Source organism: Sander lucioperca, chromosome 23, assembly GCF_008315115.2.
Source record: "Sander lucioperca isolate FBNREF2018 chromosome 23, SLUC_FBN_1.2, whole genome shotgun sequence".
Classification (NCBI taxonomy): domain Eukaryota; kingdom Metazoa; phylum Chordata; class Actinopteri; order Perciformes; family Percidae; genus Sander; species Sander lucioperca.
This window is the reverse complement of record NC_050195.1, coordinates 1,424,009-1,568,187: the sequence shown is the minus strand read 5'-3', so window position 1 is coordinate 1,568,187 and position 144,179 is coordinate 1,424,009. Positions and strand designations below refer to the sequence as shown.

The 144,179-nt window shown below is 39.7% G+C and overlaps 2 protein-coding genes across 5 annotated transcripts; both read right to left on the bottom strand.

The window, feature by feature from the left end:
- Positions 1 to 42,736: 42,736 nt before the first annotated feature.
- Positions 42,737 to 78,129, bottom strand: plod2 (procollagen-lysine, 2-oxoglutarate 5-dioxygenase 2). 2 transcript variants are annotated; one of them, XM_031304897.2, is made up of 20 exons: positions 77,677 to 78,129; positions 66,193 to 66,284; positions 64,949 to 65,085; positions 62,076 to 62,239; positions 59,862 to 59,974; positions 59,709 to 59,772; positions 58,993 to 59,090; positions 56,507 to 56,608; positions 54,228 to 54,353; positions 54,000 to 54,121; positions 52,245 to 52,349; positions 51,247 to 51,372; positions 50,232 to 50,373; positions 49,423 to 49,485; positions 47,999 to 48,112; positions 47,621 to 47,686; positions 47,326 to 47,430; positions 44,307 to 44,453; positions 43,996 to 44,121; positions 42,737 to 43,804 (listed from the first exon to the last, which is right to left on the bottom strand). In XM_031304897.2, exons 1-20 carry the CDS (start codon positions 77,786 to 77,788, stop codon positions 43,649 to 43,651), a joined length of 2,280 nt encoding a protein of 759 aa, XP_031160757.1. In that variant the 5' UTR covers positions 77,789 to 78,129; the 3' UTR covers positions 42,737 to 43,648. The 2 variants fall into 2 exon arrangements, with proteins under 2 accessions (XP_031160757.1, XP_031160758.1); XM_031304898.2 differs by lacking the exon at positions 49,423 to 49,485.
- An 8,928-nt stretch (positions 78,130 to 87,057) lies between these two features.
- Positions 87,058 to 91,783, bottom strand: si:ch73-206p6.1 (phospholipid scramblase 1). Of its 3 annotated transcripts, none has more exons than XM_031304923.2 (7): positions 91,692 to 91,783; positions 90,939 to 91,029; positions 89,718 to 89,760; positions 89,365 to 89,585; positions 89,050 to 89,211; positions 88,370 to 88,531; positions 87,058 to 87,874 (listed from the first exon to the last, which is right to left on the bottom strand). In XM_031304923.2, the coding sequence occupies exons 2-7, from the start codon at positions 91,005 to 91,007 to the stop codon at positions 87,845 to 87,847; spliced, it is 687 nt and encodes a 228-aa protein (XP_031160783.1). In that variant the 5' UTR covers positions 91,008 to 91,029; positions 91,692 to 91,783; the 3' UTR covers positions 87,058 to 87,844. The 3 variants fall into 3 exon arrangements, with proteins under 3 accessions (XP_031160783.1, XP_031160782.1, XP_031160784.1); XM_031304922.2 differs by lacking the exon at positions 91,692 to 91,783 and adding an exon at positions 91,558 to 91,658; XM_031304924.2 differs by lacking the exon at positions 91,692 to 91,783 and adding an exon at positions 91,359 to 91,654.
- Positions 91,784 to 144,179: the final 52,396 nt, after the last annotated feature.

Genomic DNA, 144,179 nt, shown 5'->3' with positions numbered 1-144,179 from the left:
GGCAAAATGACTGCTTGTAAGTCACAACCATGCAGAAAGAGTTATTGTTGTAGTTCTATCTAGTACTAGTATCACTAGTATCTAGTGTATCTAGGAAACACTTGGCAACAATTATTCTTGGTATAACTCCATATCTTGGTACCAAACCCACTTTTTTAATTGTAACCTGGTAATGAAATAAAACCTTTTTTTAAATGATGATGCAATATACTGTACAACGTAATACTTAATAACAGTATATTTCAATGGAGAGATAACTAGTAGAAATCAGTAATTATTTAAGGTTACTTTGCATGATTATTTGATTGACTTTTCTATTTTTGCGAGAGAGAATTAATCTTATTACCAAGCTACTTAAACCCTTGAGACCTTTTTAAATAGGCTAATGCATTGCCCTCTGGTATCCATTTAGTTCTTAGTTTTGCAACATCGCCTACAGTCCGATAGCTACAGGATCTATTGGCACTTGCCCTCGAGTTAGAAACCTATGCAGGAATCAGTGGTTACTAAGGATGTGTTCAAAATACAGATTCCAATAAGGGGCAGGTTGTTTACCCCAATTCAGCTCTGACAAAATGGCAGTACAAACATGTAGCAATGCAACATCTTTCTTAATCAATCTGTCAGTGTCAGAACCCCGTACGGTCTTGATGCTCATGGCAGATACTGTAGTGAAAACTGGCTTCTTTTATCCTTTTTCAAGTCCAGTTTCACTATTCCTCCCTTGCTTCATTATCATAACATGAGCTTCTGAGTGTCTGCATAGAGAATACGTACGTCCAGGGTTTGTCACCTTCCTAACTGGCCAAATCAACGTGCAGTACAAGCCTGTAGATATGCTTTATTAGCCTAATCAGGTCTCTTGAGGCAAGACCCCCAGCATAAGAACCTTCTTAGGTAGTTAATAAGGTACTTGGTTGAGATCAGGTTGTAGCACTATAGCATGGCAACAATATAACTGTGGGGAGAAGGGTGGTGAACACTGTCTTTCAGAAGGGATTAGGGATTTATGTATGAATGCTAAGCAAGTAATATATGCAAGTGCATTCAGCACTGCTGAAGCTTTTTTGTGAAAAAGGCTTTAGCTGAGCTCAGCCTTAGCTTGACAAAGACCATTACATTAGAAATGTATACTCAAGGCTGCCGCAAGGGCTCTGGATAATAGCTGTACGGAAACGCTCCTCCGCTATCCACAACAAGTCTGTGCACTGAATCATTATTTACTGGTTTGGTCCTGAGCTAATGCAAGTGGTAGTCTATAAAACAACATAATTGGCACCATATTTCCAGCTTTGCACAATTAATGGGCATCTACATACATTTTCTTCCTTTCACCCTCTCTTTGAGCAGGTGATGTAAAAGGACATAATGGTGGTCTTCTTTTATGCTTTGTACAAAGTCCCTAATGCTATCCTCCCCACTGAAAAGCCTCCAAATAAAATAAAACCAATGCTTGTTTTCAGGTGCAGTAGCTCAAAAACCTCTAAAAAGATGATTTTTTTTTTTTACGCTCTCTGAAGCTAAATCAGAGTATATCACACCAATTGTTTACTAAATGTTAAGAGCATGCCTATATTCCAGAAAGCCTTCAATGCTATTGTAACTATTGGTTGTCAAGTGTATCGACACAGGGATGGCAGAATTCAGCACCATGGACAGTGATTTATGATGCATCTGTACAAAAGGCCACGGACAAATCAAGAGCATCACGGCAGTAGGGAAACATTTAAGTACCCTGCTTTTTTGTCCACCCATTCTGGCCTTCACAATCTTTAGAATACCAATCTTTGACTCTTAAACTGCATTGTTTTGGTGAGCTATGTCACCCTGGTTTAGAAAATGAAAATACACTTAAGCTGTTGATTCACAGTTTCTTTGTTACTTTTTCCTAAAGGCATTTCATAACTGCAAGAATTAATGACTTTACAGTCACTTTACACTTTAATTTGCAAACCAAATAAACAAGATTTAAATTAGTTTAGCAATAATTCAGCATTATTGTTTACGGATTTGAAGTGGAATTGTGTATTTTAAGTTGTGATCATATCGTGTCGTCGTTTTACAAAAATCCTTTGTCCAAATTAATCATTCTGAGACAAAATGAATATTTGTCTGAGGAAATTTGTCTGATATAGTGAATAACAATAGACTGAACATCAATGTGATTGTTTTATGTATGCTGATGTTTGATAGCTATTCTAATCTCAACACTACTGGAGGCCATCACTATTGAATTAGGACAATAGAAAAGTTCCATGAAGTTGTGGCTGGCTGAGCCACTCTCTTGCATATTTGACAATACATTATATACTTACAAGATTAAGTCTACATGTTTCTAATTAGGGCTGAACGATTAATTGCATTCGCGATAATATCGCGATATGTTAAAACGCGATTTCCTAATCGCAAAGGCTAAAATTTGGATCAGTGTTTCCCAAGATGACGTCCTCAAATGTCTTGTTTTGTCCACAACTCAAAGATACTCATTTTACTGTCACAGAGGAGAGAAGAAACTAGAACATATTCACATTTAAGAAGCTGGAATCAATTTTTTTTTTTACTTTTGTCTTAAAAAATTAATTTTGAATTAATTTGAAAGTTGACAACTAATCGATTAATCGATTAATCTTTGCAGCTCTAATACATGCACCCACACACATCCCTATTTTCCCACACACTCATGATGTTTATGCCCAATTCTGCAATGATGTCCAGTGAGCAGAAATTATGCTGCATGACATAGGCAGCCCCTGGCTCAGAATGGCCCCATGTCATTGCTGCCCTGCCTGTTCGCTGCCGCCCGCTGGCCTGTTCCTTTCCCTGCCATATGCAGCTGTCTCACACGCCTCCTAGCAACAGCTAGCCTCAGCCCCAGCTGCTTTATAAAAACACCAACAGAGGCAGAAACACACACACACACACACACACACACATGCGCATAAACATAAACATGCAGGCTTACTGGTATACACCCTTCTCTCACACAGCATATTTACACCCACTAACACTGTCACACAAACATATACATGCTTATAAGCATAGATGCAGTATAGTGTGAATGCAAACATGACAACCAGTCTGCCTGTTAATTCTCCTGTATATTACTTAAATAAAAGCATCTCCCATGCTCTTTGATGAATGCCCTCAGTACCAACAAAAAGGTTAGCAGTTATTAGCCACCATACCGAAAAAGGCAGTCTTATCCCAGTGAAAATATCACAGCTTCTGCATTCACAAATGGGTGAGGTGGATTTGAACGACAGACACTGCACTGCTGTGACCGAAATGCTTCCATAGTGATTTAACTACACAGACCCAAACTGTTATTTACTTGAATCCCACACATGGTCAGCCAGTCTGCTCCTGTGTTTGTGTGGTGGGTGGGAATGCTATTCATAGTGTTAATAATTGACAGATATGTCCTTGACGGCAGCTATTCCCAGGGTATCAAGATATATTTCCTGTGTGCTCACATTTCATTTTTTTTCATTCGGCCATCTTATATTGACAAAATGCAGTAGATTCTGACATGCATCATGCATTCCGTGCTCCAGTAACGAACGAGGAAAAATGAGCTGCCTGGAGCCAAGGGGGGCCTCACTGTTTAGCGGGACAGAAACAGCAGGAACAACAGGAGCACAAAAAACAACAAACTGCTACATCTCAAAATGTATTTTGAGATGTACATCTAATTAATACAGAGATGGTTTTCAGTGGATTCAGATTACCATTGCCATGTAATACAGCAGCTGTTGCAGCATTTGACCAGGATAAGTAGCATTGCTTTTTTTCTATCACAAAAAAAGCCAGTGTTCTTCTGTCATATTCACAATTTTATCAGATGTTATCAGAGATGTTGAAGCACAAGGAGGCCAAATAATTATTCTCCAATGACAGCCTCAGTAATCGGACAAGTCTCATATTGGTCTCGGTCTACAAACAACCCAGAAAAGAGCAACATTATTTTTGCTTCAATTACTGAAAACCTCATTTGGCTGATTACTGATGTAGAATGAGTCAATACTGAAAGCACACTAGGCTTCAATACCTGCCATGATGTGACTGAGCAAACTGAAAGACGTACAACATGGAAGCGGCAGTGTGGAGTGACAATGGGCAGTGAGCCATAATGGTCTGGTTAATGTGCTACTTATATAAAATAAATATTTAGCCGGTTGTTGATCATTTCCAAATGGATAGCAGTCAAATTCACTGTCTTCAGTCACGTGTTACTCAATTCTGGCCAAACAGGTCAATCATTAACAACAAATTCAAGTAAAATACAGACCTTCTGTTACTTTTATCAAGAGAACAGAAAAATATGAAAAGGCTCTCACATGCTCTACTAAATGACATGTACTGTAATGATGCAACAGTGCGATGGACATAGAAATGGTCACACTGGTTTATGAAACTACTGAAAATGTGGTTATGAAACAGACTGTCACTATCTTTGAGCTTATTTCGTGCCTTGAATTTCATGATTCACCTCGCCAATGTACAAACATGGATACATTATGAAGCTCGTACTCTTTTTCTTTAAATGTCAATCATGTGACACCATTTGCAGCTATGTCATTCTGTTCTTAAGAATGATGTATCTTGATGACCACTGAAGTTGATCCACAGAAATAATGATTCTTCCAACGTCACCACACAAACACTTGGCATGCATCCTGTGGTGTGTGATGCTAGCAATCAACCAACCAGTGGGTCAGATAGACACCAATCAGCCTTGGACTCTGTCTCACCCAGCATGACTGCCCATATTAGAGATAGCCAGTACCACCCACAGTGTGCCACCTGCTCTACATTTCATCTAAAAGTGCCTTTACCATCTATCTGCTCGCATGGTGCACACCTGGGGGACTTTCTGAGGAGTCAGGGCTGCAGTTTGATTGTAACGTTCTGTGGCTTTTGTCTGGGGGAAACATATTTGGTTTGTTTATGCTGACCTAAAGATGTTATAGATATCTTTTCTCAAAATATAGTACCATGTAATAATAGACATGGTCACAATTTCCCTGCCACTTAAGAAATAAGGCTAACGTTATTCTGTACTTTTCTTATTGTCAACAAATTGTCAGAAGTGCACTTCCCTATTTGGTCTTTGACTTTTTAGCTGTCAGCCTGATTGATTATGTTGTGGCCTGGTATTGATATAATTTACTTTTTAGAAATTTCAAACATCGGCACTTTTATTTGACTGTCGCATCACTAAAGAGCTCAAACCAGAGTCAGTTATCAAGCTCAAGCAAACTTTAAAGGCTGTGTCTATGAACTGTGTTCACCTAGAAAAAAAGAAGGAAAAAAATAAACAGGGTCTGGATCCAGAATCAAAGTTAATAGTTTTCTTCTGTCCATATTGTACACTCCAGGGGTCCAGCTTATTAAAATATAGCTTATGAAAAAATATTTCAAACCACAGTAGTAGTTCAAGAATATTCCATCATACAGTCTGTAAATCATGAGGCATGCGTTTGTGTATGTGCATTTTTGTGGAAGTTCCTACACTCGAGGAAGATCATTGATTTTTTTTTTCCTCTAACTGCTTTGACACAACATACATTGCAGTGACATTCATTCTCCTCTTTCTCATTCCGACTGAGGATTATGTTGTTTAAACCAGATCCAATCATCATGCGAAAACAATAGTAACATTGTCTGCTGCTATCCATTGTGCTGAAGATTATATTATTCCTCGCCAGACCTACAGCATCACAGGAATAACTCAGTCTGCTGGCGGCCTTGACACAGGAAACCCTAGATCCATCATGCCATATCTTTGTCTTAGGGTGCTGTGTTACATTTTAGAGGCCTGCTCTCGGGTGAAGATAAATGCTGTAAACACTGCTTTATGAATGAATAAATTCCCCCTGCGCCAACACTGCTCCATGGCCCACTGTTAATAAACTGATTCATAGCGTAATCCACTCTCTCAAGCGTTCAGAGCCCCTTTTTATACCCCCTATTTATGTTTGCTGTTATTTCAGAGAGTCAGCTGAAAGGAACCACATGAGGAAAAAGATAAATTACATTTCCCTGGTTTAATTTATGGAGGTAAGCGGGTGTTATATGAGCAAATTCTATCCCACAAAACACCACTGGTGAGGAGCAGTGGAGGGAAACCCGAAAGGGAAGTCCAAATCAGGCACAGCATCTTTCTCAATAACCTGCAAGCAGGAAATGTGGCTGGGTCCATTACAAATGTCATTGTTTGTAACCATAACAGAAATGAAAAGTTAGTCCAAAAGGGAAGAATATATTGCACCTCAGCCCCTAGAAATAGCATGTCTTTCATCATTGTTATCCGCAGTGATGAAAAATTGAAGGCCATTTTTTTTTTTTTTTTTTTTCCTTCGGAAAAGTGAAATCATTTTGTAGAAATGCTGACAGAAGCATCATCATTTTTAGAGCTAGTTCCTTGGGCAATATTTATGGCCTTAAAAAAAATTGTCAGAACAAATGATTGTTCTGTTAAACCTCTGTTAAACATCTTACCTTACATTTATCATTTCACAGCGGATGGAAAAATACAGTTTGTGACAAGATTAATCGTCTTTCACCAGAGGAGCACAGCTTATTTTGACACAATTCTGACACATTGACCCAAGCTTAAAGAGCACACTGAAGATTTAGTAAAGAAAAAGATGACCTGCTTGCTGTGTACTGATGCTACTGGAAACCAATGTCAACATGCAACCTTACACAGAAGGCTGAGATTTGTCTATCCATTATGGAAAGTATAGTAACTATACAAACCACAATGCCTCCTGTGGGTAATTTATTTTTCAATTCATCTGACACTTAAAAAAGAACGACAGGTGAGTGCATGCTGAGCGACTCCTGCTCAGAGAGGGATTTGATATGCAAATAATGTTGATCCATGGTCCAGATCTGACAGAGTGGCCATCTGTTAGCAAGCCACAGAGTGGCTGGTGGCGAGACCTCCAACAGTAATCCCTTCTGCATTCAGTCCTAAAAAAATAACCTGCCTTCCGTGTTTGTTGTTCTATTAAGGGAGAAATAATAATGCAAATATTTTTTGCACACTGAATTAGAATTTTTTTTTTTTATGTTTTTGGTTCACATGCGCTGTTCGTAATTTATATATCAACACATGACCTGGGGCCTGTTTCAGGAAGGAGGTTTAACAAACTGAGTGTAACCCTGATCTCTGAGTTGATTTACCCTGAGATGGGAAACTCTGAGTTTTCGGTTCCAGAACAGCTGATTTGAGTTGGTTCAATCAACTCCGAGTAGGTTCACTCAGAGTTAAGCGCGTGCCCCACCACTATAAAAAGGCAGCATGAATGGAGCCATGATACTACGATTCACCATGGTAACAACGACAAACAAACTGGTCGGCGGAAATACTCATGCGCACATACAGTAAGTGTGAACATATATTTCGTTAAAAAAGCAACACAGCGGCTGCTGCAAAAGAGAGAATTTGCGTGGGAGAAAATTGCTGCTCGAGTCAATGCTTATGTTCCAATATAGTGTATTAATATCATATTTAATCTTAAGTATCATATTACTGGTGAAATTGTATTGAACCTATAATCTATTTCATTTAGGTGCGATCCTGCGGGTGAAAAAGTACTAGGTACTAGTACTAGGTGCAGGAGGCTGCAGCACCATCATTAACAGAATTATAATTCATAATCTTTTATTTCAAAGGGTTTACATCATTCACCTGCAACACCATGGAACTCCTTTTTAATGGCTCTTACTGGTTTGTGAAAAAAACTTTAAAAAAACGTTTCAGAGCAAGTTCTGACGGCGCTTTGCTATACAGTGGCCTTACTAATATGCTCCACATCACCAGTGTTGCAAAAAAAACATAATGCGACACAAGAATGTGCTGGGATGTAAGAGCATGTCCACGATGGGTGACGTTAGTGATATGAGGACGGATAAGGTTATGTAGGCTACATAACTGATAGACTGGGAAGAAAAACGATACCGCTCAAATGGGTAGTTATCTGGAAGTGAAAATGCATCTATAGTCGGGGCCTCAATATCATCTCCCGACGTATGTTTAATGCCCTGCGAAGTAATAAGCTACAGCTTCTTCATCAACGGGATCGTCAACAAAAGGAAATGCCATGTTTTGAGAAAAAAAACCAAAAAAAACGTTTTATTGTCTGCCTAACATGGTTAATAAACCAACCCTGTTTTTTTATTCATGCAGATAACAAACTGCGCTAAAATGCACCTGAGGAAATGAAAGAGCGCTGTGTCAGAGGAAGGAGACTGAGAGAAACTCGAGGTTTCTTGAAGAAAACCTGCTCCCGACCAGGTTAGGTTTACAGGGCTCAGTTACCATAGTAACTGACTCTGAGGTTAAGTTACCTCTCTTTCTGAAACGGGCTGGAGTTACCCCTCTCTCTCAGATTTGATTAACCTCCCTTTTCTGAAACAGAAAACCCAGAGTTTCCCTCATCTCAGGGTTAACAAACTCAGAGTTTTCACTAAACCTGCTTTCTGAAACAGACCCCAGGGGGCACTTTCAAAAATGTGCATTTATTGATAAGGGTTAAGATTCTTTACTGCCTTGGCACTTGATGTATATGCACTACAGTATATGGCCCTCTGCAGAATCTGATTTAAATTGGATGTTTGTTTTGAATGGTTAAAGTTGAATTCAGGGCACATTAGTGCATGTGCATTGTTTACATGATTATTATTATTATTATTATTATTATTATTGTGTTTTGTCTTACTAAAGAAAAGCAAATGAAAACATTTCATGTGCTTGACCCTTGCAGAACAATATATGCAGCCGCCAACTATTAATAATTCATTATCATCATTACTGCGAATCACTTCTGGAGATCGTCTCATTATGGAACTTGAAAAGCAATGAACACACTGAAAAGTGCATACTGAATATTTTCACAAATAGCAGGGTGAAGTGTATTTTTCATGAAAACACTGGGAACTGGCCTTGAAGTCTGTCTAGGATGAACCACTGTGCTTTAGTATTTAAATATAATATGCACTTAGATGTGCAAAATTCACCTGATATAAGATCTTGGAGTTTGAACAGTAGCAGCTAAAAAAGAGCCAAAGGTAAAACAATTCAGAAAAGTACAGTTTTTTTTTAAACCACAGGATAAAGATATACTGCAAAATTTGAGCAAATGTAAACACAAATTGAAGAAAACCTATAACAAGTTAATTGAGTAATAATTCTTGAGTGAGAGACTGTATATGTGAAGAGTTACAGTACAACAGTTAGATGCAATCATAAAAACCTGGAACATGAGAATAATAATCACACCATAGACCAAAGTCAGATCAGCTGCATGGATATTGATTACAGACTAGAAGCTGCACAGCTGAACACAATCAGGCTAATTAGCAGTTCCATTACAGCCACTGATTGGCCATGTCTTCAGAACTCGAGCAGACTGCCAACTTGGTTAAAATGAGGAATTAACCATGTCCGACCATTGACTGTAGTTGTCTAAGAACAAATGCAGTTCAGAAGAGAGGATTAAAGCATTGGGGAAGCTTTGTTAAAATGAACCCACAGAGCTGCCACTGGCCAAAACATCGGAAAAGCCATCATTATTGAATTGGACCTAACATTATATTTGAAACGACCAAGTAAAAACTGGCATCTTCACAGTACTCCGTGTGTCAACTGGGGAGTTGAGATTCAATGCACATGCTATTTCTAAGAGGTCATAACCATGAAAAATAGAAATCCTCTTGCAAGAGCTGAACCTGTATTCCAAAAGATAGCATTTATTTATCTTTCTTTAAGTCTGTAAACTGTTACAGAGACACAAATCAGCAATACGTTTGTGCATGAAGTTATGTTTGAGGTTCATGGTCTTATGGCATACAAATGAAAGAGTTACGGTTTGTAGTGGGTATCTGCTTCTGGAATGCACAGCTGAAGTGAAAGATCATACTCCACCAAAACTGTCCGAAGCATACAGTAACTTGATTTGAGAGCTGAGCTCCAAGTTGCAAAAAAAAAAGCTCAAGAAATGAAATAAATGTTTTCCACTCTGCCACCAAAGAAAAACCTTATGCCCCTCATTTTCCGCATTGTGAAAAGCAGAAATAATGATTTCCTATTTGGTATGCATTTTTCTGCCTCTCTGGTGGAATGTTGATTCATAGGGAGCACAAAGGCAGTGTGTTGCCCGCGCCTTATTAAAAGTCAGCTCTGTGTTCGGTATCTTATCAAATACAGAAACAAAAATTACAAAAACAACCCACTATGTTAGATTGTCTGGCTGAATGGTAAATATCAGGTGAATAATTAGCTTTCCCTGTCACTGTTTCCCTCTTTTGTAATGTAAAGTGGTTGAGCACCTCTGAGAGAAGGGTACTGCGTTGCTTCTGTAAACATCGCTTCTACCATTGCTCACGTCCCTGGGGCATCCAGTGTCTCAGCGGCATAAAAAGTAAACTGCATCTTCAATAAACCCAATTATGGGAAAAGTTCGATCAGCTGATCCCGGCCTTGTTAAATAACCTATGCATCTCATTCCCATATAAGGAAATAGTGTAGACTACTGCAGTAACTATGAAGCAGATTGGGCTATGTGCCTCTACCTTGTTGCCTGCGTATAATTACAGTTTAACTTCATTAGCCACGCTTTAATTAACGTGTACACGCCTTGACAAACCTTAAATGAGCTACTGATGATCAAATAAAAACATGTGCAAAGTGGAAAACATTATATATGTATATATATATATATATATATATATATATATATATATATATATATATATATATATATATATATGTGGGTAACTGAATTGTACATTAGTGGTAGTGACAGTTAAAAATGTACATTGATTTATAATTCAATAAGAAGCCATTCATTTTTCATACTAATTTATAATTGAAGAACTTGACTACTAAATCTTCTACAGCAATATTTAATTGTGTGTTTGTGTATATATATATATATATATATATATATATATATATATATATATACATACATACAGTTAGTGTTTGCATATATCATTAAACAATGCTTTAATTCTTTAAGACTTGTGTATGTACCGTATATGTGTGTGTATGTGATACCTTTAAATATTAATTGTTCCACTGCTTATGTTCTGAAGTTGAATTCTTTTAGCCAGGAAAAAATATTGACGATAATAACTTTGGTTTATTCATGTAGATGACAGTTTTGTTTACAAACCATTAACCCTTTAAAGGTGCTCTAAGCGATGTTGGGTGACGTCACTTCTTGTTGATGTTCGAAGTATTGTCAAACAAAACGGAGACTAGCTCGCCCCTCCCTCCTCCTCATCCCGTCCCCTCCCCCTCCCTTCTTCGCACTAACCCCACTCCCCCACCCCCAAATCGTTCTTGACATTTATTGTCTGGAACACTGTTTGTTATGTTTCGTGGTGGTTGGTGCTGTTTGTTTTTGTTGCCGTTTGTGGAGCCTGGGCTGTCTACAGAGACCGCGTTTTTTTATGGTGTGTTCAGGGGACAGTCAGCTAGCAGATAGTAAGGAGATGTTTGCTGTATGTGACAAAACAAATTGTAGCCTAAAAACTTGTGACATCGCTTAGAGCACCTTTAACCATTAACTATTTTCTGATTGTTTGAGCCCTGCATTATTTTACATTTTCTCATCTTGTGTTGTCACATTTAAGACCCAGTTGTTACTTGAACATGTAAGCTACACACTAGTTGCAATAAACTAAAATAACACATAATTAGCTATGGCTTTCTGTGCTATGAGCAAATACTGTACATATGATACTAGTTCAACAAAGTCACGTCCACATCGGTACGCAATCTTGTCTTGTCTCAGCTTTGTCCAGGAAGAGCCTTGCTATTATTTATACAACTTTTGTTTTCTGTAAAGGCTCTCACTTTCTTCTCCTGTGTGACATGTCTGGCGCTCATGCCTGTAGCCTGCATGTGTGGCCTTGTGCACTTGCTAATAGGTCACAAACAAAGTTAGTGCTTAAAAAAAATAAACTTTACAGTATGTCCTTAAGCCAGCCTTCGACGATGTACCTCTTCATTTTTTTCATACAGAAGTGAGTACAAGCCAAGGACGTACGAGGGAGTATTCAAGCAGTCCCAGTTCATAGATATAAAAATATGAAAATACATAAATGTTTCAAGTTATGGGAAGAATTCCCATGGTGCCCACATCATTGGACATTAAAAACTTCACTTGGCAGACTGATTCAGTTGCTGTTGAGCTACAATTGTCTGATGGGCAGAGTTGGTCATTTGAGAGGTGAAAAATAGTTTACATTTATCAGATGAGCATTACATTACATTGTAATACCTTTAATAATGGACTGACTTTGGTTTTCTTTTTTCTATAAAGTAGGTACATATATTTGGACTGTCAAAATTAACGTGAAAAAAATAAGAGCTAACGCAAATTCCTTTAAACGGCACGACCAGTCTGTGATTTTGGCATTGGGCCACTCCGTAGTTTGGGAAATCAGAAAGCGATTCAGCAGTAACGTTATGGATGGCTAGCGGAAACAAACCTCCTTGAGCAGAAATGGATAAAGAAGATGATAATTTGGATGGCAAGTTCCATTTCAAAATCCTTCCAGATGGTCCCCTCAACAAGACTTGTACTATGTACTGTCTGTGTGAACTGAGTTACCACAGGAGTACGTTGAGTCTGAAATACCCTTGCTGGCCAAGCACACAGCAGATGCAGAGAACCCTCCTCCCCCTCGCCAAAGGCAGGCCACGCTGGATAATATGTCATATTTTTTGATCATATAGTACCTTTGAGGTTATTCTGGAGAATATTCTAGACAGTATTTGTCATTGTTTTGGATTGTTACAATAATTAACATTTGCAAAACGCAAGCATATATTTCAGCGCCCATGTTGATAAGTGCATTAAACACTTAACTCAAAAGCTAACATTTGACACTTTACATCCATGTGGTCTTCCAACAGAATTACCCCTGGTAATTTAAGATTTATTTTTTTATCGATCCAATGCTTTGGACATGATCAACCATAACATTATTCTCGATAAAAATTGTATTTCATGAATTTTATGACAACACATTCTAGTGGTTATACAATTATGTTCATGAACAGAATCACTTTTATTAGTATTTATATCTAGAACCTTTCGAAAGTCTAAATGTATGTTAAAGTTTGCCCTTCTATTACGTGTCTTGAGAAAGGTCATTGGGACCGAAACGTTGACAAAGAAAACCAAATGCAGAGGTGAAAAGTGTATGCAGGAATTTCGATTTTCTTGCTTTTTAAAGTTTGCCCTTCTAAACAAATGGATATTCTCTGTCTCCCTTATCCGATCCTCTTCACCACACTCAGTTGCCTACCATCCGCACACTGGTATATATTAAGTCATACCTCTGCTTGCTTCTTTGTTGTGATTTGTGGTTTCGTGCTTTGCCTGTATTTCTGTTCTTTTCTGCAGGAATTTTACTTGTTTTTTTCTGTTTAAATAAATAATGCAGAGAAACTTGCATTTGAGTTATACAGTTATACTTTGCTGATATCATTTTAACCTATATCTATGCTGTTTAATTACTGGATGTATCAACCCTTTTAATTCATTTTAGCCTAATGCTAATAAACTTCACCTCCACAATTTACAGTTTTTGAGAATGTAGCTGCTCAGGTTTTGCCCACAGCACTTTAAAGTCTACATTGGTGAAATGAATACTATAATCTCCAACTTATTTATTTCTATTTTAAGTATGCCAAGTTACAAGACTGTATGTCAGTGCAGTGGCTTAACTGGCTAAATGCTGTGGAGTACTATATTAACATTCAGTTGCTCTTTTCTGTGTGTTTATTGCTTATACCTAACAAACTCAAGGCCTGTTTGAAGTCCTGTGAAACGAATAAATCAATGTCACAGTCAATCAACAACTTCCTAAGCTAATAAAGAAAAAATACCCATCTGTCACAACAATACGAGAAGTGAAGTTGCACTAAGGATTTTCAAAACGTGATTCATATTTTCTTTGAAATGTCAGTGACAGGACTCCATCTGTTACATATGGAGCTAAAAGAGTCTCAATAAAGATAAATGCACACACTACATTCACATATGCACACACAGGATTCATACATGCACACACATGTTTTATAAATACACACACAGGATACACAAATGCGCACAAAATTCACAAATACACACACACAATTTAAAAAGCACAGAAGATTCACAAATGCATACAAAATTCATAAATGCACACAAAATTCATAAATGCACACACAATTCAGAAATGCAAATAACATTTACAAATGCACACAAGATTCAGAAATGCACAGGACAAGATTCAGAATGTTTTTCTGATGCACACACAAATATATCTTGATTTACAAACTGCTTGCGGTCTGTGAACTTCATTGCATTTGTGTGTGAATTTTGAGACTGCCCTGACTTGGCTCGACACACAAATGCCTTTTTTTAAACAGGGTATGATCTACAACCAATCAGATATCTCCCTTGTTTTAGCCAATCACAAGAACGCACCCCACGTGGGGATTGTTTACTTATAAGCCAATCACATGAACGCGTTCACACAGCGCTATATGAATGTGGGTGGAGTCATCCATTCTCGTAGTAATTCACGTAATGTTTTGCTCAACTTTAGGAGCTCCACACAGCCTGACGAGAAAGCGGCAAACTCCATACCCAGTGAAAGTCACCGTTTCTCGGTTATTGGACGACCGGGGCTCGGGGCTCCGCGGAGCTCCGGAGCTGGCTGGCTGCCGGCATAACTTTCGTATATTTACAGTTTGAATTTTGTCATGCCACTTATAGAACATCTACCCCGAAGTCTTATAAAGCTAACTATGGTGTCCAATTTCAATTTAATGCATTTTTGTGAACATTAGGGGTCTCCTTAGGAGGAGCTGCTAGCTAGGCTAGCTATGTGTCCCATTTAATCCTATGGGAAAGATCGTTGCTACACTTTCGGCATAATTTTCGTATATTTACAGTTTGAATTTCGTCATGCCACTTATAGAACATATACCCCAAGGTCTTATAAAGCTAACTATGGTGTCCGATTTCAATTTAATGCATTTTTGTGAACATTAGGGGTCTCCTTAGGAGGAGCTGCTAGCTAGGCTAGCTATGTGTCCCATTTAATCCTATGGGAAAGATCGTTGCTACACCTTTGGCATAATTTTCGTATATTTACAGTTTGAATTTCGTCATGCCACTTATAGAACATCTACCCCAATGTCTTATAAAGCTAACAATGGTGTCCGATTTCAATATAATGCTTTTTTGTGAACATTAGGGGTTTTGTTTCAGAGGTCTAAGAGGAGGCTAGCTAGCTCTCATTGATAGAGCTCCATCCAGCCGCAGGCTTTATCAATGAGACTCGCGGACAAGAGGCGTTTATTTCCCCGATCGTTTGTTTAAATAACTCAACACACATATCCATTATAAGATTAACTGGAAACTGTGGTAAGAGATTGCGGGCGTAATAAGCTTGCTGACCGCGCTCTCACTCACACACAGCGGCCATTTAGCAGGAAGAGAGGAGCTGCAGGCCCTGGAGCTCTGTCAGGGCAGCGGCGTTTGGAAGTCCATTAACCCAAAAAACTGACTTTGCGCGGGTATGGAGTGCCGTGGGCTGCCAGCCATGACGGAGCTCCATCTACCTCCCAGCAGGCCGGGCGGCGAGGCAGCAACACATGCAGCACCGGCCGCTGAACTCCCGACACAGTTGGACAAAATTTGCAATTAGCCATCAATTTTTGTAAAACGGCCCATATTTGACCTCTACATAGTTGATTTCTCGCCTAAAATGTTGTCAGAAGTGAATTTAATGATGAATAAGATGGTGAAAATTGTTAAAAATGTCCCATTGTTGGTTGTTGCTCTGTCTGCAAGTTCCGAGTTGGCAGTGGGCGTGACTTATAAGTTCGACCAATGACTCCTACACCACATTCAGTGTGAATGCGTTCATGTGATTGGCTTATAAGTAAACAATCCCCACGTGGGGTGCGTTCTTGTGATTGGCTAAAACAAGGGAGATATCTGATTGGTTGTAGATCATTCCCTGTTTAAAAAAAGGCATTTGTGTGTCGAGCCAAGTCAGGGCAGTCTCAAAATTCACACACAAATGCAGTGAAGTTCACAGACGGCAAGCAGTTTGTAAATCAAGATATATTTGTGTGTGCATCAGAAAAACATTCCTTATCATGTCCTGTGCATTTCTGAATCTTGTGTGCATTTGTAAATGTTGTTTGCATTTCTGAATTGTGTGTGCATTTCTGAATTTTGTGTGCATTTCTGAATTTTGTATGCATTTGTGAATCTTCTGTGCTTTTTAAATTTAGTGTGTGCATTTCTGAATTTTGTGTGCATTTCTGAATTTTGTATGCATTTGTGAATCTTCTGTGCTTTTTAAATTTAGTGTGTGCATTTATGAATTTTGTGTGCATTTCTGAATTTTGTATGCATTTGTGAATCTTCTGTGCTTTTTAAATTTAGTGTGTGTATTTGTGAATTTTGTGCGCATTTGTGTATCCTGTGTGTATTTATGAATCATGTGTGTGCATGTATGAATCCTGTGTGTGCATATGTGAATGTAGTGTGTGTATTTATCTTTATTGAGACTCTTTTAGCTCCATAGTTACACAACTACAGTATATATCTAATACTGTGCTGGAGTGCTTTGATGGATTCCACCAAAGATCCTAAAATCCCACCAAGTCCTGTAAGAATGTATTACATGGACATCTTGGTTTTACTAGAAGAAAAGCAAGAAAGGCACAATCAATCTGGTGCATGTACAGTAATAACCTTGAACGTAACACTTTACAATAAGGTACACAAAAAAGTAGGTAGTTAATGATTAATGAATGAGGAATGAATGGTTGGTTAATGAGTAGTTACTGATTGACTGTGATTCAAGCACTAATGATTAGTTACTGTTAAACAGACTGGTAGTTACTGTTAAATGAATGAGTAACGAATGGTTAGTTAATGATTAGTTACTGAATGACGGACTCAATTATTAGTTACTGATAAACAGACTGTGTGTTACTGTATTAATGAATCATTAGGAAATCTGTTCATGGGATTTATAGTAATAAAAAGAATAGACATGATACAGTATGAGTCTCATAATATATTTTAATAATGATATTCACGAAACATTTACATTGATAAACAAGGTATATTCTGTAGCACTGACATTGTTGAAGGCTTAAAAGCAATTGTATGCTGCTGCAGGGCATGCTTTAATCCTGCCACCCTGGGTTTCGTGCGCTGTTGAGCAGTAGTTAAAGACCAAAGAAGGATTGATCCTTAGTTAGCTGCTATTTATTAACGAATGATTACCTAACCATTATTAACCATTACTGGAGCATTGTGCGTACCTGCAAATAAAGTGATGCGTCATACTGAGTGGTTAGTCATTAACAAATGATTAGTTAAGCATTCACTACCATTAGTTAAGCATTGTGCGTACCTGGAGATAAAGTGAGATATCATACTGAGTGGTTAATCATTAAGGAATGATTAGTTAAGCATTCACTACCATTGGTACAGAGTGGTGATTAATCATTTACGAATGATTAGTTAAGTATTCACTACCATTGGTACAGAGTGGTGGTTAATCATTAACGAATGATAAATTAAGTATTCACCACCATTAGTTAAGCATTGTGCGTACCTGGAGATAAAGTGATATGTCATACTGAGTGGTTAATCATTAACAAATGATTAGTTAAGCATTCACTACCATTGGTACTAAGTGGTGGGTAATCATTAACGAATGATTAGTTAAGCATTCACTACCATTAGTTAAGCATTGTGCGTACCTGGAGATAAAGTGATATCTCGTACTGACTAACCACCACTCAGTACCAATGGTAGTAGTTAGTTAGCTAATCCTAACCTGGCCTGGGACACACATTCATACGGTTTGATAAAGTACTGACTTTAACTTATGATTGCACTTACAATAACGAGCGTGGCTGTCCTCAATTTAGGTCATTGTGTCGTCTCATCTCCTTTTTCTCCTGCATCCACCGTGTGTGTTGTTTGTGTGTGTGTCTGTGTGTGTTTGTGTGTGTGTGCAAGCGTCAGTCGCGGGGGGCATGGAGCAGTAGCCCCACCCGCTGCAGAGAGCCGACAGCCAGGATGGAAACGGCAGCAACTTCAGTGACTTTGAAATCGTTAAAGTCTACATTGAAAATGTATCGGACGGTCTGAAATGTTTTGCACGGTCTTTCGCTGTACATTTTATTGGTAAATGAGTCACACACACGTCTCGTCTTCATATCAAAAACAAGGAAATGATCAACCCGTTCTCACTCCCGATTGGTCAATGGCTCTCAGAGTGCACGTGGGACTGCTGTGATTGGTTGAAGTCGCGGGAAACTTCAGGTTATTGGTCAAATGTGCGGAAAAGTTGCAGTGATTGGTCAAAATTGCGAGTCGCACCAAATTCGCGGTGATTGGTTGAATTTGCGTGAATTGGTGCGATCGCAACATCGCAAAATCCTGGAGGGACTGATTAACTACCTACTTTTTTGTGTATCTTATTGTAAAGTGTTACCACTTTGAAGTGAGTGCATTTTAAAATGATAATGTGACATTATTTCTTTTAGTGTGGCAGTTTAAAGTTAGGGGGTAAATTATGTTTGGGATTATATTTAGAAAAGTAGTACAACAAAATATTAACTAACATTCAAGTAATGTAATATGCACAAACATAACCATTTGTAGCAGTGACTGAGACACGTCATAATAACAATTTATACTATGAATTACAGCGCTTGTGGTGTGAATATTTACGTCATAAAAAAGCTGATACATTGTTAGAATGCATCATAAAGACAGCAGTTAGTACTTATCGTTGTGAAATGGTGTATTTCTAGACGTGTTCATAGTCCATAATTAGCGTCCCTTAAGTTTTTGTCATTGTATGCCGGGCTGTGGTTGTAAAATAAAGATGGTACTCTACATCAAAGCTCCTTCTCCGGCCATTATAATTATATGCTTTCTGTAAAGGCCAACCACCTGAACACTAATCTCACTTGTCTTTGTGGCATCATTTCAGTTTGAATTGCAGAATTGATGTCTCAGTACATTCTTAGGGCTGTTATGCTTATAAGCCTTAACCCCTAACCCTCCTGTTTTCTTTTTTTAAATAACAACCACTAATCGTGTGTGTGTGCGTGTGCGTGCGTGTGCGTGTGCGTGTGTGTGCTCTCAGACTGTACATTATATTCTCTTTATTAGTCCGCAAAACGGATGTAATTGAAAATCTCAATTACAGCAATATCAACACGGGCCTCACATCAGCAATATGCTACCAACACACAATAACAAGTTTATCATGGCATTTATATCCTTGGCCGCAACAGAAACCTAGTAAATTGCACTGCAAAGTCTTGTCATCTTGATAGCTTTTGTACTTGTGCATCTCTCTTTTTTTGCCTCCTCTGGCTGAGATTAATTGCTCCTGCAGCCAGCACTGACAACAGCGTTTATGGAGGGAGGGCTAGGGATATGGGATGCCTGTATTTCAGGTCCTCTCCCTCTCTTGCTTTTTTTTTTCATTCTCCCTGTGCCCCTCTTATTTACCACTTTGCTGTGCTCACCAGAGGAAAAGTGCAGAGGGAGCATGTAATGGGAATATGGTAGATGTGGCACTACAGAAACTGCCTGAAGCGGTAGAGAAGGGTGATGTCTCAATTTATGATCCACCTCCTACATTCTTCTTAAATTAATCACACAGATACCTGCTGCCCTTCTACCACTACTGATGCCTTTGTCACCCGCGCAAGTACACTGACTGTAATACCCTAGAGAACCAGTTAGATGCTGAAATTGCAGTGTTCTTACCAAGAAGTACAGGAAACATGTTCTAGTAAGTGCATAAGGTTTTATCAGTGTCTTAGCAGCCTAAATGTTTGCGCTTACTAAACGACAAAATTCAAATAAGAGCTGTCATATAAACAGGAAGATGAGGTCAATGTCAAAGCCATGAGATTCCTGACTGACAGCATGGTGGGTAATCAGATTGGCACTGTATGGGTGCAATTGACAGAGTAGAACTGACTACTCTCTGCTAATAATTCATCTATCTTTCCCACGTGGGACTTAATTCAAGACACTGAAAGGTGTCCCGAGCTGAGGTGCCCTGACTGCGAAAGCCTGATCACCTCAAGTGTTTTGGCCTGAATACAATGAGTTATAATAATCTGATAAGATTGATTAAATGATATAAAAGCATGTATGACCTTCTCCAGATCAGGTCGTGGGAGAAAAGACTGGATTTTTGAGATGCTCCTCAGTTCATAAAAACATGACTGAATGAGTTTTCTAGTATTTTTTTATACAAAAGGTCACTGGCACCTAGGTTTCTGAATGCAGGTTTGTAGAGTCAAGATGTTTTTGGAAAATTGGGATAGACTTTGGAGTACCAAAAATTATTTGAGACTTGTTTTCATTTAGCTAGGTACTCAACACTTAATTTGTGACAGACAAGATATTAACTGATACAAATTGCCTTCTTCACTGGTTTGTAATGAGACATAAATGACCATGTCATCTGCATAACAATGATACTGGATATTGGCTTTATGTATGATATGTTCCAGTGGCAATAAGTATAGACAGAACAAAAGCCTTGGGGAACACCACAGGTCAGACGTGCCAGAGAAGAAAAGTCTTTACCAACCACTACCAAAATAGTTCAGTTGATAAATATGACTTAAACCAGTTTAGAGTAATATGCCTGATGCCAACCCACTTATTTTTATGGTGATCCAAAAAAATAGAATAGAATGATCACCTGAGATAAATGCTCAGCTGAGATTGAAAAGAATTAAAATGTAACAATCTCCAGCAGCAGCTGTAAGTAAAAGATTGTTTGTTACTTTAATGTTCAAGTTTTCTTTTAATTCAGAGGGACAAGGCTAGGTTAATTAATGTCCCGGTTTCAGCCTTTCAAATCTGAAGATTTCTTTGTCTTATAATATAGTAAAACTGAATATATTTGGGTTTAAAATTGTTGTTGGGACAAACAAGCATTTTAAAGAAGTTATCAGCTCTGGGAACTTGCGTCGGCTATTTTCTATCTATTTTCTGACATTTTTCTGACAACGATTCATTTAATAGAGAAACCATTTGGCAGACTAAGTTGTAATAAAATAATTGTTAGTTGCAGCCATAGACATATTCACTTGTCCAGCCAATGGTCAATAAATAAACAAAGTTATTTGAGATATGACAATATCAAACAGAGAAAATCAGTAAATCCTCACATTTGAGAGGCTAAAGTCAACAATTGATATATGCCAATTAATTCATAATCAAAATTGGTGAACTTTTTTCTGGGGTTTGACTAAACAATTAATAAACCAATCATTTCAGCCCTAATCATTTTATCATTGTTTCTTGCTCAGAACAAAGTTTTGCAAATTTTTGCTTTTGCCATTCACAGTGTCTATGATATGAGTCAGTCCCCAGGATTTGTAACCTGATTCAATATTGTGAGAGCAAAGTGCTTGTGGTGCTGTCATTTATCAGACACAAAGAGCAGGATGAGAAGCAATTCCGTTCCTTTACCACCTGATGTTGTCTCTCAGGACCACAATTTTGGTAGATAAGTGTCCTTATCCTTGGACGATACAGGACCCACCTTGAGAAAAATCCCTCACATTCTATTGTACCTCTGCCATCCAGCCAACATCTAGAGTCACGGTTACTACAGACATCCATCATATCTCTCTGGACACAAACACAGAGAAGATAAACCAAGCCAACTCCATGACCATTCATCTCTTCTTCTACTTGTGCAGTTTCTGCTGATCTTTAAAGCAGGACACACTGAATAACAATTCTCTTTGCCAACACTTTCCACCTATTCCCTTGCTCTGCTTCTGAAACTAACTGACACCAACATATTTGAATCTCCAAGGGGAAATATGTTGCAGATTTAGGTTTATTACAAAAAAATATGGGCCATTCAATTTGTTTGTGAAAAGATAGCGGAGAATAAAAGTGCATCATTTTTTATGCTTTTGTCAAAGACGTCAGTGATTCCCAAATTGTCGCTGTGCCTCATGGAAACATTTACTTATACTTTGCAGATGAAGCTCATTTCTGATCACAAATTCATTGAAGGCACAGAAATCTGCCAGGCAGCCACATTAAGCCAGAGAATGTGCACTGCTGTTTACCCATGCTCCCCGCCTACACCCACCCCCATCCCGACCCGCTTTCAAGCCCCAGTGGCATTCTTCTATTCAGCTGATGAAAGCGATTGCTTGGGTCTTGCACTAATGAATTGGCATTATTATTAAATGATGTTTGTAAATTATGACCCAGTTTGTCCCAATGAATGGCGCAGGAACTGAAAACCCACATCGTCAATTAGGAGCTCACAGCCACTGTGAGCAGTTAGTTGTGGAGTTAAACTGGATTTTGGAAGCAGGTTGGAGTTTGGAAAATCCATTCACAGCTCACTAGCGCTACCTTGTGGTCTGAAGACAAACATCCTAATTTTCCCCTTTACATAAATCCTCTTTTAGTTGCATGCAATACATTAAATTATAAAACATTATTTCCTTATTAGAAATGATATTTGAGTAAAAAAAATCAAAACAGCAGGTTCTATGTAAAAAATAATTCATGTTTATTATACAGAAATCATATTTTACAAGGATATTTTTTGGCCAAAGTATCTAAAAGCATGAATTAACACATTTTAAAATACATGCTCCAAAATATAATAGTGGCTTCTTCATTAGGACTGATTTTGTGTCCCATCCTCAGCCACAAGGGGGAAGAAGAGCGGAACAGATGCAAGCACAGAGCTTCTCATCTCAGTGATCAAATATTTCTTTTTCATTTAAAATTCTGCTTTGTTGTTAATGATGTTGACAACTTCAGTCAACTTGTGATGAATGAGCATTTGACGAATGCAAATGAGCAAATGTTAATTAGGCGTTTGATCCAAATGGTTTCCAGAAACATATTTTTTAAATCTATCCCTGTAATGTGTTGATTATCTTGCATGAGAATGGTGGGATTTAATACTTGCTGCACAACTGCTGACGGTCATTCTTACAGTGACACCTTGTGGATGTAATGTACATGTTAAATGTAATTTAAAACTGTATTATAGATAACATTCTCCAAGTCTTACCGTGCAGCTTTAGTCATTTCACTCAAAATAGTTTCAATTCTCAGTGACTGTTTTCATCACATAATATTAGGTATCTTTGGCCATTTTGTGACTTCAATTATGTATCTAAAATATGATTACAATGTATTTTGTTTTTCTTTAAAATGATTGTTCATATTTGCATGACGTTTTATACCTGTGCTAATCAAAAGCTTTGGTTAGTGTGTTAGTTGACCCCATGTTAGACTCATTTTGACCCCAAACAACTACAGCTATTAACACACATGTAACACCAGTTCCAGGTGTCCAATTTTACGGTGTTTAAAGTACACATGCCACTACTTTTCTCTTGCCACTTCTCCTCCTTTATTCTCCTCCTTTAGACATTCTGCACAATCAGTGTTTTTATGAGTGTGTATAATGCAACTGGGATGTGTATGTACTTGTGTCTCCCCTACGTCAAAACAACATCAGCACCATTGAGTAACTATAGATTTTGAACAGACCTCCTGTGTGTACTATGAAGAGGCTGCTGCTCTTTCTTCAGGTGCTTAAGATAGTGAATATAACAAGAAAATATACTTGTTATTGACCCTTTGCAAACACGTCACACGACCACGTGACGGCGCCATGACGGATGGCAGAAGCACAGGCTAAACAGTAGTGGACGAGCGGGAAGTTTCATAGTTTCAATCAGTTTGAAATACATAACACTAAATAAACTGTATTTGTGGCTTTATATGGTTTCTTCTATTGAACAACAAGTTGTCGTGCCGTTATCGGTCGAGGTAGGGCATCTGGTAGGTGCTCACAAAGAGCAGTATTTGGAGAAGTTGGAGATAGCAGGATTGGATACCGACCCTTAATTCGTTCTCCCTTCGTTTTCACGGACCTCATTAAATCACAGAGTCTGCCCGACTTCAGTCCACACGATCTGTACCACTATGTGGTAAACGGGATATCCCCATATACTGGTGCTGATCTCAAAGCTTTTAAAAGTCTGGATGCTAACCAGTTCTTTGTAGCTGCCTGGGTTAGAGGTACGTGATGCTACGCTAACGGTGGGGGGAGGTACCTCATAATGGCAAAGATAAGACATCAATCTAGGGTTTATTTTGTATTAACATCTATTCTTTACTTAAAAGGAGAATTCCGGGCAATTTTAACGTTAATCTTGATCGCTATAGCTACGCGAGTACTTTCGATAGAAAAAACCCCGACCGGAATCAATGCAGGTAACACGGAGAAGCTGCAGCTACGTACTACAAGCGTCCACTGAGCTAAAACGGCAGTGGTCGGGGGCACATGAACAGGGCCCTTAGGTGTCAACAAGATGCGTTTTCAACTCAGGCATTGTTTAAATTCACCTACCCTGGTCCCTGTCTCGATCCTGCTGGTAGCTAGCTTGCCCTGCTAGCTGATAGCCGTTAGCTGCTAGCTGCCGTCCGGTGAGTGTATTCAGACAGGCTTCTGTGATAATCATCCCAATAATAATCCGCGGAGCGGCGGTGGTGTGGCTATGTCATCCAGAGGACAGGTCACGTCTTGAAGTTTATTCCCCCCTAAAAAAAAAACAGTAGTGTGGTAGTAGCTGGACGGCACTCACCGGACGGCAGCTAGCAGCTAACGGCTATCAGCTAGCAGGGCAAGCTAGCTACCAGCAGGATCGAGACAGGGACCAGGGTAGGTGAATTTAAACAATGTCTGAGTTGAAAACGCATCTTGTTAACACGTAAGGGCCCTGTTCATGTGGCACAGACATATTAATTGCATTTTGTGTCTGTTAAGAGGCACAAAGGCCCCGACCACTGCTGTTTTAGCTCAGTGGACACTTGTAGTATGTAGCTGCAGCTTCTCCGTGTTACCTGCACTGATTCGGGTCGGGGTTTTTTCTATCGAAAGTACTCGCGTAGCATAGCGATCAAGACTAACGTAAAAATTGACCGGAATTCTCCTTTAAGTAAAGATTTATATAACAAGTAGCCCATGTTTTTAGAGGACATGGTCGGTCGTGGCTACCCATACCGTTGTTCACTGGGTGTGCCAATGCAACTTCCTAGCTAATGGATGCCTGAAAATATCCCAGCTCTTGGAAGTGCAGTCATTAATTATCTATCACACGTTAATCCATGCAGTAAATCACGGAGTGTCTATGATCAGTAGTAACCACACATAATTGTAACATCTAGCCATCTTCTTATCTGTGATTATATTCGCTGCATAGCCTATGTTTAGATTTGACCGGTGGATATTTCGATGCGATGGGCAGCAGCTAGCGAGCCGTCCAAAGCTAGCTGCAGCTAGCTTGTCAGCTAGCCGGGGTAGGAGCTCCGCAGACCCGCATTTAACTTGTTTTTGAAGCTAGTTTCCGTGCCATGTCATCTTTAATTTAACCAATATTTTTTTGTATGTGTGTTAAGTTAAATGATCAATGGAACGGCTTCCTTTTTTGGATATGTAGCTAGGTCAGTGAATAACCGATGTTAGCTAGTTATCTGGGTCATCATCGGGTTGGACCTGTTAGCTAGTTAGCACGGCAGCTAGCTGGTTGAGGATCATTTTATTTATCACTCATTTCCATTTGAAACAGAAAGGCATTACATACACATGCTTGTGTTGGTGAGGATTACTATGCAGATTGTGAATGTGAGAACACAAACACGAACGAAAACGTACGAGTTTAGATTGCCGTCCATCTACAGCATAGCTCTTCCGCCGTCCGTCATGGCGTTCATAATTCGCGCGAGTGGAGCGTGACTTCACGTGCAAAGGGTCAATAGAAACTTATATAGAAACTTCGCTAAGCCCCGCCCTCCTTAGTTACTGTTGCTACGCCTGACAAGCTTTCGTGCCTGGCACGTCTATTACAGTATGTATGCACCGGTGTCAGACATTCCCAAGGAGATAATTAGTAATTTTTGGCGAACAGGTGAAATATCTGAGAGAGCAAGACAAAAGGGACTGCAGTATGCAGCGTTCATATGGTTCATAGACATCGGAAAAACATTTTTCTGAGTGAAAACTGTCGGTACACGATCCGTTCTGCCTGCACGATCCGTTCTGCACATGCGCAAGATAATACTGTTTTACGTATCCATACGACCTGCACGATCTGTTCCACGCTAGCCTATGGCTAGCCTCCACCGGGAAGCTAACGTTAGTTTAGCTAACAGCTAATTCGGCTAACCGCTAGCTGACAGCTAGATTCAGTCTAAAATAACGTTAACTCAAACGTAATGGGAAAAGCAGGCTACAGCTAAATTAAGACTTCACAGTAATAACAATAAAGACAAGTATTGAGTGATTGTATTTTAAATGAGCACAAGTAAAGTAGAACTGACGTAACAGCTGTTATATATGTTAGGTGTTTGTTATATATGTCAACGTTTATTTTCAAGTTTTATTTTGAGGGTCTTTTAAAGTTATTACATGCTGTCTCAGCTAGCAGTTAGCCGAATTAGCTGTTAGCTAAACTAACGTTAGCTTGGCTGTCGACCGGAAGCGTGGAACAGATCGTGCAGTGTCGTAAATCCTCGTACAACCGCGCATGCGCGAACATTTTGCGCATGTGCAGAACGGATCGTGCAGGCAGAACGGATCGTGTACCAACAAAAACGTCACCATTCACGTCAGTTCCTGTGGGAATCAGAGGTGGGAAACTCCAAGGGGGTAAGCGTCTCCTCACAACCCGAACCTCCTATGGCACCATTTTGATGCTAATAAGCGCTCACCCCCCGTTAGCATTCCATTAACTGCCATTCATTTTGACGCCACTTTGACAGCGAATAACTTTACATCTGAAGCATTTAAAGACTTGATTTGTCCATTGTTTATTTCTAAAGAAACACGATAATGTATAAAAGGCTCCATTACCTTGTATCTCACGTTATGGCTCCGTAGCAGACGTTTTTGTAAAAATAGGCTAACGATTGTGTCATAACCACGGGACGTACTGTCGAACAGTAGAGAAATTACCGTACAGTACAGGAGAAGCTCGCAGACAGTTTCGACTTACATTAGCTGTTTAAGTTGAATTACTAATGTTAACTATCATTTTAGTGATCAATAATTAGCCTGTGCCTATGTTATCTCCTTACATATACCTACGCTCTCCATCTCTGCTAGATTGGGAATGATTGAGATTTCTCTTGGCACAGCTACCAGAACACTTCCAACTTTCAGACAGGTTGCTCACGGCACATTTACATCGTCTCTCTCAGTTGGAGGCTGCGCAGTAACGCTCGGCACTCACCGGAAAAGTGCTTCTAATGGCCTTCACTGGTCTCCGTCCAGAGCAACGGGATCTGTTGGTCCATTCTTATATACAGTCTATGGATTTTGCTAACCGAGTTTTCCAAATCAACTGACGTTTGATGTAGGCGACTTTGGTTCACTGAACATATTTCAATGACGATAAACTGTTTATTGTGGACAAACACCTCTGCCAAGAAACATACACAGACATATGTTTCAAATTATTCATAAATAGGCCCATGTATAAAAAAACAACACCTTATCCGTGTCCTTTCCCGTCCGTTGTCCTCCAGATAACACAAACAAACACCTGTCCGTGTGCTGTTTGTATGCTCGCATAAGAAAACAACAGCAAATCTTTTGTCATTGTGGCCTCCATGTTTTCACACACCTGATACTCTAGGCTACGGCAAACCGTTGGTGGCAGTCATGCAACAAGTTGTTATGCCAAACGCCAATATAACAGAAGAAGAAGAACACGCATCCCGACCATGTGAACGCTGCCAGTCGGAAAAACAATGTAACCACGGGGGCGGTCCCTGTTATTCCCAGGTGGCATGAACGCAGCAATTATCTCTATCTACCCTGGATTTCAGAAACATCAAACCTCCTGGGAGTCGAGCTTTAGTCCTACAGTGTTGCATGATTGGCTACATTCCATTCCAATACTTCACTGACCAGATGCCTGTCCCACACAGCACAGAGGCTTTCCAGCTATGATGTATAACTTTGCACAGAGCTTTCCCCTCACATCATTTTAAACTACCAGAGAATGTATCAGCGCGGAGTCACAATATCAGCGCAGGGGAGGTAACTCATAGACAAGACGTCATTTTGCAGGAATCTTTTAGGCTTCTCTGTGAATACATATCTCTCCAATCCCTTCAGTGTTATTTCACTCTGGGTATTCACATTCAGTTCTGCATCTGCAACACGGTCTCATTAAAATTCCACAGTAATTCATCAGATCGCAATAATAACACCATTCAATTTGGCATTTAGCTTTATGTGCCATCCATGCCTCTGACATAATGGAAGAAAAACTCATGTAATGCCTATTTTTTTGTGGCACTACCCTGCAATTTGACAATGCTGGGTTACAGTGAATCTCTGTAAATAGCAGTCTGGGAAAAAAACTAAATCATGCCATCATTTTAGGGCTCTTATTATTTTCTTCTTATGCAGCTTAAAGTGTCTCAAGTGAAATTATATTATTATAGTGCCTCTTTATCTGTGGATCCCCATGAGTTGCGAGGTTCCTGCTTTTGTCATATTTTCTCTTCCTCTCAGAGGTCTGAGCCTCGACTGTCTCCGCTGTAGATTAATTTCACAGCTTTGTCACATCCAGACATAGCAGCAGCAGGGGCTGGAGGGTGGGTGAGGAGGGGGGGTCACATTCCAGACCCACTGAGGCTAAGAGGAAATGATGTCACCCTTGCCCCGACTACCATGACTCATTAGTTTCAGGCTGCACTTTTGGACCCCTTGCAGTTACAACTGTCTTGGCAATGCCACGGTAACTCTATGAGGAAAAACACCTCTGCCATTACATTTCTCTGTCAACACCCTTTTTCCTGTTTTTTTCTTGCATGAAAAACAAGCCAAGGTTTTGATCATGCGTGTCTAGCGTGCAGACTACAAACTGAAGTTTTGTCATAGCTCTTTTATGAAGCACATGTTAGTGCCTTGTTGGCAAGCTGTACATTTTTTACTTCATCATGCGATACCTATCTGTAGCAGGGGAGTGCAGCACAATTTTAGAGCAACATGCAGGATTGATGATTTAGGGTTGGCGCAGGAGGCAGTCCTGCAAGCTAAATGTTTTTCATTCCATCATGGCTCACTTGAGAGCCATTTGAGATTATTATGCTAATATACATATAATTTTCTTGCAATAAGCCTATCTTGGGGTATCTGCATTGTGAGTTGTGGAGAATGATAAGCATACAAAGACATGCAAATGAATCAATGGCCAGGTACCCAAACACCACAATTTAATTAAAATGTATTGACTTTGTATCAGTTATTTCCATTTTTATTCTGAAGAATAGAACATAAGATCAGATAGAGGAGCAGACCACTAGAGCTACACATCGCACATTCAGCAATAAGGAAATTCCTTAAAGTGTGGCGTTAGACTGTGAGATTTCAGTAGCAGAATCAGCACATAGTGGGTGGGACAGAAGGCAATCAACACAGCCAGTGCTGAGTATACAACTATACATAGCTGGGTGGCCATATGTGTATATTTAACTGGCTTCCTGTGCAAGTGAAAATTATAGGAAATTGTGTGTGAATATGCACGTAGGCAAACATACTGCAACCAATGATTGACCCCAGTTATTTCAGCCTACTGACTAAATCAAATGAATGCTGTGAAAGAGTCTGTGTATTTGAGTGGGTGTAGTGCAGAATTGCCCATCTACAGCATATTCCTGCAGATAATGATGCCTGTATATATCCACTTATGTATGTAATCTAATGATTTGCTCAATAGTTTCAACAATTATGTGTTTTTTGATGGAGGAAAATCATCTTGTTTGAGTTTGACATTTTTAACACCCAAACTAAACTTCAGCAGATTAAAACAAACTGCTTCATATGTATGAGTTCATTGTATCCTGTATCTGTATGGTTGAAATTTCATCATAAAATGCCATGGTAGTATTTTACCCAGTATAATAATACCCATGCATTACTTGCATACTTGGAACAAAGTTCTCTTTCTCATTTATACACATAAATTGATCTTTGATAATGGATGCTATACTCTATTTGGAGTAATTATAAAGCTCATGACAAAAATACAGAACAGTGCACACTCCCAAACAGTTTCAAGTGCACATGGGAAACCCTGTTTCTGTTAGCCTGGCTCCGCCCTCCTACGTACTTCTGCTCAATTTTCATTTTCCTTCAGTACTCCGTCTGGGTTTGTGGTATAGAGCTCAACAGTCCCACCCACAGCGGGTTCCGGAAGTAAAAATACAATGCAATTTCTCCATTGACAAATTGGAGTATAAGCCATAAAATCGTAACCGTCGATGGTAGACTTAAAACCAGCTACGACATGACTAAGTGATTGTATATGCTCATATAGATGCCAAAGGTTCATGGGGCACCAACCTTGTTTTGAGATAAATGTCTTTTATTTGCGATGTCTTGGATAAGTACTCCATTACCCACAATCCTTAACAATCCCACAATCCCACAGTGATGCCTCTGATTGGTGGAACTCATGCTGGTGAGGAGGGGGAGCTGCTGGGAGCTGCCTGCACGATCCGTCATGCACATGCCCAAAATGATAATCCTGTTATACGAAGATTGACGACACCGGGAAGCTAACGTTAGTTTAGCTGACAGCTTGATTCAGTGTAAAATAACATTCACTCAAACTAAACACTGGGTAAAGCAGGCTACAGCTGACGTAAAAGTTAACGGTTATTTTCAGGTTTTATTTTGAGGGTCTTTTAAAGTTATTACATGCTGTCTCAGCTAGCGGTTAGCCAAATTAGCTGTTAGCTAAACTAACATAGCTTCCTTTATTCAGTGGTGTGCGGTGGTTTATGGGATGAGTAGTTCCTTCGTCTTGTACCTTTGATTTTTTTTGGGGATTTTCTGTTCGTTTTTTCAGTCGAAATTATATGTTGTATGCTTATGAGTCACGTCGTAGCTGGTTAGCCTAAGGCATGGTCTAAAACTCTTTATGTACGGATTTTTCCAGACGTCAATGGGAGAAATCAATGGGAAATTTACTTCCGGATCCCAAGGTCTCTCAGAGGGGCGGGACTGTTGAGCTCTATATTCTTGGGTTTTCTCTGGCCAAATATTTGGCGGTCCAATCAGCGAACAGAGGGAGTGGCTGAGAACGATGATGTTGAGGACGTGCGCTAGAAAGATGCGAGCAAAGCCATTCGGTCCATTATGGCAGCAACGCTGCCAAATATCCAGAAGTTAAAGCCCGAGCAAGAACAATATTTGCTGTGTTGTGTTGGTGGCCATGATGTTGTGGCCCTCTTCCCCACGGGGTTCGGGAAAAGTTTGATTTTCCTGCTTGCTCTGTTAGTGGAGAAGGAGTTGGCTAACGCTAACGCTAGCAATGCTAATGCTAAATATAAGCCAATAGTTGTCGGTCTCCCCTCTTGTTGCTCATGCGCGTGACATACGTCATGACCAAACGTTAGCGATTGGTTATGGCAGATCCAGAGTGGATCTGCGCAGATCCAATAGTTTTAAACTTCAACAGAGTACCCGCCTTCAAGGAAGTTATACTTGCCAATGGAGAGTGGCCAGACTATCTGTACAAATGAAATGTACGAGAGTCTGGTAGGACCAGGCTATGTTTCTGCTAGACATAAGGTGTCAAATAAATGTATGTTAAAGGACTTTTGGGTTTGTTTTTATATGACCGATGTTCCAGATTACTTGCCAGTTCAAGTCTGGGTCGATCACCCCCAGCTATGTCAGAAAGAGATGCCTAACCAGAAGACATGCAATTTTCCTTATTCCAGCTGGTTTATTTAGTCTTTATAAGCATGCCTGCATAAGACAAGCAATGAATTATGGGCCATCTCAAGAGGCTTGTTATGTTCCTGGTCTAGGGGAAACACAGGACTCTCCCACTCTTCCCAAGAATGGCCAGCTGTAGAGTAGGAAGTTCCAGGTAGCAGTATGGATTTTAGCAGCAGGATTTTATTAAAAAAATCGTTTTCAGTTTTGCAAAGTCCTCTTTTCTTTGTATGGCCTCACTATCATCAGTGTTGCCTTACTTCAAAAATGCATTTCCTTAGATCTAACACACTTGAAATGGGCAAGCTGTCTGATATACCTCAATTATTATGTTTATGCCTCATAGGCCTTGTTCCTGTTTGCAGACTGTAAAAGGCTCAGAACAAAGAGGCGTAGCAGGCTGAAGTGATAGTGTCTTTGAATAATGCTGCCACGCTCCAGGGTACATTTGGGCAATTGTTATCAAGCCTCAGTGACAGAATGATTGCTTGTAGATAGCAACAGTATGCATGATCGGAGATTAGGATCCCTGTGCGTCAGGCTTTGCATAAGTAAAGCTGTATGTTCAAAAGTGGAAACATATGTATGCTTGCATTGGGCACATGTCCTGCTATAAATCATAGTATATTGTAGAATCTTGCCACATGAATGAGCTCACTGTTTACTCCCAAGCCACATAGCAGAAAATATCAAACAAAATGCTATGGCTAGTTTTAACATTTTTAATCAATGGTCTCATATGCCTTTACATCACTAGTTTAATATGAGAATTTTTGGAGAGGCAAGAAGCAAGATAAAGAAAGAGATCTGAGAGAGAGACGAGAATGTTTGACCTTTTGAACCAGTCTCAGACTTTGCATTCGTGGAAGGTTGTGTTGCTCGAGATGACTGTGTGATTTCTAGCTTTCACAACTCCCCTTGGTTTGGCATTGTGCTCCACAGTTGTTTCTCAACCAAACCCTAACCTTCAAAGACTAAATTTACTCTCCATCTTCCAGAGAGGACCCACTGCTAAGTGCAAGTTTACGCTGTAATTGTATCAAACCAACACTAATATTACACAGAGCACCACTCAGCATCTCAGGAGTGGAGCGTCTTGCCTGCCTGACTCATCACTGAAAGGCTCTCTACAGGTACTTGAAAGAGCAATCACATATATTAGCTAGTATCTAGCTTCCACTCCTACAATAAATCTCCATGCCTTCTCTGGCGTTTTGCTATAAAAAAAAGGTCTTTGGTGTCGTATAATGTTAAAAATCTTGTGTTTTTCCACCTCCTAAGATGAATCTCTCCTCGTCCATGGGGTTGTATAGGAGATGTATACAATATTGGGGTGTCTCTTTTGATAAATTGACTTGATGTTCTTGTGGTCTTGAATGATGGCAGCGTCCGCACCTGGTGGAATTTGGCCGTATGCAGTTGGTGGGGAGATGCTAACTTGCAAATGTAATGCATTTGGTTATGGAAAGCTCAGTTCTGGCATTTCATTTGTAATTCAGTTTGTGTGTAACCATGTTAAACTATTTGCATTGCAGTATTTGGCTAATTTGGAAGAAAAGGAACCAGGGGCGTTTCTAGGACTTGAGGAGGTTCGGGGCTTAGTCCGGACCCATTTAAATAAACTGAATGCAGTGCAAAACGGTGATTGGCTTGCCCAGCTTGTTCCAGTGTATGTTCATTTCAGCTGGCCAGTTTGTAGATGTTATTTAGATGGCACCAACATTTGGCCTAATCATAACTGGCCTGCCAACCCAAAGGCCAAGGTTTTGTTTCAAGATTTGTGTGGTGACTTATGATGAATCAATATGCTGGAAATATCTTTATGTAAAGGGTAACAGATTACAATCCAAATATAAAAACATAATGGAAAATATTGCAGTAAGGCTCTCAGGCATTCTGTATTGCTTTCAACGATTTATTCTCCTTTGGATCGACTTTTCTAAAATCTGAGTCAGCACACATGTAGCCTAGGCATCATTTACTCCTCACTCCTCTTTTGCGTCTTTTGTTGGGGAAGTATAACCTCCTTAAATGTGCATATGACAATTATTCACCTCAATGATACATTATTCATTTTAATTTATTAATAAACCCATGGACTGTAATATTTCCAATGTTTGAGCAAGATTTCTGCTCATGTCCAAAACTGTGCACATTCAAAATATAACTCATGCCATCTGTGTTCTCTGAGATTTGGAGGAGTCGTGATATTTTGAGAAAAATAAAGTTATAATAGACTATTACAAGAATAAAGTCACTATATTTCAGAAAATAATCTACCTGCACCATAGTCTGCTGTGCATTACGTGATTGCTCTGCTGACAGACACACAGCTGGTTTGGGTCTCTGGTCTCTGAATGAGACAAAGTTTAGGGAAGTGGCTGTACGCTGTTCTACATCGAAGGTGGAAAACCGAAACTACTGCAGAAATACATGGAGCACAAACACGTCACATCTGCCGCGGCATGTCGACAGCAGAGCACATCCATAAACCTGAAGCTGCGCAGCTTTTTACAGCAAGAGTGGACACTAAGCGATGCACGGGTCTGCTCCAGAGCTCCGTGTGTTTGAGTCTGAACAATGGACTGGAAACGTCACAGGAACTTCAAACTAAATCATAAGTATTGTGCTCCTAAACTTTGTGTTAATGGCATCAATGTATTAGACTGATTTGGCTATGATTCCTCCGAAAATTAAACCTTTCACAGAGCTTTCCTCACGTAGAGACGGTTGCTAGGTAATAGCAACAAATACAGCATGGTCGGACCCCGCACGTAGCTGCCCGTTCTATTCGCTTCGGAAAAATAAACTGGACAAAGTTACAATTCTACCATAGTTCTACAAAAAAAAGAAATTTAAGAACTGCGAGTGCGTTGGAAAATACTTTTCTTCTTAATTTGCATACCATTCTGGGGCTTTTTTATTCTATTATAGGCTACTTATTTTTGTAAAAAAAGAGAGAGAGAGAGCGAGAGATCCGGGGCTATTCATAAAACATTCGGGGCCAAAATCGGCTGAAGCCGCCTCTGCAAGGAACCCTTTAAATTAATTATTAATATATTAATTATATATAATTAATCAATTATTTCTGTCAGTCCAATAATTTGCTCTCATAGGAGGGGTTCTTGCTACTTAATCTAGAAGCAGGTCAAAGTTGTCACTTATCTGGTGAAATATCTTGAAATTCACTGGGTGGATTGGCACATTTTGTATAGACATTCATGGTTCCCAGAGGATGTACACTCATGACTTTGGTGATCCCCTGACTTTTCCTCTTGCGCAACCATGAGGTTGACATTTTGTGGTTTTGAATGAAATGCCTCAATAGCACGCTGACGTTTGTATTCAGCTCAGTACAGCCTCACTCTCCGCCAGCGTAGCTAGTTAATTTATTTATCTTGGTAGTATCACTTTCTAACTACAATGTTAAAATGCTCAAGTTTCAACCCCTAGCATTTTGTGTTAAAAACCTGAAACTACTAAGTGGTTGCTATTAGCTTTCTCACACAAGAAAAAAAAAATTTATACATCTTTTTTTTAGATTTTGGGGTGAAACTGGCAAAACAGATGTAGACAACTGTGATTGAGTTGTGTTGTGGAAACTCACTCACAAATACTTAATGTTGTGCCTTTCTAGGTGAATCCCTCCTCATTAAATCTGATATTAAAGTATTGCATGGCTAGTTTACACTTGACCCTGATCGTAAATTATCCTTCTACGTAAATTTCTGAAAGTCAAAACTAAAAGAGGGTTACAGCAAGGTGCCGAGACTGAGGCATAATGCCACAACACAGCGCTACAGACCACAGCGTCCAGTGTGCAGGATGTATTTTGTACATGCAACAGAAGTATCCAAGGGGAGAGAAAAAAAAAATCCCTGTGGTTGGTCTTTTAAGTTGGAGCCAGGGAGCTAATTAAAAGGATTAGGGTGGATCACCACTGGTTTTGTCTTGATGTGCTGTGGTCACCAGATTGCCAGTCTGCTGCTGTATTGCTTCTGGCTCCTCAGAGGGCAACAAGTTCACATGGAGGGCTCAAAACAAACACGCCCATACTGAGGGATTCTTCGTCTTCAGTGTTTGATAGGACTTGAAGAAGTGCTAACTACAAATCCAACAAGAGCCACACAACTTGGAACATACAATTATATCCTACCAGTGGATAGCTTTCAATGGCATGGGGTCAAGAGCGACGGTGGGAATGCGCTCATGTCAAACAAACATGGCTTGAACCCTGCTCTTTTTCTCTTTCTCAGTGAAGGGAGCACAGCCTGCACTGCTGCAACTTCTCATCCACAATTGAATTCAGACGTGGCATAAATATAGACTTATACACCGGAAAAAATGAATGTAGTCATTTTGTTTATCTTGGATGAACCTTGCTTATGCCTTGTGGCACATTCAGATTAGTGAGCTATTTTACTCACATTCTTTCATCACAGACTCACAGGTTCAGATAGATGGTTGCTTCAATATGACAGTGTGCTGTTGAAATCTACAGCTATGCTGAGGGCATATTTGATGTAATATAAAGAAGTAAAGAAGCACTCAGTAATGATTTCTTTTGATTTTTATTTATTTTTTCCCGAAGGTTCTTCCTCGCTGGTGTAGCCGACATGACACGGTTTGTGACACTGACAGTTACTGACTTCAGATGCCTGTTAAGCAGAAAGCCAACAACTTTGACATCAAAGGAAAATATTTTTAGTCCTTAGGATTTTTACAATTTTAGGAAGATTATCAATCATAAATGGAAATCTACCAAACAATGATATATATATATATATATATATATATATATATATATATATATATATATATATATATATATATATATATATATATAGAGCACTAACTCATTGTCCCCGAACACCAGATTCTCATGATGAATCAAGGACATGGTGAGCGTGGGTGTCCATCCACAACACTGTGCCAAAAATCACAAACTGCCACTGATAAAGTAACAAGGAAATTGATTGTATGTAAACATAACAGAGAGTGTTACAGACATCAACAAACATTGCAGCAAGTAGCATCATCTGACCTTTGGCTCTTTCACTGCTACTAAAAGAATCATCAGGACAGACATGAAATCACTTTCCTGTGCCTGGCATTAGGCAACATTTCTTAATGTGTCTTAAACTATCCCAAATTATATAATTGATGTTCTTTATATAACTTTATTTTCATTTTTGTTAGTAGACAACATATATGACAAACATATATAGCACCTAACTACATATTGAATAACAACCACATCATCTATGGCAGATGTAGATATTCAGTAGAGAAAGAAGGAAAGAAAATAAATACATTTAAAAAATAAAAATAAAAAGCTGTAATTATGATGTTACTGACACAGCAAGCAAGAGGAGCAAAAACAATTATAAAAAATTAAAATAATAAATTACAATCATTAAAATAACGGGAGTGTGGGGGGGGGTTGTATCGTCTCTAGGGTATCAGCTGGGGACAGATTAAGACAGTGATGGAAGGGTGGGTGTGCATTGGCATTGATAGAAGAGAAGTAGGAAATTAATGGGTTCCAAATAGTCCTAAATTTGTCCTGCTTCCCATCTCTCAGATATCTTATATTTTCAAGATGGATGCAACTCATTAGGTCACGTATCCAGTTTATATGAGTAGGTGGTTGACTTGACTTCCAATTAAGGAGAATCAATCGCCTGGCTATTAATGTACAGAAGGCGAGTGCACCGTTATGGAGGTTTGACAAATTTAGAATTTAGAATTAAAAATCAATTTCCAGTAGCCCGTCAAACTTGGACAAAGCCAGAACATGTGGAGCAGAGAAGCTGGGGCCTGCCTGCACCTATCACATGTAGGGTCTATCTCTGGTTTGATCTTTGTTAACCTAACTTTAGTCCAATATATGTGATGAATGAATTTAAATTGGATAAGACTATGACGGCTGCATATGGAGGAGGAATGGATCCTATTTAGAACTTGTCTCCATTCCTCATCAGTAAACCTATAGTCCAGATCGACCTCCCAATTTTGTCTAGCTGTAATAGCAGATGAAGGCGAGAACCCTGCAATACAGTCATAAAGAGCGGATATAGCACCCTTGTTATTGATGTTAACATCAAGGGTGGTGTTATAATTGATGTTCTTAAACCATCTCTTGCTATCTGTGACCGTTACTTGTGGCTTCCATGAGAAGACAGGAACAATCAGTGTCATTGTTGCAATAGTCAACCGCATTCAGTACAACCAGCATATTTTAAGTCTATAACAACCAATCAAGTCAGAATTTCTGCTTGCAGTTTATTGCTTACTAAGGACCCATATACAAGTATTTGCTCTTCATTACATCACAGCTTGCACTTGTCATATAAATGATTGATTCTTTGTGATACGTCTTGTAAGCAGAATTTATTCTGACAAAGATATTACATGAAGACTCCTCACTTCACATTGGAAAACTGTGCCCACACGGGGGCCCTGAACACCAGCCTCCTGTTGCTCCTTACTCTACACCCATATTGACCCAAGACACGTAGCCTCCACATACACTAGGATAGACAAACCCACACACCCTGACACCAGAATACTCCACACTCCCATTCTTTCATCTGCAGTTCAACTTGCAAAGTACTGATTCAAGGAGCATAACCAGACTAAACACACTGAAGGATAATTCACAAGACCCTGAAATAGCTCATAAAAGGGACGTTGTGTGACTTGTATTTTTCTCTGCTTACCATAAACTGAGCTTCTGTGGCTTTTGAACCCTCCCCATCCTCCACCCATCTTCCATTCCACTTTTGTCTTTTCCATAAATCAATATCTGTCTGGGAGTGTGGGGCTGCTGATTGTTTTTAAAGAGCGTTGCTGTGTAATTTTGCTAAATGGTACTTGCACCCAGTTCACTCTGAGATGGTAAACAGTCTGGCTGGTAAAAAGGGAGTGTGCTGATAGTCACGAAGCATACAATCAGCTGTAATTGGTATTGTGGACTGTGGACACACTTGATTACTTACCTGGGAGATAGGCGTGATGGCAGGCTCATAATAAAGTACTATTTTGGTTAAATTATACAATATGGATCACATTCACTACATCAGGTTTTACCTGACACGTCTGAATCCATTTTTGTGTCACATATTGTATTATCATAGATATTAGCCTATTGTATGATAGATTCCCTGCACAAAGTTGAACAGGGACTTTGCATACAGTCGCATGGCCATTTTAAAGGGCCCAATAAAGTTAAAGAAAAGAAAAAAACTTTTACAATGTGTTAGGACTGCTGTTGCCAGAGATTGTGCTTTTAAGTTGTTAAAATTAAAGGATCTTTCTCTTCAGCTGGTAAAGCACTTACATGTGCCATGTGATGATGGAAATTTAATTAAAAGGCAAATTAATACATCATCTGGTTAATGTATCGATTCTTGTTGTCTATCTGCAATCACAAACATTTTGTATTTTTATCAGAAAAGTTTTAAATACATTTTTGTTAAGCTGTAATGGTGGATCTTTTTGAAGTAGCTGCCCTAAACACTATTTTGTTTTATGCATCTTTATTTAAAGGTCCCATATTATAAAAAGTGATATTTCCATTTATTTTTTAATTTAAATCAGTTCTAGGTGCTATATAAATATTGTAAAAGTATCAAAACAATTAATTCACAGAGAAATGCACACAGCAAGTATTCGGAAATGGTGTCTTTAAACGAGCCGGCAGGACTTCCGTAGGGTTGTGATGTCAAAACTATATTACATATAGGCAGAAAGTGCAGCTACAGTGCCCTTAGTCTTTTTTGAACATTAAAGCATGTAGACATGTTCTAGTAGAAACCCAAAATACATAAAAAAAAGTATGAACCTGAAAATGAGCATAATATGGGACCTTTAATCCTCAATTTCCTTTGGTTTGTCACAGGTACCAAGTATCAAAACAACGGCAGGCCTCATAATTCATCATCCCCATTTGTCAAGGAATGTTAAAAAACGAGGATGCCTTTTGGTCTTTGCCAAGTAGCAAATTACACAGAGGGGGTCTTGTTTCAAGCTTTCAAACATTCCTGTATGGAATGTATCTTGCTCACACACTCTTAGTATGCTTTGTTCCCTTGAGTCCCATTTGTATGAAATGTAAAGTCTAATAAATTTGACATCCCTTGAACTGCACACACAAGAATAATGGACACAAATTCCCCCAAACCCTCCCACTCCCACTCACATGCACTCACTTGCATCTGTGCCCAGCTGTATTGAATGTTTCGTCACTGTATTTGTGTGCTATCCCAGTAGTTTTCCACTAATATCTGACTCCCAATTGCACTGTGCCTGAACCCAGTTACCCCCACCCCTCCACCCTCTCCTCCAAATATATCTTGAGAAATGTACAGTGAGTTACACTAACCATGCGATTCATTGTGTATATATATATATATATATATATATATATATATATATATATTCCACACACAAAGTTGGCTTGCTTCATGTGATACTTTTTGGATCAACATGTTGCATTGCATTCTACACAGACGCTTAATCCTGCCTTAAAATTAGTCAGTTATTTATTTAACACAGTTTCTGTTTCAAAACTACCGTATTGCATAAAATGAAATGCTTGAAAGGATAAGGTTGATGATATTCTATATTTTATTGTCAACAAATCCCAAGAAAAGATTAAACCATACTAACCTGCCTGTGTAGCCGAAGCCTGATACAGCATATGTCTATAGATCTAGATTATGTCAAAAACGATTGAAAAGTCATTAATGAGCTAAATACACCATCCTGGTGCCAAAAAATACTCAGTAGTGCACCAAAGTTGTGTGAATGCACATCTGAACAAAGTTCCCAACAAAAGCACTATTTGGTAAAAACTTAGGAAATGAAAAGGAGAAAAAGGGAAATTAAAATAAAATAAAGGAAATTAGAATAAATTAAATTCAAACTATATATTTGTGCCCCTGCTTTATTAACTTTTGTATAGTAAGAACGAATGGGATTGGTCCTAAAGTCACGGTGTGAAAGGTGAGATATTGTTTAACTTGGACAGTACCTCATGTTTTCACCTTCCTAAACAGTATCTACAGTAGAAGGCGAGACAATAGTAAACAAGAAGAAAAAATAAATAAATAATATAATTAAGTAAAAGAGAGAGGGATATTTGGAGAAAAAGAGGAAAGGGTTGTAAAATGGACAGTAAGATAAAGACTGGTTATGCAGTCCGCCAGTTAACAGCTTTTCCAAGTTCCTGGTGGCACATACCAGGTCACAAGGCTGGTACTCAAGGATTAATGCTTTAATCCTGGCTTGGTAAATAGGGAAATTATGCCTCAATGGCAGACAAAATATGCTTGAAAATGCTCATGACTGCCACATATAGCACGATTGCCACCAAACCACGGGCACCAGATATGACCACACATCGGCTGCCCTCAGGCACTTGCCTTCACACATCATTGCAAACACTTAATTTGAAATTCTTTTGTTTAGTCAGGACCAGAGTGTATACCACAGTAATGGCCAAATCACTATATGTCACTGGGCACCCTGCAGTTAGTGGCACACTTGCATTTACTTTGGTATAGGATCACGTTTCCCAGTGACCCCAAACATTGCTATATAAATGGGGAGTTTTTGGCCTCCTGGTGTGTTCAGCTTTGACTGCAAAAACATGCACTTAGGAGTTGAATCTTCTTATAAATCAAAGGCCCAAAAGGATCTAAAACAACTCCCTTTTCCTTTCAAATACCCAGCCCTTACTCTCTGACTTTATCAATTAACCAGACTTTAAACATCCAAGTCTGCCTTTTGATAAAGCCATTCTTGTGAGAACCTGCTAGTTTAGTAGGTATGCAGGTTTTCCTGCACGCCTGGCTGGGATCAATGTCACCTTTCAGAGGGTCTGGACACAGGGCAGACCAGGGGAAATGATGACCACAAAGGGCTCTTTCAGCAGGAGAGCCTTTCCCCCATGCTGACCTAAATCTCCTCCCCAATTTTCTCTGCCTCATAGCAGCTACTCAGACATTCAGCCTTCATGCTGGCTTCACAGGAGCAGAAACGTGGGCCTAGTCAGGGAGTCAACCTCGCAGTGTAAAAACATGGGCCTCAGGGGAGGGGGGGGGGGCAAGTCTCCAGAGGCTGTGGGTGCTAAAAAGGATTGGGATTTGATATGAAGGGGAGAGCTTAGATGATGTTTTATAAAGTACTGATGTAAGGTTGAGATTGTATTTTATTTCCATGTGGTACAGAGTTAGAGGCCTGTAACTGCTCACAGTTCTATTGTTTATTTATTATCTATTGTCTCCAGTTTGTCCCAGTTGCTCAATCAAAATAGTACATAATGCAACAATGCTCCTTTCCAAAGGACGACAAGTTTTCTATACGCCCTACCTTCCACACTTTCCCCCTCTGTTCTGTCATCAGTCTTACAACCCCCATCTGTGTCCTTTCATAAGGTTACATGTACATGTTTACACTGAGCCCCTAAGGTAAACTGAACTACATTTGCACTGATGTACATCATCACACCACACCCCAAACACTTCAGTGCTACTCCAGTCCAAACCAGGCCGACATATTCGGAGAAGATGAACTTCACAAATGAACTGTTACAGTGATAACATAATCAAAGGCTGTCTGCAGTGGCGAGTGATGTGTTCCAGACAGTGCTTTGCTTCTGCCAGAAGAATCAACATAGAAGACTGAATTTCTTGGTGTTGAGTGTCTAAAGTTACTGTATGCCGAGTTTGTAGAAAAGGACTATTGTGTGCTTTAAAATCGTTTGTTTTAATATTGCCAATAATCAATCAAAATCAAAATACATAATCATTTTTTTTTTAATAAAGACTTTTATTACATGTTGACAATAAGTTAAAAAACTTGCTGAGTTTGAAAATTCATTTACACACTTTCAGAAAAATGTTTTTAGGAAAGCTAACAAATGTTATCAATTTCCAAAAAAGAAGAAGGAAAACCTTTCAAGTAAAACAGAATATTGAACTTCATTCAAACAGAATTCATATTGAATTCTGCGGTCTTGTTTTTCTGGTGTGCAAAATTCCAAAAATAGATTTATTTTTCACTGGGCATGTATCAAACTAATCACAAATGGACTTTGAACTGCTTAAGGGTAGAAAAACACTCCACCAAATATTGACTTAAATCTCACAAGTAGAAACATGGAGTGTTAATAAGCACCAGTAGTAACTTTTGAAGCAATGATAACTTTTTATAGCATTAAGGCGTTCAGTGACATTTTACCTGAAACACAAATAGATACACAACAATCATCTGCATGCTAGCATGGCACAGCTAACTGCTAGCAAATCAACCAGTGTGTGTTAATGATGACAATGTTAAATCAGTTTTGTGAAAATCATGACAAGCTACACTTGAAATTGTACAAGGTACAATTCCAGTGAAATGTAATCCAATCAGCTCCTTCCACTACAAAATATTCCAGGTAGGATGTTAGGTTTTAATCTAAACACAAATTGTTCAATGGAAATCGGAGTGTGGAACAATTGCGTACCCTCCTCCTAGCATATTTTTCTTTCGTAATTGTGTATCTAAAGTGTGAATTACTTTTGTCACTTTCCTTTCCACTCTACACTCTGTTTGACAGAGATTCCTTTAATGCAATTAGTTATTCTTTGAAAGTTTTTGCTTTAAAATAGAATTGCATCAGCAAAACATACGTCAAAATGACAATACAAAACAAACAAAGAGTAAAGCGAGGTCAAAATACTAATTTACAGTATAATCAGACAGTTCAAGGGTCGATGAAAGACACTGCAATGTAGCGGGTGCCGTTGGTGGTGGGCAGGCCTTCGTGGAGGTGAGTCAGGCGTCCTGGATGCATGAAGCTCCAGCCTTTCCTTGGTGACTCTATGGAGCAGTTGTACCTATGGAAACGGCAACCCCCACCCTAATACAAGAAAGGGAAGGTGATAACAAAAGTTGAGACTTTAAAAATAGGATTCATTGTGAAATATGTTACAAGGTTAACAAGAATATTAGGAAGATGATGTAAGTGGGAAATCTCACATTAAATCAAATTTTGATCCAGCCCAGATGCATATCGGCATGCCACATCTGCCAGTTAATTCAACTCCTTACCTGAAAGTCTGTGTCTTTGTTATTGAGGGCGATGTTGATGGTGAAGGTGGAGGAGTCATGATGGGGCCTCAAGTACGCTTGCCTCGCAGGCGTGTATTTTACCACAAAGTTCATTAAAGCGTAACCCTGTAAAGAAGCGCATACATACATCAAGTTAGCTGACAGTCAGTGTATTTTTGAACATATCCAATGGAAACCCTGTCAGGCACTGTTATTCACTGTACATGTGAAAACAGGTTCCAACTTTTTCTTCAGTTTGAGCTTTTGGGCAAATAGAGGTGGTGTTCACTGTTTATCTTTCTTGCACTAACCTTAGTGAAGTATCCAGAGAAAACTTTTAACGTGATGGGCGATATGAACTCTCGGATGAAGTGTAGCCACTCTTTTTCATAGCTGATTTGCTTCATATGAATGTCGTCCGTCGGCACAGTCTCATAGCCGCCGGAGATCCGCTTGTCCTTTGAAAAAAAAAGGAGAGACAATAAAGCACACTGCAGTGTGATTAACGACGGAACAAATGACCCACCATCCTCTGTGTGCAATCACAATGTAATGATGATGACGACGTGCCTTCTGTGTACGTGTGTGTGTGTCATTAAAACCGCAGGCTGTACTGTTGTCTGTCTGCATGAGGCTTAATGACCCATCCAGCTCAGCCTTTTTTCCAAATAGAGTTAGTCAACGTATCTGTACACATTTGGTCTCCCAGGCAAACTTTTAGACACATTAATTTACCAATTTCAAACTACATAAAACAGGCCACGTGAAATAGTCACCATGAACATAAAACACCATATCATAACCATTTACTTGATTAAATGTAAATGATGGACCTAGAGAGGATGGTGATAAAAGCATGTGTGTAACAGTACTGTGAACATCAGTCATGTGTCTGTGTGCCAGATTGTGCGTGATATATACTATATAAAAATGACGATTTAAAAAGTAGCTAAAGAAAAAAAGTCTTCTTACTACTCCCTACATCTGGCTAACACTTTACACACCACAAAAAGGTGTTAGTAAGGTATCTTGAAAGTAACCGCTCCCCCAGCCATCAAAGACAACAAACACATGGCTGTTACAATAAAGTTTACAAGGCAATGTGAAGGATTATTTCCTTTCTTCCACTTCTTTCTATTGGTGTCTAGGTTGGATTAATTACAACACTTACCCACAACGAGACATTGAAGGCTTCATCTTTACTATGATAATTACTTAGGCAATTAAAAAGTGGTGAAAGTTTTTTAATGCATACTGAATAAATTACAGCAAATGGCTTCTTCTGAAGGTTAGAAAATGAGCCCTGGTGTTTCCAACTGTGCTGACTGTGTGCAACCATTGCTGGAAATGATGTGTGCAGTAATAGACAGGCAACCTATTGTCACACATTTTTTAATAATGTTATTTAGTACTAAAATAATTAGTTTATCGAGAGGCAACCATTTGAGCAAGAAAGCTTTAGTTAATTTTTTTTTTTAATCAATCTCATATTATTAACTATTATTAATTAACTGAATTTCTTAGCAAATGTTAGCATTCTTACACACTATGGTAGGTTAGCATGCTGATGTTAGCTTTTAGCTCAAAGCACTGGTTTGCCTAAGCATAACCTCACAGAGCTGCCAGCATGGCTGAAAACGCTTAGGCCGGCCACACACTGGCTGCGTCGCGTGAGCGTGGCGTTTCTGTTGCGTGGATGTTTCTATGTCTTTGCACACCAGAAACGTGTGACGCGGCACTGCTGCTGCTAGCCTTGTCTGTACACATGTATGTTTCCCATTGATTTACTGCACTCAAGCAGTTTACTTCATGTTAAATATATACTGATTTGAAAATACTGAGAATATTTCGTTCTGTATTGACAGGTGCAATATTTGAAAATCGATAATTATTTATTATTTTTTAAATTACATTTATATCTGCATTTATGTCAAAACCTAGAGACTTTCAAACATCAAAATGTCATTTATTAATATGTATTTGTGTCAAAATGACATTAACATCTTTTCCTATTTTGCCTGGAAACGCTTCCAACACGCTTGTGTGTCGCATGAAAAATAGGAGTTGGTTCTATATCTAGCATGAGACGTGCATGTCACGCAGGCAGTGTGTAAGCTTTAACCTGTTAACATGGTAGGCGAAATAAAAACGGACACGCCATGCAGCTGACACGATCACGCGACGCAGCCAGTGTGTGGCCGGCTTTAGTCTTGTTTAACTGTTCAGACAAAAGTAGCGAAGAAGACATCTTTAGCTTTGACAACCTGCAATGGGTATTTGTACCATATTGTTCACATTTTATAGATGATATTTTTTGATTAATAATCAAAAATATTTATATAGGAGTTAAAGTAATAGTTAAAGTAAATAAAACAAAAAAGGCTGTAGCTATCGATTATTTTAGTAATCAAGTATTCTACCAATTATTCCATTGAGTAATCGGATAAGAAATGCTTTTGCTTTATAGTAAACAGCAATAGTAAATATACAAAAGAGAGGTTTCCTTTTTAGAAAAGGCAACATTTTTATTGCCTAAAGTTCATACAATAACAGGGATAGATGCTAATATTTTTAAGCACTGGCCGCATGGGCCACGAAGCCCCTTATTCTCTTGGCAAAAGTAAATTTTTTGAGGCCCAAATGTAAATCTTTTTCACCCCCTTCCCCTTCATGCCTCTGGCTCTTTACAGATATGCAAAAGAGCTGTTCACTAAGCCCAGGTAAATGTAACAGTACAAAGCTAACAGCAGGGCTATTCAACTACACTGTTCTGGGGAACACCTTTTCAGAAGGCTAATAGAGGAGAAAGAATGAAGAATGCTGACATCACCGACATGGTCCGATGACGTCATTCACGTGCATATTGAGTAGCCATGAGGATTTACCGCTCCAGCGCGAAGGGGCTGGTTTGTCTCCGGCAGCAGCTAAGTTTACAAGAATTTGTCCAAATTTCAAGATTCGTAGCAAACTAATAAACAGTAAGACTACAACCCGATTGTAAAACATCGCTATTTGCAGAGAAGCATGCTGTGTGATAGTAATTATCATCCGTGTGGAAACACAGTGAGCGGGACGTTAGTTACATTGATTAAACGAAGCTTCGTGGCAAAGAATTTTGCATCGAGGATTTTAAGTAATCAAATTATTCGAGTTGCTCAAGGAATCGTTTCAGCCCTAAATAAAAAGAATAAGTATTTTCAGCCATAATATTATTCTTCACACATTCTTGCCCTTACAAAGATGTGTGAACATAACCACAGAAAAACACGTGTGCCTGCAGTGTGTTGACTGCAGCTCTGTGTTCAGTGAACCTGAGTTAACAGTACTGACCTCATGTTTGCCTCCAGACCAAGAACCGTAGTGCTCCATCTCCTCAACTATTTCATCACAGGCCTTCTCTGAGAAGACTGGGAACCAAAACACATCTGGACAAGGCTGCAATACACATACATGCACAATGAGACCACTGAGAATAGACGAGAGTCACACCTATACCTTGAGCTGTAGTGAATGTAATGTAATACCCACATATGTTAAAACCAGATGTTGGGATTTCTATCCAACATTGTCATTCTCTTCCAATGTCTGTATCACAATCACATATATACACACACATGATACAAACCTGCTCCAAATAATTCTCAGTGAAAATTCGAGTGTAATTTTGGTGGATGTACTTCTCCTTCCAGTCCTGCAAGGAAAAAGAATTTTAGATTTAGTTTTTTGCCATTTTTCTGGACTGTTTGCTGACCTACATACCTCACAGAGCTAATCCCATCTCCCACAGGGCAGGTCCCAACGTGGCAAATACAGTAGTAAATCACAAAGCCTTATCAGTCAGGAGTCTTATCACGCTGAAGTTATCACTTCAAAATTGTCTCACAATCTGTAATCCTTCCATTATGGCTAATAACCCTTTACAGGTGGCTGCTGTTTACCTCAGCTATTTAGAAAAATGGCTTTCTTTGTGTATGAAGAATAATGAGAGATCATAATGACTTACCACAGGGTTTTCAAATATCTGCCACAAGTCATTGTTATAATGAGAAATGTTATAATTGGCTGTGGAAATGAGCCTCCCAAAGTCGTGACGGTTTGTTATGTACATGAAGACTCCCTGCAGCAAAAGGAAAAAGTTCAGTCAGTTACCATAATTTTCACAAAAGTTTAAATCTCTTGTATGTCTCACAGGCAGGATTTCGAACAGATCCATAATCTTCATAACCATATCTGCACATAATCACACTGCAGGTTATAATTATGGTAACTGTTTATGACTTGAACACTCATCAATGAAAACTGACAAACTGTGGCAAACTACTTCGAAGCTTCATTTGCCCAAAAAATGAAAATAAAGTGTGATTTAAGTGTGTTTTAACACACTGAAATCAATTAGGTTTAACTTGGATAGAACCAAGGGAGACAGATAAATAATCTAAGATTATTTATGGGTGGTGGGTGGGAGGGCTGCAGTGTGTTGGTGGGTTGGGAACAGGACAGGGTGGGGCAGCGAGGTGAGAGGAGTGGGAGAACAGGAACAGAGGGGTGCTGGGCAGCTTGGGACAAAGCAAATCCAGGAATGATATTCCCTCTACAGTTAAGCATGGGGAGGGCCCTGTGTGGGGGTAGATTTGGACTCACTATCAGACTAGGCTTTGAAGAGGAAAAGAGATGATGAATTAGAATGGTTTTGCAATATCCTGGTGCAAGTAGTTTCCAATTTGCTAATGTACAAAATCATCTTGTGAAAGCTGTGATTTAGTCCAGATGGTTTACATGAGTGAAACGAAATATTGTTGGAGCCTAGTCTGATCAGTTGGTGTGTTTAGAAGGAGCAGCTGGTTACATATGTTTCCTGGAAGGTTTGGCTGTTTGGGGTAAAGCATCAGGTCAGGGGACTTGCATGTGAACTGAATCTGCAACCTTCTTTCTCCTCCTTAATCTCATCATGGAAGGTATTATAAAAACAGGTCAAGAAACAATGTATCTGTCTAGCTTGAACAAATATCTGATTTTGGACATAAACTAAAGCAAAATATCAACATCAATTTCCAAAGAGCTGCCAGGCATCCTGGTTTCTTATGTAAGGTTATAGGCAGCAACATAGAAAGCAACTTGATATTATATTTTATTTAGTCAATAAATATGTAACAGTCCAATCTGAAATAATGATTGATGGTGCTCATATAAATTCCAATGGACAATATGGAAGTTGAGAAACATGAAATGTCAGTGTTTTACTCATTAAATACCTTTACATTTACAGAATTTAACTTGGCAGGGCCAAGAAATCCACAATCAAATCATGTACAAGTTTTTTTGTGAAATAGAACCTATGAAATGATCCAAAGTTCGGAATTGCTTCTGAGTGCTAACCCATTGGAAATGGATGTTTCAGATAGCAGAATAATCAAAACAAATGTAAACCTTTGGGGGCCTGAGCATATGGAATGATTCCGGAGAAGGGGAGTCTTTTTCTCTGTGACTGGTCTAAAATGAAGGAGAAGCATCATGTAAATAGGATAACAGGGTGACAGTTGAAATATATACTGTATATATGGCACATACATAGCAACTCAGGAGGAGAGGAAATGTGCCTGCATGAAAAAAGGAGCAAGGTTCCCTCTGAAGCTGATGTTTTTTGTGGGTTAACATGACAGGAATACATGCTGGGGAAAAGGCCAAGCAATCCAAAAGCACACGAGTTTGGATCAGGCATGGTAGTTGTTTTAATGCAGCGCACAGGTGACATGTCAGTGATATAGGGAACACAGTTTACAAGTAGAAAGGAAAACGTATAACACACAAGACAAACTTGTCAGCTAGCCAGCCAGGCATTGCAACTGGTTGCACTGTCTGTGGTCATCATGACAATAAGGCAAGAGAAAGTAAAGGATAACTGGATAAGTGGAGCAGAGAACCTGGAATGCACCATAGAGCAACCATAAACAGGAGGTGCATGCCTTGATGACAGACAAAGACATTTCAAACCACTTATACTTGCCAGTCTTTGGCTTCCTTTGGAGCTGTTGACTTTGTCAGTGTTAAGATTCTAAACTAGTAGTACTGAATCTTTTCTATATGTAAATACAGAATTACATTTTCTAGTATAAGTATCCCTTACAGTGGCTAAGCGCCATAATGCTGACATGTTTTTATAGAAACCACTATATAACCACAATATGTTTACAATACTAAGACATGAATCCATACAGATGGGGGTCGAGTATTCTTACCATTTCTCTGGCATTTCTACAAAAAGCCATATCTGGATCTAGTTTCTCCAGCACAAAGTAGTTCCTCTCTTTCAGTTCATTCCTCAAGGCACTGCCCTTGACAAGATATACATGTGCCATGAAAGGAATGTTCCACATACCCCTAAAAACAACAAGACAGAGAAAGAAAATGGTCATTTTACAGTACAGTACTGTTAAAATGTTTATTCTTGGTGTGCTGAAGGGGATTTTATATTGTATCCTCGTGCCATCCATGACTGCAGGTGTGTTGTAGGAGTTGTTGGAGAACGTGTTGGTGAACTACATGGTAAAATAAGGCAGCATGTCAAATGTGGTAAAGGATTCTTTCTGAATCTTTTGTCTATTTGGTTACAATTAGCAGACAATTTTTAAAGAATCTTTTGTGTGTGTTTTTCTTTTGTCGCTCGATAGTGTTTTAAGCCCCCAACGTCGACTTCAAGGCAGCCTGGAGGACTGCCCAGTCCCAGTGTTACGGCCAGTTCCACTTGCACTAGCCTCTTTGTCTTCGTGATTTATGCTATCTGCACATCCCAACCCTCTCTGCCCACCCACCCTGACCTACCAGTAGGAGTTGCTAGTGCAGTGACAAGGATGATGGAACGAGTGTGGGTGATTAAATCTAGTTTTCAACTGTGGTGGGTGAATGTTTACTCCTTTGCGCCATCTCGCCGCCATTTCAACTTATTTCTAAACACATAAAAGAGTCTGTGAATTTGACTACAGCTTTTGTCACACCTCAGGCTTTGAGGCTCAGTACTAAATCACTGCTCAGGATGATTGTGGCTTTAATTCACATGTGTATTCTAGGATGTAGCTCATAATGAAGGCATCTTATGTGTATTGTTATTCATGGCTAAACATTTATGAGAACTGTTTCAGCCCAATAGTACAATATTTATTTTAGTCATAGACGCACTGATCCAATACTCGTGTGTGAACCATAAAAATGCGAAGCCATTGCTGTGTGTGTTCCATTTTGGCACTTGTGACTTACACACGTTTTCTCTGCACAATGTCGACATAATCTTCAGAGCGAGCATAATAACCATCCAGGCTCAAGGCTCCCCAGAAGTTGGACCACAGCTTGCCGTGACGAGTGACAAGGGGACCAATTATTTTTCTGTAGGAAAGCAGGAGGCAGAGTGGAGAAATGGTAATTCTGTCAGAGCAGATACAATTCAGTGACATCTCACAGCCAGCCAACCACCTAATGTACTGGGTCTCATAGTTGTGCTGCATGGAGGAGATCAACCTCTTCGTAGATACATATATTATCACTGCCATATCACTAACAGATTGTAGAATTGTATAATGCAAACCAAAGCTGTAAATCGTGCTCAATTGGATTAAAATAAGTATACCAGCTTACTGAAGCAGGCTGTTTTTATAAACTATGAATCTGGTCTATTTCTTTGAATTTGCGTGACATACTGTAATACAGGATTTTTCCACTTCTGGGCTTTTACTCTTACAAACCCAAGCCACAATGAAAGGGCTTTTCTTCTATGAAATAAACTGGGCAGATTTCAAATAATTGAGCAAAAAATCAAAGTGTTGGTTGAAATGGATGCACTACATTGCAGTATACTAATGCAAAAGTTTCTTTTAGTTACAATAGATTGGAATTTCCCACAACTTCATTGCCAGCAAAGAATTCTCATGCTGTCTTTAAATATCCTAGAAAGAGTTTTACATTGCATGCCTCCCACTGCCACAATGCCATTGGGAACGAGCTGCAGAAGGGAAAAGGGTTTGCATGTTTGTTTTTTGTATAATGCAAAGTGGCATTTCGGGGTTAGTGCAATAGACTCTTTCACTGTTTCCATGTGGCCAGGAAACAACAGGAAGCCATAGCGGCTTATTTTTAACCTTTTATTCACTCCGCTGTAATGTTCCTGTGGTTTTGCCACTTTCAATGGTGCACAACAACTACCAAGGAGACTTGTTGAATGGGTTCCAGTGTGGTTTCTATTCCAGCTACCATGTGATTACCTGTTCTGCTCAATGAGGAGCTTCAGCGTCTGTCGGTTGGTGAGCATCACATCTGAATCAAGGCTGAAGTAGTAGTCGCACGTGGCATCCTTACGGCAAAGATCCCTAATGAAATCAAAACACAGACATGGCAGAAAAAGTAGTGGTTATTCAATCTGGGGCTGATTACAGTCAATGATATACTTGGAAGTCATCACGGTCACATGTTGAAATGTATCAGGTCCTAAGTAGAAGATGTCATTTTCAATTGCAGAGTCAGACTTTCACTGATGATCTTTAAGCCTCCAGGGGTTAATGTGATTTAAGAAAGATTAGAGACTGCTAATAAACAATAGACTTCTTCATTATGGGGCTGTCCTGACCAATGCGTTTAGCCATACTGTGGGTTTGACAGGATCTCTGTGATGCGGCCTCACAGATTAAAATCATCACGTGACAACAGACTGTTATTTAACCAGAGATGTATAGTAACGAAGTAGAACTACTTCACTACTGTACTTAAGTACTAAAAGGCTGTATCTGTACTCTACTGGAGTATAATTTTTTTTCTCCTACTTCCACTTGAGTACATATTTTCGATGAGTTTAATACTTTTACTCCGATACATTTTTTATGTGCTGCATTGATACTCGTTACTGTTGTGAATTCCTCACGCTACGGAGACTGTGTAGGTTACAGTGCGTGTAGTTACAGCTACGTTAGTTAAGTATGAAATCCCCGAGATCGCTTCGTGTTTCTTTTCATTACGGTCGCCTGTTCAGAAATCAGAGACGATGTAAGTTTGTACTCTTTCTATTTAGCTATTGTTAAGCTATTCCTGAGTTGTTTCAGTATGCCATGAGTACTGAATGTTAACCGTTTTACCCTGTGATGTGAAGCTGCTAGTTTATCTGTATTTTGTTAGCTTGCTAACTTTCCTGTTCATCACACGTTACTAGCTAGTGTGTGATACGTTTTTTGGGGCTTTAATCGTTACTGTGCTGGAGAGGATGTTCATTTTACTTGCAGTGTGATAATTGTACATTTTATTTCAGTATTTGTTAATATTTTTTATTTTTAATATATTTAATATTTGTTAATTCCTTTGGCTACAGGCTTGGCTAAACATTTGACATAATATAAACAATATGATATTCAAACTTTTGACTGCTTTCTTAATAACTACATAACACAATACTTGTACTTTTACTTTCAGTACTTGAGTAGTACATTTTAAAATAAACTACTTGCAGTACTTATGTACACAACATGTTGACTACTTTAGTACTTCTACTTCAGTGTGGTGCTTTTAGAGCACTTCAACTTCTACTCAAGTCACTTTTTTGATAGAGCACTTGTACTTTTACTCAAGTATGGGTCTGTAGTACTTTATACATGTCTGTATTTAACACTCCCATATAGGACGAATCAGGGGGAAATACTGCAACTACTGTAGGTATTTGACTGCTAAGAAAGGACACATCACAAGTCTGGAGAGCTAACTATTGAGCTGACAATATTTCAACCACACCACATATCTTTTTAAAGTAAACATGGAAGGGCCTGTCATAATCACCAGGGAGTTAATTCATTAACATTGTTCTGCAACACAAGGGGACTGTTTTATTAAATAAAAGTCACACATTTAGAGGTTTAAAAGTAATTCCACATCAGGCACATTTTCCTTTAGGTTAGGATTAATACACCAACATCTGGTTTCATCAATTTTGCTCTACAGACCACAGGTTCTGAGAGATGATAGATTAAAAGACATACATGCCCATGTTCCGGGCCTCTCCTTGGCTCAAATTTTCTTCTGGTCCCACAACCTTGAAACTGTTGAACACATTTCTGTTCTCTTCCCAGAACTTCTGGATGTGCTTCTCATGGTAAACCTCCTGAGCAAGGAGCCAATATTAATGGATTAGAAGCCACACATTAGGAGACATGCATCATATAGCTCTAGAAGGAAACCAAAGAGCAGCTGCAGCTGCATACACTCACATTGTTGTGGACAAAAACTTTGAGTTTATCTTTGGGGTAATCCAGGGTCAGCAGCCGCTGGAAGAATTCAGGAAGAAATGGAGTTGGCTGCTCAATGAATACTCCAACGAACACATTTGGAAACTCCTGTTTAGATTAGAAGACAAATTAATACTATTTTAGTCTTAGTGAAGGGACAATGTTTAACATAAGTCATGGATGATTTGACATTTCACATCAGACATAAGCAAACAGTGAAGTTGCAACAGATGGTGTCCATGACCGCATTCTCTTTGCTTTAATGTCACTTACTTGCTCTTAATTAACTGATGTGATGTTCTGTGTTACATTTTTAAATAAATATTTCAACTGTTTACATTTATGATTAGCACGATCTGTGCAAAAAAACAACAACAAACGATTGGATATGTCTTGGTTCTACAGACCAGATCAGTTGAAGTCTTACAAACTCCCAATAGCTATGCTCTGCATTACAGAAATTATAACTTCTAACCCAGATTGCCACGTACGTATAAGTCTTTGCAGAGGACAGCCCATGTACAAAATGATGGCTCAGACAGTTAAGGCAGAGAAGATATAAAGAGACATAAAGCAAGAGACACAGAGAAGAGAGGAGGAAACATTTTCCCATGACACTCAGCTCCAGCCCACACAGTTCAGTCTGGACTCCTCATCCTCTTGACCAGTTCACAGCAAAGGTTGGGCCAGGGATGAAAAGGGATCCTAGCAGCACCGTCTAATTTGCGAATTCCGCAATGACTGTTTCAGGCACAAGATGGGAAACTCAAGCATCTTGCCAATGTGAGCTTAACTTGTTATGGACATACAGCGGACAGACAACAAAAGGAAAGGAGTGGCAAAAAGGGCAGAGAACAGTATAATTTAAGCAGACAGACAGAAGCAACTTTTGTTTGAACTAGGGCAATGTTAATGTGATTATAACCAGTTAAAGCAAATTCCTTTTAATGCCACTAATTGTTTTCAGTTAAAACTACTTTTGTTGTTTTAACGCGCGATTAATGCATGCGTGTTCTGTGATTTGGGCCTAAATATCCCTTTTAAAGTGCATTTGGAACAGATAAAAAAATGTGCGATTAATTTGCAAATAATCTCAAGTTAACTACAAGAGACACAACTAGGTCGTGAAGGGATCTGGCTAAATTAGTATAAGGTAGTAGTGTTACACTCACAGTATATTTGCAAAGTCTAAGCGTATTCCCAAAACCAAAGTACACAAAGAGCCAAGCTAGACAGCCAGTGACCTGGGTTTACCCCACAACAAAGGGCTGGACACAGTATGACCAGAGTTTCCACATGACCTGATCTTACAGACGTCTCTGTCCCAAACACATAGAGTGGCACAGTGGAATGAAATGTCTCCACTAACTTGCCTATTATTGAGGAACAGCATTTTTCTGCATTCATTATGGAAGGTCACTGAGAGCAACTTTCACAGAGATGCCTTTCATGTAGCTGGGTTTGTGTTGAATCAGCTCCAGTTAAACTATTTAAGCACATTTATTCATGGAACCTACAGAGTAAATGTTAAGGGATTCATATTCTATATCTATGACATTCCACTTCCGGGATTGCTCCGGTGCCGCAGGAAATTCCGCCGGATGCATGTATTTTCCGTTTATGATAGAATAGATTAACTGGGATCTTGTGGACAATTAAGTACTCAGTCCACAAAGAGGGAAGTTAAGTTTCGTAACATTGTTGACAGACGCAGCCAGCGACATTTTCTAGTGCCTGCCATTCCTTCTGTCTATACATCGCCAGCCTTGGCTGAACTCTGTAACAAATTTTCAGCGTAACCACTATAACTTGCTATTGAGGATAAAACCCATTCTGAGAAGCCCACTTAAAGGCAGGCTGGTCGACAGTGACACCCCTTTAAATGAGCCCTTCTGAAAACCCCAGAAGCCATATCCTGTACCACAGCAGTGCAGTGCTTCCTCAAGTAGTTTCCCTGGCACTTGTGCTCTTTTAAAAGGGTCCAAAAGGACCAACGGGCACATAACCTATTATTATTGGAAAGGGAGTGTGTGCAGCACCAACAGTCTTGCATATCTGTTGAAATAGGACAAGCTGGGCTACACTCCTATGGTCTAGACAGTCACTGATAGATGGATTGTTCATGCTGGAAGACCAAGCAATGTTTACTTTCCCTTGTCCACAGGGAGGTGGCTTAATACAAAATTTCCACAGCAGCACTTTGAAAATGGACTAAAGAGGACAGCAAATAAGAGGAAAATGACCTTATTTGAAGCACTTACTTTTAGCTGAGACAGGTCCATAACATCGTCATCACAGTGGCTACAGCCATGTTCATAGTTCCATGTATTAGGGACATAGTTGGCCAAGTAGTTCAAGTACATCTGTACAGGAAAGAATTCAGAGCAGGTGAAAGCCAGGTTACAGAAGATTAATATCAGCATAAGAAATAACACCAAATCTATTCTGTGATTCAGCAGAACTTCGTTTTATCATTGTGACATGTTTGGATTATACCTTGGAATATTACTGTGAATATTCAATCCATTTATTTAATGTAGGAATTTGATGAACAGGTAGAATCACTTAAGACCGCAGGCTATAAATGTCTCCTTTTAGTGAAATTGAGACCTCAGTCTGGCGTAATTATCCCTTTTCTTCTCAGTTCTCCTCATTAATTTCAACATATTGTAATCATAATTATGTCTGCTCTGTATTTAGTGTGCATGAAAAGTTTAGATCTATGGGGAACATAACAGTTTCAGTGCACTACTGTTTACAAATCTCTTATCGCATACATTAACTATGTGATAATGCATTAGTAACCAGACTGAACTTGGCATAACTGGAAAATAATAATAAACTAATGGTCAGAAATCCAGCTAGGTAGCTCCAATGGTAGAATGCCAGGGCTCCAGACTAACCTTTCCACTGGTAGCACTGGTGCTACCAATTTTATCTAGTATTAATCAATGTCCTTGCATGCTGATGAATAGTTGTCTTAATTTGACAGTGGCTAAAATCTTGATGTTTGCAAGTTATTTTAATCTAACCCCTGAAAAGAAGTTGGGAGGGGCTCTCTGTTTCAGGTCATGCATCAGTCCCTGCAGGTTTTGTGTTGTTGTTGTGCAACTTCAAAGTTTCAAGCTTAAACTTTGTTGCCCCAGTAACAGGTTTAGAATTGCCTGCAATGGACAGGTGACATTGCCTACAATACACACACAGCATAGCTTTCCCCTCATACCGCAACCCCCGGGTACTTTGTTAGCCATTGTGATTGAAAGTGGCACTTTTTCTTGTTCACTGGCTCAGTCGGTCCCTGCTTGCACTTTCATCATCAGTGTTATCTGATGCGGAACCTCTCGTTGTCCCTTCCTCCCCACCAACCTTCTCCTCTCTTTCCTCATATTGATTTTTTTAAATAATCAGCTATAGAGAGCCGAAGTCACGTCCTTCTACTTCCGGCCAATGGGACCTATCTTTCAAAAAAATATGAATGAATAAGAATTATTTATTGATCCCGTTTGAATTGAGCCATGGATTACAAATATGATGTTTGTCAATTTAAAAGTTAATTTTTCAACCGAAGAAAGTATCAGTTTATTGTTAAACTGTTGAAGTATAAGACTGTGAAAATACGTAATTAGAAAGACTACACACTTCAATGTCGCATGGATGACGTCTCGCTGAAGCTACAATGTCTGTGTGTATCATACCGGGGATATAACGTTACTCAAATGAGCAGAGGATCTTGCTTGGTCTTTTGCTTATCTGCTGAAAACACTTCACTGGATAAAACACATCAGGTAAGATAACGTTACATGTGTTGTGGAACAGAGCTAAGCTAGCTAGCTAGCTAGCGAGCAAGTTGAGCATCAAGCTAGGTGACGTAAATTGTGAGACGAGAGATGTAGTTCACTGAGTGGTTTCACACAAAACTAAGTGGTCATATGACAAACCTACAGCTAACTGAGACTTTCTTCGGTTGAAAAATTATCTTTTAAATTGACGAACATCACATTTATAATCCATGGCTCAATTCAAACAGGATCAAAAAATAATTATTATCTCTCCATTGACTCTCGTTCATATTTTTTCCGAATTAAGGTCCAATGAGGTCCACCGGAAGGGGAGGGACTTTGCCTCTCTATAGACTGGGGCACCAATAATACCAATTAAAATTTTAATTCGCACACTCACAAAAAACAGTTGCATATGACCATTTTGGTCGGGGCCTAGATCCCTGGAACCACTGCTACGACAGGGATTCTGTGATAAAACATTTAGAGCTTCTTCTCCAGATGTTGAGGCTTCTGGGAAGAATGACTCAACAGTTTGGTGGGTTTGGTTCATTACCAAGGAAGGCCAGAAACGGACTGCTGGTGGTGGAGCGAGCCTTGTGAAGAGATTGGGGAAGGAAATAGGCCAGCAATAAAACTTTTCAGCTTGCTGGGCCCATCACTCTCATTTACAGAGAGAGATTGGTGAAAAGAAAATGGGGACACATGGCCAGAGGCATTGTAGGCTAGTTTTGGCCAGACCTCTCTCCTCCACTGAATAATGAGCTGGATATGGCCAGGATTACTGGAAAGTACATGAACAGTATGTATATTTTCTGTTATGTGTAGGACTTTCTGCACTGAAATGAAATCTTTGGTGAGTTCAATAATTCAACCCAAAGTGAGTCTACTACAGTAGATGAGGCTGCTAACTTAAAAGTATCTATGCTGTGCCATAAGTATGCTTTGTTAGGTGTGCCCTTACTCACCTTGGTGTTTCCGTTGCCATGGACAACCACTGGCAGAGAGTCGTACACTGTGTTTCTAACTCTAACGCGGTCTGTTCCAAACTTGAGAAGCACTTCGTCTGCCAAAAACAGGAACAAGAGACATTTCTGGCCAGGTTATAAAAAAATCAACTTACCACATGGGATAGAGCGGTGAAGCTTTATAACTAACTGGGTAAATTGCCAAGCCTGCAAGTTCTCTGGAAATGTGCAATCGTTCACTTCATTTTTTCATTTATAAAAGGCAGCATAAAACTGGGGTTTTAAAGCTATAGTGCATAGTTTCTGTCTCCCCCATGAAGAATTCTAAGTAATGACAACAAAACTTTCAGCACATCCACATGATACAAGCCTTCTGTGATTGCGCACCACCCTCATCCCTGCTCAACGCAGTTGCTTGTAACCAAGGAGGACACGGAGGATTAAAAAAACATGGATTCTTCAGAAGAGTTAATTATCTTCATTTGATTTTCTGCACACGAAAGTCACAGGACGACACCATTTTCTGAACATAGCCATACTGAGAAATACAGAGAGAGTTTTGTGGACCTGATAGTCTTAATTGCTTTGTATCAACTCATTTGGCAATGGCTTGAATGTTGGACGTTCATTAATATCAAAAAGTTACGCACTAAAGCTTTAAATAATTGAGTTTAATATATTTGACAAATATTGATTCAGTTTCTTTGATTTCTCACCAACAGCCCCATTCAGGTTCTGGAAAATCTGGCACTTGTGGTCCAAAGTCATATTGAGAGTTTGCTGAAAGACATGAAAACAGAGTATTAGCCATTCAAGATATGTTTTATGGGGATACATTTTCATATTAAGCATTGACACAAGATACTTACTCGTTGTAAAGGATCCAAGTATATTTTGGTGTAGAAGAGCTGGTCATCATCATTGTCATGGAGGTTCCACTGAGAAACAACTCTGTTTATGTATGGGGCGTAGCCAATTATACCTGCAAGTAATAAACGGTGTGAAACATATCCAGCGGTAAAATATAGCGTTTACAAGGTCATATACAGCTGGCAGACTGTTGGTGACAATTACACTATACTGCCTGAATGCCTTACACAAAATGTAATTTTTGGCAATAATCCCAAGCACGCAAGACATGGGCAGGGACACTCTTCCCACAGCCTGTACATAGAAATGAGTGCAATAATGGGCAGTAGGAAAGCTGCAATCTATACGTTTTAAATTTCTCCCAACAGTGTGTGTGCGTATCTCACACCCTCTCTAAATGTACATTCTCATGGCAATCTACTTTAGGTTTCCCCTGTCTCCTCTTTTTCCTTCTTTTGCTCAAGGACACTGACCACAGTGACAGATTGCAGGGTTTGGTTATGTTGCTGGTGTGCGATGTTTTGCATCCCATGATTTAAAAAGTGCCTTAGACACTGTAAACAAGTCGGCGGGTAGACATGACATAATCTAAATAGCAGGAGTAAGAAAAAGTTAAAAGGAAATCATGACATTTTAAACAACTCTTATTGTTGGTAGCTTATCCATAAAATAATGGCTTTAAAAGCATGGACAGTGCTGGGAAGTGCATGCCTGTTTGACCCAATGCATAAATTCTGAGTTTTGCACTGCTCTGTGGAATGTAGTGTGCAATTTTTTGACTGCAAAGTTGCAAGAAAAAAAGGAACTACAGTAACATGGAACAATATAACTTATCATATGTTTATTGAAATTTTAAGAAAGAAAGTTTCAGGTTAGTTTATGAGTAGATTTATATATATATGAACGCAGATAACACTACTGTATCTTTATTATGTCGCCAAAATACTGCACTCTTTGTGACACAGTTGTGTGTCCAGATGCTATAAAACTTTCCCATATGGTCACTTGGGCGGTAGCTGTAGGAACACAAACAAAACCTGCAATTTTATACAAACTGTGGCACGTTCTGGGGGCCAAGACAAATCCACATGTCATGTCAATGACAATAAATGCTAAACACAGTCTGTGATCAGTCTGAGACAGCTAGGCTCCAATATGGGAGGTCAGACCAGGCTGATGACCATAGGGACAGCAGTAATTCAATGTCCTGAACAACTGGCAGGGTGCAGCTGCCCATTGGGATTATGGATGAGAACATACTGTTACCCTTTCTTTTGTTAAAAATGTGTGCACACATTCACTACTTTTTCCTTATTCATCATCCTTTGTGTACAAATGTCACAATCATATTATGCCTATAATCATCTTCATATGTAATATACATACCTTCCAATGCAAAAGTGAGGAGGGTGGCTACTAAAAGCAAATCTTGAGTAAAAAAGGGTTGAAAAGGTTCACAGTCAATTTTCACATGAATGTGCTTCTGTCACCTTCTGTCCACTTAAACAGGAAATATCTCAAGGAGCAAGTTTACAAGAAAAATATACTTCCATTTTACAGCAAGAGATAATAATAAAGGTCCTGCGGTTTTATATTTTAAAACTAACTCCAGTCTGTTGTCATTCCTTAAAGTCTTTGCACCACTCTTTATACCAATAACACTGAGGCTGCACTGCTAAGTCCCCTGAATTCCAACGCGGCCTGCATGTCTTCAAAGTTTGACAGCTGATGGTGCAATGTATAAACCTTTGCCCACCCATATAAGTTATGGGTTTCCAACCAGGTTACTCAAGCACTAGTATACCCCAACAGAAGATTGCTGTGCACATAACAAAATTAAAATGGTTATCTTTTAAACAACCTTAAGTTTGTGAAAATCTTAATATATCCTCAAATTATTTCCACATTGTCCAATATAGATCCACACAGATAATCACACTACATTGGGATTATTCATTCTGTACAGATGAGTGTATGGGTATTGGTTAATCTTCAGGTTAATACACTATGAACTGGGTTAGAATTAGACAGGGTCATGGTAGGGTTAGGATGTATCATGAGGTTGGGATACTATAGGAATATACGATGACAAGGGTGACCCTTTAACATCTACTTTTTGTCACCTGATAGTCGAGTAATCGAGGGTCAAAGACGATTCATTAGGTTAAAACAATTGAGCATTTAGATCATATATAGACTTTTTTGGAACCCACCTCCAGAATTGAGGTAGCGCTTGCCACTGCGCATTGAGGGGTACTTGTCAGCTAGTCGCTTATCTGGCCATATCAGTCCCTCTGCAGCAAAAAGCACTTTGTGATTGGCTTTCTGGAACTTCCTGAGAATCTCTTCTGGTCCCCCAGCAAAGATAAGATCATAGCTAAAAGGGAGTGGTGAATATGAAAGACAACAGATCATTATCATTTTATTTCCCCCTTTAGGGGCATTCTGACAGCAGACAGTTTTCTCTTAAAGTACTCTTTATCTTGCATCTGACACACAACCCAGGTTTCTACTTGCTTGAGATAGATGGAAATCGTAATGTAAACAGTGAACATTCTTCATGAGTGAGCATTTGTATAGGCAAGCATTTCTGGATTGTTCTGTAAGATGTTTCCAACTGAGTCTAGCTTTGACAGACATTAACACACAATACACAGAAAGTTCTGTGACAGACAGAGGAAAAAGTGCCTAACCCGTTTTAAAAAGGCCTTGTGGTGTCTTATTTAATAGCAGGCAAAGGGCAGATATTTTAGGACGTGGAAACTCCTAATGTTTCTGCCGATGTTACTTTGAGGTGTGTGAAGTCATAACAGTAAAAGAGCCTATTCATTTTGGTGACCATTTCCAGAGTCACTGACTATGAAACGCTCTCTTCTGGATGGGACTTTGATTCTGTACTTGTGTCTGTGTACTATTGTACACACTATCGTTGAACACACTACGGATCCAAAGAAATCCTGTACACGCAATTTATATACAGTGTGGCAAGAAAAGTAAAAGACATTCTGAACCACCTCGGTCAGGCATGTAATGAGATGAAGAGAAGTCTAACATCGATGAGGAAGCCTGCAAGCTTTACTGTACAGTATCTACATCTGGCCGACACGTGTTCATACACATACCCTCTGTCCCTTGTAAACTCATCAATCATAGTTATTGCTGCAGACCATGACAAAACATTTATGACAATGTTTAAAAAGTTATTGCATATGAAAATAAATTGACTAACCTGGCCTGGGAATGAACTGGTCTGTTTTACATTATATTTGTGGGTGTTGCCTATATTATCATCTAACTATATACACCAGAGTTACCAGGTGAATTAAATCGATAGCTAGCAGGACAAAAAACAGGGTTTTGTTTTTAAAGCTGCATTGAATGTCCTGCTGCATGTGATGCAGCTTTATGTGTCCTTTTTAGGTAATAAACAGAACACTAATAGCCAATGTTTTAATACTTGTTTAATGATGCACAATGCACTCCATAGTGTGTCACCATTCCATTGGGTTTTCACTAAGGATGTAGTGGCTTTAACGCTGGTCACACTCACAAAACAGGAGCAAACTTAAAATGTGCACCAGTGAGAATTTTCTTTTTTATACTGGCATTACAAAGTTGTGGAGTTTGGGGCGCCCAGATAGCTCAGTTGGTAGAGCGGGCACCCATATATAGAGGTTTACTCCTCGACACAGCGGGCCCGGGTTCGACTCCGACCTGCGGCCCTTTGCTGCATGTCATTCCCCCCTCTCTCCCCCTTCATGTCTTCAGCTGTCCTGTCAAATAAAGGCCTAAAAATGCCCCAAAAAATAATCTTTAAAAATTTTTTATAAATAAATAAGGTTACCCCCCTAAATGTTCTACTTTGAAGCCCAAAAGTAATTTCTATATGTGAAAAATGTCTACCAATTCCAAATTGCATAGAGCGACTGAAACGGTTCTGGCTGTGAATGACAGTTGAAGTCTTCGTTTAAGGTTTGGCTTTTGAATTGGATGCATTCATTTTCTTTTCATTTAGGGAGGTTCAGCACATGCCCAAAAGCTCAACAACACAGTGAATGAATTTCAGTTAGTGAATTACATATAGGACAAAATGTACTGCAAGGCTTTGAGTGACTGAATCAGACCCTGTGAAAACAGCGAAGGTGGCCCAGCAGGATTATAGAATTCAAAATACACTTGAAGATGCAGTTTATTACACTACAATCTTTTGCTCTAAAAGAAAAAAAACCCATTCCAATTACCTGTTTTAAGGGCATGACAACATTGCACAGCAATTATAGCATTCATTATTCATGTGACATGGTGCACTAAGTAATGACATCTTCTGCTCCATTTGAGGAAATATGGCTTGCAAAGCTGTTATTATTCTAACCCACTCACATTAACTCTTAACTCTAGCTTTGAAAACTCCTAATTCAGCTACCTGTATGTAACAACTACTCTCCTGTTAGCCGATGCTCTGTAATAATGCCTTTACATGAATGAGTTGAGGGCGTTTTAGAGCTACAGAAATGTGCAGAAGCACCTCTTACTGAGGAGGCATCACTTTCATAGCAATTATTACAGTCTGTCATTCTGAAAATTAGTTTAATTTCTAATTCATACATCTACACAGCAATTGAAGGTGTTTTGCATCACTTTTTTGGTATGGAAATGTTTTATATTTCAAATGAAAGCTTAATCGAAACAAAGCTCAATGTCTATGAAAAGCAACACACATAGCCTAGGCTTTTCTTTGTTATACTTATTTGTTATGGCTGCAAACATATGAAATCAGAATGAGGCACTTCACCTTTTTACAGTATTTTAAAGTAATATGTCTCTTGGGAAATCACTCTTTCAAGGAACATAGTTAGTGAATATTTAAATTATCCATCCCCAGCGGATCATTGAACACAAGATTAATTTAGATGTTGAGATATATTTGCTATGCATTTGAATTATTAAGAAAAGTCAGACTACAAAGGAAAGGTAGTGTTGGTCTGAAGTTACCACGAAAATGGAAAATCATGTCATGTAAAGCTAAATAAAACAAAAAAAAGCTATATATATAAAAAAATATATCTATCTCTGGTCATCAACATACCTGTCCACAGAAAGGACAAGAAGATCCTCTTGGTCAGCCAGTGCCTCCATGGCCTCCTTCAGAAGTCTGACTTTTTGGCCTCCACCGATAGAACGACCCACGTCACCACCCTTCCATGCTTCTCCCATTCCCAACACCTGGGACAGAATACATGAAGTTGTAGAGCCCAACAAGAGCTGGCTTGACACTAAACTTCTTCAGAAGGCAGCCCAGCAGCACTTTAAAAATGTTTTCCTTCACTCATTTTTCAGTCTTCATTTTTTATCTCTTAAAAACTAGTTAGCAATTCTGCCAGCGGGAGCAACATTTTTGACTTGTCTTCTAAGAAATAAGACATTTCCAATAACTTTTCTAGAATAGGGCAGAGTAAGATGTGTCCAGTAAGAATATAGAATATAAAGAAGCTGCTGTGGAAAATAGGCCAATTGTTGTTGTTACCCTTTTCACCCAGTGTTAGCTAGAATGGCACATTTTATAAGTTAATGTGTGTAAATGCTGCCAAAATACACTTCCACAGAATCGGACTGTTTTGTAACACAACTGTGAATTAAAACAAAAACACATGGCTGTTGGGGGAGATGTGGATAAGAGTGTGAGCAACCTCTTTGGTGTGGCTCTGAGTTTAAGGCAGCTTCATACTGATAATCCACATGGGCAGAGTTTCCTGCGGTACTGAGGAAATGCCTGAGTTGCAGTCAAATCATCAGTGCCCTGTTATTCTTTGTTTACCGATGTAGTGTCATTGGCTTTGCTGAACAAAGATAAGTGCACACCAAGCCCAGAAGAACAATATAACTAAGCAAAGAATAACAAGAAATTGACAACATTAACTCTTATTTAGAAAAGTCTCAGTAAGGGCCCAAAAAGGCTAGCAAAGTAGCTTGCAAGTATGTGGGGAGTAGAATGTCACTCTTGCCTGTCTTCAAAACTTGAGAGCCCTGGAATACAAACAGGTGCAGCAGGGTCACAGAAAGGCAAGGACCATTCAAATGCGGGCGGTGCACTAACGCTGACCTCTGTTTCAACCACAGAGGGGAATTCTGGACCCACATTGAGGAGTTTCCCTTTAAGATAGATGTTTTTGCAGCTTGATGCAGTCCGTTGTTTTCTTTAACAGGCCTTATCAATCCTAAGTGTGTGTTGTTGAAAACATTTGGCTTGTGTGTGAGAGAGAGAGATAGTGGGATTGTTACAAACTACACATTTGTGGATGCTTTTTTTTAAATATGAGAAGACAATCTTACCTTCACAGTGTAGTTGAAATAGTTTGCAGATTGCATAAAACGGAGGAACCCATCCGTTTCCTCTGTTGCAACAGTTAGGACGAGCAATTTTTCTGCAAAAGAAAGAAAAACATTTCCACAACCTTACTTATGTGTCTTATAAAGTCATTACATATTTTTTGGCTACAAAATTATAGGGATGTGCGGATATGGTCTTGCAGCTGGAAATTGTGGCATTTTAAGTTGTGAATTTAGAGAAAATTCTTGGTTTACATTGAAGGATATCCACAATAATACGTAGTGTTTGATGCTTATATATAAGTATTGAGATCCCCAGTTCTGTGAACCAAGTTTCTTGTAAACCTCAGACCTATGTCAACAAACTGGTAGCTATTTGGTTTAACAGTCTAAACCTACATCTCAAATTAGGAACATCTACTGTAGTTTTGATTTGATTTAAAAACAGACGCATATTTTTAAACATGGATTCAATCATTTCCTTCTTGGGTTAAAACAACTCCCACAAATCTACAGGACATTTCCAGTGGCCACGAGTGCTGAAGTCTGAGGTTTGAGGAAGGGTTAGACCAAATACAAATTAGCACCATAGCCTCAAGTGAAACTAGAGAGAGGCAGACAACACCCACTAAGCTAGTTTTCACTTGTCCTGTTATGTGTTTTAAAACCATCTGGGGGTAACCTTGATTAGAAAGGCCACAATATGTGATTGTGAGCCAAGGAGGGAAGTGCCCTGGATCTCTAGATCTGGTTCATCAAACTCTATTGTTGCATAAAGGAGGACTACTAATTTGTTTCTAGCTTCCAAAAGATCATTTTAAAATGTGCAAAATGTTGTTCTGCGCTCAGAGTCAGGCAGACCAACAAAACATTAATGAAATTTTAATATGGTTTTATAGGACCACTTGAGTACTAATCCTGCTTTTCATGTTTCAAGGGCCAATCTGCCTTCTATTTAATATACAGCACTATGTTCCACTAAACCCTTGTTAATGATTTATTGGACATTGGGGTAGGATTTGGAAGTATGAAAGAGAACATAGCAAGGCCCTATAAAGGGCCCCTATAAAGGGCCCAAAAGTGCACTCTACCCTATAACACAGTTAAAGCTGCTACTAGCCTAGTGTTCGTTTTTATCTTGTTGACAACGCAGCAAATATCGCCATATACGTTAAGATTCAAGCTATAAAAAAATGTGTTGATGTAATTTTTCATGTGGTGCACACCCCCTTCACCACAACTGAGTGGTCATACAAACCCACTATGGTTGCAATGGAAGGGGAACATTGTGATCTCTTAATAATAACATATATAACGTTCTGGACAATCAGTGCTCTGTAGATGCTGAAAAGTTTGAGAGATTTCTGACATCCATTGTATTTGTACTTTATTTACACTTAAACTAAACAAAGCCTGAAGGCATACAAGAGCCTAGGTCCTATTCTAATTATTCTATAATAATTATTATTTGTCAGCAAAATCAAAATCACCCACCTCCCACCCACTCATCCACACTAAAGTACATTACAAGCAGCCTCCTTCCAGCTCTTTTCCATCCATTTCCTGTCACTGGGACTTAGCCATTCTCTCATCCCAGTCTAGCCTGTGGCCCTGCCGTCGCTCTAATAGCCATTCCAGTACTCCTCTGACACAAAGGTTCTGTTACAGGTTGGAAATAGTTCACTGTCTGCCTCTAACGCAACAGCATTAGGTGACAGCAAAGAACTGGGCAGATTCAGACACACAAATTACGCAGCGCACAGAGGGAAGGGATGCCTATTGTGAGTTACAGGTGTGTCCATGTTCTTGGCTTGGGATGATGAAGCATAGTGCATGGGTTAGTATAACACATTTTCAGGCAATTAGGTATTCTAAATGTAATATGTACATAGATGAAGACCAAATAAAAAGAGTTTTAAATCAAACCAGATACTTTTTTTCCCTTTTTTGTTGCTGTGTGAAGCAAATCTTGGGATAACGGTGTTCAGGCAGTCTCCTGGAAGCCATTCATAGTGTTAAACAAAAGAAAAGCGAGCTTGAGAGAGTTCAAACACAGCTGGTCAATCCCAGCATGATGTGTGTGAATGTTGGCGGTTTTGGAAAGTTACAGAAATGGTCGGACACAGCCCCCTCAATTCAATGTACGAAAGGTATGGGGGGAGGGGGCCCCAGGAGCTATTCGACCATTCAGCAAGCAGTTCTGCCAGAGTATACTGCCACCTTAAGAATTTTCTTCCGGTATTCCATGGCAATATTTGGAAACCTCCAGGAAAATTTTCTATTTCATAATGATGCGTTTACAGCCAGGGCACATGTTTTATATTTCTCTTCGCAATGAAAATCATAAAATCATAACCAGTAGCTTTGTTTGTATTTGTGCAATAAAAGCCAGTGGTTGCATGTTGTGATCCCTGCTCTATTCCGTTAGTATGACTTACTTATTTTATTTTCCTTAACACACAACGATTTAAAGCTGTACTTTTGCCTGTGTTTTGCACGCATATTGAAAACAAAATCACTGACTAGCCTGTGATGTCAGGGAGACATTTGCCGTCAGGAAAAAAATAGGCTGAAAGCTCACATCAATTACCCCTTGGTGACTTTGTCCTGACTTTATGAAACCACAAACTTTCCTCCCATGGTAAACATGCATGCCAAATGAGCGCATCCCAACAAGCAAGCTCCCAGTTAAGTACAGCCTGGGGATGCAAACCACCTTTGATTTAAAAGAGATGAGACTGACATTTTTACTTACTACATTAAACTTGTTATTCAAACACATAGGCAAATCTCTTTCATGGCTTTACCTTTTACAGTTCCTGGTAGAAAAAAATCCCTTAGAATTTACTGTGGCCTCATGTGAACTATGGCTGAAAACCTTGTACCAAAGTACGAATTATTATCTGCCAATTTTATGCTAAGCCAAGCTCATACATACTTTGTATATCATGGTAAACAGGGGGTTGTCAATTGGCTGCTTTAAGTCTAGATTTTAATTCGAGTTTCCATCACTTACCCAGTAATTCTCTTATAATCAGTTTGGCACAATGCTCCGAGAAAGATTGTTAAATTGCACATCTAACTATGGATCACAGGCAAAAAGTGACCAACCTTGCATACTTTGTCGAGGTACTGATTTTATACTGAAAAAGTAGCAGTTTATTTTAAACTGACTTTCACCCATACTTTAATGCCATTACACAGTCTTACATCTGTAAATGGCTTTTTGGGCATTTTTGGCCTCCTTAACGAATTGGCCGCCTGGTCACCTTATTTTTATGTACAGAACATTTCTTTAGGTATGCCTTTAAGGTCAATCATTATCCCACACTGTTCTGTTTGCTTCCTCCGAGGTCCATCATCCACAAGAATAGTATTTTTTTATTTCCAAGGTGCATTATTGACAGCGCAGACTAAAATGTCTCTGGACACAATTAAATAAACCTACAACCAATCAGAGCGACAAAACATGACATACAACCAATCAGAGCTATGAAACAATGTAACTCTGAGCGAAACGTGCAAGTTGAAGCAGGAACAAAAATGACTGACTGGTCACAAACTTTATCAAATTACAGGACTCTAAAATGTTTTACTAAAAACATTTGAGGCGAGAAATAAGCAATACAGTAACACACTCTTGACTCATTTTTTTTAAGCACTGCCTAGTTGGACAGTTTGATCTGAGTTTTGTGAACCTGGTGCATTGTCCTGGAACCAGTATGCCAGTTACGTTCGGCACCTATGTTCGGTAAGCATGACCCTCCTCTTTCAGTCATCATCTTAAACCTGCACTATGTAAAATGGTGCGATTATTCCACCCAGGGCCTGGCCGGCTAGAAATCTGTCAATGTGGGAAGGCCAAATGTATCTGCCAGAGCAAAGGAAACATGACAGATTGATCTGGTTTCAAGGCTAGTAGGCTACAAATCTTCCTTCCAATCGTATTACAAAATTGAATTGGGCCAATTGTCCAGTCCTTTGATGCATTTTTTTTTTTTTTTTTTATGTAAATCACACTAATGAAATATAACTGACAGACAAATAGCAACACTCAAAAGAAGTTTTATGACAGCTTTGGTTTTGGAGGATGAGTGTCTAGTCAGAGTAAACAACAATATGTCATTACTGTATGAACAGCCCACAGGGGGGAGAGGAATGTAGCTCATACAGTGCTGCTGTAACTCTTCTCCAAGAAAGGCATGGACGTCAAATGGTCTCTCCTCCCTCTTTCTCTGTACCACATGGGACTAGCCGTCTAAGTAAACTTTCACACTTCGATGAGCAAAAATTGTGATTCACTGACTGGGGCTAAGCTTAAGTAAGCATTTCTTGCAGAACGGAAAGCGGTATCATGGGAATGTGCCCTGGCCTTGAGCATAAGGATAACAGGATCTTTCCTCTTTGACGAGACAGTCCTGGACAGTGAACACAAACCCCTGTTCTTTCTATTTTGGTCATCCAAGTAAACAGTGTTCAGAAAAAGTGTCGGGCAAAGGAAAGTGCAAGTAGTTCAGTTAAAAGGCCACATTACTTTGTCCTTGCATTCTATTTGAGTGAGCCTGCCTTTAATCTACAGGTAAAGCAAGAAACTGAGATGGGGGAAAAGGAGAAATTATTGAAGTCCTGATTCATACTTGCAGTACAGTAATGCTCAATTCTACTTTTTTTAGCGTAACCCAATGTGCCATGCCTAAACCTGGACATTTTCCTAAGGATGAGCACCCTCCTGAAAAGCCAGCCCTCATCATATGAAATGTAAATTTAACTTTAACTCAAGTAATTGAAATTAATTAATAATGAAAGGAGACATAACTATCAGGGTGCATGGAGAGTTGTATGAAATTGTTTAAATGGGCTGAGTGTAACAGACTCCCAGGCATTTACTCTACATGGGTCATGTCTTACCTCTAAATTCCACTAGGCGTGTCTGCGTTGTGTTCTGGCGACGCCCCAGCCACCAGAGCAATCGCAGTCACTTAAGACAAATCTTGTGATTCCACCAACGCGTCCCAGAAGCGGCTCTCCGCTCTGCTCCGCTAAAAATATGCGCTAGGTCTATTTTTTACGGAGTCGTGAGGCGTTGCACAGGCCGGGCAGGAAGTTGGCTAGAGCAAATATCCTGGAAAAATGACCAAATCAACTAATCTGCTTCTGAACGCAACCCGATGTGGTATGACGCACGACGAAGAACGAAACAAAACAGCGGCACATCTACGCCTAGTGGAATCCCCCAGTTTGAGCTGTGCCAAAATTTCAGCAGTAATTGTAAAGCTGAAACCCCTCATTGTATTACTCAATGTAACATACACTTTTCCACCCTAGTGTTTTCTCTAAAATGTAATGTGAAATTTCAAGCCAGGTTGCATAAGAAGAAATTTGTAGAGGAAAACACCATTAGAGTATTCTGTTGGTATGTAATGCGTGGTTGAGTATACGCATGGAGACAGACCAGTCACACATGTCCCAAGTAAATGAAAGTAATACCTAAGCAGAGAGAAATGAAAAAGGTAAATAATTTGGTGGCCTAATTTTTCTAACCACAACAGCAAAGGGAAGACAAAAGCATTCTGAAGAAGTCAGTGTTTAAGCAAAGCCACACTCACAATCCATATTTTGGACACTGGCTAAATCAGAGCAGAAACGGCACTTATATCTGTCCACAGAGACCTGCATAACATAATAATAATAATCCTAAGAAGGATAGACACAAAAATCAATTCATCACGTCTTTTTAGACCAATGCATTTCTTTAACTGTCCTCACTTAAGCAACTCTGCCATCCATTTAATTCTCAGACCTCAGCTAAACATAGCATGCTACCCAACTACAGTTACTTTTAAAGATGTTCCAGCTTTAGAATGCATTATAATGTTAATGTAACTGCAAGCAGCTTTGACACAGAGGTAGCACTTTTGCTATATAAATCTAGAAGCCCCTAGACCTGCAGACATTCTTTTTTGCCTACGAAATACCATTGTTGCTACCTAGGTGAGTACTCCATGTGTTTGCAATTAGCTGTAGTCACCAAATTTGAGGGATGGATAAAAAAGGACTAGAAAACCAAATGCTTGCAGGTTGGTTTGTCGGACATTATTTTTAGCTGCCCACAACTAGATTGTATTTACTAGTGACGTTTCAAAGTCACCATAATTGATTAAACACACCATTTCCATAACACATGAGCTGTTTAGTGAATCTGCAGAGAAAGCCTGTGTTTTAAATTACACATGTCAAACCACAGGCACTTCAGCCCTAGGATGTGGCATGATGTCACCAGCATTGAGCAAGGAAACAATTTTGTAGTCTCGTCACACATCATTTTGAATCAAGAATAGCTTATTTATTTTACCCTCCCAAAAACAACTGTAATGTAGAAAGAAAAAAAACAACTAATTTCAACTGGTTTATGTCATGCAGTGCTCTTGTCGGGGTAATGATTACAGTTAGCGTAGTCATTTCGTCTGTTGGCAACAGCCTGGTGTTACTGTAGAGCTTTAAAGTGCCCATATTATGAAAAAAAATCACTTTTTCTGGGATTTGGGGTGTTATATTGTGTCTGTGGTGCTTCCACACACATACAAACTTTGAAAAAAATCCACCCATGCTGTTTAGAGTGAGATACGGTTTCTGAATGTGCCCTGCCTTCAGTCTCTGGGTGAGCTGTTCAAAATCGGCACGGCTTGTGACGTCACAAGCCGAAACGAGCAGGCTAACCGCAACCATTAGCTCGTAGCGTTAGCATGCTAACGCTATGGCTAACGCTAGCATGCTAACGCTAGCATGCTACCTCGTTCTCAATAGCAAAGCACTGCTACAACATACACAAGTTCACCATAATCTGCAAAAGAACTACTTACATGTGCGCCCTCATTTAGAAGTCTCCCAGCTAATCCTGCCTTGTAACTGACCGAAGTTGTAGAAACAGCCTCTCTTTTACTGTCTATGGAGCTAGCTAGCTGACATGATCTACATCTGAGCTACTGGGCATGTGCAGTGCAATCAAAGATAGTACAGAAGAAGGAGAAGAAAAGAGGTCTCACTCTGTAGCTAAAACAGAGACCAGCTGAAAAGAGGATCTGCAGCAGTGAGAGAGAGCACTGCAGTACAACACAAATATGGTGTTTTTTGAAAATTAAACCATGTAAACCTATTCTGGTACAACCTTAAAATACAATTATGAACCTGAAAATGAGCATAATATGGCTGCTTTAAATCTTTTATTGTTGACAGGAATACACACCTAATTTAATTCAACATAATGCATTTAGAGATTAACAGTTTAGGTTTTCAGTGTGCTTTAATAGTTTTTGCTGAAATTGCTGTAAGTGGAAAGCAGAACACAATTGTATGATATAAGCTATTATATTTTGATATTATTTTCTGCAAAGGGCATATGAGACAAGCATTTTAATATACAACCACAAGCTGTTTCTTTGAAACGGCTCCTGTTTCTCCATCTGGAAAGTGAATTCAAAATGCTTTCAAGATAAGCAGTGAGCTGCTCCCTAAGTGCATGGTTAGGCATCTGCATGTTCACCTAGCTTATTTATTTTAATAGGCTTCAATGATTACTAAATACAAACTGAAATCGCTGGCTCTTAAGAAAAGGACAGTATTTTACTTTGTTGTGATTCGACCAAGGGCAAGTTTTCCAGTAAAAAGCTACAAGTTGGTCCTGACTACTTCTGACAATTGTTAAAAACATCACATTGGTACAATATGTTACAGTAAATATTTCAGCATTAGTATCTTTAATATGTTGACAACTACAAATGACTACAACTTAAAACAAAGTTCTACAACTTTGATCATTGGCAATTTGAACAGTACACCCTCTCAGCTGTATCAATTCAAGATTTAGGCTAGCCAACGCAGTTCTTGCCAAACATCAACACCTGCTTTCCCACTTTCACAATGTCATCATTTAAATGCATGGCTAGGTCACACAATTAAATAGTTGTACTAGTCCTGACAACTTTGCTGAAATGTCATCTGTTTTCAGTTTTGCTTATGAGGAATACATTACATCATGGGAACTTTCCACTAGATATCCTGCTGATTTTATCTATTTGACAGTTGGCAGAATACCTCAGACACAGCTAAAAAAAAAGAGACAAAAAAGCAGTGCATATTTCGCTAAAAAGAAGGCATGGAACCTAACTTGCTGTGATATAGTGACAATGTTCTTAGGTGTGATTGCAGGCTTTGCCTGCCAACAGGGTTTGTTAGTTTGTTAGACTGGAATTACAGGCAATAGAGAGCACCATTATACAGAATATAAGGCATGGACAACTTTAGGTGGAGTTTCCTTTTCTTCTGTATAAAATACTCCCTGCTGACACGTCAGTGGTGTCTGGGACCGATCTAATCTGAAGACGTCTATTCCATAGAACAGTGGAGCATGACACACACACACACACACACACACACACACACACACACACACACACACACACACACACACACACACACACACACACACACACACACACACACACACACACACACACACACACACACACACACGTCCATGTAACTGGAATACAAAAGTTGTTTCTAAGCAAATGTCTCTTTGTAAAATATTGGGCTAAGGACACTGAAAACAATAGAATTTTCAATAGAATGTCTGACAGAGGTTAATAGTTGAAGTGGTTTTCTGATACTTGTCTGTTTTACTTATTGGGACACCGGTATTGTAAAAATGACTCTGAAGGCAACTCAGTGGCTTTGACTCACCACAAGAACTACGTGCTAAATCCAATATATACTCTGTCAGAAGTGCTGTTCACACAGTCAGTCAGAAATAAGTGAAAGGCTTCTTTCAGGTGACTGGACAGTGGGGGTCTAGGCTGCCCACTTTTTGTAACTTTCCAAAACCGACAAACCAACAGCCACGTCCGCTGTTCACAGAGACTGGCAAGGTGCACATAGGTGAGAAATGGGCAGAGCCCTGCATTCCTCCTTCTGCACTGGCCCTTTTTGCTGCAAAATCACAGCGTTTGGGTCTGTGCTACAACCGATGGAGAGGCATTGTGGTCTTAGAGAAGAGTTGGAGGAGAGGTATCAGAATCTGCATGAAGTCTGAACCAACAGAGAAACACTCTCCTTACATATCAACTCGCACAGGTGGCATTTAACACAAATCAGGAAATATGAATACATGTGTATGCTTCCTGTAAATGCAATATTTTCTCTGTAGCCTTTTTTATTGGTTCCTTGCTAACTATTATTTCTACTTTGTAATTCCCCGTCACTATGACAACCAGCACCTTGCCCCACCTAAAAAGGCTGTCACTCTGAAACAGTATGTATAACTTGGTGTTCTAAAGGAGAATAGACACTGCATGATCCTAGCAAGTCAACGGTTATTTGCTTCACTTTTCACTACAATACTCTTCTTCAGGAAAGAAAGGAATGAAAAACTGTTTGACTGAGAACTTGGGGGAAAAGATGACTCATCAAGTTGATATTCCACAGTTAACACCTCATACAATAAGTGTAAATACACAAGTGTTTCTGGCGTTATGAGCCTGACAGGCCCTAAAATGGCTGATAACTAGACTGAAAAAAAGGAATGGCTTCCATTTGGATTAGAGAAATAAGAGAAACAAAAGAATGTATGCACTACATTTAAAGACGTGGGCATATAATGTGTAATGCAATGCCTTGTGCAACGTGTTTTGGGTCTTGTGCTTCAACAAAAGTTATGTACTGTAACACAGCAAACTAATTATGGAGCTATGCTGCATAAACATAAATTGAGTCAGTAGAATAACTTGCCAGTGCCTTGTGTAGTGCATCAAAAAGGTCTTTAGTAGTTAAAGAATGGTGTCACATACAGAAATTGAAAAGACTAGTTTATATCACATTGAGCTGTTTGCACACTGAGGGAGTTATTTGATGAAACCTCTGCATATGTTGTATTTGGCAATGAAACGTAGGGAAAAACTGTAAAAAGTGGACTCAATTTTTAATGTATGTGTTGTGACCCACCCTTTTTCCTACAGAAACCAAATATCTTTAAAATGGACATGCCTCTATTGTTATAAAAAGAAAAGTGTTTCTGCCTTTCAGCTATTGTAGCAAGGCGGCAATATTAAAACTTTTTTCTGTACAGTAAATATGGCACCTGGTTAAATATTGGAGAACAGTAGCAGGAACTAAATTAAACCCAACCCAATTAAAACACTTTAATATAATCACATGTTAACATCATTGGATGAAATTTTTTCATTGCACGCAGTTTGCATGGTCATTACAGTATGAAAGCTTATATTTACTGCAAATTTACCTCAAATTCCATTCGTGAGAGAGATTTAGTAGGTTTAGTGTATTAATCCCAACAAACTGTATCACCTTTACTTCATGATTTAATCCCTCCCAGGTGTACTAATAAGGATTGCATAAGCAAACATCTTAACCCTTGTAAAGTTAATGTGGCTGCTGTGTGACAGACACCCAGTTAGTCCAGACCAGAGGACAAAACGAGCCTGTGGAGACTGAAGGCAGCTGTTGTGCCCTGAAAGTAGACTGCCTCCCCCAGCAAAATGCATCATTAAAAAAAGTACCAGATTTGCAGAGTTAACTGACACATAAGCCCACAGCAATTATGACACCAACACTGGTATAAAAAAAATATATGCACCCACTTATGTTGTTGTTTGCAGTTCTTTACGACATGCCCCGTGAGTGTGAAAAGAGCTGCGTTTAACTGAAAGGATTTTAGGGTAATTTAGAGCAATTGAGCAACAGGGGCATGCCAACAAGTCAAACAAAGTGTGACACAACAGGGTATTTTAGGAGCATAAACCTATACATGTACTGCATATAGGTTGTCTCGACAGCTGAGCACTCAGTTTGCAGTTACAACTGCTTCTCTTTTTAAGCACATAATAGCTTGTTTGCTATTAAAATCAAATACTAATGGATTTCTTGCGCATTCTGATTTATAGTAGGTCTAATTCAGGCCGTAGAACTGTATGATTGGTCTGGGTTTTTTTTTTTCCAAGTCTAAATGCAAACAAGTGTCAACAAGTGAAACCCTCAAAGACTAGCCTCAAACTGGTTGGTTATTTCTCGTACTGACATTTTACAGCATGACATGTGGATTTATATACCGTGGCTGCAAGCTGCCAAACGACATCAAATAAAAGCAGGATTGTGAGAAACCGCAGACGGATCTTCTGTGTCGAGCACTATCATGTAGGCCTACAGTGATGTTACGCTCCACCATGTGTAGCGCTTGACATGTTCAGATTCACGCACGGGCATGCAACCTGCGCCTCTTGTAGGCTACTGTAACATCATGTGAACGGTAAAAGACATCTTCGAAAATTGATGATTTAATATTCCCACACTTAGCATGATTGACAGCTGTGAAAGATGTCAAGATGTATTCGATCAAACGTGCGCTATGACAGTACGCTGTATAAGTTCGGGGCGAGCCGCAAACATTAAGAAGGAGAAGACAAAAAAGTGTTTTACCTTTAGGAATAGGCGCAGGAGCTTGAGGTGTATCAGTAGAGTAGACAGCATTTGTAATCTTCATCAAGCAGGAAAACGCAAAACAAAATTTGAGGTACTCCATTGTTGTCATTGTGCGTTTTCCCGGACAAAGTGCGGGTGACCGACTGGACTATTACCTCCCGGCCCGAAAGCAGTTGTCAGTATCAGCCCTGCTAGTTAGGCTACGCTCTCGCGATAATAAAATAATAACTAAAAAATCCTCTAATGGATATGAAGTTTTCTAGAGCAGGAGCACTGGAGACAGCGTGTACTGCAGTAGTATAAGTACTGCTTGTCAGTGAAATTAGAGAGCAACAGGCGTGGTTCCTTAATTGCAGCGGTGAACTGCAGCCCATGAAGAGAGGCAGTGGAGAAAAGATAACGGTGTTCACCCCTGACACAGGGATGTCCTTCGTGAAAGTGTGACTAAGCACAGCTGTATTTGCCCCCCCCCCCCCCCTTTACTGTTATATATCCCTCCCCTGGTCCCCTCCCCCTGAGCACCCAGCGCCTGTCCAACACTACTCCACTTCTACACCATGCTCATAAGAGACTTTTCATTCAGCCTCATTATTGCAGACCATAAAACTACAAAAATCTCATTTAAAATGTGGTAATCTTCAGCATACTGTATGAGGCTGCAATCAACATTAGGTTTAGTGTTTTTTATTAGGATACATGGGGTGAGTAGCATCAAAAATGGCTATAGTAGCATTGGGAGAAGTAATGAGATCCCTTACCTCAGTTCAAAAATACTTAGTAGTTACAGTAAACATTTAAAGTTCAAACAAAAAAAATGTACTTAAGGGAAGTAACTATGTGTACATCATACTATAGATTCATATTATTGCTAGATTAATGTGATGGCAGCATTTTAATGTTGTAGTCAGTGGAGGTGGAGTTCATTTTAAGTGCTGCATATTCTGTTAAGTAGTTCAGTCTGTAACAATGCATCATATTGTTTTTTTAAAGATATTTTTCATCTAAAAAACTTTCATCTGCAAAGTAAATATAGATGTTGGACACCTGTGGAGGTATAACATTTCCCTGAATTGTAGTGGAGTAAAGGTATAAAACAGAAACAATTGGATATACTGTTATGTAAAGTACAATTACCACGTGAGTGCTTAGATACTTCCCACTGGGGGTGCCCAAACTGCCGATAAATTTTTGCCGATCAATTAACTATCACTTCAGCTCTGCTCTCCATAATAAAGAGGGAAATAAAACATTAAATCCAGCTTCCATCAACCGTTGGGTTGTATTTGGGTCTCCCAGTGTTTCAGCTGACCTGGAAACCAATGCTTTGTCTCATTTGTGTCTCGTATTCCTTATTAGGAGTAACAGACTTGCCGCCGCCCCCCCCCCCTCCCCCGGCGCAAACCACTCCTGTCTGGCGAACACATGATGCCAATACATGGCAGTAACGCTGACTGCCAGCGCCCAGATTGTTTTCCTCAATGACATCACCGGGTTCATGGTTTTGAATGCAGAGGGAGTAGAAGCCAAAGTTTTATATGAGAGAAATTCTTTTTAGAGAGGCCCTGATAAACCCTGAACATGTAGAGACATGCCAGAAAAAACAAATGCAGTACTTGACTTGGACTTCATCTATTCTTTTTACTGTAAGTCAGCATGCAACTGACACTAAAGTCAGCCTGGGCAGCCACGTTTATGGAAATTGTGTTATGAGAAAATTACCACTTTGAATCTTGCTGTCTAACTTCAAACAATAAAGGCAATCCTCCCTACTGTGAAGCTCGGACAAACACAAACCGAGTTCACACAACACAGCGTTAACCCGGATTTGCAAGGGTATCGATCCTATTATTTGCAATCAAAATGAGCCTTAAAGAATGTGTAATTCAACAACTCAGTGACCAATATCTAACAGGGATTTTTGCCACATGGGTTGGTGAGGGAACTTTCTGCAGCTGGAAAAAATAAGTGTTTGTGGTACAGAACCTCATGCTGCATCTTGGCAGGGTGCGATAGGGAATAGGCCTATGCTATGTCTTGATTCAATTTACTGGCTAGAGTCCGAACACCCACCAAACATTTGGAAAGGCCAGTGAAATGTCCTCTGGGTTTGATTAAACCCTGACAAAATGTACAGATTTTATATGAGGCTTAGTTAGAGTTTTAGTTAGAGATGTGAAATACTGTATAGCCTATTAAGCCTATAAGAAACATGAGGGCGTTGTAGTCTTTTTTACCTTTCTAAGTCAGGAAATGTGACGTTTTAAGTGCTCATGGTGGTGGCAGTGACACTGATGACACATTTCAACTTGGGATGCATGTGATGTGGGTGAGAAAATGACATTTAATTACATTGAAACTGGCACATACGAAATACAGAGACTGGGAGACTGCTGTGGTGTGGGGTGAGGATGAAGTAGAAAGCCAGGAGCTCATCAGGACACCTGCACATAATTATCCCCACTCTATACCTGCCTAGGTATCGGCAAAATGTAGCAGACTTTGGACTACACGCACACATGAACTTACAGTTAAATACAGCTGTTTATCAAACCTTAAAAGGAAGCACAGACTGTAAGGAACCTTTTAACAGCGCAGGTGGTTTGCTCTGGAGCCTGCTTTCTAATTCTGGCTTATTTCAGTGCCAAATAAAACACACAAGCCTTCAGCTTCCACTGTCCTTGCATTAGTAAAAGACTAAACAGTGTTCCAGCCTCCTGACGACAGTAGGCCATCCTCTATTTTCAGCACTGTTGTGGAAACAGTGGGTTTACAGGCAGTGTTTAAATTTAATCAAACTGAAAGAAGAAACAGATGATTCATTAGGGAGGCAGACTATAAAGGAGATGCCCAATATTGAACATAAAACTAGAAATTCCTATGAGGAAAAAGACAACTTCTGAGAAAAGGGACACATGGGAATATAAAGCAGAAATTGTTCCTCCATTCATTCACTGGTTTTTCCTTATGACCACCATCAATAATGTTGGGCATATACTGTAAAGAAAGAATTTTCCCTTTTTATTTATGTCAGTGTACTGCTTTAGGCGATATCAAAGCCAAAATCACATAACTGTCAGTGGTTGGGACACACCGTGGATTTCTTTCTACTCTATTTTTGACGTAACCCTCTTTTGGTGGTTCAACCGGATGGTTTTGCAATTGCACTGGTGAGTCACATATTCTAGACACTTGGTCCCCTAAACCTTGCTTCAGAACCCACAATTGCACCCTGATTGTCAAAGAATGGGTTTTATTTTTATCCTAAATGCTTTGATCACTCTGCAGAAAGTTTAATTACTAGTCCAGATCAATGGAAAGGCCAGCACTCCTTTCCCCCACTTTGCTCGTCTTCCTGAGAATTTCTCTTTATGTCATCCCTGGCTCAGTTTTGTCTATGTTGGTCCTGCTTATGAGGCCACAGGGCACCCATTGTCCCAGGGTGTGGTTTAGGGGTTGTTAGTAAGGGGTTTCATCAACACTACATTTATTAAGACAAAATAACTTTAACAAGCACAGCAAGTACATTTTTAATGTCAGAGTCTGCATGGCCACAAATGGAAGAAGAGGTTAAGCATGGATTAATTCCCTTTGATCATGGGCGGTCTTCTATTGTCTCACTCTATAAGCCTGAGTTTACCGTAAACATTTTAGCAGCAAACTTTATTAAATGTAGTTAAGGATGTTTGCAATTTTTGAACTTGTGTGATTTTCCGTCCTATAAATTTGAATTTCTACTGGAAAAGACTGTTTTTTTTTTTTTGGGCAGTGTTCCTTGAAAATTACACATAATAAGCTCTTTCGCTGGCCTTTCATTAGAATGTCATCATTAGGCGGTCATGTTAAAACCACTTCAAAACATGTACCAGAAGTAGGTTAGGGGGAAGAGCATTCAACCTTGCATTATTCCTCCCCTTCCAGTGCCACCTTTAACGCCCCTAAAAATGTGTTTTTACACTACTAATTTGCTTTGCCAAATACAGTTGGGAGGAAACAAAAATGTTGCCTTCACAACGATTTTTCCAATACAGGAAGGGTGACATCTTTATATTGCCCAGAAGTCACAGGGAGGAGGTTGGGGTGGGTGCTTACTGTAGATGTCCAAAGCTCAGGACTTTGACACCAAAGCCTCGGATACGGGTCCTTTGTCCAACATGTTGTTAGGTAATTCATATAAGTTTTGTGAGAGCATCACTTTTATAAGACAGTGTTGGTGAGGTCTGCCAGTCTTTGAGTTGTTCTCAGGAATGTCAGTGTAAAAGTAAATAACCATCCCCCGTTTTACATCTGATCTCTTTCCCCCAATTGTGTGTATATGGTGTTTTCCTACTGTAGGCTGCGTTTGCACAGATGTTGTCTCAGCCATTTGTCTGAGACAACATCACACTATCCACTATCACAGTGGGTTTGAAGCACCAGGAATTCCAGATCCTGTATCCTGTCTGCAGTGAGCAAACTATACTCTGTTTATTTCTCGGTGTGTGTTGAGCTCCAAAAGTAATAAGAAAAGTAATATAAATATTTTTCCCCCTGTTGGCTAGTAACAGAGTTTAAACATTGTTACCATAAAGACTCTGGTCTCATTGATTTGTTGTTGTAACCCTTACAGGACTTACTTACAGAAAACAGTCCCAAATAATTCATGACATTTAAAATTCATCTTGCGTTCAATACCCAAAATGCATGCAGTAATTCAACCCAGTAGTCCAATAAAACTATAGAAGAACCACAGCCCACAGGTCCTAAATGCGTCAGTAGTGTAAACAGATTGTGCAAGAAGGCTGTGTAGTTGCCCCCAACCTCTTCAATCACCGACACAAAGCATGTTGAAGTTGTTTGTATTGTTGCGTGTTTGCATCTCCTGACTCCAAGATGTCAACCTCCCTTGTGTAACCAATTGTGTCATTTTTAAAGAAGTGTACAGTAACACAAAATGATCACACATTTTTTTTTAGGCTGCAAAGCTTTAATATTTGTCTAAGTATAAGGGAAGTCTATCAAATGGAATGCTATACAAACAGAACCCAGCATACTGTAGCTGGAGAAAACAGCTGTGTTTTTCCTTGTCGGGGACATCTCAGCCAGCAAATCACTGCTGGAATGACATCAGTGCCGTCGCTGTGGCTTGGGTGTTTTATTTCATACCACCATATGTGGAGAATATATCAGTAATATCTGACAGCACAATTGCCGCTATTACAGAAATGTACATCCTGTTACAGAACACCCCCAGAGAGAGGGAATTCTAAGGAAGTCTCCACAGTCTATCCAAAAAGGAGGAAAACAATGAGTAGTTAAACATGAATCTTTGTCGACCACAGCTGTTTCTGTACGGACTTTTAGTTGGGGAAAGTTCCCAGTAAAGTGAACTGAAATGTGGGGTCACTAAGAGTTCAAAGGTGAGAGAAAAAGTGGCTAAAAGATAGCTTCATGTGTTACAGTCTATGTTGATAGTTGAGTAGTAAGGCAGCACAGTACCCCATATTTACTTTGGGGCCTGTTTGTTTGTTTGGTAACTTGGGGGCAGGGAACAAATTATTCTTTTTTGGTAGAATTTTTAACATAGGGAGGTTGGACCTTTTTGCTATATTCTCATTAAATTTCTCCAGTCACTTAAATAAACATCTCCCATGATTGTCTATCATATGTATTTTAATGTACATAAACCTGGATCCAGATGCAGAGAAAATAAATGAATAGAAATCACTCAGGAGTACAGACCTCTGCCAATGCTGCACAGTGCTGATACATCAATTATTTTCATCTCAATTTAAACTCCTTTACTTCATCTTAATCCTTATAACTCGCATCTATTTTTTCATTATGAGAATTTTGACCTAATGACGTCGCTAGACGAGAAGTAAAGGGATTACCAAAGTTGTTTGGTTCATCCTTCGGGGAACATAAATGCTTGTACCAGATTTCATGACAATCCATCCAATAGTTGTAGAGACACTCAAACGTCAGAGGACCACCAAATTTAATTGATTTCATCCTCTGGGAAACATGTTGTGCTCATCCATCTACTGTAATAGATGCTTTTCTCTGGATAAGTAAAAACTTTGACTTGCTGGTTGGTTAGAGGAAAGGTCATGAGGATTCGTCCTCTGGACATCATGGATATCTGTACCAAATGTCATGACAGTCCACGAATAGTTGCTGAGACATTTACGTCTGAAACAACCGAATACCCTCCAAATGACAGACATGAGAGTTCCCGATGTTCACATGATCATGAGAAAATGGAAAATGGAAAATCATCCCTATCCATGTCCTCTCTGGCCCTCCACGTACCTGCCTCCACAGTTGTCATTGTTTTCCAACCACAGCTTAATTACCTATAGCACTCGGAGCAGTGCCGCGTCATATTCCAGAACATCAGGCCAAGCGATGTGTAAAAACTATCATTTTCACAAAGAGGGGGCTTTGCCATGACTCATAGAGATGGTGCAGTGTATTAATGTGAAACTTTAAATGTAAGGGATCTTTGGCCTCAAATATTTTGTATTGTAAGAATGATCACTCAACACAGTGGATTTTTGACAATATCCATGAACACACTGACATTAGCCCCACTTAAATGTTGGAGAATATTTCCACAATATTAAGCTTTTAATCTTCCTTTAATCAAATGTCAAATACAAAGATACTATTGTTTTGCAGAAGTCACAGTTTATAAAACAATACTGTATGAGCTGTTCCAAACTGCACAAGACACAGCAAGGATTTAACCCTTTATTCAAGCCTTGCCCTTTACTCAGCTTCAAAGTACCTCTTTTCATTGTTGTGTGATTCAAAAAAGCATTAAAAGGCAGTTTTAAATGAGAGTTATTTAGGTTACACACAAGGTTAATGGTTAATTGCTTACTTGAAAATGTTCCCATTTCCCTTTTCATGTTATCCTTCAAGGACTATCTATGTTTGACGTAATTGGCCCAATCAGTTATTCTGCAGGCTGGATTTTTCCCGCAAAAAAAAAAAGATTTGCATTCATAATTCATGAGCAGTTTAAGAATATTGCTTAAAAAAGGTAAAGTTGGTAATCACATCAGCTGGTGAGTTCAACTAGTTAACAATCAAGGTTGAGTGGTTTTACATGACCATTTAAAAGGTCTGACCATTGTAGCACCCACAGACACTGTACTAACTGTATTGAAAGGCCTACAGCACAGAGGGTCTCATCTGATAGTGAGTAATGTAAAAAATCTTTTTTGAGGGTCAGCGGTTTTTAATGCCAAATGAACTTGGCAAATGAAGAAACAAAAAACAAAAGAACTGCACACATCACAATATGTTTTTTTTAATTTATTTTTTATTGAAGTGTTTCCATGGACTATTTGCACAATTTAAGCTTAGCTCACAGAGTTAGTTTGCATTCATTGCATGATTTAAATTAGTTCACAGTATTAGTGCAAAAGTAGAAGAATAAGTACTGTTTGTTATATATATATATATATATATATATATATATATATATATATATATATATATATATATATATATAACTGGGAATAGCTAAACTCCCTTTGTATAACATTCTGACTTAAAGTTTTGGCTTTTGACCACAATCAAAGAGCCTTCAGAGAAAGTGGCACCAGCATCTTATACTATTAATCCATCCATCAACCAAACAAGGCATACCAAATCATCAGGGTAATCTTAATGGCGAGAATGTAATTCAAATGTATTTAAATATAGTAGTATCTCAATAACTTAAACCATGAAAACAGAATAGACTGAAAAAACATCTATCTTTAGTACATATATTTAGTCCTAATATCAAGTTTTGAAAAATACCGCTAATAAAAGGTGAGATTAATCCACTTACGGTAGTTACTACAAACAAGTATCAATATATTAAAGGTAGAATCAAACACTGTTGACGTAAAATAAGTCTAGATTAGCTCTTCCAACTGAAAGTTTATAATATGTTTAACAAACATTAAAGTGCTCATATTATGCTCATTTTCAGGTTCATAATTGTATTTAGAGGTTGTACCAGAATAGGTTTATGTGGTTTAATTTTCAGAAAACACCATATTTTTGTTGTACTGCACATTGCTGCAGCTCCTCTATTCACCCTGTGTGTTGAGCTCTCTGTTTTACCTACAGAGTGAGGCATCACACTTCTGTACCATCTTTGTTGGGAGTCACATGCGCAGTAAGTACTGCTAACTTGTCAGTTGCAGAGCATGAGGGAGTGCCATGCTAGCAGCTAGGCGAGCATTATAACGTATGTTACAAAGTGACGCACGTTCGTCACACAAGTAAAGGCTGGACTACAATAGAGCTGTTTGGAGCAGTTTGTGAACAGTGTTTTCTCTGGAAGATGGTAAGTCCCTTTGGGGTGGACTTGGGGCTTTTTCACTTTGTAAACCTATAACCTATAAAAAAGATATATAACACAATAAAGGAAAGGGAAAAAGCCCAAAAGCATAATATGAGCACGTTAAAGCCTTAAAAGCTTTTACCACTTAATATCTATTAGAAGATTACGTAAGATGGATGTTTTTCCAGTTTTCCTGAACCATTGATGACATACATGTCATCATGATTACGGCTGGGTTAAAATAATCGATTCTCCAATTAAAATCGATTTTCTTCCTTTAAGTGATCTGATATTGATTCATAAAATCCAGAAATTAATCTTTTAACATGCTTTTTTCACCATGGATGTATAAGTAAAAAGTACTTTAAACATACTTTTTGGGGGTCAATTCTTAATGTAAACATTAACCTGCATTATAAAAACAAATTGAGGGTTGATTCTTGTTTGTACAATTTACAGCATAGGTTCTCTGATAATCTCTTTCATAACCAAGCAAAATTGGTATTATAAATCAAAGCCTTTAATAGTGTTTGTCACGGAATATTTTCAATGTACCTTGTTCTGATAAAAATAATAATAAAAAGTGGTATTATAACTAAAATGTTCCTAACCTAATGACATGGAATCGAATCGGAAACATAATTGAATCGGGACCTTGTGAATCGGAATTGAATCCATTCAGGAAATCATTGATACCCAGCCCTAATTCTGATGCTACAAAATAGCTCTTAATGGCCTTAATGTTGATGTAGCACATATATAATATTGTTGCAACAATGATTATATCAGTCAACATCAGACTGATGGCCATACTCATTAAATCACATTTAGAATTTTACAATGAAGCATGGTGCACAGCCGTATCAATGGCCATTTGATGAAAATTAAGGTTTTATTTAACTCGCATTAACTTGCATTTTTGACACATGTATAGCTGTCACACCATGTGTAATGCAACATCTAGAAATATCGAAATTCATGTTGATAACCACACAATGTATTCAAAATATATGGATATTTAGATGATTTAATGTACTAAATGTGATTATCTGTATATGTATAGTATCAGGTGCAGGTGTGTATTTCCTGGAGCCAACAGTAGCATGCATTTCAACCTGAGTTAGTCCAAAAATCTACACTGTGATTAGACACTAATATTTGAATAAAAACCATATGGCATAAGGAGGTATTCAGTTTGTCCATTTGGGCTGTGTTGGGTTATCCTTAAATGAAAAGCTAGCTCCCTCTTGTGGACAAGACTGGGACACATCAAGCCATAACCTCTCCGTTCCCAAATAAACAACCTCTACAATTGACTATGCATAATTGTTATGGCATTGAAAATATTATTGTAATGCTATGATAGCTAATGTTTAAGTTAAAACACACAAGTACACTCATAGCACACAGACACACGCACAAAGCAGTGCACACGCACATTACTCTAAGTTGACAAATTGTGTAACAGACCAAAATATAAAACAATAAATAAGGGCTTTGAATATCTGAACTACAAACTATGATATTACATGAGTCCTTCAGTTCTCACACAATATGCCTACAAGCATAGTGCTCCATATAAAGTAACATGACTATTGTTAATATGACCAAATCACACAAGTGCTATTTGGATGACCTCCTTGGCATACTAACCATAATGACACCAGTCTTTTTATTTTTCACTGACTGTATAACAGCACTTGTCTGCAATGGTGTTCCTTTTTTATTCATTCATATATGGATGTTATCCTACTACGAATTTGGGACTGAGCATCGTGGCTTTGTGGCCTTGTTCTTCCAGGAATGTTTGTATGCTTACATGGATATCCTGTTTGGCTCCTAGTTAGTAGTCTCAAAGAACATGAAATCCTGTACAGAAAAACACCAAGGAGAAAGTGTTAATGGCAATGCAAATGCAATACATTGACACAGAACGCCTAATTGAGCTTCAAATATAGCCGAGGAGTAGAATTTATTTACTGCTATGTCACTGCCAAATTAGCTGTAAAAAACATCCTGAGATTTTAGCATTGAAGCATTTTAGCAAATGTGGCTTGTGCTATTACAAAAAGTAGCTCTGGCAAGCTGTTTTGGGGGTGGTTTCAGGTCACATTTCCCATAAAATGTAGGCTAAGTGGTGCATTAAGTGGTAGGTACATTACCAACTACCAGTGAACTAAAAGACATCATACCCCATGAAAGCTGGGTCTTATGAGGCTACTGCATCTGTAACAGCCACATTTTGGCAATAGTCCTGTTTATTTTGCTACGAGAGAATCCTAAAAAAATAAATGCAACTTCACAAGGAATCTTTTTTTGACGTTGATTAAGAACTAAAGACTCAGTAAAAAAGACTTTACTTACAATGAGAAAACATGCACCGATCATGACAGCCTTGATTCTCACATCCAGATCCATGGGGAACTGGATACCAAAGTTGTCTGAATCTGTGAATGCTTCCCGAAGAAGTCCTGTCCACTGCTTACTGATTTTCCCAATCTTACTGACTTCATCCATTGTCAAAATCTGCAGAAAGTGTCACAGAGAGGGCAGAATGCTGACATGTGTTGCATTAGGATGAAGATCAATCCCTAAACTTGTTTGGTTTTATTGGAGGGAGATCATGGAACAATTTATAATCCCATCAAATTTTAGCTTTTTGCCCGCTGCCACAGTAACTTGAATTTTCTATCCCAATAATGACTTCAAAGCAGCAATGGAGGAACCGTGATGGTAATATCATGCTTCAGTTACCCCTCCTCTGGGTCTGGTAAAAGGTCTGTGTCCCTGACCCAAATCCCCTTCACAGCTCAATCTAATAAAACCAGCTGAGCCGTGGGACAATGGCCACACTGTACCACACAAGAGCATGCCCTTTTGCGAGGGCTTCATCCAAGCTACAGCCCGCTCTGATTGGAAACATATTTCCTGCTCCAGAGCATGAGGAGGATCCCTTACAAAGAAATGTCCAGAGGGCCAGAATGCTACCGTGTCGTGTTATGTTTTCATGAATTAAATGGGTTTCTGTGTTTAGACAAACCCACCTCAAAGTCAACATCTGGTAGGCAGCTCCATCCACAGAAGGGCCCATGGATCTTCAGTACAGGCTCATTGTGTTCGTTCGCGACGATGAATTTGGGGGAGAACGGGTGCCACTGTTGTATAACGTACCCCACTGTGTTACCGGGGGGAGACTGCACCTCCAGCTGAGTGAGGGATTGTGGGAGAACAGAGTGTGATTTGTAGTCATATCCTCGCAAGAAAACTAGACGACATTGAATGTACAATGAACAAAAAACACCTTAAAACACTCACTTCATGGACACAATGTGAGCATGTCTACAAGTGGTTTCACTCACCTCTTGTAGACAACAAGGGAAGCAGCAAGACATGCACTTAAGTGGCCTGGTGACGGTGATGACCTCTTGCCCAAAATTGTCAAGTACGTGGATGGTGAAGGAGCGCATGGGACCACAACACTGTCGACTCAGACAGTCGTTCTCCTCGACAGCGTAGAACACATTCTGCCCCATGCTGTTACGGACCTCATACTTGTTGTTGCTTTCGAATCCAACAAGGGCTGCATGGACCAACAATATGTATGATGATGTCATTGCTATACAGATCCTGCAAAACCCATCTGTACTAAACATAACTAGGAGCGTACATTACATATTTTCTCAGAAGTCTGTGAATGTTTTACATACTTTACCTTCAACAAGCTCAACTTTCTGTTTGATGAGTAGCTGATCCACCTAGAAAACAAGATAACCACATACACTGGATTCAAATAGATGCATTTTTGTTTGTTAAATGCAGCAGTTCAGTGGAGTAAGTGTAGTTGAAGGGGATGGCCTACAAAGAGTTGGAGTGGAGCAGTTCTTTTTTTTTTTTTAAGTGGACCTGTATATTGTTTTCTAAGGCTATTGTTGTGCACTTCTCAAGCACCACTGTTGTGTATAAATACACCCAAAAGAGGAATTGTAGTACAGTTTCTAGGCTTTCGATCTGCAGAAGGAAGGGCTGGTAAGAAACTCCCTTGACAAAAGATCCTTTTTACACAAGACAATTTGACTTGTAACAGTAACAAAAGCACAGCTGTTATTTACAACATTAACAATGGCTCTGTTATATTTGAGTATCCCAGTGAGCCTTGACAGTGTGTCAGCATGCACAATAGCAGGGCCCTGAAACTGAAGCGGCTTCATGGAATTCAGCCATCATATGTTTAATTATTTACACCTGTGCTAATCCTACCGTGACATGTCAAAATGTCTTTCATGAAAAAGGCACTATCTTTCATAGCATCAGTGCATTATAATATATGTACCTTTACATTTAGGTAAAGGTACATACGTCCCGAAATACAATCTAAGCCATCCCAAAATGAATGTGGACCATCCCGAATTTAAAATGTTTGTTTTTCTACATTATCATTAGTTAGTATTTAGTAATTCAAAGTGACCTTTAACATAAAAAAAACATCATCCAAATGATTAGATGATCATTCATCAACCATTTTATTCAAAAAGATTCAAAACTAGAAGTAAATTAATCACATCATAAACCTTGCCCTCTCTCTGCAAGTTGGAACACATATTGAAAACATTAACATATTGTTGTTCCATCTAATGTTTTTTTTTTTAACATATGGTAACAAACAAATTAGCTTTGGGACAATATACCCATACTATACTATACTGAAGAAGCCTATACCGCCCCCACTGTACCTGGACTATTTGGTGATGTATCCTCAGTGTGATGTGAGGATGTTAAATATTTAGGGAATGTAGAGTCGGTGATACCTGACGCTCATTTCCTCAGCCCTCAATGAATGAACAGACTTCATGTAGGCAATAGGCCACTGGGCTAAGTGGCACTAACATGCAACATTTGTTAGGAAATCAAAACGAAATATTGTTGTATTTCTTACCTGAGTCAGGTATTCTAACCCTGGGGGACAGCCTGGTATTTCTGGGTTGGGCACAGCATACATATTCATTTTTGTTAGACTGGAGGAAGACCTGTTGATAAATGGAATTGTTAAAACTGAGATATGGCGCCATCTTGTGCTTATTTAGATAACGCTCTTAAACAAATGGCGATACGTCGCCAAAGCGGTTAATATGTTTCTTTCTATACATGACTGTTCTGTATTGTAAAAGGTAACAGGACAGCCTGGAGCCCCCTTGTCCTCCCCACTACAGAGTTTATTCCCTTGTTAAGATGTAAACAAGTTGCGAAGCAGCTCGTCCACAGCCTGGGGGAGCTGCTGCGGACCGACATGGTGGGCGACACAGATAGCCTTGCTTGTATCGGGGAAGTGACGGGCTTCTGACAGGAAGACACCCACCATGAGAAATCCTTTTACTCCGTTTGTTTACACGTAAAAAACGGGCCTAAAGCCAACACAAGCTACACCGCTCCTCTCCACGATGTAGGGCATTCCAGTGTAGATCTCTGTGACTGATTATTTTCAACGTGTGATGTTTACAGCCTATGGTTGTTTCGTCTGCTGGTAAAGAGAGCGCACGCCGAGGTTTGATGCCTACTTTTTCATTCAAAGGAGACGGCGAGTTGTTAAAAGCGACAAGCTTCCGTCAATATTCCCATTACAGCCTGTAGGCTACAGTTTGTATTAGCTATAAAACAGGCAGCTGTTTTTTTCGGAATCAGAATTACTCACCGATATTTCACCCGCTACTCAAAATAATAACAGGCCACTCCGGGAACCAAGCCTATGGAATAAACCTATAATCTAATTGGTCGACGTCATCGTACTTCCCATTTTCATGCGCCAATGACAAGCCGGGAGTGTAGAAGGCAGCTCAACAGAACATAGTAGAATAAACTAGATCACAATATGATAGAATTGGACTCAGATTATGAATAGTTGCCAATTTGCATGATTAAACAGCCTACTATAGAGAAAGCATACACACATTGCATTAGTTTGTTTATTTTACAGCAATATAATTTTCTTCTAAAATTTCTGATTAGAAGCTTAAAAGAGCTTTTATTGGGTGTGTTTCAGAAATATTTCTGATGATAAATGAACATATTTTTATTTTTCCATCCTCTAGATGTCACCAATAACACAAGCAAGTAGCAGAGTGGAAAGGTATTACAGTATTATCTCACATTGCGTGCACAGCACATATGATATTTTTTGTTTTGTTTTTATTAAAACCCAGTATCTACATCATATACTGTATTTTATCTCAGATAGTTGTAGGCTTATTTTGCTTAATGACTATTGTTGTGAATTTGTTTTTGTATCTTTAAAAAGTCATAAATAGAAAATAAAGGGACATTATTCATGTATTACTAAAGGATATACAGTATAATACTATATAACATGGGATCCAAATTAAAGATCAGTTCCCTACCTCCTATACCTGCCCAGCCACCACACATATCCAGACATTCACTCACATACATGTGCACACTACACACTATGCTGAAATTAACCATCTAAATAGGAAATGAGTTGTGGAAAAGACAACATAACCTCCATATGGTGATCATTAGGGAACATTTGCTTAGTTTATGAGTGTTCTTGAGTCTGCAGTAAGGCTTTTTTGCCCCATCCAATAATGTTGGACTTTGTCAGATAAGAAATATAGTAAGGGATGTAGAGTTTGGAACTGAAGACTGGTGAGAAATGACAACTGGACTGAAAGGAGGATGTCTTCAAATGAGACATTTGCATTTTAAAATGTTTCACTCAAAAACATGTATGAATGAATGAATGAATAATTGTATTATTGTGTCATGCACACAAATGAGACATGTCTGTATATGCACATGAATATTCGCATGGGAAGAGAACTTATAGAGGCTTCTAAGCCTACTGAAATTATTTAAGAAGATGGTGTGTTTTAAGTCTTAATGCCCCTATAGATATCCCAACGACCCATCCCAACTGTTAGAACATGAGTCTGTGCAGATTGTTAGGGCACATATGACATTGACAACAACACATAAACATAAAAAAAACACACGTTTGTAAATAATAATGTAAATGGGGAATATGTGTAGACACTCAAGAAAAGCGTTGCTCTTCTGTTATGCTTATATTTACATCAGATAGCAAGCAGTGATTGTGTTACATCTACTGTGTATTTTAGCAAATTGCATGTTATGAGAGACACTATTGTTCTGCTGTCCCTACAATGCAGTGGGAGAAAGATTGTTGACAGATGTAACCACAAAGCTGTTCTCCATGTCACTCAGCTGCACACACAAGCAATAGAGACATGAAGTCAAAAGTTAGCTGCAGGCTCACAATTCTGATCTGATAACTCCAACGTTAACAGAGAGAGAAAATAGGCTAATCAAATCCAGCTGGAACACGGGCTTACCTAAGAACACCATAACCTTTTTTATTACATTTTGCAGCTGAGCAAGTTTTATGTCAAAAACAAGATGCAATGTATTAAATAAAAGTATTTAATACATAATTTGCAATCTTACCCTGCGCTGCATCACATAACATCTTAAAGACATTGATGGTTTTTATATATAACAGTTCAAGTAACTCAAACTTTTACAAACCTTAAGGCGGTAACATAACAACATGTTAAGGAGAAGAATCTTTACACACAACTGATGCACACTTGAACTTTGTGTTGGTTATTATACTACTATACTTTGTATCCACTGGAGAGCAGTGTTGAGCTAATGATCCTCTGCCTCATGGCCATTACTAAGACTAATGCAGAAATTGCCTTTTCATTGTTCAGAATAGTCCCAAATAGACACACACTGATACACACACACACACACACACACACACACACACACACACACACACACACACACACACACACACACACACAAATACACTTACTACCCTGTTACAAATGACACAACGTTGTTGGCCCGAGTATCCTTATTTGCGGATACAAATTACCTGATTTCCTCAAGCGCTACTGATTTCTCCAAGAAACACTAATGAGAACAAATGATGACTCGCGCACAGATCTGCTGACACTTCAGGCACAGACAACTAAAAACACATTTTAATTGATTCATGTTACCTGACAAAGCCTAGAAAACACTGCATATATAATAAGTAGTGTGTTTTCTGCTGTATAAATAAACACATTTCTTTTACAATAGCTATACATTTTTAACGTTTTAGGTATGTATTTAATTGAGCTTCAAACACACTGCATCACATGCAAAATAAAGCTGAACTGTTGGTAGCATCAAGGGTCCTTTTTATCACCCCAACTGCCCAAACAGAACCCTGAAACTTATGTTCTTCATCAGTGAGATCAAAACAAAGTAATGCAATGACTTTGAAATGGTGGTGTTCTGTGCTCCCATCTGAATAAACAGACCGGACAGTCAGGGGTCTTTGAAAGCCAGTCAGATTGTCTTTCTGACTCCAAGAGCCCAGTTACTCCCACCAGGGGGGTGTGTGTGTGTGTGTGTGTGTGTGTGTGTGTGTGTGTGTGTGTGTGTGTGTGTGTGTGTGTGTGTGTGTGTGTGTGTGTGTGTGTGTGTGTGTGTGTGCGTGCGTGCGTGTGTGCGTGTGCGTGCGCGCGTGCCAATTGTACAGTCTGTGCACTCTAATTTCCTACCTGTTTTACAATATTTCTGTGTGTTTGTGTTTTTTTTTGTGCGTTAAGGTGGTGCTCTTTACCCGCATGGGTAATCTTTTGTGCACTCCTAACGAGGTTGTCATATTCAGCGCATAATGAGGAGCCTAAAGATGAATGTAAAAATGCCTCCATTACACCGCTTTCATCCCCTTGTTCATTAGGTTAGCATAAGGTTACAATACATTACACCGTTCCCAATGTTCCGCACACAAAATTGCATGTGTCACTGAGGGGTTGTGTGTTAGTTTGCCATGATAATATTCATTCATGTACACACAAACATGCACATAGAGTGACTGTACCTGCCTAAACTTAACCCTTAACTGAACCGCAACGTAATACTGATTTTCAGCCTAAATCTGACTTGTTTTGGTGATGTTTGGAGAAAGGGTCTTATAAATGTCCATATTACAAGGGTTTTCTAATACAATGTCTGTAATTCACACCCCCCAAAAATGCAAATCTGTTGTGCATGTTTTCATCATCTGTGGATGTCCAAATTTGCCACATTCACCGCTTTTGTTATTCCGTCTCTGTCTCTTCACCTCTGCCCATCCCTTACCTCCCTCCCTCCTTTCATTTCTCCCATTTCTGCACCCCTGTCAAGTGCTTTGTTTGCTGTGACTTTCCATGCGGTTATCTGAGCAGAGACAGTATGTCTCACCCTGGCACAGGACCTCAGTTTCCACGGCAACTTTATAATTGTTTTGGATGCGTTCCAAACGCCACTGGATACCGAGGCATTATTGATGTCAAAAGAAACATGTATGAAATGAGGAGATGTGGAGGAGTCCATATGGTTCTGTACACAGCCTCATGCGAAGCCATTTAACCGTTTTTCAATGGGAGTTTTGTGATACCGCTGAATAGATCCCACATGTGTCGCATGATATTTCATAATTTTGATCTTTCTGTTTCACAAAGGGATAATGGCACGCAATATAAACCACTGAACTGTGCAATATTTCCCCTATTCATGTCATTATGTCATTGTCACAGTATGCACTGCTGGGTTGAGTATGGCGACCTTACTGAATACAATATGTCCATCAGGATGCTTTAAAAAAAAAATCTGAATAGTGAAAATGAGAATGAAGCCCACATTGAAGAAGAATAAAAGTCTGCGGCACCAAAAGCTTTTTCCAGTTACCGTAAAGTGTGTCGCTGCTGGCCTCATTCACTTCAAGTATAGTCTTTGTTTTGACAGGAGAGGCGGTATGAGTTATCCCAGTGCTTGTCACCATAACCATATTGTGACCCCCCCCCACCCCCTCCCCCCACCAACTCACACACACACACACACACACACACACACACACACACACACACACACACACACACACATATGCACAGCCTAGCAGCACCTCTGAGCCATGAGCTGTGGCCACATTAACCACTACGCCGCAACACTCATTAAAATAACATATAGTGTCAACAGCAGTGTGGCCCCAAGTGGATAAACCCCAAAATGCTCTGTCTTAACTTAATCCACAGACGTGTTTTTACATCAGAGAATTGCCCTCTGAGCAGCAGGTTCACTTCTTACTGTTGCGTATGAAACTTTGGCTCTTTCGGGGCTGTTATATCACAGAATATGTGATAAAAATGAACTGAAATGAGGTCCTGACTGATCTTTTTTCTCTGATCTCAAGCCTCCCCTCCCTCTGCTTAATTTATGACCTGTGAGGAGGAACCCAGGGAGTGAGAAGTGAGTGAGACTGGTGTGAAAGCCCTGAATAGAGTAGGGGCAACAGGCCCTCCAAATAACACAAAAGAGGCACCACAGCTGTTTGGAGGCAACACAAGCCTTCACGAGGCACTGTCTTCTGCACTGAGCTTCCAGACTGGCACTCACGCTGACTTTGTAAACCGAGTTGTTATATGAATACTGTAACACAATCATCACATTAACTTTGTGGGTAAAAAATCTTTCAAGGCATGTGAAAAAAGTTTAAAAGAAGACTTGTCATATTACCAAAATATGTCTGGCTATTTATTTAGCTTGAATGAAATCCATCATTTCTGTCACTGATATGTATTATTGGCCCTTAACTGGTCGCTAAAAAGAGGATGTTCATACTGTGACATTTGATGTGAATTATTTTATCTTTCCATGATGCTAGTAACCAAACAAGAAGAGAGAAAGATGTAAATGAGGTGGGAAAGAGATCAAACCGGCTCTATTTCATAGTGAGAGCCAAGAGGAGGGAAAGAAAAACAGCACAACAGCCGATCACCTTTACAGTGGACTGGATCATTCGAGGAACCCGCTGAGCCGCAGGAAAGTGTCACCAGCCCTTCGTGAGCTCGCTGTCAAGTGCCAGTTACTGACTGTCAACTGCAGCTAAAAATGATTTCAGAATCCGGGGTTAGAAGTTCAGTGCACTATTTTCTTCCCCCAGACTGAGGGAAAAACGCTGTCACCATTGCCGGGCCAGTAATAATTTATTCCCCCCTGTACAAAACTCTGTTGGCTCTCCATTCCTACGTCTGCTTCTTCGTTTTGCACTCACGCCCATTAGCAAGCCACATGCAGGACACGTGTGAACTTTCAGAAATATGGCGGCTTTTCTGTATGACTTAATTGCGGCCCATATTCATCATTGTGACTGTGTTTACTATTGTAAAACAGCTTACTGTTGAGCATCTTTGTTTGCAAATGTTTAAGTATTGTACTTGCACGTGTTGTCAGAATTATTGAGCATTAATTGTCCTTTTCAACCGTCTGTTGAAGCATACAATCGTTTTTCAGTCTCTACATGCACAAACCTGAAACTGCATTGTTAGAATAGAATGATAAAGTAACTTAAATATAAAGATGATACTTAGAAATTATATGGAAACTTTGATGAAAAAGAGCTTAGTCTTCTCTCTTTCTCTATCTCATCCATCCATAGAGAGAGTATCCGGAGCCATCTGCAGACCACGATCCATCCCCAAACACTGGGGATCACAAAGGTGTTATTTTTCAAAGCTGGCCCTGTCCACCTCCTGCCGAGGGTCTGCGGCTGTGGTTCAAGGGAAGGTGGGAAACTTCTGAGGCCCTGTTCCCCTTGTACCCCCCTCCCTGTCGCCTCAATCCTCAGGGGCAGCCCTTTGAGGGTGTCATAACTGCGGCCTGTATAACACGGGTTACTGCTGACGGCGGTTGGTCACAGTTGATAAAGCCTTTAAAAGCCTACCCTCTCATGGTTTCTGTTAAAATTGTGGAGAGCAGGAGCAAGGCCTGGCTTCTAGACAATTGCAGACGTAGTAATGGGAGGACTCTGGAGTACGCCTGCATTTTGACTTGTGATGGGTAGAGGGTGCTCCAAGTCCATGTTTGAGGAGAATGTTGTTCGGTGCATTGCAACCCTACACTACCGCCTTCTTTTCCCCCTCCAAAAAAATGAAATCACCCTCTCCATTTTAGTTTTGTGCTTCTATGCTTGCAAGTTGCCTAAACAAAATGAGTCCTCCATGTTTTGTGCTACACGGCGGTCTCCATTTCACAAAAGTAACAAGGAAAAAAAATCCATGAAGACTATGAAATATGCTGTAAATGGACAAAGCTGCAGAACATGCAGCTGTTGTGGTGCCATCCTGTTGTCTTGCGGGTTGGGGGAGGGTGTATGCAAGGTAAAATGGGACAGAAAGCCATGCCAGTCTGGTGGTAATAGCATGAGATGGCTCGCAGCACCTGGTATTCACCTCTTTCTCTACAGAGTCTCTGTGGACATGGTGTCCTGCTGGCACACCGTAAAACTTGATTGTGGAAAACACCATCATGCTGAGACTGATAAAAGGAAAAATAGGAGATATTTTTATTTTCAAATGTTGGTGGTAACAGCAGAGGAGGGAAGACATTGTTGTTTATATAACATTTTTATTTTCACATTTATTTCCAAAACTCTTTTTGATTTATAACAAATGTTTGTTAGTGCAGAAACTTTATTTCATTTTAAATAGCAGTGACCCTTTTTCTTCTGAAACTATAAACTTAGTTGCACTGGCACATGGCCTTACAGTATAACATATGGTTTCTAAAACTTGATGAGAAAAATCGTGATGTGCAGTTATGTTATTTAGCAGATTAAAATGATTTTAGATTTATTTATTTTTTACTTTCCACCAATTCACTTTCTTTCTTTTTTTTCTTTTTCTTTCTTGTGTATGTATGTATATATATATTCTAGTAGAATAGAATATCTAAATATTAATTAGGGTTTAAATCATGTCTAAATTATTGTCTAGATAAATAAAAAATAAAAAAATGTTACATGCCAAGGACCACAGATGCTTGGACATGTTCTAATTAATAACATTTGACATCTGTTCTAAAGTTTGCATCTGCAAATGCATTACGATTTGAAAATCATAAGAGAGAGTACATTATTTTTAAAATGTGTAATTAAATGTACAGTATAGTTTAAAAAAACATTTTTTTTACATGCAGTTTTTATTTACATTTTACTACAATTGATTTTCAAAATTTTAGAAAACCTTCTTAGGACACATTATCAGTTCCAAATTTAAATTGATATAGGTTAATTTCATTTTCCAAATCTGTGCTGAAAAAGATGCTTTTGAAGACAAATGAGGATAGTGCGCCAGTATTGGATGTTAAATGAGACACAACTGCATGCGTACAGTGAGTGTGCTGTTTCTACACAGCTTAGGAAGTGTGTTGAACCTGGCTTGACCAGACAGATACAGCAAGGCGGCAAACCTTGCCCTGTGTGAGTCAGTGTCAGTGCAAAGTGCAAAGGCCAGTGCGGTTCAGGACTCCTCTTCAGGCTGTGCTACGTGAGCTGCAGCATGTGGATGACATGCTCGCAGTGGACCTGAGGAGCCTCAGCACCGCACAATGCTCCTCTGTTCTTTGTGCTGTACTTCTACCTCACTCTCTCTTTGTCTCTCTCTTTCTGCCCTACACACACACACACACACACACACACACACACACACACACACACACACACACGCAAGCACACGCACACTGAAGAGTTCTCTCCACACAGTTGGAAAGACAGGGGTCAGTGACTGGATGCTCCCAGCTGAGTACTTCAGTGCAGCCCGTCTCTAAAACACACACATGCACACACATATCCACACGTGCATTGTGTTAATGTCTTTTTCCATGCTGGCACCCTGCACAAAGCTTTGGCGGTGTTGTAGTCTGCATTTCTCTCTGAAACTCGAGCATTAACTGAATGTTTTTCTCGTTCATTATATCATCAGTCAAAATTGTTTCACGAAAGCATCTGAGGGAATGCTGACTGTTGCTAAGAACAACAATCTTGATAGTAAAAAATGTAATAGTTTCTCTTTAAACAAATACTCATTAAAACCGAAACGGTTTGTTTTTTTTATTCGTGGTCTCATTTTATTGAGTCTCAGAAAAAAACAGATAGTGTTCCTAATTGATATAAAAGCATAAAGTGAGTCATTCTTTAAGATATTCTCTAAGTCCACTGTCATCATTGCTCTTATATACAGGTGCTGCAGGATATGCTGTGTCTCAACAGGCACACTATTGAAATGAAATTCTGGCTGCTTTTAAACCCCAGAGCAACCAACCTTCAGCCTGGAATCTTACTTTGGTATCCCCGTTAAATGAGTAATTGTTTTTTGAGATCCTTTTTTATATTTACAATAATACGACCAGGCATACAAGATACTCGAAAACAAGGTTTGTGCAGTGAACGGGTGTTTCATTAGTCCTATAAGGGACGTCCTGCAGTGATTAGCTGGAAAGCCCATGCAGGTACTGAGTTTCACTTTATTAAGGCATGCTTTTTTATATTACAGTAAATTGTAATAACTTGCAATAAAAATTATGTTTAACAAAAAACATGGTATAGAGGTAGTGATTAAATTATACTTGAGTAATAGACTTAGTTTTTACTCTCACAGAACCTTTACTTTTTCTAAATTGATGGGCCGTGGTTGGCAGATGATTCAATCGACAACCTCTCAATGCTCCACTGAATTAATTACCGCCATAAGTATCGATCAATAACACAGTGATCCTGTGGCCGTTAATCATTTCTGTCAAAATCAGAGAAACATAACCCAGGCAGGCAGTGCAGGGGGCGTGCAGAGGAAGTGGAATGCATGAGGAACAGGGAGGTTGATCCCTCTGCCGCTTTGACGTCAGGCATCCATCTACGAGTGTTATTCCTTAATCTGATTCACTTGGCTGCTCAGCAGACCACTGTTGCCTGTTGGAAAGGTTTCACGTGTGTGATGGATGCTATTGTCAGAAATGCCAAGGTCAATATGCGACGCAGCAGCAAAAAAAAGAGGACTTTCTTATTTTAAAAGTGCTTCCCATGTATCATCATCTCTGCAATCTGACCTTGCTTCCCTCTGTAATAACATTCAGAGGGAGGACAACTGCTGGGTGCATGCTCATGGGCTGGCGTTGATCTTTAAAACGGGTCATGGCGCTGCAGAGAAGAGGCCCGTGTCACTCATGACAGTATGCAGGCGTATTACTTACACTAAGACAGATTTGGAAATGGAGTTGTACTGTCTGGTGTGAATGCTGGGGGACAATTATGTCTTGATTTGAGCATCGTAACAGAGGGGCCACCATTTGACTGCACGCTTTCTGTACAAGAGCAATTAGCTGATATGGAGGCACATCATCACATTATCATGCAAACAGATTTAGAGTAATGAAATGCCAATTGTGGCAAATGACAAACAATAAAGAAGTTGTTGCATAAACAGATAAGAAATCTAATCTAACAGTTTGTCAGTTTGACTGACAATGTCAGCCTTGGTTACTTTTGCTTCACATTATATGATTTACTCAACCACATCCCCATTACAACTTAATCTCAGCACTGGCAGTTATTAGTACCACATGAGGCAGTGGGGAAACTTCTTGTGAAATACAAAAGTGGGATTTTCTTGTCAACATGTCCAGATGATGGAACTATATGGGCTGATGCAATCCTTGTCATACTTTTTTTTTAAGATTATTTTTTGGCCATTTTAGGCCTTAAATTCCGACAGGACAGCTTAGACTTGAAAGGGGAATGACATGCAGCAAAGGGCTGCAGGTCGGAGTTGAACCCGCGGCCACTGCGTCGAGGACTAAGCCTCTTTATATGGGCACACGCTCTACCAGGTGCGCTACCCATGCGCCCCTCTTGATATTTTTTTAAGGGCATATAAAGATACTCTGCATGTATTTATAGTTTGAGTCTGATATGTTTTTTTCAAAGTAAAGATTTATTAAAATTCTTAAAAGACATCTACTCCTTGGGCGCCCAGATAGCTCAGTTGGTAAAGCAGGCATCCATATATAGAGGTTAACTCCTCGACACAGCGGGCCCGGGTTCGACTCCGACCTGCGGCCCTTTGCCACATGTCATTCCCCCTCTCTCTCCCCTTCATCTGTCCTGTCAAAAATAAAGGTCAAAAATGCCCAAAAAATAATCTTAAAAAAAAAGACATCTACTCCTCTCTCATTGAAAAATATGCAAATATTGTCAGTTTCAAAGTTTAACTGAGACACAAGATGTTTCCGACTTCACTCCCCCCCCCCCAATCAGCAGATGAAACTGTGCACATACATCATTCTGCACAGTGAGGCTTGAAACATCCAAGTGACGTCACAATAAGCAAAACCCTCTTTTGATTCTAGGGGGTCTCTTTAGGTTATTAGAACCATTATACTACCAAGTGGTAAAATTAGCTTAATTACTGATAGTTCTAATGGGATTGTCTGATGAGTAGAAGAACATTACATGGTGTTTTATAACAAGGCTGTTATCACCAAACAAAGCAGGGCATCACACCATCAATGTTTTTTTCTGAGTTATGTAAGGAAATGGCCGCTAAGCCGAGTGGAATTTCCCCACTGAGCCCTTATCTCCGATTGTCCACTGATTCACCGCTTCCACAGGGGAGACTGACCGCCTCAGCCACCTGGGGACGACCCCCCTACGTACAGTTAAATATGCTCACAGGAAGGAACCACAGAGGAGAACGGCATGTCATTAAGACTCAACACCAGGCCGCTCTGTCCAGCATCCTTTTTATAAGGCCAGAGAATAAGAAATAACCCCAGTCTTGGAAAATGACTTCAATTAACCATAACGTTAATCACTATTGCTCAGAACAAAAGTCAAGCTGGGAAATCCCTTGATGGAAATTGTTATAATTGCCTTAACAACGGGAATGAATATTTCTCCCTGCTTAATTACATGTGACTTAATATTTAAATATACCATTTGCGGGTTTTAAAGTATCTTAATCACAGCCATTAATTTTAAATATCTAGCATTTGGAGTGGCGGGGAGCAGACAAACACCTTTTACAGTGTGACTGGTTACATGTGGCAGGTAACGTTAGCAGAATGTCAGGTATGTATTATGCACGAGGTGCTGCTGACAGGGCCTGTATACCGCGACAAGAACAGGTAATTGTGCTTTCCTCGTGCGACAGGAGGTAGGAAGCGATCTGTTACACATAAGCTGCAGTCTGACTTGAAGCTCTGACCCATCCATTGCCAACAATGGCACTTTTCAGACAAAAACTCAGAGCGGATTTCAGTGAGTACGGCAAATTAAGACGTTTAAGGTTGTGGTAATGTACTGTACTATATGACAAAATCTTTTTATAAAATGTACAGTATAGTGCTGAAATTATTAATTTATAGGTTGACACTAACAGTTTTGTTTATCAGTTCATTGTTGTCACCTTGTGCTCTGAAAATTGCGTTGGACATTTTTATCTATATTTGGACATTTTATTGTCAAAATAATCAACATGTTATTCTGTAATGTAAGTAATTGTATGTTGATCCTCCCTTAGGTTTTATTGTGACCAAGACGCTCATATTTAGCAAAAGATAATGCAGTACTTGTCATCAAATGTTCATTCCCTCCTCTCCCCTCGCTGTGGTCATTTAGGAACTCATGGCATGGCTTCTCAAGGTTCAGGAGTGGCAACCCCAGTGTCCTGGCCAGCAGCCAACAGTGACTCTCCCAATCTGGCCACCTAAATCACCACCTCATCTAATTGGCCAAATCACCCGCTGTTCTCAGACCCCCGTTGCTGCGTAGCAAAGGCTTTCTGAGGAATCAGACAATGTTTGCAAACTGTTAATGTTGTGTTTGGTCAGTGTGTGGAGACACTTCAAACTGTTGGGAACATACAGGTTAAAAGGTCTAGGGATAAGAAAGTTTGGTTCAGTGTCGAGTAAAACCTAATTTTTATAATTTTCGTGTTTGAATTTCAACAGCGAGAATAAGTTTCCAGTTTCAGAGCAATTACTGCAATATACACAAATCAACCAGACACTGGGATGCAGCATTTCCACCATGCTGTCACTTATCGAGAGTTGACAATAAGCTGAAATGCTGCAGGGCTAAGAAACACACAGACATACATAGAGAAGCACACACATCGACAGACAACTGTGCACACACACAAGTTAAGCAGGCCTTTGGGTCACGCAGTGTGAGTGAAAAACAGAGAGTGGGAGTGAGCAGCTGCAGGAGCCATGGGGTGGGTTGGGCCTTACGGCGAGCAGCGAGGGGCTGAGGGGATGGAGGAGGCTGGGGAGGCTGGGGAGGGCTGCAGGGAGACCCGGAGCTAGGGGCCGCCTGTTTAATTGGAGCTCATTTACACAGCAGTGGAGCAGGAGACACCTGAAGGGCCTTCCCTGCCTTATCAGCTAAATGGCTCCCGCTCCACATCTTCCACAAGTCAGATTCCTCTTCCTGTTTATTCTCTCTCAGAATACCATTTCTGCTTCTGATATTTCAGCTTTTTCTCCAGATCTGGTTTACTTGAATTGCCTGTCCTCAGATTTAAGTCGTGCGATGAAGCACATAGTATAAATTATCATTAAAAACACAGGAAAAGACAGCAGCAGTGAGAAAGTTCAGAGAACACTGCTGCACATACAGGTTGTCGACATGCCTCATAAACTGAATTACAAATTATCTGTGCCTTTAATATATTATGCTGTCGTAATATAATTAAATCAGTCAGTGTTGACAATGATAATACGCACCATACCATCTTCCTGTAGCTTTGAAAAGAAGGTGGAGGATGGCGAGGTGGAAAACAGGAGGGAGCAGTGAGGGGGAGTATGATGAGTAGGAGGAAGAGGAGGAGAGGAGCCAAGAGAAGGAACAACTTACTGTAATCATAGTCATGTTCAATCAGACACCTGCTATTAAGTTGATAAATACACTTTTCCCAGTGTGAGTCCGGATACACTGAGTACCCCTAAGGCACTGTTCTGCTCTTTAACTACCTACTCTGCCTGGCTTCTTCACTCAACCACCGACTCTCTTCCCATTAACTCACATTTCACCCAGTCTCACAAGATGTCCCGAAATCCATTCCTTATAGGGCACTGTATGATTGACTAAATGTAGTCCTCAACGGTGAGACTGAGAACAGATTTGTTGAGTGGTTTTTCTGGCTGTTGGGAAGTGAAAGGGTAGGGATTTGGGGACATTTTTAGTCCATTAGTAAGTACTATTTGGTCCTTTTTTCCCCCTTCGTGCTTACGGTAATAAGAAAAAATGGGAGCGGAGTGTATGCGCGGGGGAGGGGGGAGGGGGGTACGTGGTGGGGGTAGGGTGTATGGAGAGGTTGTTGTGTTTGAGGCAGGGAGGGTGCACATACAAAGCTTGCCTCCTTAATCTCTTGTCTCGCCTTTTCAGCTCTAGTCGGTGCCCACATGCTGGTGACGGGGCCAAGAGGATGCCTCCTGTAGAGAATCTTACTCAGCACGGTGTCATGGCCGCCATGACACCTGATAAACATTAAGTACAGGCTGTGATACCTAAGTGTTATTATTGTTATTATTTTTATTTATTTTATGTCCCCTTAGTGTTTTACAGTCAGCTCAACTTGTAGAATTTAAAGTAACTGATTTTAGCCCTGGTTTCTAGATTTAAATGAGTTCTGAGATTTAATTAGCCAAGTTATCCAGATAACTTTGTAATCCTGCTTTGTGAGTCAGATACCTGAACTTGTACTATGTACAAAAATACCTTCCAGCATCTTTGGTACTTCTGGCAAGTATTACACCCCCTGAGTGGCTGCCTCTGGCATGATCACAGGCCATGGGGATGTGGTGAGGCTGCTGTGTACAGCAAAGACAATCTGATCAATAATAAATGCATACACTTTGCAAGTCTCTAATTGTCCTGTTTTTCTGTTTTTTTGGCAAAATAAAGTTGCACGAAGATCGTCTTCAAATATAATGTCTCCCTAAGTAAATGAGCTGATAAGCGTCCTATGATCAGCAGTGTAACAATATTGAATTTGGGTTGTCTAAATTCCTTGCATCAATATTATCAGTGTTCTAAAGAATGAACAAAACAAACTTGTGAAAACAGCATGGTTAAAAGCCAGACTTCCCAACATTATTGAAATCTAAACTTGCTTTGAAACATGAATACCCTGTGTACATTGTCCCAAAAATATTTTCCTTAAGTTCCTCTGAGCCATAAAAGAAAATTCATAACTTTGCGGTCAGAGTTCTAAACCATCCCTGGCGCGAACATCTGAAAAAAAAAAAAGTGGCATAACATACAATTCCCCTCTTAAAATCGCACATGTCACTGATTGAGTTGCACACTAGCTGGGAAAAGATGCGTCTGGAGGCATCGGAGGGGGGTCTCTCTCCATCTTTCTCTTACTCTTCCATCCCTCTCTCTTTCTCTGTCTATCTATCGGCTGAGTAGAATTCATCATCTGTTGCGAGGGTGCGGCACATGATAAGCATGCAAGCGGGTGAGCTGGGCCGCTATATCATTGGGAATGAATGAACGACCTCACTTTGACCCAACCAGGGGAGGAAAACACATGTTCTGCTGGTCTTGGCTGGCTGGCTACCTGCAGAGAGGGTTGGGAATTCCTCCAGCAGGAGGGATGGGGAGATGGAGGGATGGAAGACGTGGAGAAAGAGAGTCGGTCTCCATGTGTCTGAGGTGCCCTCACATTAACTTGGAGAGGATGTTGGCATATTATCCTTTTGTCAGACATGGCTGGTGTCTTGTTGAAAGGGTTAAATAATTTAAGATGTATGAAAGGTAGTAGATGACTTTTGGATTCTAGAGGGAGGGTGACAGAACATGCAGTTAGTAGCATTATATTAGTGGTACATTGAACTTGTTACTGGGAACAATATGTGAGTGTTAACGTCTGCAACAAGACTAATAGGCATTTAACTTGACATTATAAAGCTGCTAAGCTCTCTTAGACCCTGCTCACACTGCCAATCTGTGTTTCCTGCTATGAGCTCAGCAAGCTCTATGGCTACCTATAGTTTTTTATTATGTTCAAAGCATTTTTCCACTCTCTAAAATATATGGGCGAATGGGAACTCTTTGTCCACCATCACCTCAATTCAGAATTTATTTAACCTTATTTAACCAGTCTCCATTCTTTCTTCACCCATGTTCCAATGAAATGCAGCTCTGGATTTCATTACTGGTGAGTTTATGTGTGTGTGTGTGTGTGTGTGTGTGTGTGTGTGTTTGTGTTTGTATTTGTGTATGTGTGTATTTGTGTGTGCAAGATGAAGCAGTCAGCCACATTTAATTTAAGGTAATCTGGTATGCAAATACGTGCATAAAGTTGAAAATTAGCCGGCTGGCTAACACTGGCACAATTACAGAAAAATGTTGATTTAATGTGCATCGTCCTAATAAATACTGTAAATCTTAACATGTGTACGCTTGTTGCTACAAGCATGCAATTTGTTACAAAGCATGCTCATGTAGGCATGCATGTACAGTTGTATGTATATGTGAGTACATTTTGTATATGTGTGTTTGTGTTTGTGAATATTTTGCGCACACAGAGAAGCGCTGTTTGCACCACCACCATAGCCCATATATACTGAAGCTACCCGACTGTGTATTAGTGTCAGACTGTTACAAGCTGTGGAGAAGGGGCCTTGGCCTCATGTCTGGACATGGAGCTGGAGAATGTAGAAAAGGCGGCATGTGGCAGTGGAGGTATGGATGGCTACAGGAGGGCGTGGTCAGTGGGTAAAGAGACCGATTCCTGTTGCTGGGCTGTGGGATGAAGGGTGGAAAAGGGGTTGGTAAGGGGGTTGCTGGAGGCGGTCCACATCGCCCCTTTATTTACTTTGACCCCAGGTCTGCGGGAGGCCCGGGGAGGGCACATGCCAAACTCCCCAGGCGGGCAGAGCTGCCCTGCCCTCTCTCTCACCTCTCTGCCCGCCCCTCTGTCTCCAGTTAGATATATGTGTGTTTGGGGCCAGGGCTGCATGAGCGCCGATGATACTCCTCTTCTCTTTTCTTGCATATCTAGATTAGGACAGTTGGTCTCAACTGAAATAAGCTTTGGATATGAGTGTTTGCTTTTGAAAAGCATTCCTCCAAATGTTATTGTACATTAACAGTACAATTTATAGTACAGATCATTGAATGAGTGATTTTATTGTGACAAAGTAGTGCACACCTTATGTTAATGGTAATAGTTTTATTACTTTTACAAAGAATTTAATAATTTAGGTTTTCCTCACTGTCTCTTTATTAAAGAAACTTTGTCATCCACAGTTCATACATGCTTTATATTTATAAATTAATCTTTAAAATGTATTTATATTTGTGACTTTGGGTGATACTGCACAATGCTTTTTCACCATAAACCAACTATGATTTATTTCGAAGTTTCTCAACAATAGCTGGGGGGATATTCTTAGACAAATTAATTTCTCAGTCACAAGCAACAAGACACATTAAACTTTAATCTTAAATAAATGTGGCATGTGTTATTTGAGGATGCAATTTTATAAATGTGTAGAACTAATTGGTAAATTATGCATAGGCCTCATCAATCCCTTCCTTAATAAAATCACAATTAGAAGCAGAAATGGAGGAATCTTAGAAAAAAAGGGAAAAGGAGAAAGAGCAGTGGCTCTTAAGATGTTAATTATTCTAATGAGGCAAAGTGTACCTGCCTGATGTCAATGTCATCACAGTAGTAATTATTACAATGGTACTGCTATTGCCATGGTGAATCAGAGTGTGATTTATTTAGTTAAAGCAATTAGGCGGTGTGATTAGAAATACAAACATAAAAGCAAATTTAAACCGATTTTTCACTTTTATTGGCCTTTTTCATTTTCTAGCGCACATTCCTCTTAGCAACCTTTGACACGACCCTCCACAGTACCCAGCATTCATGACAGCATTTAAATACTTCAATTAAAAAGAAATCACATTTGGGCTCACGTTTCTCTAGATTGTTATTGTCATAGAAAAGCTTTTACACTCAAGGAAATAAATGAAGGCAAAACAGAACCATGAAGCAATCATCTTGGCTCAGCAACTAACACGCCTGTTGAAAACCAATAGTGTTTACTGAGAACACTTTATATATATATATATATATATTATCTTTTCTTTTTTTACAAACATACTTTTTCTGGACTGATATTTCAGTATTGAGGGATTTGGAATCGAGAAGTCTTGTTTAGCGAGTGGACGGTTAATTGATTGTCAAATCATGTCATATTGTAGAGGGTAACTGAGATGACTCCGGGGCAAATATGTCCTCGTGAACACAGTGCCCTCCTGCCCAGTGAGCTCAGCGGAGTCAGTCGCAGCACAGTGGCAGTGCTGAAAATGTCACCCCAAGATGACAGTCATATTCCATTACAGCTATCGCTCAATATCTTCATGCAGGGCAAATTATAGCGTTTCAACAGAGCATAAAACAACAAAGGAAAAGCCGTATGGATATAAAATATTTTTTGGGAGGACTTAACATAACTCTCAAATTGTACTTTATTGCGGATTTGGTAGTTAATCATGATTTTGTAGTTGCTTTTACATTTTATAAAAATGAATAAAAGGGGGAAAATGAAAATAGACCTGTTTTGTGTTGAGAGCAACATGCTGTGACATATTGAATGACCATTACTGCACTGTAAACCACTTTTCTATTGAAAGCTGAAGCCAGTAACAAAATCTATCCAATTCCAGTGGTTGTAAGTACCCAGAATGTATTGGACTTCTATGGGGACGTGAATGAAGCTGCTGGGCATCCAGCAAATTTCAGCTCCATCTTGTTTCTTGCCGAAAGGCTCTGGCGTGGGCCTGTGGTTGCCAGGCGCCTCCTGAGGTGACTCTATCAGAGCCAGTCAAGCCTGAAATCAATCACTCACACCCATCAAAGGCTGCCCTGCACCGCCATTGTGACTGAGCCATCTGGGCCTCAGCACACTGTCTACATTTATCTCTATGAACTATATGTGTGCATTCTTGCTTGTGTGCATGTGTATTTGCATATGTATATGTTTGTGTGCTTTCTTGCAAATGAGATGAAAGTAATAGATTAAACATTGATAAGGCATACTGTATTGCTTTCTAAACCATAACCATTGGCAGTTGTGAATACGGGAGAAGGAAGCGGCAGGCCATCACACAAACATGCTCCTTTACACCTGTTCACAGCCCTCCACTACATGCCTCTCCTGCATGGCATCATCTGCTTAAACTAGTTTTCCTGCGTGGAGGCTGTTCTCCTTTGGCCCCCACTTTGGTCAGTGTCCTGGTCTCTGGTCCATCCTTTCGGTGCTGAGCACTAGCTGCCCAGCACTGGCAGGCAGAGTGGAGTGGTGCGGTGCTGAGTGTGTGTGGCAGCTGCCATTGGAGGGCAGTAGAGCACCAGCACATCCATCTCTATCAAAGTGGCCCCCGTAGTCCCAGAGGGTGCCCGAGTGTAAAGCACTACTTAGAGGGATGTTGGGAGCACAGAGACAGGCTGGGGGAAATGTGGACAGGTCAGGCCAACATTGGACTCCAGTGGCTCTATGGACTCTGTGCAGTATGTGCGCTCACAGCTAAACATGAAGAGACAGACTGACTGAAAGAAGCATTTGGAAAGGGGGAAAATAATTGCAATTACACAAATAAAAGTGGATATTTGAGGTATGCCATTAAACAAAATGTAAGACAAATAGTTGCAATTATTGCTACAATTAGATGACTAATTTACACAGTATTTGCATTTAGCGAGTGGCTCATAATTTTTAAAAAAAAATGCCTAAAGTGTTATATCCTCATACTGTATAATATTGAATATGGGCATCAATATAGTATTATGCACATGCAATTGCAAATTATGAAGCATTTACCAACTGTCACATGGAAAACATGATTCCATTTCAAGATTATATGCTAAGTCTCAGATTTTAAAGCATATCCCTCCTAATCATAAAGTTATTCTCTATTTCCTTTGAACAAATAACTCCCTGTCAGTTTTGCAGAAGGACATCTAAGGTCAGCACTATTCAGCCAGGACCAGTCAATGCACTTCAATACCATCATTTAAAAGCCTTTTAGAAAAAAAAAAGTAATTTCTACAATTTTTGTCTGGACATACACCCTCTAATCCTTTGTTCAAAACCAGTTCAATACTGTCAGGATATTGTGCCAATATCCATCAGCTTTACTGTGACATGTATTATTTAAATCCCCTTATATACATTTGGCCAGTAATCTACATCAATTCAAAATGAGCCTTAAACCTAATTTAACACTGTACAGACACAGTGCTTCCATATGGAAATACTTTTTTCAAATCTTGAAGAGCTCTTCTAAATGTATTAAGACAAATTAAACATACATTTCTGACACTTTTGCAAAAAGTTATTTAAAAGTGTATCATCGCTGACGTTTCTGTGTAAGATGAAACATTTTCACGTCACAACACAGTGATGTTTTATAGTATAAAGAAAACACATAATTTAAGAATATTTTCTAAATAGCCTTCATATCAATAAGAGGCATTATTTTTAAATGATGTGTACAGTTTATTTATGCAAAATTACAATCATAATTTGCACCAACATAATATACATCATATGCAGTTTGCTTTTTAATATTAATTTTATTTATTTTATCTTTAAGACCCAATAATTTAAAGGTTAAATAATTAAAAGGTATACTATTAAATAAGTCACCTTCTTCACTTACTGCATTTCTGTAATAAATTAATTAATAGCATAATTTAAGAGGAACAATTAAACACGATTGGATACAGTTAGAGCAACCATAAGTAAGACATTAGGACATATGTATATGAAGAGAAAAATTTAAAACATCAGTCCTACATTTAAGTACCTCTCAATTCACTTAAAACAAGCCATTCTGGAAACTTTCATCTCAGGAAGAAAACACATGTTCCTTGTTTTCTGCTTTTACATTTATGTCCATGTTTTCTCCATTCCATTTAGACAGAGAACTGGGATGCCCCAGTCCCGCGTGCAATGTCCCAGACCTTGGCCGGCTCTTTTATGTAAACAGAAACTCCTTGCTGTGAAGGGGTCCCATAGTTAAGAATTCCACTTAGAGAGCACGTTGAACTCTGCCGCGATATGGGGAGATTCATGTTCTTGCTCTACGCTTTAAAGCTGCTTCATGTAGCTCTAAATGTAGCCTTAATACCCAGTTGGCTGAGTATAAGTACAATAAACAATTCAGCTTAAGTCACAAACTTGTACAGTTTTTATTATGATTCTATTAATTTGTGAATTTGTATTATGCCGGAACTTCCATTGAATCCATGCAAATGAATATATGTATTTGCATTAGAAGCCTGTTGATTTAACTGTTTTGTAAAGACATTAACAATATTTAACTCCAGTTATTATTTTACTACTCAAGGCTGTGTGGTATAAAGAAGGTACACTTTTAGAGATTGTTGAACTGTATAAAGAAAATCATTTAAATAACAATGAGAAGTGCTTTCTAATCTGTGCATTAACTTCTTTAATTTCAGCAGTGTCAAATAGTGTTACATGGGAATTGTGTTCATATTAAATATGCAAATGATTAATTCCAGTTAGCGTAGCCCTTATAAATAAGCAAACTGGGATATGTCTCTATACATTTTGGAATTTTTACATTGGGGATCTTACCTCAAATGTGTATTCTTTCACAGAACTTTTTTTTTTTTTTTTCCTGTTCTTTGTCAGGATGTGTTGTTTGATGCCGTTGCCAGATACAGCAGGAAGCAGAACTTTGCATGATGACGGCAGCGTTTTCCAAACACTGTTACCATGTCTACAAGTGCCAGAGGGCGAAAAAGGACCTTTTATTTGCCTCCTGCTAATTGTTTGATTTCCTGTTGTCGCTGGAGAGTTCGGCATACTGTAGGGGAAGAGAGAAGGCCCAGGTTGGCACAGGGACTTGCACACACTCACTTCATTTGTCTCAAACACTGAGATGGCTCCAGGCTAGCCTCTCTCTCTGGAGCTTTGTAGAAATACCAAACAGTGACATCTGAGGTTGTCTGTCTACAGTTCCTTTTTTGTCATCTCCGTTTTTTTACCCCTCCGACATCTCAAGCTGTTACAGACACCCTTTCAGTGCCTGTAATTGTTTGTTTTGCAGCCCTCCCCTCACTAATAAGGTAAAGACATACAGTAACTCTAGATGTCTGTGTGTTTATCATACAAGGAAATAGCTGAGACCATGAAATGCTAAATCATAAATCTTAAGTGCATATTTTAGAGGGAGGGTCCCTACTCCGCCTGGTGTTCTGATTTCTGCCCTGGACTGTCATTGTGTCTATCTAGAACTTGTCATCTGTTAGTTTGCATATAGATACGATCCTCTCATCCCATACTGATCCCAGTTCTTACTCCAGCAGGTGGTGGGCTTTAAAAAGTTCTTGTTTGTAAGCTGCCGTGGGAGAGATGACACATTTACAATGAGCAGCGCAGGCCAAACAGGCAGGGAAGATTCCCTGCTTGTGGCGTGCAGTGCGGTGCAGTGCATTGTGGGCTTCCTTCTGGCCATAACACCACATAGGGTGCTGGACTCACCTACCACTGTTTAATCACAGAGGGGCTATTCTCATGTAAATGTATGTTAATTAGGACACAAGGAGATTGTTTTAATCGGATTGTTGGTTTTTTGTTTTGTTTTCCTGTCTCTTCAGAACTTGGGGAGTGCATCAGGAACAAAAAGTGCCATTGTCAGGTGGCAGTAAGCCAGTAATTCCTCTTGCAGCTTTTTGACGTTAGCACAATCCCACCGACAGAGAGATTCTCTGTGGGGACCTCCACGGTGATTGGGCTTCTGTGCATTCTCACCCCTGAACCTGGGCGCTATCCTTTTGAATTTACTTTAAGAGAGGCTGCATGGTTGGGCTGCTATATCTCCCACATTTGAAAGCGGAGCCATGAATAGGGCAGCTATACAGAAAAATAAAAACATCTCAGGACCAGACTATGAGGCAAGGTTATAAGACAAAGTTGCTATCCAGTCAGAACACAACTTTGGCTCGATGTAACTTCTGTAATAAACTGCTTTAGTGCAACCACATGTGGTGTTTTGAGCAAACAGATACAGTAAAACAGCAAAACAAACCACCTTTAAGAGTGATTCAAATGTTTACCTTCTGCTTATTACTGAAAGTGCTTTTGCATCACTCACAATATAATGCTATAAGAACATGGATTTAAGTAAATTAGAATCCAAAGTTAATATACATTTAATGAAATTGCATTACACCATCATATGTGACTGTGATGAGGAGAGCCTCAACGACTGTCAAGTGACTGACTTGTGCCACATCGCCTTGGGTTTTGTGTGACGGATGCCCCTGCCAGTGCCAGTGCATTTCTGCCTGCCAGCATGCCTTTAATCCCTCCTAATGGGGGTTGTCATCTCACTGCTAATTTAAATGCTCCAACCACGAAAGTCCCCCACCTGGCTAAGCTAATCCCAGTGCGAAGGGCCCCCTTCCCCACAGCTAGCCGCCTCATTTTGGGGCCCAGGGGCCCGGGGGCCTCACCACCCTCCTCCACAACAACAGCATCTTTCAATCATCGCTCCCTGATTGTATTAATCTTATCTGTGTTTAATTACATTTTTTAAGATTATTGCTGTATGCCATCTTTGCACACTGTGGGGGCCGCAGAGGGCTGCTCATTTCGGATGCATTTTCATTTGGGCACAAATCCCCATCAAAGACTGCCAGAAATTATAGGGGAGCCATTTTTTTCATGGTTGGGGGAGTTTGTAAACTTGATCCTATAGCCTGAAGTCATGTTGGTTATAGTTGGGATTACATTGTCTTGGACGGTTTCAGTTTTGGTAAGATTACCAATTATAAATACTCTTTTACAGATATTGGATTTAATAGGCTATACATTAAGAACCAGTGGTGGAAAAACTATTCAGATCTTGTTTGTTTTTCCAAGTAAAAGTAGTAATATATTCGTGTAAAAATACCCCAATTAAAGTCCTGCATTCAAAATAAGTGAAAGTACAAAAGTGTTATCAGACAAAATACTATAATAATAAAGTACTTAAAGTATAAAAAGTATTTCTTATCCAGACATATTACTCCGTGATTGTTATATTGCCGTTTAGTATATTATTGATGCATTATTGATGCATTGTGGAGGTAGCATTTCACTGTATATGGTCGACCTAGAGCCTATTTGAACTAAATTATATACTGTTGGGTAGTTTAACTGTAACAGTGTGTCATATTTTATAAGATTATAACATGTTTTTTTCCTAAAATAATTATCAGCATTGTCAACAGTAACTATAGCTGTAAAATTAATGTAGTGGAGGAAGAAGTACAATATTTGTTATTAAAACTTAAAGTGAAATACCCGAGTAGTTTAGTTACGTTCCAGTACTATTAAGACCTGAACCACAAAGTGAACATGAAACATTCATGTTTTAAATGTTTGTGTCATTCAGGTGTGCACTTCCTTATTAAAAATTCAAAACTCAGTCTTGTACTAACCGTGATTAATTTAGTTTGTGTCATTATGGATTATTTATTTATTTACACAGAACCCTGCTTAAAGGGGAGAATAGCTGAAAGAAAAACAGAAGATTTTATTTTGTGTGATGTTCGTGAATTTTGTTAACCAGAGGATAAAGGGCTGGGGGCTGCTGGGGGGTGCTTTAGCAGGTGCATTTAATTAACCAGCGGCTAATTCTCTCATGTTAGAATGACATGTCTCCAGACTTCATCTTGACATGTCGGGGAAGATGCACATGGTCCAGATTAACAGTAACAGTAACTAACAGGTGTTTCTGCATCTACTGTATGTTGTCATGATTTACCAACTCTGCTAAATGAAGCTGCAATGGCTGGGAGTGATTGCAATCAGAGATATGCTTTTTTTCTCCACACAAGTAAACAATCAGCCATCTGGTCAGATGAGGAGTTTGTGTTTGATTGCAAACTCTATACTCAATTTCTTGGAACTGACCTTCTGCGCTCGAAACATCCCAGAGCAATTACAGCCTTGATACAGAAACAAATGCAATATCTTTTGAAAGAAATACGTAAATTATCCTACTGCACAAATGCATTACAACACTCATTCACCACTTGTGTTTTGTCAAGAAAATGTACCATAGCAAATATGAAGGTGTTACAAACTGTGTGCCAGAATATTTACATACAGGAGCTATGAAGTCTATCTTCAGCTCAGCACACTCATCTGTAATGGTGTTATTCTGTGACTGTAAGGCTTGTAGCAATCAGCAGGACCTTGTGGACCACTTTAATGGAATGGGTGGTTGATGGTGGGCACACAGAGTCTGTTGATGATTTTTTTTTTCCTGTGCATATTTTTGGGAAGGATCTAAGGCTAAATGTTTTTACTATCTTTAGGTGCAATTTAAATGCTTGTGTAAGTACAGCGAGGCGAGGGCCAGAGGGCGTCCGCGTAGTAGCTCCCCCTGAACCCGGGATGCTGGGTTCACCGCCCGACAGGGGGCGGTGGAGCTAATTATTAAAACATTTTCAAAAAAAGATTTGATGTTCAAAGGTGCTGCACCTGAAAAGAGGTGACACCGTGTGCAGCTACATCACATAGGATTACATGCACATTATTGTTAACACTTCAAGTGGTGCTGTAAAATAAATGTGATGGCAAGCTTGGCTCATTTGAATAATTTCCGGAGTGCGAAGACAGATATGGGTTTTGGGGTAGTGTTCCAAAAGGGACAAAGGGATGAGACTTGGCAGCACATGAAAATGATCGTTTGACTTCAAACATCCCCATTTAATCAGAGACCAGAAACCTGTGATTTCAAATGCTCAAATGTATTTTGATTTGTACGTGTATCTTTTCTTGTTAAGTGGTTGTACAACCAAAAGTAAAATAGCCGAATCGTCTCAAACACTGATTGGCCATAACCTTAAACCTTACCAAGGCCAAGATTCCAGGTCGATAAGGAAAATTAGCATCTGACATTTTCTTATTATCATTATTCTGCAAGTCCACAAACTTCAGATGGTGTGTTATTCCCACAGCACACTGAGTGTCTTTGTAGCCATCACGGATCAGATCACTTCTGAAGCTCCATTACCAGCCATGATGCCCTAACACTGGAAGAGGAGCCCTGTAATGACTCCCTTCAACAAAGAATCACTGATCAAAGGATTAACTAATTAAATTAACAGAGTAAAGTACTTTATAACTGTTAATTATGTGCTTCCCTTGGCTGCTCTGGGCCACTAGCACCCTTTGTTTGAAAGCCCCTTGTCTGTACTAATTGACCTCTGGGGAGCTTTTGGTATGTGCGTATATGTGTGCATGGGTGTGTGTGTGTGTGTGTGTGTGTGTGTGCTTAAACAATCAAATGGCACGTATAAACAAACTGACAATTTACTTTGGTGTAGAGTGACACTTTGTAGGATGTGGGGACACTTGTTTAAATGACCTTGAATGTGCCACCAGAGAATAGTGCCTCTCTCTGGATTGGGCCCCTCAGAAGCCCTGTCCTGCTCTCCGAGGGGGCCCCACTCTCTTATACATTGAGACGACACACAAATTTAAAGCAGCCCTAGTTTAGAGACATATATACTGTAGGCTACATTTTGTTTTTTGATATTTCCTATTTTTTGAATCCCAGAATATCAGGTTTTATAGAAAACCATAAAAGGCTTGTTTTGTTTATACACCCCATCTTTTAAACTTTTCATACCATCACAAGGAGGTAGAAGTAGAGACTCTTTTATCCTTGATGGAGTCTCCTCTAACGCGTGGCCAATCACATTATTAAACTCCATGGCGGCAGTCAAAAGGCTGATAGATGTGACCTGGTCCTATGCATTCCCGCCTGAGCCAGCTCCATCTTTTCCCAGTCCTTCTTTTAACCCCTTCTCTTTTTCCAATGGGCCTGGCCACCAAAATCCTAATGACGGCCTTGACAAGTGATCCATCAGATGGCAATTACAACATCTCTCACCATGACAAAGCTGCCCACAAAGATGGCTCCGGCACTCTCTTTTGGGGAAACTCTTCCTCCCCCGCGATTATGTCTGGGTTTAGGGGGAGATGCAGAGTTGGTGGGGTCGTGTGGGTTTTTTGGCGGGGAAGCCACTGTGTGCAGTAAAAAGAGGCCGCCCCACAACACAGACAGACATGTTGACAGGAAACACAAACATAGCAAAACAAATGGTTCACGCCTACCTCTTTAGATTTCCATTCATATGCACTCCACAACTCTGTGAAAGTGCTCTATCTTCTATAGAGGGAAGAACCTACCAGCTGCCATCGTCTCTCCTCACTATAAAGAGGACCTTTCACTTGGGAACAATGAGAGGGCTTCTCTTGTCTCTTGGCCCAAAGTCTCTGCCGCTCCACGTTTAATTTCAATAGCCATAGATCAATGCAGAACAACACTCCAGAAGTGGTAGGGCTCATCTGATTCAGCCAACAAGACTTTTGTTAGCATCAGCATACATGCATTCAAATAGTGATTCAGCAATAACATTCAGTCATTGTTGTAACATACAGCATTTAACCAGCAGGCATCTCATTTATAACACCTACACACTTTTCAGAGAGCGCCCTAATCTGTGAAGGTGTGTTTTGAGGGGAATAAATTCTGTTTCAGGTGGATACATTTGCAGATGATGCCTTTCATGCTGTCTTTTCTGTGGCTCAGTGGGAGGAAGGTGTGGGACTTTGCCTTGCTTTTCTTTTGCCCCTTTAAGTGGAGCACCGGATAGATGGCATGACATCACTGGCCAAGCCGGCAGCACAATGCAAAGGTCATGCGGCCCATTGATCTAGGGGCCCCTTGATAGAAACCCCCTGTATTATGGGTCCGCGCACGCGGGGTCTTACACACACTGAGCCATAGAAACAGACCACAAATGGAGCCTTGTTGTCTTCCCATTCAGGGTCTGCAATCAGCGGATTTACACTTTGATTTGGAACTGAGGAATAAAGCCCTTTCGAGCACTGACCTTTATCGACTGACGGATTAAAATCCATAGCCCTCTCCCTCTCTAAACTACATATCTAAAGTTACAGTCCAGCTAGCTTGCTACTGAAGCTGAGCATTTCTAAAGCCATGTTCTTTCCCTTTTATAGTCAGTCTTTTGTGCCTGGTTGCTAACATGGAACAAGATTTATTTTTCTTGTCAGGAAATGGTTGAAGGTTGGTGACTGTTTCGTTCAGAATCCAGAGAACAAATAAAATAAGTAACAATCACAGCTACAGCTTACTGCCTCACTTAGTGTCAGAGCTGTTTCAATGGTCATCCTGTGCAACGTTTACATAAAACAAAGTGTTTTGACATTAGATTTTAAAAATCTGCTATTTGTTAGGATGCACAGTGTAAAGTTTCTCTTCCAATACCTCCAGTCAGGGTATCTGCCAATATGAGTACCAATCTTATACTAGTGCTCTTTTCTTCCCATATTTAAAATCTGTATACCTCACTGTGTTTATTATGTAAGGTACTATAAGGCCAGTGATAGCTGTGGCACTATAAACTGAGTTGGCAGCCCACCGGGACTGAATGAATTTAACTGATAGCAGAAACACTTCATTTGTCTAATGATACTGACAAAGACATTGTACATAATGTGAATTAGTTCCGTCTGATCCTCTTTATAAGCTCTGTATTGGCGACAATACTGATCTAGATCAGTGGATCCTCATTATTTTCATTGCTGGAGGATAAACAAATACAGCTGTCCCTTTTCGGCAAAATGTCCCTTACAGATGTACAGTAAAGGGCCTTGAGGCTTTATATGTGAAACCATTTCTAACACACTCACTGTGGACAAAACACAACCACACAGCATCCATTTCATGCTTGCTAACGCCTGGTGTCCCATCTATTGTCTTTAAAACCATCCCTGATGCCCACTTGGACATTTCTCTGTCTGCTGTTCTCCCAGAGGAATCAGCTTGAACCAAATTAACAGAAAACAGAATCTATCACTTCTCCGTCCACTATCAGGCCAACTGGTTTTGATGGTCCCATTCTGCTTTGTCAGAAACATGCCAAAGCCTGCTGTAATCCACTAAAGAACACTTAACACCCAAGTAATGTCACGGTAGACCAGCGGCCTGTATGCTGCGACACACTTAAAAAATCTCGAAGCCATATCCACTTAATTCAGCTAGTGCTTTGGGAAGGCCCACCTGAGAATTGTGAGGCTGCCTGCAGAGAGTCAACCATCAGCATTAGAGAGCATTACCACCGTGCAACAAAAAAAACACTTAGGCTATTTCTCACTTGAAAATGCTAGCCTACAAGCCTATCCCAGAGCTCTTGTAAGTGCAATAAAAATTTGTTTTTTGCACTGTTTACTGCCAGTGTTACAGGCTTACAACACCAATTTTACCACTGATTCACAAGTTGTATTCAAGTAATTACTGTTCTGTTACAGTGAGCCTTTGTTAGAGAATCATTAATTTGTTAGCTGAACAATCATGGTTTAAGCTCTCTAACGGCGAGTTTAAAAGCCTTAGAGTTGTATAGATTGTGAATCCACCCTTTGTTTTCAGCACGCAACGTGAAAGGTCTCAGAGCAAAACAATTACATCACACCGCAACAAGGCTCTGAGTGTACAACAATGACAAGAGAATTGTGCCTTCAGGCAGAAAACACTTTACACACTGGAGATGGAGAATGAGGGGAGGGAGGGGCGGTATTCTCTGGTTGATGAGCATAAGGTACATGGTCCATTCAGACAAATGGGGAGAAACAACAAGGTACACGGAGAGAATGCTGCAACAAAAAAACAGTTCCATGAAATATTAATGTGATATATTTACTGACAAGCTACTATAACCAGCAGCTCTCTTCAGGGACTTCAGGGAGAGAGAGCTTGTGCTTGACTGACAACCACTAGGTGCAGAGGTACATGAACATGACCTGCACACACAGACACAGAAACACACTCATACACGCACTTGTGAAATTATGACTGGACAAAGAGCAAGGACGGCCCCTCTTATACCTCCAGAGGACGCTGAGAGCAGTCTCTGTGTGAATGCCAGAGACATGACTAAAAATGTCCATAAACTGTTGCACACATATACCCGTCACAATATTTTTGCTTGTCCTGTGCATTAAAAACACCCCCATAACTTGAACCATGATCACTGCTCCATCACATAGGAAGAGGGAATTATGTAAGCATAAGAAAAAGCCACCTGCATGCGCTGACACTCCTCTCCTCACTATGTCCCTTGGCCCCGCTCCCGAAATCTTGGTCCGTCCCAGAAATTCCAAACTTTGCTTACCTAATTTTTGCAGCATATTTCTTTTCCACAGGAGGTGGTTATGACAAATTAGAAGTCTACAAATGTTCTGATGGTGTAAAGGCCCCAGCTGTCACCAGGGAGATGGTGATCAGGTTTCCAAGCTGCATGGTCTCTTGGCGCCACAAAGAGTTCCATATGGTCATCCAAATGCTGCACCTAAATCTGCTCCCAATCTCCACCCCGGAGCTGAGCACTTCTACTGAATTAGTCACAAGGTTTCTGAACATATGAGGTTGAAGACAACAAAAATCAAATCTCCTTCGTGGAAAACATGGTGCAGTAGTGAATGAAAACTGGGAGTTTATTAGCAGACATAAGCATGTAAACATATGATTTGCATTTCTTGCAACTCAGACTGCTGTCTTGTGTACACATGGTAAATTATCTCCAATGCACAGACTGTGAAGAGGCAAGGGGGACGAGTTTTAGAGTTTTGGGATTTTTTGTAAGGGATAATAACCTGGATGGTCTGATATGTTAAAATAATAGACCAGGCTTAGACAATGAACATGACAAAAAAAAGCAGAGTGGTATTTTCTTTCACAATTGATTATATTCTATATCAAGACAACCTGGATCATATTATCACATCTATTGCCACAAAAACAGAATTTGTGATTAGGATGTCATTGTTCACAGTCCAAAGGTTGGGTCAGTTTACTGTGATAGTTAACTAGTAACCTTTTAGTTCACTTCTTAGTTATAGGAAAACAGGTTACAGTATCAGTAAATGCCATTTATAGCCTTGCATTACATAGTTGGATGGTTAGAAATTGCCCTCATGATACTGAGATGATAGTTTCCGTGGGTGTAGCAGGACATTGTGACATGAACATAAAAAAGCTCACAATGGGGGGAAAAAGTCAACTTCTGGTTTCATGTTCTTTACCCAACCTGTCAACCTGCTGCAACAGAACATCTCCCCTATAGCCTCCTGATCCTCTCATGGCTGAACAGTGAAGAGCAGGGGATTGGTGATCTATAATTAACCAGTGGGTCGGTGTTGATGTCATTGACACAGCGTGGAGGTAGAAGGTGGCAGTGCCAAGGCACCTGTTGTTGTGGAGTGTGGCATCTGATATCATTACCTACCCAGCCGGAGCGCCAATGTCCCCGCTGGGTCGCGAACTGTCCAAGCTACTGACCACGCTCACCTTTCACCACACACACACACACACACACACACACACACACACACACACACACACACACACACACGCACAGTGAGTGTGTGCATCATGTACTGTCATCATGTCCTCCTTTACATAACTAACTCTGATGGCCGTAACACCTAGAGGGCAGAGATCCACAGAGAGTTTCAATTATTGTTAATGATATTTTGATGGTAGCTGGTTAACTTATGCAACCATCAGTATACAGTTGTACAAATATCTGATGGTGAAATCTACAAAATCTACAATCTGTGGGTTTAAAGCCCAAAGGGTTTAAAGGAACAGTACAATATTTTGGGAATATTTACGATCAGACCCACAGTCTAACAAGAATGGCGTGTTAATATTTGAATCATAAGGAAACTGTTAGCCTTGCTCCATTAAAAGTGAGAAAAAATATACCTTTAAACAACTCCAAAGCATAAGTGAACAGGCGCTGGAGCTATTTCCACTGTTTATCTTGCTTGCTAGCAACCCAATATGTTCACTGTTACTTGGATTTTGTAGGGTAGAGGTACCACTGCTTATAAACATGAACATCCAAGTTTGTAATAAACCAGAATTATCTTTTAAATATCAAGATAATATGCAAATAAGACAGCATTGTCATGACTTTTTAGGCAACAAAGCTAACCGTTTCCCCTAGAGTCTTTCTTTAGTTTTACTAATCAGTCTATGAGTTTGACAGCAAACATAAGTATTTCTCAAAATGTCAGACTGTTCTTTCGATAACAACTTTCTTCAGTCAGCTATTTCCTATTGAAAGATGAGGGATTTTTGCAAAGAGATCGTGCAGCTGATGTGATGATCTGGTCACTGTTGATTTCAGTAAGAAGATATTGGAGGGAGCGGGACTGCTGCACACAGAAATATGAAAAATGAATAGACCATTTACAGTGAGACAATGTGACCGTTCCGGGTGAATGCCATTTATTAGTGTAGCAGCTTTCCCAAGCAGATCAGAATGCCTGAGCCCTGGGCACTGACAGGGATTTCACAGCCCAAACTGATTTTCAGGCTGGCAGGGTTCTCACACACACACACACACACACACACACACACACACACACACACACACACACACACACACACCTATTGATAGTATGACACAATGATAGGATGTTAATTTGTTAATGTATTGCATTTCTGAATCAACTGTTGTCATTAGCTTATCACAGGGTGTACATTATTGCTTTCAATATTTAATTTTTTATTTTCTTATGCAAGTTTAACTCAAGTGTTACCACAGACAGTGCTGTGATTAGCAATGTGTCACCTACTAAGAATCACTTCTTAATAACTGCACATCTTTACTCTTTAATAAATCATTGTAGATGCACACATCAATAAATTAACAGACATATTTCCAAAAGACTTTGATGTTTGACATATTTTTAATTTGAGTAACCCAAACCCCTGGGCAAGCAAATCCCATAATGTAATGTTTTTTTTTTTTCCTTTTATGAATCGGTAGCTCCCCAGATATGCAATAAAGACACAGCAGTGCTCTACATTATTGATTCAGTTTCTAACAACCCAGAGTGTCTTTATTCACTGCAATTGGTGAAGAAGGACTCACACACACTTATTTAAAAAATCATTGCACCAATTAGTGAAGTTGGAGCTTCTCCTTCTGCTTTAATAAGTCCTGTGAGATCTAGTTTATAATAAGAACAGCGTTGTGTTCTCCGTGGCGATGGCTTATTGCTAATTTGAAATCATTGACTGTATTACTGAACATTCAGGAGGTATATCGCATATCACGAGTATGTACACAGACGGTCTTGCAGGTAACTGTATGTGCATAAGGGCAGGAAAACACACAGATAAAGATACATCTTGCTGGGTCAGACTTTTATGTTTAATCATTAGTGATTGTTAGTGACCAATCACTACAGGGGAGGGCATTGGTTTTCTGTCAGGAATCTATCTTCATAAACAAAAACTGACTGACTGTAGGTTGAACACTTTGTTAATCAGGTGTAGTTACTGTGAAATTTGTATGGTTGCTTATGTCAGATATGGCAGTAATGATGGCTTCAAAAAATTCCCAGCTTTCCGTGTAAGAAACAGCCCTGCTCTGTCTTCGCCATTATTTGGTGCAGCGCTAGTGGTGTGTCTTCGGGGAGCTGGATGCCTTTTCATTAATGTCCCTCACAGTTAAAACCCAATGTCCTCTGGGACTGCATGTCATTGGCTGACAAGGTTTAGGGATTTGAGTGAATTTTCCTGCAATAATGGAAATATCCTGAGCCCCTGAGACAAACAGACAGGAGACTGGCAGGAAATATCTTAATCTGCACTGACCCTTTGTTGGCACAGTCCCATACCCTTAGTGAGACGAACATGTGCATGTTCGCCCAGCACATGCATACCTGCACACATCCACACACACAGTAGAGTACATCTGGATTGTGTTGCAGTGACCGTAGGCCCCTGAGTGTGCGGCCTCAGTGGCAGTGCGTGGGTGAGAGCCAGGGTCCAGTGCACCATGGTGGGGGCTCTCCATCACTCTGCCTCCTGGCTTGACAGGCCCTGGCTCTGGGGCCCGTCAAGGTCTTGCTGAGTGCACTCAAACTGTGCGCTGCTGAGGTAGGGATTCTGTATCCTTCTAATGGATTACTCACCCACATCACCTGTCTGAGTGGATTCTTTTGACCGACAGACACTCACTGCATGCAGCCGTGTGCTTCAACAACTTTCAGGAAAGTTGTAAGCTTGCATTATACAAAAAAATCCTTTAACAAATCACCATTACCATCAAGTGCAATCTAAGCAATGTTATCACCTTTTTCTTTGTAAAACCGGTTAAAAAAACAGACGTTCCTCACTTTGTCCTTAAGAAAACAGAGAATCAGCCTTTCTACACACTGAATAGCAAGACATTTTCTTTTCTAACTAAAAAGTTCACATGTATGCCTCCGTCATTTACTCTTAATTCAGACAAAGAGACAAGCTGGTGTCACACCGCTGGACACCTGCAGACCTCGGTCAGGGCAGCAGCCATAATCAGCCTAATACATATGTGTCACATTCAATGACCCACAGGCTCTTTTCATAATAAAGGTCACTCGGTGAGAGATACTCTGTCCCCCCAGGTCCTCCTTAATGGGCAGCCACCGTGGCTTTTATAACCAAGTGCACTCAAGTGACTTAGATACTCTAGCATGTATGTAAACTGCTGCACAGATGCCTTGGCCATTATGTGTTTAATTAAAAAAACATCCATATGGAATTCCATATAGAGGTTTTATTTTAATTCAACATTTAATCAACTACTTACTTTGTGATTTGGACAATATTTTTCTACAAAATAACAATGACAATAAAAGATACTATTTGTTGCTAGGACAAAACATTAGGTTAGTTTACTGTCAACATCCCCTACTTAAAATGTGCTTATAATATGGAGAAAAAAGGAGTATGGAGTATTCTGGTGTTGTTTGCAATGTGGGCAACTGCTAAGCAAACCCACAATATTATGTGTACATGTTTAGAGCTGAAACAATGTTTATTTGATAGAGGGGTGGTCATGAGAGTTACCTTTCAAGCTTCTTAAATGTGAATGTTTGATTTATATATATATATATATATATATATATATATATATATATATATATATATATGCTGTATATATACTGTATATATATACATATGTGTGTGTGTGTGTGTGTGTGTGCGTGCAAACTGAATATCGTTGGTAAGACAAAATGATCAATTTAAATATGTCACTGAGAAATTATGATTAGCATTTTTTGAAGAGACTTTTTATTCATTATTCACTTTTTAAGTTTATATTTGGACATGTTTGCTTTATTTAAAAGCAGACAGTAGAGAGATGATAAGTAACAAGGGGAGATATAGAATGACATGAAACAAAGGTCCCCTGCCACAATCGAATCAGGCACAATGTGATTACAGTACATGGTATCTGGCATCTTAATCACTAATCCACCAAACGCCCAAATTTCTGATATTTTATTGACAAAACGATCAATCAATAAAATAGACACAATCATTAGTTGCAGCCCTAACGATAATATGGGAATTATATCAATATTTTTACACCTGTCTTTATTTCTCTGACACACCAGTCACAGCAGATTATTTAAGCCTATTAGCTCAATGTTAAGAACAATATGTCCCTTTTCCACTCTGACAGACACTGTACATCATTTTCAGAATAAGGCAAAATGCTATTGCCAGTAAATAATGGCTATAGAGGTCAGCTATTGATCCGGTGCTGAAGGGGACCTTAGGGGCATGTTAAGAAGGGCTATTGCTGCTTGTCAATTATCCCTTTATGGCCTTGGACTCGACAGGTCTGCTGCTATTAATCAAGGTTCAACTAGTCCTCTAATAGCAAATCAATGATAGTCAATAGATGTTATCATGTGATTATAATTCAGTCGAGTAAACCATTAGTCAAAACTTAAATAGTCTTTCTAGTCCGTCTGCAGTCTTTCAGCTAAAAAGGAGAAAGCTGCAGAGTCTTTGTGAGGGTTATGTGTTTTCTAAGTTTGCAGTCCTGCCTCTAAGTCATGCTATTGGGAAATGGCAAGGTCTTCCATTAGTTTAACTGAGGAGGTTGCTGAGATTTGAGAGAACAACATAGAAGTTATATTGAGATAACCTTTACACAAGAGTAGATATTTCACCTGCATTAAGATTAGAGAGTAACCTACTTGTTATTTAGCTCTAAGCCTCCTCTAGCAAAGTGCTTCTACCTATTTGAAAGCAGCATCAGTCAAAAGTGTCTGCTATGCAGCTAAATGGGGCACAGGGACATATCTATCTAACGATAACCTTTGCAGTACTGATATTTATGATAAAGACCATTAGGCATTTGTGAGTTGCTTGCGCAAGGGCTTTAAGGCTAACAACGATCGTGAAGCGAGCCGCTATCCGGATGGAAATGTCATTATGGCTGGTGCATTTCTGAGAGGCTGTGATACAATCATTGTCTCTAAAACCTCTGTAATGAAAGCACAGGACTAAAATAGGATCAGTACATGTTGTTTTCTCTTTCCCCCTTCTTTTACTCCTTTTCTTTCTCTTAAAAGGGCCATATCTTTGATGCCTGCCCCTCCGCTCCACTCATCACAGGTTGGACAGCTCGGTATTCACCTTGCTGTGTTGAAGAACAGTCTATACTCTAAGTAGCTAAGTACAGGAGAGAGAGAGAGAGAGATGTCCAAGTTTGAGCACTTCTCTGACTTTATCTTGAATGCAATGCAGTGACAACAGTGTGTCGATAGAAACACCAAACTGCTAACTGATCAGACTAAGTCTAATTTATTCTGCGCTTAGGTGTATATCATGCTTAATATCATGATTAATTATACATCAAATTAGTTAATAAGCTTTAAAATAATTTGAAAAATAAGTGTACGTATACATAACCAATGGCATTGATGGTAATTTCATTCAGAACTACACATTATCAAGATAAACTAGAATTCAGTGGCTTAGGTTGTGCGTCTCAATGCTAATGTGCAAAAATGTAAACTACAAACCAAATCAAATTCAAAAATGTCCTATCAATTGCATCAACACAGCAGCGGGAAGCCCTGTCTTTTATTTTGCATATTCATATGATTACTCTTCCAAAGGACAAATACATTCACGTCAACACCATTGTGCTTTGATTCCACGTGATAAAAGGCTCATCTCATTTCATTCTTGCACCTTTCTAGTCCAAACCTAGACACTCTGATTTGGTAAAATGTAATTCTAATTTATCATTTTTCTGCCCGAGGCAAAACTCTCTCAAGCCTGGGGCTGTTTGAAAAGCAGTTGGACACAAAGACAGACCCTGGGAACTTTGCCCATGCAGTCAATCAGTCAGACACCCCAGAGTGCCCAGACCTTAACAGCTTGTTTTTTGTCCACGGATATCAAACAAATTCTCCTCTCCCGTCCAGATAATAAAAACATATAAATAGGAGTGAGTTGTTTCTGTCTTTTTTTTTTTACTCAAGATGGTTGGTGGATATACGCAGTGTCTCTGTGGTCAGGGGCTGGGCAGCAGGGTGGACATCAAAAGCCGGCAGAGGTCTGTGACGGTGAATGCAGCTGGTGTCTGAGTCTCGGTGCTGGACAGAGCTACAGGCAGGGCCTCAGCTGCCCCACAATAAAGACACACAGGGGAAGGCAGAGCCTTCAAAGGCTAGACAAATACACACTCAGTCATACACAGACAAATACACACACTCATGAACACACAGGCAAACAAGCACATGAACAGAAACAACAATGGCCCCTGAAAATTGTTTCCTCCACCAAAATGTCATGTAGTAGACAAATCATGACATCGTGCTGAGTTTCTCCCCATTGTTTTTCTTTCTTTCACTTAATTTCTCCTAAAACATTTTTTTTTTCTTTTCTTGAAAGTAATACTGCCTCTTTGCAAATACATTTATATAATGCTTTTGTTTGGATCTGTGGAAATATTTTTATATACAGTAAAGTTGTTCTTAACCCGCAGTCTTAAAATGTGGGCCTGGTGTCTACAGACCCCCAGGGCCCCAGGGAGATCAAGAGGGTCACCAGCAAAATGACAAATCACTTTAATTGACTGGAAATTAGAACGTTGACGAATATATTTGACATCAAATGTTCTTTACACTGTCTCCTTGTTAGAAAAATCAAAAATCAATTAATACCATACTTCACTGTGATGCTCATGTGGATCTCTTTGGGATTCCCTGATATCAGACAACTACATGATAATAAACTGCATTTGTGACTGTGAAATAGTACAATGGGATATTGTTTTTCATCCATGGGTAGAGGAGGGGAAGAATCTGAAGGACAAAGAGTGAAATCGTGATGGCATGCTGTGGACAGCTTCATGTCTGCTGTGGTCCTGACTTCACAGTGGGACTCTGTGTCTCTGCTGTAGACAGTTTTTCCCTCATGTCCACTCTGGGAAACTAGCTCAAAGGTTCTAAGCGTGATGCAGTAACAACACTGACCACTTTTTGGATTTTGACTGGTGAATGCATTTCAAAATACCAGAGTTTGAATAATAGTAATTGTTTGTCAATTTGAAGACTAAATTGTCAAATGTTTTCTTTTGATTAATAATGCCTCTGTTCATATCCCTTTTGTGAAAAGATGATCTCAGGGGACAGTTTTCCACTCGTCTGTGGACTCTCAGTTCCGCTTTTGGCCTGTAGAGGGCATGCCTAAACAGCAATCTGGTCAAGCTCAGTGGGGAGTCCACAGACACACAATATCCCCACAGAAGAAAAGCACATGGCGACTTTCATCCGTCTATAAAGGGAGGAAATGGTTTTGTTAGATAGAGGAACACTAATATTACAATATGAAGCTCGGAGCTGTGCTGATTAATTCAGATTTTTACAACATAGCCATTTAGCAGTGGACTTTTTTGTAAACTACATGTGATTTAAACCAAAGAAATATTACCTAAAATCACCAAAGACAGACAACTTTGTAAAGTTACAGTAGCCCTGTATAACTTTATTAAGGGCATATGATTATTAAACTGATAATTGAAAATGCACTTCTAAAAATTCCATCTCTTTACTTTCACTCAAAGGGAATTTAAACAAACGACTCATTAGAACAACGTCCCCTTTTCTCTCTGAACGGGTTAGAGGTCCTGAATAAAACATGACTTATCTATTGCAATCACGTTAGTCGAGCCATTATTCATTTAACCATTTATTTATTACTCCATTCATCTACATAAATATTTAACTATGTCTTGGCATCTTTATGGACTGCTTGCTCTGCTCCTCAATTACAAGGAGCAGTGTCCTACCACAGCCATATGCCTTCTATCTGGCGACACTATATCTCCACAATTTATGGATGCCAACTCAGAGCAATATCATTCTGTTGGGCTTTATGTACATATCTACGCGAGTATTAATCTGGGCCTAATGACTGGCAACAATATGTTCCAGCCTGTGTGCCCAATGGGACCACTATTGTATATATATAATATGGCATACAATAAATTGAGTGTTCTTTTTTGTCATTGCATAGATTAAATTGGGTGCTCATATGTGGTCCTCGTGAGGCGTGTAGAAAATCTGGACTCCAAGTAGCTTGACGTGAATAGATGTATGGTTTATTACTCACACACCATATATTCACACCTTACACTCTAAGCCCTTACAAGTTTTCACTTCCCCTCCCACAACAAAGCCCCTGCTCGTTTGGCGAGGGGAGCATGGAAGCATGCAGAACCGAGGGGAAGCGAGGAACCGTAAACACCCGCCATGGGTCCTCCTTTAAAGTGATGAACAGCAATAAAAGCAGCACTGGTTGTCTGCTGAGAGACAAAAAGAGCATTTGACCACCTGGGTGCACATCATTTTCTCATGCCGTATCAGGAGATGTCCCCTTTAACATTATATGTGGCTAACTCAACCCAATCCCCAAGTCACATATAGCTTCATTCATTCAGTGGGACTGCACAGCTCGCTCTGTCATACCTGCTTCTATAGAGCAAGAAATCTTTCCAAAACGCGGTGACACTTTCACATGTCACTTTTCCCTGCTAGGTCACCACCAACCACAGCCACAATTTGATAAACTGAGCTTCTAATTATCGCCTGAAAACACAGAGAAGCCAAAATGACTTTTTTTAGATAGAGGACTGGGATTAGATTGCACAGGTCCCTGTGATCAGCATTGGATCACTTACTTTCCTACACATGGCACATATTCCAAATGTACTATAAATTGTTATAACTAAATATAAAGTTAGAATTCCAGAGAAAAAACATGTATTGTATCTGTTAGTTCTGTCTCAGAATCATGGCTTACAAAAAGGGAAAAGAGGAAACTCAGCTCTAGATGCCTTTTAGAGTTCATGTTGCTGATTTAAATTGCAAGACTCTACAAATCAACGGCAAATCAAACATCCGACCCCCATATCCTCAAAATGGGCTTTTTGTCAATTACAATCAAAAGCATTTTCACTGTTGTCTCCCCCTTTCCCTTTGCTTTTCACGTTTCCCAAAATCACAGAATATTGTATACACTGGATCCTAAATAGCAAGCCATGCATTTGGAACAGTATTGTTAGTTAGTTTGTTTATGTGTAAGGGTTTGTTTTGTATTTGTGTGGTATTACTACTCCCATAGTAAAGAATGGCCAACCTGGGCCAATGAGTCATTTTTTGCACAGAACACATTTAATCCTTTTCAATTGCTCAATCACAGGATGAAAAATCTACATGCTTACATGCACATACACATACAGTATGCATATTTTCTCTTTTTGTCAGTCGCCAGGCTATGGCATTTCTGTCAATAGAGCAGATGTCTTGCTGAATCTTGGATACAATCCAAGAAGCAGAATCCACAGTAGAGCAGTCTCAATTTCTGCAGCCGGCTCAGCTACTGTACAGTACATGTGTACGTAGTATTGCAATAGGCAATGAACGTTTTTTATTTTTAAAGAAGAAAAAAAATGTTTTACAACCTGACACCGCTATTACCTCTATGTAAACATATCCTCTCTCTATCTGGTAAAGTTGTTGACCAGTGGAGTCCTGCTGGCTCAGCTTGGCCTGCGAAGTCTGCCTGGCGCATGGGTGACATGTCTGGCATGCCACTGCTGGCTCTTTTTGATAGCAGAGAGTGTGTGACTGGCAGGCCATGTTTCTCATGTCTCCAGCCCCTGAAACAGCCATCACTTTGAGAGGATGTTTTCAATCCCCCCAGTCCCGTACCCCTTGCAGCTCAGAAAGAAGGTCAAGTTTGGCCCATCAGTCACTGACCAAAGGGCGGGGCCTAGCAGCTGGTGGCCATCAACGGCCGTTAAGATGTTCAGTAGTCCCAGCCCTATCGCATGTCTGACCTATTTGCAGTGTTTTTAAGTTACCTTTTGTTAAGCATAAATGTAATCTTAAGAATAAAGGCATATATAAGGGGCAAAAGAGTGTGCCTCATAAACTAAGCTAAATGTGAACTCTTGTAAGTTTAAATAACTTGTGTACCAATCTTATTATGATGAGCTTCATGTTTTTTTCCTTTCATGTCGATGTATAACACATCTGACCTCACATGAAGAACGCTTCATGCACAGACGGGCCATATGTTTGTGCACTGACACATTCAGCTGCTCGTCACATGACTTCAAAGCAGGAAACCCATGAGGTGCTCATTTGTGTGTTTACCCAAGCTTGGGTCAGTGTTTTCAGGTGCATATACACCTTTACATGCCCTTCTTTCACCACTCATAGCCACGCACACACACACACACACACACACACACACACACACACACACACACACACACCATTTACACCCAAACCCATACCTATATTGACGCACACTTTCCCTGGTGTTGTTTTAGCAGGGGGAGAGCAGCAATGGTCTGGAACAGGCCTGTTTTTTAGTGCGGGTCAAACTTTGGCCAGGGTTTAAGGCAGCAGCCATCCGATCCTTCCCGAGGTGCCTCTGGTCTGGGACCCGTTTGAACCCCCACCTGCTGGGAGAACTTCACTTTAGATACATTGTTCAGGCCTCTCTGAACAGTGCGGTGGGGAGGCGGGACATTATGTTAAAGTCAACACTGCAGGATTAGTCCGGTCTTTGTACTGGGCTTTGAGGGTGACCTCCATTCTTGTACCATGTAGAGTGAAGATGAAGTGCAGTAACTCATGTGGACACAAGTACATGGACTAGGCAGGAAGTTTTTCCTTTCTTTAAAATTTTGGACTATGTGTAGCTTTATTTCTTTAGTTGTAATAGGCCAATGCGGTACTGTACAGTCAACATAATACACACAACATATCACAATACATATCGTGAAACAATAGACGTTTGTCATCCATCAAATTAAAAATGAATGTTCATTCACGGCCCCTCCGCTGCATCACTACAGACAAGCTAACATTCCTCTAAGACTGGTGCACTTTAAGTCAGCAAACAGCCTTATGTTTATCCACACTTTTTCCATCTGTGGTATCAATTTCAAAATGCTTCCACACATTACTTCTCAGATGGTTATATGTCATGATTTTGGCATGACCTGATAGTTTTCTCAGGTTTGCATTAGAAAAGAAAACAACAGCAATAGCACTGGGCTACAAGGCCTGTTGCGCCTGTACACTCAGTACTCAATTTAAAACGGACGATTATACATCAAATAGTTATCTCACGTTCAGCGGTAGTTTGAATTTCGAATGAAAAGTGACAACTCTAGGGTGTGTATTGCTTCTATTGTTGCAAATCAATGATCAGGACTGTTTATTGGATTTACAGGATTATTATCAGGTATACATGTATATAATATAACCAGATTATTGTGTCTATAAATAGTCTTTTCAACTGAATTTCCCGTCACAATAAACCTATATTGATATCACAGTATCAAATTACATATACAGTACCTTGATAGAATATTTTACCTATAGCTCCCAGCCTTAGTAATAGGCTACATGAAAATAAAAACAACCCTAATTGTCCCCCATGGGATGAAATTATAATAAATATGTTATATTAGGTAATCAATTTCTTAGCCTTGAAGCTGATTCATTTCTCTGATCCACAGTTGTCATCTTTTTTTTTCATGCAACAAAGTGCACTGTCCACTGTATAAATAGGTGCTACTCTACTTATGTTCAGGTTTTCTGTGTTGTTTTCTGCCCGTGCACTCTACTTGTCGGAAGAGGCAGGATGAGAAGTCATCCATCTCCAGCTAACAGCCACCAGTCTGGCCCCATGCTGGAGCCCCAGAGAGAGGAAGCGATCGCTCACAGCACAGGAGTACATTCCCCCTCAACACAGGGGGGACAAGGCCATTTAACCCATCAAGGCCCGGTCTACTTTTCTTTGCTCTGTATGTGTGTGTCGGCAGTAGTGTATGTTTCTGTCATTGCATGAGCGTGTGCCTGTGTGTATGTTAATGCATGCACAGTCATTAGTACCATGTTCCAGCCTCTCCTGTTTGTGTTGGTGGGCTCTTCACTACACCAAGCCTGCCGGTAAGTAGTTAAATAGCCAACCTAGGGGTCAGACCACATATACAGTAGCACAGTACATCCCTCACATCCTCCTACCTCTACGTCCTATTCCCGCCATCTCCACTTGATCCTCAATATATAAATCCTAGAGCAGCCACCCCCCTGTCTCTCTGTCCTACTGGCATGACGATGGCATCCCTGGACACACAGAGACTTTCAGTATAACCAGCCTGAGGAATTGACACTCCAAGTGTTTCTCCACACGTTTTCTAATGGCATTGTGAGCCCCCCGCCACTGCTGGGATGGAAGGTGTTTAGCACCTTACTGTTTTTACTTTGACAGAGGAGGGACACTAGCACTCCCCTGGCTATATAGGCCTAGACCAGTTCCACTGTTATCATTTCCACTGTGGGCATGCTTCCTCCCATTGACTCACAGGTATTTATGTGGGTGGCGGTTTAGCTCGTCTAGCTGTGCTAGCTCTGTAAGCCAAGGCTCAGGTATGACGTTTTATACAGTTAAATATGCTGTGAACAAGGCAAGTCTAGGTGACACCAAGGTGAAAAACTCCATCTGTATATGGACAAATGCCTTGGACAGACAAAGGTGTGATAGAGAGATAATGGTTGAACATGCACCATTACAGAAATAGAACTGTCCGTGAAGAATGAGACAATGAAGGGAATGCTGGAAATGAGAGAGGCCTTGCGTGGTGAATACATATGCACTGAAGCCATCAAGTGAGAAGGAGACGAGAAGTGAACGGGTAGTTAGGTCAAGAAATGAAAGAAAATGGAGTCAATAAATGTTAGGCAGAATGACTTTTAAACAATAAAATTGACGACCCTTGCCTGTAGGGTAAAGTGTGGACGTTGTGAGCCATGACCAAAAAGCTATTGTTGACTAACGTCAACGGAGTGCGTTATCTTTGACCCCTGCGGCTAGAAATGGAAAAAGAGAGTGAAGTGAGGAAGCAAATATGAATTACAGACAAACATGTGGAAGGAAAAGAAATGAGTCTTTACACATTCCGTGTCAATTCTCTAAATGATCGCACAGTAGCAAGTATCCTCATGTAATATATTTGTATTCATAAAGAAAGTGCAACAACACTTTTTTTTTTCTTCGCAAGCAGTGCTCTCTATGACAGAACGGCATTCTAGGAGAAGACAGACTGCAAAGGTCATAATTATTTGCGGTCATGCTGCTCCTCACTTAACAGATGGAGACAACCTGAGTCAACATTTTTCAATTAAAAAAGAGAACACAATCAAACAGAGGGGAAGAGAAAACACACACTCACATGCACACAAAGACGTACACACAAGCTGGAAAAACGGAAATGACCTTGAGGACCTGATACCTCATTAAAAGTGATGCTCCATGCCTGCAAACAGGCTAATTAGACAAATCCTGCTCACACTTAGCAGTAGTACACATGGTGGGGGGTGCGATAGATTGTACCGTGTTTGTGAAAAAGCTTGTTTTAGCCCGATCTTCGTGCAGATATCTGAAGTCTATTAAGTGTGTTTAACAGGAGGGCAAACTGATACAGAGATAGATTGAATTAACACGCTAACACATCCACATGAACATATGGATGCATTAGGTTTGGGATATGGCTGGATGATGACCTGACTCTCTCTGACTATGAGGGATTAAAATGAAATTGAAATGAAGTATGTTTACATGTGATTTCATACACAAAACACTTATGGCATGACTTGAGACAAAGTGCACCCAAATCTGTAAAAACAATCATTTAGTTGTTTAACCCTAAAAATATAATTGTAAAGGTTTTAACTTAAAACAGTTATAGGACAATTATAAAGACACTTGCCTTCATGTTTACATGCCGCCGCCATCTTGAAAACCAGTCATGACTTACAGCTGACGATGCAAACTAAAATCAAAAGCAATTTGCTCAATATATCTGAAATAATCGCACTCTGCATAACTTGTCTAGTGTACTTACTCAGTGGATAACTGTCCATCTGGTCTCTCCGATCTGGGTCGCCATCTCCAATTTATTTTTGGGACATGGAAAAAAGTTTCAAGTACAGCCCTGTTTATCAGAGAGGGGAAATCTTTAGACTGTACAAAACACTGCGTCTCTTGGGTGTCGCGACGCAACAGGTCCCACTCCACGCCATAGCTTCACATGTCCGCAGGTACACCACCAGTTTCCCGAAGTACGAGGCTGTGTTGCGGCATTGACTACCAGTAGCTCTCTCTCTCTCTAGCCCTTTCATGGAGCTCCTGCAGCTCTTCGTTCAATAGACTGTCTGTACACTTACAATGTTCTCAGTGCTTCAGTTAACATTTAGGGACCCTCATTAAGCTACCGTTGAAGTGTGGTGATATTTTGAGCCTTTTTAGTGGTATAAATAACGATTTGTTTTTACTTTCCCTGTGCCCCAAATACTAGCGTTGTAAGCTAATCAGCGGTCCGCGCTAGCGTCTTTCAAGCTACAAACACATTCGATTAGCATGAAAACATGTCCCAGAGAGCGACAGAGTGGGTACACATCTGTTAATAACCCCTAGGTTTGTTTTGTGCTGGAATTGTCCTTTAACTGCATTGTTACCAAATAGTTTTATCAAAATACACCCTAGAAAATCTGCTTAGAAATATAGGAAATATTGGTTAGGATAGAACAGCACAATGTAATTTTGCTAAATAAAACATCACATTCATTATTAATTTCACTTGTTTTTATTTTCAACAAATCGTGCATCCAAATAAAATACACATTTTCTATGGGCTCTTAAGGCAAATATTTGGATGGTCATCATAGAAACATTAATTGGTGATGTGACAAGGGCTGGGGAGATTTTTTTTCACAGAACCGTATAAAAATAAAGTGCAATATTCTTACAATAAACTGGCCTCAAACTTCAACAAAGAAAACCTTGCTGTAATCAGTTTTCAGACAATAGGAAACAGAACAGATTTGAAGTGCAGTAGGCTACATAATTTATTTCTTACAGCAACAAGTGCTCCACAGTGAGTTCAATATGCTTCTACTTTTAAACTGGCCTCAAAATTTCAACAAAGTACACAGTTGTCATACAATGTGTGTTTAAAGTATATCCATTTACCAAATGGAAAGGCAGCGATTGGCAGAACAGGCAGCAAAGTGACAGTACTCTGATCCAATGGAAATCAAATTTGTCAGGTTGACAGCACTCTAGCCCAATAGATTGGGGGGGGCAATCATATTTCAGGGGGGGCGGGTGCCACCCCGGGCCCCCCCTCTAGACCGGCTGTACTAGCGTAACACACTGAAATATCTGACCGAACTGTCGTTCGAGTTTCAGTGTGGGAAATGTAGGCGCCAGATTTTGTTGGTGGAAAACACTGTCTCTATTTTTTCCTGCACTCACTTCCCTAAGGGGACATAGGATCAATATAGATGAACTTGATGGCTCAACATATCCTCATACAACGGTTCATTTGGTATCTTACAGAAAGTTCTGCACAAGTTTTTGTGTGTTTTCCTACAAATGTCGAGCAACACAAGTGATCAGTGTGCCTACGCAAGCCCCCCCCCTTACACGCAGAACCCATTGTTCTTGTATCTTTAACATAACTGTTTTGGTTTTGGATGGATAGACCATGCGTCTTATCTGAGACACATGTATTAAAAGACACATAACAGAACTCCATCATGTTACATTCCTCAAATCTGGAGTGATGAGTTAAGTGAACAATAGTGTACTTAATACACATGTTGTATGTTACAAGACTTAAACTAAAAATGGCATTAACGAGTTAATGTTAATTTAAAATACATTTTTGGGTGATTTGGGTGAAACAACACTTTAACAGCAAATAAATATTGCAAAGTAATATCAGTAATAGCAACTTTTCTGATTGACAGCAGCATCCTGGTAAACATCATCTCAAGCTGACAGCCCTGGAGAACTTAGCCAGAATGTGACAGCCATCACAGACCCACATCCACACATGAAAGGGCTTTGTGTTGTGAAGCCCCTCTACTGAGACAGAAGAGGACATGTTGTTCTCAGTTAGAAACAGACATTCAGAGTCGAGAGACTGGAAGAGAGAGAGAAAGAGAGGTTGTGTGTGTGTTTGTGTGTGTGTGTGTGTAGCCTTACTGCGATAGGACAAGGAGTGCTGATTTAGACATAGCCAACCCAAACACAGATGCCCCAGTCCTTCCTTCCTGTGGGTAACAGAAGGAGACACAATGTGTTCAAGAGGCCGGAGCTGACAAAGGGATTAATCCGATGACAACAAATGCTGAAATCTCTGGCATAAGTCGCAGCAGAAAAATACATATCATATGGTCGCAACAGCACTGATACAGACAAACATGCATAGGGAGCCAGAAATGTCGAAAAACATGAAAGAAACTGCAATTTAAAAAAGGAGTAACTCAATAGTTTGCTGTCCTAGAAATATGAGTGTCACATATTTTACCTTCAGAAAACCTATTCCTTTAGCTTTGGGAATGAATCTACAGCAGGGATTGTTTTATTATTATTATTGACATATAGTATCTCCCACTGGTAATCTGTCGATCTCACTATTATCTCTTGCTTTCTCGCCATTGTTGGATCTCACATATTTTTCTATCTCTTCCTGTGTCTGTCTTTTTCTCTCTCACCCTGTCTGATCCTTGTTTTGGGAGCTGATATGAACCTGTGAACATCTGCCTGCGATACATTGGGAGGAATAGGCGAGAGACACTGAGATGAGGTTGTGAACCACCCATGGTGCCGGACTGTTACGGCCATCAGTAAATCTACCATCTCACTGCTATCAAAGGTTCACTTTCTGCCTGTGTGTGTGTGTGTGTGTGTGTGCGCGTGTGCGTGTGCGTGTGCGTGTGCGTGTCCGTGTCCGTGTTTTTCTGTGCAAGCCTGTCTGTATGTGTGTGTTTTCTTCTCAAATAACATAATCCCATAAGAGGGTGGGAGACATTTTTTGAGGATAAGGGGAGAAAAGAGAGGAAAAAATGATGGCAGTGAAGAGGGAAAAGGCGATGAAGGGGGGGGGCAGAGTAGAGCTGGAGAAAAGCATTAGTAGTTCAAGCCAGCTGCCAAATGATGCCCTTGATTGCCTCTCTTCTTGTGCAGAAACAGAAGGTGTGAGGGGTGATTAGGCCTGGGCCCGATCCCTGATGAACAGATGTTAATAACAAAGCCCATGTTCATTGTGGTTAATAGCCAAGCGCGCCAGGGCTGGCTGCTGAGGCTAGGGGAAAATCTGCCTCCATAGCTCTTCTCCTCCCCTCTCCCTTCATGGGAGAGAGATAGGCTCCCTCTACTAATGTTTTGGCTGTACACTAACGTAATGAGCATGGTATTTGCAAGAAAAGGTAATGATAATCAGTCAAGGGGGCAGAAAAAACACAGCAAATGATGGTGCGTCGCATTCAGGAGATAGAGGAGCTCAGGGTTTGTGCTGTTAACTTTTAGTTGATGATAGCCTTTTGATGATATCAGAGATAAAGGGATGTTAATAAAGCTGGGCTGCATGGCTGAAATCACTGTTGCCTCATTTTTGATCCTATTAGGCTATTGTCTTCAGGCGGTAATGACAACAACTATAATGTGCAGAGGAATCGTCCTATTTCAGTTTCATCAAAGCCAAAATCACTCAATTCTAAACCATACAGAGCAATACTCAGCATCTAAAGCTAAATCATCCGGTGCTAACAAGTTAAAAAAAATAACATTTCAAATGTCAAAAAAGAAATATAATAGGGTGAAGAGGTCAAGCAAGAAAGGGTTCATAGTATGGACAAATACATTATCATCCCATTCTTGTTTATAAAAAAGACAAAGCCAAGTTACAACAGCTCCCACTACAATGCCACATCCTTCCTTCTACAGATAACACAGTTTACTTATAAAACATTCAAATGCAATGAATTATTGAAGTGAAGCAGATGTTGCAAATTCAATACTTTTATTCGGTTTCCATTGGTGGGGGAAAACTTGCTATTCTTCTGAAGTATGTATGCGCCGGCACCAATTCTCTTTTCTCTCTGTGTACACAGCATGGAGGGGAGACTCATCTCGCACTCAAATATCTCCGTGGGGAATGGAAAGATGGCAGAGATGCATGCCGAGGCCACTCCTTTTATCCGGGCCTCAGAAAGAGAAACATTGGCACAGTTGACAGGGAAAATGTGACATTTTCTGCACTGTGATACCTCACATCTTCAAATTGATGCCTTGTCGGAAATAGACAGAAGGAGGCGTAATGAATGTGCTTCGGTGACACAAAGACACGCCACCAGGACATTGTGGGGTCTCTACTCTGGAGCATTCTGGCTGGTTTGCTTTTTAAAGCACAGAGGGCCAGCTGTTTATGTTATTCAAATTTAGAGCAGTGGTAGAAAATGTGCGTCCATCTACTGTAGCGGGGGATAATAGTTTGGACAAATGCGTCCATTTCGAAAACCACTTTTTATGCTATTTCAGTCAATCAGACGACATTTGAAAGTATTTTCTGTGACACTGCTTGAATGTCTCTTTATATGCAGCTGAAACTTGGATAAAAGATTCAAATGATTGTCATTTTCTTCAGTATTCACGCTGTCATCTCCACATAGCGACTGAATCATTTGTCCTTTGGTTGGAGACCGTGTTACTTTATGTGTGGCGTACACACAGACTCATGGGAGGTCATGGGAGTTCTGTGCTGACAATCAAGAGACCAGCTGTCACTCATAGCTCCATCACCAGCATGACTCAATGGCTCATTTCTGGCACATTTCTCTTTTTTGGCAGGTATATATCAGCGAGATGGATTGGCATTACAGAAAATCTTTCATCAAGACTCAAATATACTCCTAATCACCCTCATTGTGAGGCATGAAGGCACATGCACGTTTTATTATAGAAATGTTGCATACTATATGTATAGATCAGATGAGCTCAACTACCCCGTATTTGACACCATCCGTCTTGTTCCAAACATGTTCATTTCACCTTATTTTAATGTGGATGTCATTTAACACTATTTATTTGGATTAAATCTATTCATATCTTGCACTGTAGCAGCACTGTGATTTTTAGTCTACTATTTAATATGTCTTATTCTATTTTAGCTTATATTTATCTCCAGTCTTTTCTTAATGCGATTTTGTCTTCTCTAAAGCACTTTGAATGGCCTTGTTGAAAGGTGCTATACTAATAAACTTGCTGCTGCCACTTGGATTCGCAGAAGCTGGACATATCAACTATTTGTCCATTACTTTTAGCGAACTATTTCAATAGTTTATCCATTACTTTTTTATATCTATTTTAACCGTTTATCCATTACCATTAGCTAACTGTTTACACTTCTCTGCTTGCTTCCCAACTACATGTAGTTTTTACTTACTCTCAATCACTTTATATTATATATATTCCTATGGCAGTTTTATCAGTGTTCATATACACAAATACATCTTATGCCAATATGTGATCATTCTCCCAACAAGTCTTTGCTGATAGTTTGTTTATTACTTTCTAGGTCATGTGTTAGGGACAGTAACACATGTTCAGCTGAAATATCTCTGGACACAAAAATACATTTGAATGCTGAAATTCAGTGATATCCACCTTTAAAAAGAAAGTATTAAATAAATGACAGCCCCAGTTTCTCCTTTAAATTGAAAGGAGACAATGCTAGTTAAGAGTTATATTCCCAGTGGTATGCTTCCTCTCACAGGCGTCAAGCACCACTGTTTAATGTACACTCATGCCCCATCTACCTTCTCTTCCATTATTCCACTCTCCAAACCTCCGTCTCATGCACACTTTCCCCAGGCCCCATGCTGTCCCTCTCTATTTATTGAATACATCTTTTACTCTGCAACATTTTTCCACCTGAGCTGGCAGTTGCAACGTTTATGGGGGTAGTGTGCACACAGGGCCGTGCAGAGAAGAGGACACTCGTATTTTCATTGCACGCATCATGCTCCAGCGAACGAGGGCCATCTAGGCTGAAATGAACTAACAGGGAAGATGACTTAGACCTCACCTTTTTTTTGTTCACTTGTTTATATTATTTAAGAAGGAGTGATAGCAGCACTTGGTATTGCCCCCACTTCACTTCATAAAAAAATAACAACAAGTCAATAGAAGGCCACCAGCTGAGAAGAGACAGAATAGGGATTTCAAAGGGTAAGTAAACAGCAACCTGATCAACAAAACAATCTATTATTCAATGCCATTTTCGGCAAGTTCATTTTTTACATGGCCCCAATTTATCAGGTAAGCCAAGCAGAGAAAACACATAAACAAGCTTTCAATGTGGTTAAAAAAACCATCGAGGCATCTTTGATGGTGACATGTTGCCTGTAACTGTCATCAGAAACACTCAAATAAGACTACCGGTACTTAATGCCCATCAGGAATGTTTTCTATTGTTTCCAATACAGCTAAAGTACAAGAAGATATTACTGTTTCTGCATGCATGGCTGTAGGCATTGCAATGGTACATCACCCCCTTACACATGTGTAATTGTACAGCATTTGTGTCTACATTTTACAAGACACTATGTTAGTTCTGTCAGGTGCAACTTTCCCCTACCCTATCAGACGCAGGTCAAAACAGGACGAGTGTTGATAGGAAATTTACTCCATTAGAGGGAAGCCCGGCTTTGTATTCATGGCAAAGGCGAGGCTTTCCAGCAGAATTACACCAGCTTTGTGTAAATAATCAAGGGCTGACCTGTAGGGTTAAACCCTGTAATTGAAGTGATACTTCAAAGAGACGACTACCATCTTCTCTAGGCAGCAAAACGCCGCATGGAGCAAGCAAGACAGACAGGAGGGGGGCCAGTTCTCACACATAGACACATAGACACAGACAGACCGTCACACACATACACATACACACATGGGGCAGAAGAAGGAGGTAATGGGGTGCCCAGATTGGATGACACTGTGGGAGTGCCTGTTCTGTCATACAAGTGCTTTCTCAGTCTCTCTTCCGCTCCCCTCTCTGGTAAATGGCTAAAATGTCAAATTGCATCTCAGCCACAAATGTATAAAAGAAATGAACGTGATGCTTTTGCTATTTCTTGTCACAGGCACGTGTGACATTGTACGTGTGCAGCCAAAATCATGATGCAATAAACTGAAAGTATTTGAAAAAGGGGAAAGTTATTTTTGGGGCAATATGTTTCCACTAACGTGAAAAGATTGAGTATATTCATTATGCATACGTGAGTGTGGCGCCAGTGTCTGGTAAGGTGTTAATGGGGTCAAAATCTAAAAATGTATTATTTTGCATATATTTAATCTTTCATTTACAGTATTCACACAGCCATTTATCATTATTCATGAAATTTGTTTCCACTGACAAATGGGGTCACATAGGTCACTGTGATGCATTCATTCATCATTTCTGCTACAATTATATCATTCACATCTATGAAAATACAAATAATACTTTGCATTAAATGCTTTGACTCTATCAATCCTTGCACTGATTCAGGAAAATTATAGAAAAACCCCACGGACCCAGAAAAATCCACAAATGAGTGATGAAATTTCTCTCTTCTAATTTTGGCAGCATCAAAACTCTATATGATAAGTGAGTGTGTAAATACGCCTCTTCTTGCATCAACAGTATCAAAACGGCAGTGATCCAGAAACAGAATTAAAAAAATACATTGACCCACAAATGTCTAGCAAAATAAATGTAATGAAATAAATCCTTAACAATGAGCATGTTTTCAAACGTCCCTCTCCCTGCTTTGTAGAAAATGAAAGCCCCTCTCATCAAGAAAAAAACCTAGTGACCCAGAAACATCTAGAAAAATCCACAATGTCGAACATTCTGAACAATCAGGGAGTTTGCAAATTCCCCTCTTCCTGTTTTGACAGCACAAAAAAACG

Coding starts and splice junctions, on each gene's coding strand:
- plod2 (XM_031304897.2), bottom strand. CDS start 77,788: ATGACAACAATGGAGTACCTCAAATTTTGTTTTGCGTTTTCCTGCTTG. Junction 59,975..62,075: donor GCGCTACCTCAATTCTGGAG/GTGGGTTCCAAA, acceptor TATTACTTGCAG/GTATAATTGGCTACGCCCCA. Junction 51,373..52,244: donor CTCCTCATTGAGCAGAACAG/GTAATCACATGG, acceptor GCTTTCCTACAG/AAAAATAATTGGTCCCCTTG.
- si:ch73-206p6.1 (XM_031304922.2), bottom strand. Junction 89,586..89,717: donor GAAAGTTGAGCTTGTTGAAG/GTAAAGTATGTA, acceptor TGGTCCATGCAG/CCCTTGTTGGATTCGAAAGC. Junction 89,212..89,364: donor TCCCTTGTTGTCTACAAGAG/GTGAGTGAAACC, acceptor TCCCTCACTCAG/CTGGAGGTGCAGTCTCCCCC.